Here is a 103735-nt window from a genome sequence, read left to right as displayed (position 1 = left end):
CTCAGAGGACTGGCTAGATGAATCAGAATCTGTTTTGATAAGATTTATCATTTGCTTCTTAAGGCGTTTTCCTATGTCTAAATCAGCAATGATTTCTTTAACTTTGCAATTGGGAGCTATATGCCCCTTCTTGCCACATTTGAAACATTTGATATCATCTTTATCCTTCTTTTTAGAGGGATTTTTTTTATATTTTTTATTTGAATGTTTCTTATGTTTTGATTTCTTATAATATGGTTCTTCTTTCTGCTTTGAATATTTCCTATTTGAATCTCTTCTTTTTGACTTATGAAAATTTTCATGTCTAGAAGGAGGGGTAAGAGTATCATGCCCATATTGGGCATAGAATGATCCTAACTCTTTTTTAGCAGATTTGAAGTCCTTTTTTATAGTAGCATTAACCTTGGCTAAAGAACAAAGGTTTAAGGCCTCTTGGCTGACAAAGTTTGCCAGTTGTCCATATGTCAAAGAATCATAAGGAATTATGTCATTGTACATTTCTTTGATTCATAACTAAACTCTTTGACTAAAAATGGTAACCCATTTAGAAAATGTTCTTTCCAATAGGGTTGGTTACAATTTGTTCTTAAGTGTACCTTGGCAAAGTATACTTCCTTATACCACCTGTAATCGCTCAATTTGTCACAATGTAAATTTTGAAGAATCTCAGAACTTCGAGATTGAAATGAAAGGGGACCCCTAGGAAGTGTTTGGTTATAGCATAGATTAAAGTATGAACTGCATTGGGATTTCCACTTTCATCTACACTTTTTTGGATGAATCTTCTTTCTTCTTCTATGAGAGTATTGTCCCACCATCCTTTGAGTTGTCCAGTAAATCCTGCTATCAAATGAAAGCAGATTGCTGGATCAAAATTTCCTCTTGATTTATAAGCCGTGGAGGCCATAATCATTTCTTGGATAATATGTAGGACCTGATGGTCACTAACACCATCTATGTTCCATTCATAGATGTTATTTCCATCATACTTTGATTGGACCATTTGACTTCTTTCTTCATATTGAAGATCAGGAGGAGTAGGCCTAGGATAGAAATTTCTGGTTCTACTTTGTTGTTTGAACTTATGAACAATCTTATTTATCTTGGGGATCTTTATCCTCAAACATGACTTGTATTTCATCAACATTTTTAGGAGTGATTTCTTCTATCACATTGATTGATTTTGTGTTTGAAGATAAGGCTTTGTTTGAAAAATAAATTATAGTTAAAAAATTATATTAAAATTATTGAAAAAAATCAAATTTTATCATTATGATATTAATCAAATATAAATAAATACAATTTGAAAACTAAAAAAAAAGAAAAGAAAAACTATAAAAAATAAAAGAGCATAGAAAATATTAATTTGTACTCTAAGAAAATTTTTGAAGTTATTTATGTATAATTAAAAAAAAATCTGAGCAGCCAAACGGATACAATTCAAGCTTGTGAGGAGGATTAGGGTGGGGTTTTAAATCACGAAGAAAGAAAAAGGAGCGTGGCGCGTGGAAAGTAGGCAGTTAAGGGGAGGGGAGTAAGCAACGGCATGCGCGTTTTTCGGAGGCACCGTGTTCTCTTTCCTCTTTATACATAAAAGAATGTAAAATTTTTAAAAATATTAGAGCATATTTGGTGATATTAAATCAGTTTTTTATTTTTTAAAATAATTTTGTTTTTAAAAAATTTGTAACAGTTTTTCTTTTTTGAAATGGAAAAAAATTTAAAGAACAAATAGATGTTGTTTTTATTAGTTTTTTTTAAAACAAAACGATAATTTTTAAAAAATAAATAGATGTTATTTTCATCTTCTTTTTTTTTTTTTGTCATATTTTTTAAACATATATGTTATTTTCATTTTTTTTTTTAAAAAAAACGAACCCTTTTATTTTAAACTTTTTTTTTTAGTGAAAAAACCTTTTAGTAAAATTAGTTAAATATGAGTAAAATTTTGTTTATGATTAAAAAGATTTTATCTTTAAAAAAAAAAATCTAATCTAAAAAGAAAAAAAAATGTAGAAAGCTCCATGCAATGATTCTAAAAACCAATAAAGAAAAGCCAAATCAATCATTAAATAAAAAAAGCTTTGTTCTTATTCTCAAAGAATACTAAATATTTTAAAGAAAATTGAAAAAATTTAGTCTTTCTAACCTTCCCTCTAATACTACATGGAAAAACCCGAAATTTATTTCCATCTCTTTCAAATCCAAATTAAATCGAATTAATTTATTACTTTTACTTACAAATATATATATAGCATTAAATAAAATCTAAACAAAATGTAATAAATGATTAAAAAAATATGATACCAAAGAAAAACCAAAAGCAATCAAGAGAAAAAATAAATACAAAGAAATATTTTATTAGAAAAAAATAAATATGTTAGTGGAAAATCTTTTGATCGTACAAACCGGTTGCTGAAAAGGAGAGCGGTGGGAACAATTAATATAATTTAATTTTAAAATTATATTAATTATTCCCATCGTTCTCTTCATCGATCACCGTCTTTATAATGAGTCACTCACTGATTCAAGGTCCATTCTTTTGTATATGGTTCGGTGAACAAAATTTTCTGGGAAGCCAAACGGACACAATTCAAGATTGTGAGGATCAGGGTGGGGTTTTAAACAAGGAAGAAAGAAAGAGTGGAGGCGTGGCGCACAGGGGTTGTTAAAGCCTTAAAAGGGAAGTAAGCAACGTGCTCCTAAAATATCCTCGTGTAACGTAAAAACCCATTGCCACATCCACCCCTGCCACCCCACCACAAAAAAAAAAAATAAAACAAAATTAATTAAAAATTGATGTATTTTAAAATTGTTCAATATTTATAAAGATAAATAAGTGACATGAGTTATATATATATATATATATATATATATATATATATATATATATATATATATATATAATTTATTAACATTTGGTAATATTTGTCTCATATTAACATTTATTTAATTTTTTTTTCAAAAGAAGATAATTTATTCTTTTAAAGAAATAATAGATATATTAATTAAGAGTTGATCTATCACAACTCACAAGCACAATAGAAAGAAAATTGCACAAATGAAAAGAATTATCTGAAAACAAGATTTGATTATTTGTTGACTATGAGAAGATTATTGAAAGAATGAAAGATAATTATAAAATCATCATATATTTTTTTTCACTAATATACTTTATAAATCACTTTCTTCAAAACAAATTCTCCTTCTTCTTTCAAAATTATTTATGCAAAAATGAATATAAATTTTTTGAATAAAATAAACTTCGATTTTGATTGATAAAAAAAAAAATTGAAATTGGAATTGTGAATTTAAAAGGATAATAATATTATTGTCAAGGAAGTTGAAAATCTTTTACTTTAATTTTTTTTAGTGAAAGAACCTTTTATTAAAATTGGTCAAATATGAATAAAATTCTTGTTAGGATTAAAAAAGACTTCACTCATGTTTGATAATTGTTTTTTAATATAGGTTTTTATTCTTCAGAACAAAAAAAAACGTTTGATAACAAAAAATTATTTTTTATATTTTTCTTTCAAATAGAAAACATGATATTTTAAAAAAAACATCTTTTAGTCTTTTCGGATTATTTTAAAAAATAATTATATAAATATATAGAATGATTAAAAATAAACTGTTAAACATAAAAAATATTTTTAAAATATATTTAAAAATATTAAAATTATTTGAGATTTCCAAACAAACTTTTATTATACAAAAAACCATAAAATAATTTTCAAAAACTATTTTTTGTTTTTGAAAACGAGGTGTTTCATCTTTAAAAAATATGTGGAAAGTTTTATGCATTGATTTTAAATTTGAGTCCAAATATTGGACCATCAATCAATAACAAAACACTAAAATAAATAAATAGCTTACTTCTTCTTCTTAAAGTAAGCTAAATATTTTCAAGAAAATTAAAAATTAAAAAATGTACATCTTTGTTTCACAGAAAAACCAAAATTTTTATTTTCTTCTCAATTTCATCTCATCTAAATATCAAATTAATTTATTGCTTTTACTTTTTAAAAAACAAACAATTTTTTATCTTCTTCTCATTTTTTTCGCATAGAAGTCTAATTCATATCAAATGAATTTATTGTTTTATTTTTTATGATTCTATACCTTCGATTCAAGAAAGTCAATTAAAAAAAATGGAATAAATGATTAAAGAAGATACGACCTTGTAAAAATTGTATTCAACAAATACAAAAAAATAAAAAATAAAATAACAGATGTAGAAAAAAAAATCTTCTTTCTCAATTTTGTCTAATACAAATCTAACTTAAATCAAATTAATTTTCTCAATTTTGTCTAATAGAAAGGTGATTTTAAATGGAATTTGGCTAAAAATTCAATAAGAAAATTTACTTTATTTTTTTTCCCTTATATTAAATTCTCGAAATCCAATAATAGCTACCATTATTACAATCCTTTATTTCCTTATCTCTTGGATATTAGATTCAATAAAAACTCTAATAACTACCATCACTATATAAATAAAAACACATATTAATAATAATAATAATAACAACAATATAAAAATAAATTAAAGCTAAAAAATTTAGATTAAAATATAGAAAATATCGTTTTTTATGAAAATAATCAAATGTAAAGATAAAATCAAAATTTTCAATCATGGTATTAATTCAATCTTTTTAAATAAAATATTACTTAAAACAATGATTATTTGATTTAAAGGTAAAAAAAATTAAATATGGAGTAATCGATTCCAATTTTCATAAATATGAAATATAACTTAAAAATATATATTTTAATAATTTAATAATTTTTATTTTATATTATGGAATCAATGCTTAGTTAATCTCGGTTTTGATGATAACAAAACAAGGTTTAAAACTAATGATTATTATATTTCAAGTGTGATTAGATAAGACGATTCCTAAAGTGGTAATCACAAAGACAAATCAAGCCAAAGAAAAATCATGAAGAAGAAGAAGATCTAAAAAAAAGTGTTTTTCAAGACCCAAGTTTTATAAGATCTTTTTATAAAGTTGTTGGTGTACTAGGATTTTCATGCATTATATTTTTTACTTATGCACTAAAATCATCTAAGAGTTATTTTGTTTTATTTTTTAAAAAATTGGATGATTTTATGTTTTCAACTAAAATCTTGTGTCAAATTTTTTTCAAACTTGTTTAAAAGGTTTTAAGTTGAAAAAATTGGTTGTTGAGGCAAAAACGGTTCAACCGATTGAACCGAATGAGGAATCAGTTGACTCCTATTTCAATCGGTCGAGGAGCACAAAAAAAATTTCTCTCTCTTCCAAAACAGTTGTTCAAACCTCACCTCAACCAGTTGAGATACCTCAACCAGTTGAGATCCAACGGTCACCTGTTAAGCATTAAATGTTAATAGCTAGTCAACCAGTCAAACCCCCAATGACTAGTTTAGCTTTTTTTCTACATAAAAAGGCTTCAATCTTCATTGTTTCAAAAACTTAACCTTCCTAAATCTTTCTTGAATATATTTTAGCTTTGGGAGAGTGTTTTTTAGTGCACCATTGTTCTAAAACTTGCATATCTTTAGTGCACCATTCAATCCTATTTTTTTTTTGTATCATTTGAGCCTAAAATTTTGTACTAAGATTTTATGAAATTATTTATATATCTTTGAGAGGAAGAATCTAAGTGTGAGGTATCACTGAGGGATTCTCAAGTGTGAGGTATCACTTAGGGATTCTCGAGTGTGGGGTATCACTTGAGAGGTTGTTCAAGAGTGGGGTATCTCTTGAGGATTGTAAAGGGTGCTTGGAGCCTAAAGTCCAAGAGGATGGATTAGAACAATAATCTAATCGTATTGCTTAAAGGTTTGGTTTGAAAGCTTTGAAATAGTGAAACCTCAAGTTTGGGATTGAAACTAAAGGAGAGTAGACATAGGTCGGGTTGCGTCGAACCTCCATAAAAATCTTATATTTACATTTTCTTTTCCCTATTCTCTTAATATATAATTATCTTTTGCATTCACATAATATAGGTATTATTTTCTCTTTTAATTAAATATTTTTGTCTAGTTTTATCACAATTATTTTTCATTTAAAAAAAATAGAGACAAGAATTAAAATATTCAATTTTGATCCCAAAATGCCTGAGAAGTCGTTTAAAGTTATTTTGGATCGAGGTAATGTTTCTCAACCAATTAGATCACACCATTTCAATATGAAAATTAAGTGAATGTTTGGTAAAACTTAATATTTATTATTTAATAAATTAAATTGACTTTAATTTAAATTATATTTAACTTATTAACTTAAAACTTAATACTTAATTTTTATTTTTAAGTATTAAGGTGGTTTGATAAAATTAACTTAACTCATTTTAAATCATCAAATTAATATATTTATCCTCATGAATTATAACTAGGATAAATGAGGCTAAGTAATAGTGGAGGCCGTAATATAGCAAAAGAAATTATGGAAGAAATAAGGATAAATGAATATAAAATAGTAAAATGAAGATGTGTACTTAAAACTAAGTTAATTATTTTTACCTATTACTTAAAGTTATTTTTTACTTTTAAGTTACACCATTAAGTATTTTACTAAATATATTTAATTTATTTAATGATTTAAATTAAGTTATTAAGTTGGTTTATTAAACACCCACTAAGATTAATACAATTAAATGAAATTAAAAACAAAAAAATAAAAAAAAGAAAAAGAAAAAGGAAAGATATAAGATAACCACAAAGTTACATTTAAAATTTAAATTTTTTTTTTTAAAAAATAACAAGATACACATAATAACCGATTAGTTGAATTCCAACCAATCACAAAAAATTTAAAAATAAAAATAAAAAAATAAAAAATAAAATGTCTATAAGTTACTAACTTACTAGCAATTCGTTCCAAATTATACTACTCCTTGACCTGAAGTCATATCTTTCCCAGAAGGAGACGACAGAGGAGAAAACTCGGGCTCAGTCTTAAGCAACAAGAACCCCGGCAAGAGACGTCAAAGAAGAGAAAACTCAAGCTCAAGAAAATGAATCTTTTAGAACTTGGTGAGGATGCAAGTCTACAAACAGCACCACAAGAAGTGCAGAATAATCATAGTGAATATGGAAAGCATTTTGATCTTAATTCTTTACCACCAGGGTATAGATTTAATCCCACCGATGCAGAGATAATAGTTTTCTACTTGAGAAAGAAGGTTGATCATCAACCATTGCCACCGAACAAGATCATAGAAGTCAATCTCTATGCTTATGATCCTGAGGAACTTGCAGGTTTCTTGTTTTTATATTAATCAAGTTCATCTGCTTCTTTACATATTCTTTACCCTTTCTCTTTCGATTACAATGATCTTGTGAATGAGCATTGAATGAGATGTAACATGGGCGGTCGTTTGTTTTTGGCTAAGTTTAAATGGCTTGCAAAGATGTTTTGAACAAGGGTTTTAGTAGGGTTTTACTTCTCTTTAGTATTGTGGGCTTATGTGAATTGATTTTTATTTTGATTGATTTTATTCAGCGAGATACAAGCCGTCTGGGAATGGTGAATGGTTCTATTTCACGCCAAGGGACAAGAAATATCGGAATGGGCAACGTCCCAATAGGTCAGTCGGAGGTGGATACTGGAAGGCCACCGGAGCTGATAAAGAGATCAAATTTGAGGATCGAACGGTGGGGTACCGGAAGGTTTTAGTCTTCTACCGAGGAAGTGCACCTAAAGGAGTCAAAACCAACTGGATCATGCATGAATTCAGAGTTGCTGAACCTCCTCCAGAGCCTCCAAGAAGAACTGGTGTCAATGATATGAGGGTACGTATATATTAAGTCCCTTTTTCATTTAGTCTATATTGTATCTTAAGATGTTTCTTGTTTGTTGCAGTTGGATGAATGTGTTCTATGCAAAGTCTATAAGAAAGACGAAAGGGTCAGCAAAAGATCACGGCATGAGTCTGGGGTTGATGAATCAGGCCCATCACGCTCTAAGATTCCAAGACTCGACCGCAACCCTAATCCTAATGAGGCCAATAATCAGCACACAGTTGGTGGTGGAATGGATTCCGGAGAAGATAGGAATAGTTACCAATATAATCAGAATATTAATAGTCATCAGGCTCTCCAAAATCAACAGCAACTGCAACAGCCTATTATTCAAATGCCCAGTGCAAATGCTGTGTTTTCCCAGGACAACCTTCAAGTTCTTCCTCCGGCTGGAACTGATGTTTCTTTCCATGGCCACAACAGCAACCTGATGCAATCCATGGAATACCCATTTCCCGATCATTCATGGGGCATGTACAGTGAGTTTGACAACACGGGCTTTGCTTCGACTATGAATTTGAACCCAGGCTATGTGACAGGAGTCAACATTGGTAATGCCAACTTAGATTCAACTACAGACTATAAAATGCCTAGCTTGAACCCAATCCGATCAGCAAATTTTTCTTCCCCCAGACTTTGGTGATGATGGCCATGACCAGTGACTTATATTTTATTTTTTTTGAATGTGTAGATTAATTTCCATTTCTATTGTATAGAATTTCTTCTTTCTTTCAAGCTATATGTAGTGTTTTTTTTGTCTTTTCTCTAACCTACAAGAGGTCCTTTGTATATAGCTTTCCAAATAAGGCTTTTCATTTTGTGGTTGTGCAAACAAGAATGGCCGGATTTTTGTGGGACATGCAAATCTAACTCACCACTTCTTTCTTCACATGCACAAGACGTACGAAAAGTTAAAAAAAGTCAAAAAGAATTAGTAGTGGGAATAGGAAAAGTATTTGCTATCTTTAAGAATTTAAGTATGGTAAGAAATTTATTTTTTCTCTTTTTTATGGCAAAATATAAATTTATAACTTCTTAAACATGACAAATTATTCAATTTTTTTATAAAATAAATAATTGAATATTTTTATATTAGGGTTGTATGATTTTTTATTGTTAATTTTTTAAAAATGAAAATACAAAAATTACTTTAAACATGTATTATTATTAATTTATTTATTTTTCATTTCTATTCCTATTAATATCAAATATTATAATAGAAATAAATAGTCATTCCAATCATAGATTTATATGTTTTTTAGAATAGTTTTTTATTTTACAACTAAAAATTGTTTTTTATTTTTTATTTTTAAAAACAAAAAATAAAATATTTTTAGAAAACATATTTTAATTATTTTTTATTATTTTTACTTTTTTTATGAAGATTATTTTAAAATGTAATTATGCAATTATATAAAATGATTAAAAATAAAACACTAAATATAATAATTATTTTTAAAAATATTTTAGATTCCAAATAAAATTTTGTTTTTTCTCAAAAATTATTTTTCATAACTGTTTTTAAAAAACTGACAAAACATATATTTTTATTCCCTATTCTCACGTACCACACTTCCTGCAGTAAGTTCCTTGCCCTTTTCTCTTTCCTTTTATTCCTTAATTTATTAATTTTATATGGGTGAGACCTATTCCTTAATAAGACAAAAATGAAAATTCAATTTATCTTATAAAAATTATTTATTTATGATATAATGAATATTTTTTAATTATTATTTATTTCAAAAGAACTAGGTTTTCTTTTTCTTTTCTTTTTTTTTCCCCCTAATTTTAGTTTATATAGTAAAAACTTTATTTTAAAATAAAGTTCAATTTTATTTTTTTCATCTTAATTAAATTAAATTTAATTGTACATAATAAATAAATTATATATAGATTTATAATTAAAGTGAATTTAATTTTATCTTTTATATATTTCATAAATAGGATCATTTTCCAAGTAACCCATTTTTTGTTTCTTTTAGAGAAACTTCCTAAAAAATTTACATCTTCAAAAACCCAAATTTTTTCATTCTCAATTTTATCTCACAAATCCAATTAAACTTTAGTTTTCATTATTGACATTAAAAATATCGAAAATATCGAAAATACCGAAAATAAAAAATTAAAGTAAATCAAAATAATATCTATCTCATTTTTATATTTATTTAATTTTGTTTTGAACGAGAAGATAATTTATTATTTTAAAGAAATAATAGATATATTTATTAAGAGTTCATCTATTGCACACACAATAAAAGAAATGTTCATAAATCAAAAAAAATTATTTGAAAACAATTGATTATGAGAAAAATATGGAAAAAGTGAATGATAATTATAAAATCATCATTTTTTTTTTTCACTAATATTCTTCATAAATCATTTTCTTCAAACCAAAATCTCCTTATCAATCAAGAGAAGGAAACAATTTTTTTTTATTAAAAATAAATAAATATATTAAAAATAAAAGAGGATAGAAAGTATTAATTTATTAAGGAATAAAAGAAAAAGAAAATACTAATATGTTAAATAAAAATCTGTTTGTAACATGAAATATGTGTTTTTAAAAATAATTTGTATGCACTACTTTAAACATGTTTTGTAGCCTAAAGTAATTCTCTATGCTTGGTTAGTGAGAAAATGTTAGAAAATTTCAATATTTAATTTGAGGCATATTTAGAATTATGGATTTACAACTAGATGTGTGTTTAATTGTTGAAATTTATTTATTAATCCCCAAATCCTCAATTTGGGGAAAGACAACCCTGATTTTATTATTTATTAAAGAAATATCATATTTAAATATGTTTTATATTAAGATCGGGGCATGATGAGAGAAGAAGAAAAATATCATGTTTAATTTTATCTGTCTTTATACTGTTTTTCTTTATATTTTCCTTTTTCTATTATCTATTTTATTTTATTTTTAAAAACGGGAAACACAGAATAATAACCTATTAGTGCTATGAGTTTTTATTTTTAAGCAAAAAATTCAAAAACAAATGTACAAGAAGAGAGGGAAAAAAAAAAGAAAAAAAGCTAAGAGAAATATTTTCTACCATTTTATTTTTATTTAGTTTTTTTTTTAGATTTCAAATTTAATTTATCTCTATATTTGATAAAAGGCATAATGATAAATTTTGGGAAAAGAGTGAATATTTTGATAATTTTAATATAGTTTTTCAAATTTTAATTGATTTTTTCCCTATTTTTATTTAATATAAAGGAAATAGATTAATATCTAAATAGATGAGGATGGAGATTATGGTGATTATGATATTTTTCTTCTTATGCATATCTCTTAATAAATATATTCATTCTGTCTTTAAACGAATAAATTATCCTTTTGTTCTAAAAATAAATAGATATAAATATGAGAGCAATATTAATTTTAATTTCTTTTGGTTTTCTATTTTTGGTATTTTTAAGAAAAATAATAAAATGTTAATCAGATAATTTGAAAAAAAAAAACGACGAGGTTGAATAAAAAGAAGTTTAAGAAAAATTCTCACTACTACCATAGTAGCAACATGGTATAAGAGTCGAAATAGGAGTAGGCCCCTCCATTGCATCGGGTAACCATCATGAAGGGGAAATTGAGCCGATTCAACAACCGCCGACAAATAAGAATAAAGCACACAAAGAAACAAATAAAAAATTTGTCCCATTATTATAATTATAAATCAAGTTATTATATATGATTCCAATATAATATGTAAGGTCTATGAATCATTTCATAAAAAGCAATATAATAAAGCATCAAACTAATTCCTCCCGAATTAAATGAATATTTCGAAGAAATCCCGAAATTCGAAACTACCTGTTATCCAATAAAGACCCAAAATTCCTATCTAATAATAAACCAAAATCCCCTACACAATTAGTTACAAACGCTTTTTGACAAGCATTTATCGCAATAGGCCATGTGAACCAAAAACCTATTAATAAATATGAACACATTCCAACTAATTCCCAAAAATTATAAATTTGTATAAAATTAGAACTAGTAACTAATTCCAACATGAAAACATTGAAAAACCTTATATAAGCAAAAAATCTCAAATATCCTTGATCATGAGACATATAATTGTCACTTTGGGATGAAAAGTCTCCTCCCAAATATTGATAATTTAATTTAATATTCAAATTGAAATTTAGAACAACTATAAGTATTATGGTTATATGAATGGGACAAATTTTTCATGGCCTTCATTTCATTCAAGAATAAAAAGAAATTATCACATTACAAAATGAATTAATATTTCACATGGTCACTTTCTTTATTAAATTTAAATATTAAATAAATTTTAAAATTTTTAATTACAAACTTTAATTTAATTATAATTATAAAAAAATTAAATAAATTTAAGTTATAATCACTATTACAATATATTTTAAAGTAGACTATTTTTTATCTTATTGTAAGGTATCTTATTTTTTCTTATTTTAATTCTTGGTTGGATTCTTTATTATTTCTTTCAATTTGTTCTAATTGTAATTTTAAATAGTAAAAAAATATGATTTTTGATCTTATCATACAATTAATATTCATATTTTCCCAAAAAAAAATTTCTTTAATTCATTAATAATTTATATATATATTATTTAATAAAACTTAAAGTGAATTTAATTTCACATCTATATAAATGAAATCTACAAAATTTATACAAAATAAAAATATTTTCTAGAAACAACCACAACTAATTTTAAAAACCTGTGAAACATGAAAAAAAAAAAAAAAAAACTATTTGCTTTTGGGTACCTTAAAATGGTTTTAAGGTTTTTTTATTTTTGAAAAATAATTTTTAAAAACAAGTTTGAGATAAGACCCCAACAGACCAATTCAATCATCACATGTCATTCACTACTGAAGAGGCTAAGAAAAGACTTTGGCACTTGAAAAAGGATAAGATGTTGGGTGACTAGGATTTCATGCACCTCCAAAAAACAGACAGCATATGTAAATGACCCACATTTTCAAGGGGCACCCAACTACCAATTGTTGTCAAAACCAAGGCTAGATCTCATGGGCTAAATCAACATTTTAAAACTTATGTTCTAAAAATACAACAGCTTAATGGTAAGGGTAAAACAAAATCTGTTCAGAAACTAATTATTTCAATCCCAGTTTCAGAAAACAAACCCAAGTATCAGAAGCATTTATATCCAGAAAATCCAGAAATGTCTTATAACACCATGTCAACATATCTTAATTATGTTTAAACCCAACCAAATCTTTTCCAAAAGCCATGATTATGGGGGTGGGGGTTCATATCCATAACTGTCAATAATGCAACTTACGGCACCAGAGATACTTGTTTGATGGAGAGCTCAGTCTATGGATGTTAAGGCCTTTCAATGAGTGAAACTCTTAAAACTTAGTTCTTGGGGCCAATGTCCTTGAGTGCACAGATCTGCTCTTCTCCCATGGCCGTCATGACCGTCACAACAAGGTCCTTTCCTTCAGCAAATCCATCCTTAATCTGAACCCAAAGCATACACAAAACCGATATAGAATTTATCATAATCTGGGCAGTCAGGCACATGTTCTTTGCAGTAATTTTCCGGCAGTATCATTCAAACCCAGATTTAAGATCCGTGCAATCCACCAGAGTAAATTTTGATTCATCAAAATTTGCACACATGGAGTACAAGCATTATAAAGTCATTAACCCTTTTTAATTCTTTTCAAATTCTTTATACTCCCAGTTCTATTATTAATGTTTCCCCTTGTGGACTAAGAGGGCAGTCCCGTGAGAAGGCATGGGTGATGTCTTCCAGTAGTGATCTCTTTGGTAATTTTGAAAATTTTGTGAGGGGGAGAAGTAAAGCTAAACAACTTTTAATGCAACCACAAATATCTGAGTTTACTTGTTGAAAGGATCATATTCCATACTTAATCTGGGTAAGCAGATTCTCATCAGTGGGAAGCCTCAAATCATCCTTCGTACCACCGCTATCAGTTAAAAGACTCACCTACAACAAAGTCAAATTCCAGTCGTTTTAATTGACATGACCAAATCAATATTTGTTCAGGCAAGGTGACAAATGAAAACAAATTGCACCTCAACCTCAGACCAAATGACAGGGAAGGTTATGCAAAAAGGGTGAGCAAACAGAATGAAAACAGTACATTGTCAACCATCACTAGCTGACATAGCCAATCTATATATTTTTTTGATAAGTAACATAGCCGATCTACATATTTTTTGGCATTTGATTTTTTTCACCAAAAAGAAGTAAAACCATTTCGGCATCTAAAATAACATAGTAAATTTAACTGCTAACAAGTGTAGTATCACACAAACATCCAAATTATGTCATGTACCAATCAAGTGGCATGGTTCACCAAATACATTAACACACTTAACCCTAAATAAACCCATGAATTGTAGGCTATATTCTACTTGAAATCATTCGTGCAAAGTATAAAGTACTAAGAATTTGTGTACTCAATACAAAGTTTCACACAGAAGATCACTCACAAATCCATCTTCAGAAATATCAATCAGCTGATAGTCAGTTCGGGTAACATGTGGAACCTGCACCAAGAGAGAACATAAAAAGTGAAGAGATTATATATGATAATTTTCTAACACGTCATTGGAAACCCAAGAATAGGATGCCAGCTGTATGTATATATGAAAGGACACTCACATCACAATTGTGGGATGATGGGACAATATCTTCGAGTTTTTTGCCATTGAATATATCTATCCCCACAAAGTGACACTTGGCATGTCCATGCTTCCCTGTTTTGGAGGTAGAAACTTCCACCACCTGTTCCAAAAATCAACCAACAGAGAGAATAAATGATAAATACTTGATCGTAGTAAAATTCCATCAAATGCAAGTAGAAATCAGAAAGGAAAATGGACTAGAACTCTCTCAATTGGGAGTTTTCTTAGTTACAAATATTAAATATAACATGACCTTTTCCACAAGTTTGTTATAGACAAAACATCAGTTCTGTTTTTAAATGAATGATCTAATTTAATTTTGATTTCCATCTATAGAATGTTTATTCCATTTGAACTTCAAAAATATATAGGTGAGTTATTTCAACACTTTTTCTCAATATGACATGCTTATGGTGCGTCATCCAACTCCCAATTACAAACATAATCACCAACAAGTGCATGGATGAACCAATAGAAGGAGAACAAATCATGTTCAAAATTAGAGCCGTGGCAACAATGTGATGAATCAATCAGACCAAAAATAGAACAGATGTGGAAAGCTCAATAGATTCAATCAGCAAGATCATCAAGGAAAAAGGAATACCAATAAACCAATTAAGAATCTTCATTAACTGAAAAGAGAAAACTAATTTAAAATTAGCAAAGTTCTAAAATTAATCTGTTCCTGGGAAAAAAAAAATTATATAACTAATTCCTTCTTAAGGCACTGGCTTTTGTTCATTTACCTCAAATATACATGAACAAAAAAATTTTCCATTCTTTAAAAGTTTATTTACCAAGAAATAAAATTTCAGTTTCAACATAAAAAATATATATATATAAATAAATAAATAAATAAATAATTCTTCATCATTAAGAAAGCATTATTGAAGGAAATTTCTAACAACTCTCTTCCCTTCATTTCCACTTTTCCTGTTATTTTTTATCCTCTACCATCTCTCTTCTCTGACAAAGGAATCAAAAAGTACTACCATTCTCGAGAGAACATAATCCTGGGAAAAATTTTCCTGGAAGAATTACAGTTCATCATATTCCCATTTGGTTGTGTGAGTGTGTGTATACATACATATATATATAACTCTCTGCATCTTTAACTTATACTTGCTCGGAAAAACTTCTCCACAAACCCCAAGAAAGAAAATCCAAATTTTGAGTTAAACATATAACCAGATAATCAGTCCAACTGTAGCACACCCACCTTAAAAAAATGCATCTGGCTCTGAATCCACCAACATATCCACAAACTTCCAAATCATACATAATAACAAATTATACCCAAACAAGGCCCAGTGATCGGTATGCAATTAATTATCCATTCTAAAGAAAGAAAAAAATAGAACCAGAATCAATTCATTTAAACCATATATCATGACCATCAAAATTTTCACACAAAAATTAAAATTTTCCATAAAATAAATCAACAAGAAAGGAAAAAAAATGCAAATCAACAGAGGAAAAAGTGTGAATCTCCAAAAATAAAAGTAAAATATAATCTTGTATACAGTCCATATACCTTCCTAATCATAAATAATTAGGCAATATCCACCTAAAACGTTGTAAACAGTCAAGTATTCAGCAAAATTAAACAGGTATAAACCAAGTAAACCCCAAATCAGCACCACTGAGGCGAACCCAACATCACAATCATTAAAAAAAAAAAACAAAGGAACAACGTAAAACATATACAGGTGGATTTTATGGAGCTGGAGAAATGGAGAGAAAAAGAGACCTTGCAGGGACGAGCCTTTATGACGATGTAGCCGTTCTTGCGGATGGCGCCAGCTTGTTGAGGGTAGGTTTTGGAGGCACCGGCGTCAGCCTTGGACTCGAAGTGGTGCTCTTCATCCGACATGCTTTCTCTTTCTTTCTCTTTATCTCTCAATTCAAACCCTAAGCTCGAGGATAAAGATGAAGACTATAGACGTGGAAGACAACACCCTTTTATAGTAGGGTTTCAAATACCTGCCCCTTTCGGTGATCTCATCGTGTCCGTTGGTGCACGCCTGTTCCGTTTTGTTTCTGATTTTAACGGCTCAGATCTCCATTAAAATATTGCCATTATTATTTTCAAATTTTAAAATATCATATCCTGCGATTCATGATTTTTCTTTTTTCTTTTTTTTCCCCCAAAAAATAAAACATTTAAAATTGTATATTTATTTATCCACCCACATAAAAATAACAAATGAAATTCCTGTCCAGTTTCTACTTTTTTTAATTATAAAATAGTTTTTAAAATATAAATAATAAATATGATAGCAAATATGATAAATATTAATATAATAAATACATTTAAATTTGTAATATAAAAATAATGAATAAAAATAGGAAATTAATATCATGTTAATGGACAATAAAATTGTTGTCTTTTATGATTCATTGAATATTAAAAATATAATTTCATTCAAAACTTCTAAATATTTCTACATAAAATAGTACTTTTTCGACATTATAAATAATTTTTCAAAATTTTAAAAATATTTCTTAAATTTTGTGGAACCCTATTATTTAAAAAAAAAAAAAACATGTTTTAGATTAAAAACACATCTTAAAATGACAATAAAAACATACTCTAAAAAAACAAAAATATAAGTATTTTTTAAAAATTTTAAAAATATTTCCTAAATTTATCAAAAGTTTAAATTTTTTTGAAAAACATGTTTTAAATTAAAAATATTTCTTAAAATTATTATGAAATATAGGTATTTTTTAAAATTTTATTAAATACTCAATATTAAAAAAAAAAAAAAAAAAAAAAACATGTTTTATACAAGAAGGGCTGTTTAGAATTATTGTAAAAGAGACTCTAAATGAGAACAAAAATGTAGTTACTTTTTAGTTTTTATTGACATTATTATTTTGATTTGTAGTGGAAGTTAGAATCGAATATTTATTATGGATGGAGAATATGCCTCTCTGGCCTCTGGCTGAGGATACAAGTGGGAGATTGGAAAATCCTTTTGTTCCGTTGACTTGTCATTTTCAAGGTACCATTATTGACCTGATGGGCGGCTGGGCCAACCCAAGGGCGGACCCACTGATGAGGATAACTCAAAATCGACCCACTGTGGCAAACTCTGGTAAAATTCATCCACAACATTCAAATTCAACACGTTTTTTAAGTTTAAATGGGGCATAATCGTATTCAATAAACAAGTTGTTTTTGCATCGATTTACATAACATGATTTAAATGAACTTATTTTATAATCCCCATAATTAACCTTATTTAAAATTTTGATTTTGAATAAATAGGGCAATTAATCAATATGATTATTATATAAAACATAATTATTAAATGAATTACATGACATATGACATATGACATATTTAATAATTAGGTTGTATTTTAGGTGATAGTTTTACCCGATCATTGTTTGATAAGAACAAACACGATCTGCCAACACGAATTGTCACCCGTTAATAGACTAAGGTTAAAGAATGTCGTAATAAAGATGAGGATTGGGAGAGTGAATAAAAGAAACCATGTAACCTATACGGTCTAGGCTACATAATGTTGATTGCACATCCCTTCACCCGAATGTTTTCAGATATATGCGCATCATACTCTACTTAACAAACGGCACATACAAGGGAACAATTCCCAGTTCAAAATTTCAAATCCCAATCTCTTTTCTTTTACGCTTCAGTCTCTGTTTCAATTTGTGGATACATAACATCACTCTACAAGCAGAAATAAGAAAGGGCAGATGATGTATAATCAAGATCAAATGTAGTTCTGCATCCATGGGCATTCAATATCTTATTTTCAAGAGCTTTTGTACATTTCAATAAGTATGTGTCACCTTGACAGCTGAGAAGTGTCCTTCTCATGTTCCGAAGAGAGCCGTGAAGTTTCTGGATATTGAAGAGAAAAAAGCCTTGCAGAATCTTTCCACCAAGTGGCCTCTATTTCTTTCTCATGAAGCTTGTGCTTGGTGTATTCTAATGCAGCTTCTAGTTCATTTATCCGTTCCTTCTGTCTTGTCTCCAGGAGTTCATACAACCTTCTCTCTAGTTCATTGGGTCTAACACCAAGATGGTCTCCATCAGCTGCCTCTTGAGAATCAGCTTCTTCTCCAAGTACAACGCTGAAACTTCCTTCAGAAGAAGTGTCCTTAACAGCGATCTGCCATTTAGAATACCATAAATGATATAAACTGATAACTCTGGTAGGAACTGGTATAGAAATCATTCATAAGATTTAAAGTTTCTGTAAATATCTGTCTAACCAAAAAGTAGATACAAGAATGGCAAACAGGATCTCCAACAACAGAGGGGCAAGAATATTCAAGATCATCTAGAAGGGCAGACATCAAAAAGAGAATCCTGTTAAAATTGTAAGAAAGGGTTAACCTACAAAAATGGAGGTAAAGTTTCTAGATGTTTAGGCTTTCTATTAAAAACCTAACTTTTTGGCAATGTCAGGAATTTTTGTTTCAGCATAGGACAAGAGCTTCATTGAGGTGTGAATGCAAGCCCCATCAACAATAATTCCTGCACCCATGCTAACCGGATTCCTTCTTGTGGAGCCCTACCAATGTGATAAGACTCCAAATTCTGAAGTATCCTGCTGCAAGGTACGACACATACAGTTTCCACGTCACAAAGCACATCTTGTGGTTCCAAGAAGTGCATAATTTGAAGGGTCATGAAAGGACCTAGGATAGTGGTTAAGAAGAACAAAGGACTGATCTCAAAGGATGCATCATTGTGCTTTAATCACCATTCAATATCTTGAATTGAATAGCGCACAGAAAGCCAATTGTAATTGGAAGTGCTTGACTCATGTTGCCATAACCATTGCAATAATAACACAATTGGTTTCTTCCTTGGCCAGATTCAACTGGTAATAGCACTCACCGGTTCTTCCTTGGCCTAATTTGACTGGATCCAGAAGAACCCACTCAAAATTCTTGGAGATTAGGCCAATCTCATGCAACAGAGAAGAATCTATCGTGTGTACAAATTCTTAAAGACCATTTGATACAAGGCCCTGGCCTACAAGTGGAAGTCATTGAATATAGGTTTAATTTTTGAAATCTAAGTGCTGTAATTTTCTATTGTTAGAAGTTCTTTGGGTCAGAATATTTGAGTCCTAATATATTACTATGTTGGGAAGGTTTAGATTTAGAAGGTTTCTATTTATTGTTTGGGTCTTGCAAAGCCTACAAATAGGTCCCTTCTTGCCCATGTACACAAAAATCTGAAGAGTTGGAGTGGATGACTCAGATCTGCCCCATAGAGCTCAAATTTAGCAAATGAATATGGTATATTTTGCTTGAAAGCTCTCTACAGTAATCCTAGTCTTCTTTGGTTGGTGACAAGGACTTCCTAGTTTAATACAGAAGTAGTTCAAAAAAGTTGAATGTCTGCAGAGCCACTATTTTCTCATTGTCACAGGGTTATTATGTCATTGTGGTCTTTATTGTTTCTATTATAGCCTCCTGTGTATAGCAAATAGCAAAAGAAAATAAACCACAAAAAAGGATCCATAGTGATGATGCCATATACCTCTGCCCTCTGCTGCTTTGAATGCTTCTGAAAATGTTCTTGGTCCAAACGGAGCTGCAAAAGTTCCAATTCAGTTTCAAGTTCTGTTGCAAGCTGATCCATTTCTCCTGCAAATTCTTCTTGTCTCGGTTCATGACATGTTGATGACTTATTACTCATCATTGTGATCTCTGAATCTGGAAGAGTGTATGACCGTCTATGGTTTTGAAATGAATGATGAATGTCAAAATTTGGAGCTTCTTGTGCACGGGTGGTTGAATAAGCAGGTGTTTTGTTTGAGTCAGAAGACCCAGAAATTGTATGTTTCCTCTGCAATTCCTCTTTTACATCTTGAAGGATCACTTCCATTTGTGTCCGCAACTCCTTCATCTTATCAAATTCATGTTTACTTGCAGCAGCGAGGAAAAACAAACCAAACCCCGCTCCCAAGTTGAAAGACATCTCCTTTATATGCTGTTCTGAATAAACAAACTGATAGTTTCACAGAACTGCTTATTGAAACTGAGAGAGCATATTGAATTAAAACTGAGGGTGCTTGCCTTTTTAGTTTTTTGTTGAAATCAATTGTTTTCAGACTTAAGGTTATCTGTTTTTCTACTTTTTCATGACTTATTATAAGTTTTTTACTGAATAGAAAAAACCAACATAGTTGACTTTTTCTAAATGGAAAAAGCAACATGTTGATTTTTCTTTACTTTTTAATGCTTAATAGAAACAAAATGTCACAAAAACAAACAACCTAATACTTAATACCATTAAACATTAAAGTTCTATTTAGAATTAAGTTAAAAAACAAACACCGCCTTACATTTGATCAATATGAAAATACCTGCGAACCAATGATAAAGGACTCATCTAAGACAGCTGCATATGGTACCATGACATGGAATTGGAATTCAAAGTTCCAATACCAATTGTACTGCTTTATTAATGTATACCAATAAAGTGGGAGTTGAATTTAAATTAGAACCCATACACCCAAAATTCAACAAAATAAATGACATCAAAAAAGAAAGACATTTGAAATCTATAGAATGAGAATCCCAATCATATTCAATTCCGTTCAACCAAACAAATATTAAGCAACAACTAGAAACTGACAAAATGACAAGAAATATGACACAAATTATCGCTTTAGAAGCAAATTTCTCCAATCTCCTCCTTTAAATTTTGACATATGCATGGAAATGTTTCTAAATCAATGTGAACAGTTTCCAAAATGTTCAGATTATTAAGGATAAGGATAAGGACTCCTGTGCCACTCACATCCTCTTCCTCTGCTGTCTGTACCTCTTGAGCCAGGTCTGTTGACAAAGCTCTCAAAATTTCTTAGTGAAAACAAGCAATAGTCGATGAAAACCCTGCTCTCCTTCAGAACCTCACATGGTAGCTTGTTCCTTCTCCCTCGAATGTTAATATTGTCTGTTGTGTAAGTGGGTTATTCGACTTAAGCAAAGACCTAATGGGAAAGTTGATCACTTCAAAGCTCGTCTTGTTGCCAAAGGATTTCATCAGTCTCCAGGTACTGATTATACTGAGACATTCAGTCCTATTGTAAAACCCACAATCATCCACAATGTTTTGTCAATTCCTATATCCAACCATTAGCTCATTCAAAAGCAGGAAGTCAACAATGCTTTTCTCAATGGCGCAGTGATGGAAGATGTATTTATGTCCCAACCACCTGGATTTGTGAATTCTCAACACCCTCACTATGTCCTGTAAATCACAGAAAGCACTCTATGGCTTCAAACAAGCCCCTAGAGCATGGTTTCAGCAATTGAAGCACACTTTACTTAAATGGAGATTTCTGCATCTCATTTTGATTCTCTTTTTGATTCTCTCATGTTTGTGTGTAGTAAATTTCATTGTGTTATTATTTTGTTGTTTCAGCAATTGAAGCACACTTTACTTAAATGGAGATTTCTGCATCTCATTTTGATTCTCTCATGTTTGTGTGTAGTAAATTTCATTATGTTATTATTTTGTTGTTTTATGTGGATGACCTCTTACTTACAGGAAGAATAACAAATTTTTGGCATCCCCAATCTGCTATCTTAATCTTTGCTTTAAAAGATCTCGACAATCTTGGTTGTTTTCTGGGTATTGAGGCAATTTGTCAAGATGACTTGTTGAGTCTCTCATACTCTAGGTATAATCATGATTTGTTAACTCACACACACATGATTGGTGCCAAGCCTATTTCTTCCCCTGTTATCTTTGGCAAACAAGTCTTTTTATATGACGGTGATCCTCCGTTTGACCCTTCTTTATATCGGAGTATTGTGGGTGTCTTACAATACTTAACTTTGACCCTACTAGAGATCACATTTGCCATTAATCAAGCATGCCAGTTCATGCACAATCCTACAACTGTGTACCAGCAGAGGGTGAAATGTATTCTGAAGGTATTTAAAAGGTACAATTCAACAGGGCATTACTTTAGGACGTGCTTTTATTTAACTACTTGTTAGTTGTTGCTTACACAAATGCAGAATGGGTGAGCAATCTAGATGGTAGAAAGTCTAGTAGTGGTCACTGTGTATTTGTTGGCCCAAATCTCATTTCATGGAGTGCAGCCAAACAAGACCATGGTCAGATCAAGCACAGAATTAGAGTATCAAGCCATTGCCTTAGCTTTAACTGAACTTATGTGGTTACAGAGTTTGTTGAAAGTGTTGGGATATTAAGATTAAGCTCACTGGTTATATCGTGTGGCAACTTTGGTGAAACATTCTTGCCTACTAATCCAATTATGCATTCTCAAACAAAGCATATGGAAATAGATTTTCATTTTATACAAAAAAAAAAAAAAAAAAAAAGTCCTATGAGGAGACCTAACTGTCAAAAACACACTAGATTTTGTGCTTATTTATCAAAAAAAAAAACATTTCAACAGTTAATTAGATTGCAGATATTTTCACTTAAGTACTAGAAAGATTTTCATTTTATACAGGAAAAAGTTCTATAAGGAGACCTACCTGTCAAACACACTAGATTTTGAATTTTTGAAGAACAAGCTCACAGTCAAAACTGATTCTGTTCACTTGAGGGGGTGTATTCAGAATAAGGATAAAAACTCAAAGGATTCAAAACCAATTGTAACACAAAACAACAATTAGATAAATATGCATGTCAAATATTCTTCTTATCCCAAGTGATCTATTCTAACTGTAAATTTTGATCTATAATATATATATATATATATATATATATATATATAAGAAATTTCTCTCCCCATTCTTGTTTCTGGTTTTACACATATTTTCCCATTCTGATCTATGTATACGAATAATATATAGATCAGATATTCTACTTATCCCAATTAGCTAAATTCTGATCTATTGTAACTGCAGTAGAGAGATTCACAAAGTTATTTCTCTCCCCATTCTTGTTTCTTGTTTTACACATATTTCGCCCAAATTTTCAGATATTTCATAAAAATATCAATCTACTCCAAAATTTTGCCTGGAAGTTTGATTTTTAGCTCAAAGCATATTACTTGATAATGAAAATACATACACATGATATCTCATTGAGAATAAGCTCAATTAGCTTCCACAACTACCTATTGTGCTTAAGGCAATTCAAACTCATAGCCGATAAGCAATTGAAAATAAATAAATCTAAACCCAAGCAAATCTGGATTTCTTAGGTATGGTTTGATTAAGATGTTTAAAAGTAGTTTTAGTGCTTTTGAGAGCGAAGAAAAAAAAAACAAAAACAAAATTTTCGCCGCAGATTAAACAAACACTTCCAAAATGCTAACCAAAACATCATTTTCCCGAGAAAATAAAAAGCAGTTCAAAGTTTCGAATAAAAGCACAAAAAACATAGTCCAACTATTACCTGAGACACCAGACAAAGGAACCGAAGACGCAGGCGACGATGCACCGGCGTCCAATCCACTCGCCGAAATCTTCACCGCCGCCGTCCTATCATGCTCTTTCTCTTTCCCACTCTTCTTCGAAAGGTTCAAGAGCGGGAGACGGCAAGAGTGGATCAGGCGCCGGAAGGCACAGTGGACCTTTCTGCCACGGCCTTCGACTCTGGGAGTGCTGATCATGGAGAAGTGATCGTCGCCGTCGGATTCGTCGACAGTGGAGGTCAAGATGTCGGCGATCCTCATCAGGTGATTTAGAAAGACGAGGACGAAGCATACCAAAGTACAAATATTAGCGAAGGCCGCGTCTCTTGCCTAAGAAACGCATCGTTTTGAATGGAAAGATAAGGCGGGAAACTTTACCTTTTGTCGGCTGTGTCGTTCTTTGAAAGGAAAATTCGACAAATAAAATAGACGACCAAAAAATAGAAAGAAAATGAAATATAAATAAAAAGTTAATAAATTATTTCTTGTCACAAATAAAATGGAGGCATGGCTAGAATTTTTCTTATTTTTCATACATTACCTTAAAAACATTGTACTTATTTTCAAATTTTTTACATAAAAATTAAGAGTCTATTTGACTAAGTTTTTAAAAACTCGTAACACTATTTGATTATTATTCTATATTTTCATATTTAAAAAGCAAAATGAAATAGATAACAAGTAAAAGTTATCTTCACTTATTTTTAAAAACAATGGAACACATACATATACTCTATTATTTCTCTTTTACATATAATTATTATTATTTTTTGTAAATTAACTTCAAATTAAATAATACTTAATGCGTTGGATTTATTAACAAGTCTATTAATTTTAAAAAATAATTTAAAACATAAATAATAAACTCATTAATATGAAAAAATTATGAACAAAAATGTGGTTTAAAACAACTCTATTCTATATAAAATTATTATTTGTTTATTTTTATTTTACTAGACAAATGAACTCTAGATTAAATAAGAGTTATTGTGTTGAATTAATTGACAAGTCTAGTAATTTTTAAAAATAATTTAAAGCTCAAATAATAAACTTATTAATACCATAAATTTATGGATAAAAATTGGTTTATCATGACCCTATTATTATTATTATTATTCATATAATTAAACTTTTATAAATTTTTCTACTTGAAAAATGAATTTCAAATCAAGTGAGACTTTTTATTAAATTTATTAATGAGTTTAATAATTTTTTTAAATAATTTGGAATTCAAAAATAAATCTAATCATTGGAAAAAAAAATAAGAGAGGAAAATTGATATAGCATGAGTCATTTACTATTTATTCTATGCACAAAACTATTTTGTTTAAAAAAACACTAATTAAATATATTATAAATTAAGTAAAAATAATTAATATTTTAATTTTTTTAATAAATCCTTTATTTTTTTATGAATAATTTGCAATAAAAATTCCAATCCAATTCAATCCAATTAATTATAGATTAAATCAAAACATTCTAAAATATTATGTTTAAAATTGAGTATTAAATGTGTGCATATGTGATAAAAAAACTTGACTCATTTATATATTAGAAAAATAAAACTTTATCCATTATTTATTTTAATAAAATATTATAGACAATTAGTATTATTCATTTTTAACCAAAAAAAAAAAGTGAAGATGTTAATATCCTTATGTTTCTAATATATAATAAAATAATATATTTTCTACTAAAAATGATTTTATTATAATATTACTATTTATGTTTTACTTAAAACTATTTATTTTTTAATTTATTTGTAATTAAAATTGTTTTTATTTTCAATAAGACTTCAATTTTTAAAAATAAGCATATAAAATCATGGTCAAACAATAAATTTTAAAAAAAAATTAAAATACTTATTTGACTTATATTAAAAATGAATATTAAAATTATTTTTATCTTATAATAATTTTTGTTTCACTATAATTAAAAAAAATTGTTTTATAATTAAAAAAATATTTATCTTTAAATCATACATAATATTATATTTTAATTTTTATTGTTTAATAAGACTTAGCTTGAATTTGATTTCATATTATTATAAATTAAGTTTATAATTTTTTTTTTTATAAAATAAAAGTAAGATATTGTTTTTAAAAACAATACAATTTTTTTTCATCCAAACAAGTTTTTTATTTTTTGTTTAAAAAAAAAATTAAAACATCTTGCCAAACACCTTTATTTAAAAAAAAAAAAAAGAATTAAAAACTGTTTTTTGTTCTTTATTTTGAAAATAATTTTTAAAAAACAAAATTTTAAAAATACCACCAAACGGGCCTAAATAATTAAAAAATATATAAATTTCTAATTAACTTAAATTATATTTTATTTTGCTTCATTTGCTTTATTTCTTTGCAATAAACCAAATATGAATGAATCATTCTTCTTAATATTTTTTTCTTTCTTTTTTATTTTCCTTTAATCAAACAATATAAATTTTTAAATTCAAAGGTGGATTATAAATCTGTGGACCCCGTATTTCGGCTCAATGCATTTCCCACTCGATAGCGAGTTCGATTTTTATTTTGGAAAATTGATTTTATTTGATTAAAAAAACTGACTTGGAGTCGCCACTTATTTTTGTTTTATTTTTAAAGGGTAAATAAAATAAGAAAGAAAAACCCTAAGTGTGACTCCTTATTTTGGAAAAGGCGATCTGCGAAAAACCGGATCGAGTTCGGGGGTCAGGTTACTTATCGAGAAGGTACGGTACAGACCGTAGCACCCCTTTAAGTCCCTAAAAACGGGTCTCTACTAATAAAGTGAAGCAATCATGGCAATTGATGAATAAATCGATGAATACCCAAAGTGATCATGCACATATGAGAGTTCGAATATGCATAGACAATGATCAGATGGAAAGCGGGTACGTACCTTGGCAATGAGCCACCATGCACTATCAAGAGAGAGGGTTAGTGCACAATTAAGGAATAATAGCATGCATGTCAGAGAGCAGGATAAATAAATCATGTATGATAACCAAGTCAATCAATCGGATCAATCAATTGATCATAAGATCATGTATGTGGGGCCCCCACCAAAGGCCGATTATTTTTGCATGGACCAAATCCGTAAATTCTATTATTCAGAATTACAAAATTTGATTCTTTGCTTATTTCAAAACATTTTAAAACAGAGGATGTAAACCCTCAATTTTGTCCCTTTAACACATGTCTTTAAGTTCGTTTTCAGTGTTCCACAGTAGTTCCTTGGTGGCCCAGTACTACTCACCACTTACCTTTTTTTGAGTCACCTCGGAGATTTTGGTTGAGGGATTATTTGATCCCTTATTATTGACCTTGGCAGCCCTAATTTAGACTTAGGCTCTTCTTGTTTCTTTTTTAGGATAGCTTTTAGATACACTTGGCCCATTAGGCACCACCCTAGGCCCGCTTAATCTCATCATAGGCCCATTTAGACACACTTGGCCCAGTAGGCACTTTTAGACTCACTTTTTGTATGACTTGCATGACCCACATAGGATTGACTATTTTATTCAATTATTTTGTTTTACTTTATTTATTTTTATTTTATTTTAATCTTTGATAGGTAAGATTGCTAACTCTTTTTGTTTTTATTCTCTCTATTTTCATTTTTTTTTTATTGTTTGATAAGAGAATAGGGGCTGCTATTCAACTCTCACTAAGGTATGTGCACTCAAAAAGGTATGAGAAATATTTTGTGAGGAAAAAGGAATTAATGTGGCTGCATACATATGGAAAGAGAAGACCCTGCATGAGGGGAGATGAGCATTCTGATTTTTTAGAAAAAGAAAGGGAAAAGAAGAGGAGAAGGGGAGGATCGTCTGAGAGGAGGCATTGGAGAAAGGAGGATTCTTTTGGGAGATTCCGGGATTGTCTTGAGGAGGAGCACAGAGAGAGGGACTGGCAGCACGCATCGGAGGATTGGGAGAAGTTCTGAGGATTTTTTAGGAGAAAGCACAGAGGAGTTGGAAAGGTACAGAGGGAGGAAAAAAAAGGAGATTGCAGCCAAGCCTCTACCAGGTACGCTTCTTGTTCTTTTGATCTTTTTATTTTTTATTTTGGTATTCCCGTTTACATTCCACTCTAGATTCTCTGGCTGTTTTCGAGAAGTTATTCTTGCTAATTGGAGTGGACATTGAGGGCCACTTTATTTGCGTTGTTGAATCGAAATTTTCCTTCAAGCTTGCTCTGTTATGATTGTGCTATTGATTTCTCTGATTTTTTCTTATATAAATAGCTGAAACAGAGACTTGGCTTATCTGCTTACCCACCTTTATCTCCATTGTTTTGTTTTTCTTGGATTATTTTTTTTCTCTTCTTTGCTTTTGCATCCATATTTCTTCCCTTTCCCCTTTGGTGTTTTGGGCTATGGAGGCCATGATGGCATGAGAATTTCATGAAAGGTAGAAACTTCATAAAGGTCGTCTAGAATGTGGGCTGTTTGTGGGGTTGGCACATGATAACAGATTGTTGAGTCAGATTGGGTATTTCCTCTTCAAGGCAAGAAAGTCGTTAAACCGGGTTCTGGATGTGATTTAGTTGGATGCAGAAGTTGCTTCAATTTTTGGGGCTCTCTGTTCGTGGTATTCTGGGCTGGAATCCTAACGGGATCAATACAACACCTCTTCTCACTGCTACTGTCGCTTGTGTTCCAACAGAAGTGCACGCTGAAGATATTGATGACGTTGAGTTTAAAATATCTCCAGGATCACTCTTTTTGTTGCTGCTATTAGATCCTATTATAGTGAACCTCACTTGCTTCATGGTGTGGGATAGATGCTGTCTAAGGGGGCGGTATAACTGAAGAGTAAATGCTAAAGTGCGCAAGAGTAGTATAACAGGGGCAGTTGCAACTCTGAAACAGAGAATGCTATTTGTCATGAAGCTGAAGTCTTTTCTTATGGAGACCCTTTCTCTGAGGGTGGTCGGTCTGTAAGATTTACAGATGGATGTGTTCAAGCCCCTGTTTCAATCAATCCAACTTCCAATTACTGCAATATGCTAATTCAAGCTGCTTCAGAAGTATTGGGATTTCTAAAAGACTGTGCCTTTTCTCTAGAATGGCACACCTCAGTTTACGAGGATGGTTGTAAAAAGCTTAGTTGGAAGCACATGGACATTCTGCTTTCCATACTCAATTGTCAGGGTTGCTATTCTGAAGACAGGATTTCTGGCAGCATTACAAGTTTACATGAGCAGAGGAAGAATGGATTTTTGAGGAATACGGTTTGGCTTAAGTTGGTCAATATTTAAGTTATTGAAACTTGACAGCATCATGCTGTGCACTTCCACTGCTTAGGACTTTTTTTTTACCCAACTCAAACGGTTGCAGACTTGCTGGCCTTATGGTTCTGAAGATGAGTGCCTGGGAAAGCCTTTTGATATTGATGGTTTGAACTATGACTGTTCAGTGAGTAGAAAATTTTAAAAGAGCAGTACTGTAAGGCCGACGATCATTATATTCTATTTTGGGGAACTTGTAACTCATTATGGGCAGTCATTGAATACCCCCTTTAGGGATACGTTCATTCAAAGTGAACATGGACCAGAAAAACTTCAAAGTGAGTGTAATGACAAGTATTGTGAGGCACCTCCATGATCAGCAAAAGCTTCTCTTTTGGGAATTATAAGAATTCATTCGATTGTTATAAAAAAAAATTCTCATGGGAAGACTGAAATTGAGAAACAAGAACATGAATCTGACCTTGAGATTAACAGTTACGAAGCTGTTAGTTTGACCGAAACGGAAATCAAGTGCCTAAATTATGATTGTCTCTTTCAGTGATTTATCACTACAGATGCAAACAATTCAAAGTAACTAAGTTCTGTAGTTTCAATTTCAAGAAGCTCAACAGTTGGGGTTGGAATACACAAAAAAAAGTGATGCAACAAGAAACTTCTCATAGAATCATTCTTGTGACACTACCGATGAGGAGCTCATATCAGTTTTATATCAGAAAAGCAATTTCCCCAACTTCTCAGGAAAGGCTACGTCGGACTTGTGTGTTCAGATGGAATTATACAAATGCAAAATTAGCTTATGCTTTGCAAAACGGACTGGGGGGCAGAACTTTAATAGTAGAACCAGAATTTGTGAGAGATGAAGGTAGACATTGGTCCAGGAAGGTCTAAGCAAGGCAGTAGAAATGAAGTCATTGTTATTTCTAAGCATTTATATTGAGAGTCAATATGCAGAGACTGGCTGAATTGAGTCCAGCAAGCATCTAATGCTACTGGAGGTGAGAGTGATGAATGCAGGGTTCCCCCTCAAATGGGTCCTACCATGTACTGCATTGCTGGAATACTCCACCTTATTCTTCACAAGTTTTCTTTTTTTTTTATATTCCAAGAGTCTCAAAAGGGAGAAGAAAGTTCGATGCTGATTTGATGCAGCTTCATTTTTTTATGAGCTCCGATTTTAGAAACCTGGTTGTGGATGTCAATCTGATTTATTCATGGTGTTCATCCCGAAAGTGGCTTGGGGAATTTATTCATGGCATAAGAAATGCTATATGAACACATCAGTGTGAAGGTTCTGAAACTATTGGCAGTCAAAGGGGTAGTAGAATTAGGTCCTTGGGGATTTTCCTGACAAGCATGGAGAGGAGTTGAATGCAGCTACTGATCTGATAGAGTTCAGTGATAAAAACAGATCTGTATGGTATCCAGATTGGAGAAAGAAAGTAGTTTTTGCCTTGCAAACATTGCAATTGGGAAAGACACCTGAATTTAACATCCCATTTTTGTGTTTTGAGGATGCTCAAGATGTTGAGAATACCACCCAACAGGACTTAGCTTCACCACAATCATGTCTTGTGTACCTGGAACACTGGAGAGAAGTATGGTCTACACTTGAACATGCATGTAAAACTGTGACAGAGTGTGCTGATCTCTGGAAGGATGTAAGCAAGCAGCTGAAAGATGAGGATTGGACATGGAATAACTTAAATACATTATGCTGAGCAATAGGATCCATATCCAATTCCATGATGGAAGAACAGGAAAACAGATTTCTGGTGATGATCATCCATGATTTACTGAATTTATGAGAAATCACAAAAGGAAAAAAATAATAAGGACGTCATTGCAACGCTAGAAGTCTTGTAACAACAGCTAAATTCCATTTAATTCACTATAATCTGTTGGCATATAGGATCTCAAGAGGTTTTATTTAGTTAGTTGACTTGAGGCAATCAGCAGTATATGATCACAAAGCAGAGGTATTACCACATGATGAGTCCAGTGGGCTTAAATCTTTTTTACAGAAATTCTCATCTTTCTTGGACTTCAAACTAGCGTCTGATGAAAAGCATAAGAATTTTCACCCTATTCTACGACGGATGCATGCGCGGCAGTATGCTTGAGATCATTGTGGGTCTTTATCTGAAAAGGTGCTGATGGGGCCAACAGCTCTGAAGGGAGGGGCAGAGGTGTCTAGTATGGGATCATCATTTAAGGAGAAATTCGACCCTCAAAAATCTATGGCTCTCGGATTGAAAACTGGCCCAAAATACCGTGAATTACAGTTTATGAAATCACTGTTCGGTTGATCAATTACACAAAGAGAGGAAAGAAATTATGGAACTTATTCCACTTGCAGCCCATGCGTGACCAAAAGGGTTAATTTCAAATACTTCATTGGTGTCCAATTAGATGGAAATGACCGTGAGGAACCCCTCCGAAACTGCCTATCAGAGCAAACCGAGCAATAAAGTACTAAGATGGTCAAAGCTACTGCAGAAAATGTCGATGAAGCTGTTCGGGAACATCTTGATGCTAACTCGGTAAGAGACCAGAAGATTTGTGGACAATCCACTCTCAACCCCCTTGCCAAAGTCTCACAAAGAAGGTAATTCTTGTTGGATAACAATACAAAAGATTCCTGCCAGTGACTCTAATGTTGATTCAGAATGGGGGTCTTTTAGTAGTATCATAATGTATATGTGCAAAAGTCAGGATTAATTCCTCCAAAGCTCATGGATACAGTGCCACACACATCCTGGGAGTTTCTTATTAACAGCGACTTACACAAGAACTACTTTGAACTTAATTTGATCACTGGGATCTCTTCCAAAACGTCACTTGAGTTGCAGGAATCAGATTCTTCTAAATCATATTCGGATGGTGGATGAGGCCCAGAAAAATTATCCTATTCCAAGCCTTTGAAGGAAACTTTGGATTCCCTCTATGCGGCACATGAAAGTTTGAAATTAGATTATCTTCGCAAAAAGGACTTGGGACTTCTGGTGGTTCTATTATGTAATGTTGCTAATTTTCTAGGAGAGGGAAGTTATTTGGACCATTATGTTCATGATTTTCCTGGTATTTCTAAGAAACTTGGGATGTGTAAAGACTGTCTTTCCCAGACAACTCCTCCTCGTCTATTCAGATGGCTTGAACACTGCTTGCAGTGAGGATGTAATTCTGCTAATATAAATGACCTTTCACCTCTGATTCGTAAAGATGGTCATTTAGTTATTTGGGCCCGAGAGATAGTTTCCTTCCAAAGTCTATTATCTGGTGCGAAACCAGTGGGGAGAAAACCTTCATCTGGTGTTTATGGTAACCTTGCTACACGAGCATCTTCGAGTTCTGAGGAGTTGACAGCCTTGGCAATGGTTGGGGAAGAATTTGGACTTCGACAGTTGGATTTACTGCCTGCTGATGTATCCCTTCCTCTCCGGCATGCATTGGATAAGTGTCGGGAATCTCCTCCCACTGATTTACCAGCAGCCGCATATGTTCTTGGTCAGAGGATTTGGCTTTGTCATGTTTGGCTCATTCACATAAACACAAGGAACCCGAGATCCGAACCAACGCGAATTTAATTTCTATGTCCACTCTTTATAAGCTACATTTGCATCCAGTTATCATTCCTTCTACATCTTCTGATACAATTAGATTAGACAATACCAAGTTTAAGGATACAGATTCTGTTGATGGATCCATGGCACATGACATGGAAGCAGGGATCTTCACCAAGGTTCACGCTGAGAGAATAATTTCATCACTAAGACTCAGAATCCCATCAAGACCTCTCGTCAAAAGTTCTCATCCTGTTCGATTTCGCTTACCATTATAGTCATCTGCAGTGTCGGATTTCATTCGAATTCTCCAAGCAAATCTCTGCATTCAGCCCATGGAGAGGACAACCAGAATTTCAAGGCAGCAGCAATTAGACCAGTACCCAGGTTCAATTGTCAAATTATTTTTGAAGGACATCTCACAAAAGCTTCAACTGACTAAGGATTTCAATGGAGTAGGGAGGATACTTTAGTCACATCGTCTGCATAATTAAAGAAAGGTCCAATCCAGTTTTCATACAATTCAGAGTCTGATGCTCACAGGAATACGTTCTCTTCATCTTCTACAAATTCTGGACTCAGCAGCTTTGATGAAGCCACACTTTCTATTGATGATTCTGTAGACCAGATTGTTGAGGTCCTTAATTCTCTTAGGACTTGGTGCAGTGATATACATGGGAGTATTGGAGACGGTAAATTTTGGAGCCGAAATCTTCGAAGCCAAAGCCACTATGTTGGACGATGCTTATCCAACCGCTCTAAAGATTTGAAAGCCCATTGAAGGAGTTGCTTGATCAGAAAAGTATTATGAAGCAAGCATTATATTTCAGAACTGGAGGTTATGAGTGATGCTGTTCGAGATTTACAATCGGAAAGGGTTCCTATATGGCCAGAATACAGAGGATGATTGGTTTGGGACTGAAAAGAAGACTTATTTTTGTGGGGGCTGCCACCATTGATTTGTATGCTAAATGCAGGGATAATGATCAAGCTGTGAAGGAATTTTTGTGAATGCCAATCTGCAATGTAGTTTCCTGGACTACCATCGTTTCTAGTTTTGTTCAGAAAGATGACGACACCAATTATTAAATGAGATATGCAGTGAAAGAGGTAACAATGGGGATGGTGATCTTTGTCAAGAAAAGGGTTACTGATGCTCTGGGCGAAGCTGCGACTAGAGAACAATTAAGCCTTACAAGAGAAAGACTTCCCACGATGAGCCTTACTTCCTGAACACTGTCATCGATAATTTTGGTGCATAAACTACTCATGAAAATGAAAGGTATCTGAGGATAACTTCTAATCGAAAAAGGGAACGATCAACTTGTAGTAGAGTTTGAATTGTCTGGAAATGGTTGGGTTTAAGGATTGATCATCAGCTTGTTCTTGATAAATGAATAGAATCACATACAAATTCTTTTCTTTCCTTCAGATGAGAATCAAATGCATCACACCATCATACAGTTGAAATTTTGAGCCAGAACAGAAAAGGAGACAGAACAGAGAAAGCAAGGTTCTGAAGGGAATCATTCGAAATGGACCAGTTGACAAAGTCTAAAGTCCCATTCTAGATTTTCTTCTGAAACTATGAAAGGAAATGCAGTAGGATTTGTACCTGACTCAACCTGAGAGCATGCTTCTTTGTTCATCCCACCAGTTGCAGAAAACAAGTTGGCTTCTGATGCCCATGAGAAGGAACCTGATTCCACCATTGATAAAATATTAAGCAAATCTACTGGTTATTCGACAATTGAAGAGTCGTAGCGTATTGTTATTTGCTTGTGAATTGTTGAAACAACAGTACCATGACTGGAAGATCGAATATCTGGTACCGGAAATGAAGTTGAGATCAGAGAATCTACTCTTTCTGCTCACGCCTGTTTTCTCATAAAGAATATGTCTCAAAAGGAGGAACACATTCGAGATATCCCTGTCAACTTGTTGGGTCAACCTAGAGAAAGGTTTCTTCAGGTTCTATGGAATTCCTCCTGTCTGCATTCCCTACTATTTTCAGTTGATGATGAGTCGCCTTCTGCTCTTTCCAATGATGCTACTAATTCTGAACTCAGGTTAAAAGATCTAAATTTGAGAGTAAATATAGTGTCGTCCGGTTCAATAGAACACACCAACAAGCTCGCTTAGTTTGAAAGAATACACCAGCAAGTTAGCATCTGACTAACGTGAATACGAATCAGTTGGCTCACTTTACCTTGATTGTCCTTTTGTTGATGATCTCCAAGCAAATAAGAGGTGGCAGGTCCAGGTATCAGAGAATGGGGTAACTCAGCGAAGAGAGCGAGTGAAGAACCTACAGATTGCCCAATTGTTTCCAAGATTACTCACAGATATGTTCCAGATTCTCAAGAATTCCTTTAACACTGTCGAGCTTGTCAGAAAGTGGGAAGGATTGCAACAACTTCAGACCCTTGCACATAATGGACACCTGCAATTCTTTCGAACTGAGATGACTCCCCAGAAGTTGCATAATTCGTAGTCTCAATTGCAGCAGGAACAGAAAGTTCTACCTTCAGATATGGAATTGGACCTCAAAGATTGAAATAAGTGGTGGTGTCCAAGTTTGACTTAGAAAATGAAGCGAAGGAGTTAGAGATTTATAAAATAAAACTGCAGTTGGGAAAATCCTGAATTGGCAGAGAGGTTAGAATCCACTCAACCCTTGCAAGATCTGTTCTGGGATATACAGAAATAGAAGAAATAAAGAAACTGAACCACAACCTCAGACACAAAAAAGGAAGACCTGTTAAAGAAAATTGAGGTGTTACAAGTAGATCAGTGCACTGACATAGAAGAGCTACTTTTACCTGTGATGACTCAATGCTCGCTAATGACATAAATTGAGGAATTAACAGCCCGGTGTTGTTTCATCTGTTGCAAAGGACCCGAGCGAATTCGCTTGAGTTCCAAGTTTGAGGAGGAAGTAAAGCTGTTAACTTTTGAATATGGGCATGCAGAAAGACTTGAGAAGAAGGAAATTGACTTTATGGATTTCGATTGTGACCTAGGGTTATCTTCAGAAGCTGACTCCAGTTTCAGGGATTTATGCAAGAAGGTTTCAAGAAATAAGGAAGAGCTCAAGAACATAGTGATGCAAAACACTTAAATGCATGCGAGAGAGTAGAAGGGAAAAATTCAAAGGGAACAACAGCAGCATCTACGACCACCAGCAATGCAAATCATAATCACATCCCTAGACTGCCTTCCGAAAATGGCCATCCTGGTGTACACTCTCCTCTTCCTCCTCCACCCCTCACCTTCATCATGCTTCTACATGTTTTAAATTGTGTTTTCAAAATCGTTTTCATCCAAATAACCCTAACTTTAGAGAATTATCCCCAAACTCTCTTTAGGCATAATATCCAATTTTAACATGCTATTTGCTGCCATTTTCCTTCGGGCATGCACTTTCACTGTTTTAACTATTTTCATGATTTTCTTGATTTTCAACAAGCATGAATAAACTTCATAATTCCAAATCATGGAATTTATGAAATCAACTCATGCGAAATTAATTAGGGCTTTGGTGGGGGCCCAACATTCATGATATCCTCTTCCATATTGTTTGCTTGATATCTGATTGATTTTTGACTTCCCTTGATGGCATACATGAATTTGTTTTATATTTAATATTGAGATATCCTTGCTTCCCATAAAGATGTGGATGCTTGCAAATCAGGTACGCCCTTTCTACCCCACAACCCTAAAATTCTATGAATGCGTATGTTTTCATGAGACATGACCATGTTTGATGCCATAATTGATTGCCTTGATGCTTGTTTGATCGTCCTTGATGAAAATACATACTATGTGTCATATTTCCAAACTAATAGTTTATGACTTTGATGTCTTGTGTTAGCGCTCGAGAAGTGATCCGGGTACGCATCCTAACCCTCCTTTATTATGATTAAATCTTGTTTGGCATGCTATATATTTGAAATCGCCTAGCCTACTTAGGTATCCATAATTAACCGATTAATTGTCACGTTTCCCTCAACTTAGTCAGTAGAGACCTTTTTAGGGCTTAGAGGGGTGCTACCTCTTAGAGGTACCTTCCCAATAAGTAACCTGATCCCCGGACCAAGACTCGAGTTTTTTAAAGACATGCCTTTTTTCCAAAAATTATGGAGTCACATTTTAGGGTTTTTCTTTCTTGTTTTATTTTCCCTTTAAAATAAAAAATAAAATAAGTGGCGACTCCAATTTTTCTAAAAATTAATTTTTCACAAATAAAAAGCGAGTCTCGCCGATCGAGTGGGGACGCACGTGAAAAATGCGAGTCCACAGAGGAGGTGTGGAAATGGCTTGCCAGAAAGAAAGTGGCAACCAATTTTTATTAAAAATGTGATTTTTAAGACCTAAGACCCTAAGGATGAGAATTTAAAAAAACTAAAATTATTGAAAGGGTTTAGAGATTGGAAGACCATTTAATAGCTTGAATTTGAAAAAGATGTAAGAAATAGGAGTATGGAATCTGAATTGTCGATTGCGGATGTTCTCCGGGTAAGCGCTATCAGGGTATTTGGACATGGCTATCCGGGGAAGTTGAATCGTCCTCCTCTCCCATCCAGCGTCAGGCGCCAGATATGAAATATGCGGAGAAGGTGGAATGTCGGCGGACAAATTTCCGGATGTGAAACATCCGGAGAAGATGGAATGGCGGCGGATAGAGTTCCGGATGTGAGACATCCAGAGAAGATGGAATGGCGACGGATAGAATTCCGGATGTGAGACATCCGGAGAAGGTGGGATGGCGGCGGATAGAATTCTAGATGTGAGACATCCGGAGAAGGTGGAATGGCGGCGGATAGAATTCCGGATGTGAGACACCCGGAGAAGGGGGGACGTAGGCGGACAAAATTCCAGATGTGAGACATCCGGAAAAGGGTGGAATGGCGGCGGACAAAATTCCGGATGTGAGACATCCGGAGAAGGGGGAACGTAGGCGGACAAAATTTTGGATGTGAGACATTCGGAAAAGGCGGGGGACGTAGGCGGACAAAATTCCGGATGTGAGACATCCGGAAAAGGCGGGACGTCGGAGGACAGAATTCCTCCCCGGGTGGAATGTTAATGGGTATGTGAAGGAGTGAAGGATAGCATGCACCCGCGAGACTTCATGTAAGTGAGGGAGTGGGGTGGAGAATGAATGAGAGGAAAATGGGTGTGGTGGAGGATGCTTGATTCTTGCAAGCTTGAGTGAGGAAATGGGTATGACGACCTAGAGAGAGTGATGGATAGATGAACGATGGGTATGGTGGATAAGGAAAAAAACATGGGGATGAGATGACGACTCGCTTGCATGAGAATAGAGATAGGGGTCATGCAGAGTGAAGACGCGTGCATGGACATAAACACAATGGGCAGGCCACCAGCAGACGCGCCTCCACGTCTAGCCGACGACTATGTCTGGTAGTATGCAACCTTGGGTATTTGCTGACTGTGAAAGTTTGGAGAAAATTGAAAAGGCCTACTCTCATCATCATTGAGAACCCAGATTCTAACCACAAGGAGGCCATGGCTTGAAGCTTCACGAAAAGCAGCTGAAACTTTGGAGCCTTGAGTATGCACTCAGGGAGGAAAAGAAAACAAGGAGATAACAGGATGGCAACAAGAAGAAGAACATGAAGACTTTAACTAGCATATCGGACTCATTTCATCTTTTCATCCATGGGTCCAACATCCAGTGAGTTAAGATGGAAAATACTCGTCAGGATAGGGCATAAAACACAACAAACTCTTCCAATATTTAATCAATAATCACCAAAATAGAGCAACCCAACAAACAGAAATGAAAAATCACTGAGAATCAGACCTGGTCAGTCTGATAAAAATGGAAAATATACAAAAACAAATGGTCATACCTGGAAATCTCCCTTCTCAGCTCTGTGTCCTGGACTCTTCCCAGCAACTCTACGCTCCTCTGTTCTTAGCTTCCTCCCCAAGTTCAGCCAATACGCTTTTCTCAAAACTCTCAAAAAAAAAAACCCCCTTCCGAAAAACTCCCCCGTCCCTCTACAAGCCTCCCTCACCTCTCTCCTTCTTCGGATCTCTGCCGCAACCACCTTTTCTGCCCCCCTACCATGCTGTCACCTCCAACGATCTCCCCAAAGCAAAACCCTCTGCTCCTCTACAATGCTGTCACCTCCAATGATCTCTGCAGCAACCACCTTTCCTGCACCACACCTTCTGCCGCCACCTTTTCCTGCACCACCCCTTCTGCAGCCACCTTTCCTTCTCTCTCATCCACGCCCCCTAACGGCCTGCGGGACCCCCTTTCAGAAAGTTCCTCCACGTGTCAAAGTCCTATTGCAGCTTCAAAAAACGAGGTTGATTCCTTATGACCACTAAGGATGTGACACGTGGCCCGCTGGGGGTAGTAACACCTGGCTAAAAATGTTATCTGCAAAAACAAATAGGGAAAAAGTGACCCATGCCTAAATGGGGGTCTACAAAATCATATTAAAGTATTTGTCCTATCTTGTTGTGAAATAAGAAATTTCCTCAACTCATTGTCTTTAACACTTCAAATCATATTTGATTACAAACGCTTTTCATAAAATATTGACTTTGGATTGTTCTTGAACAATTTTCAATATTTTAAAATTTTGAAGAAGTGAAAGTCGGTCACTTCATCTAAGTTTAAAAATTTTAAATAGGAATTTCTATTTTTAAAAATAAAAATAAAGTGTATTTAAATGTAATCTTAGTAAATAATTATTATTTTAACCAAAGGTATGAATTTAATCTCCCTTGACATGACTAAACAATTTACTCTTAATGAGCCAAGACCATCCCTTGTATTGCACCAATACTCTCACGCTTATCTTCTAATTATGCTCTAAAAGTTTGCATATATACAAAGATAACTCTTATGGAGACCACTCGAACCCATAAATAATTAGCTTTTAGAGAATGATAAAAAATTCTATAATTAATTTTCATTATACTAAAAAAGATTAATCACACTATACTATTTTATGATAACCATAGGAATCGTAAGTGATAGTTTATGACCTATTAAACCATTGTATGTTACTTCCTTGAAGAAATATCCATAATTTAATATGGCAAGTGTTATCGGCCAATTAGAAATTAGAATATATCTTAATCCTCGAGTTGCAAATCTACCTTTTCTATGATCACTTGATGTTTTTATATTCATAATGATAAATATCAAATTTGAATTTAATGGAATTGCCATGACCATGAACTAATTATGATGGTCTATTTTTGGATTAACAAAGAGGATATTGTTAGTATATTTTATTTAGTCGGTAATTTTGTTTATTTTTTATTAATTAGATGCAATCAGTAATGAAAATATCGATTCTAATGAATATATCAGTAACCGAATTCTACGAATATATCATAAAATATCAATAAATATTTTGATACAAAATATTTTTATTTTAAAATATTGATAATTTTTTTTTTTTGTGATTTTATATTAGTGTTGCATTTAATTAATATACAAAATAGGTAATAAGGTAATTAAAATTAATTAATTAATAATAAATTTTAATTAATTTATGAAATATATTATAATATATAAAAATATATATGTAGCATAATAATAATAATTTTATGTTTATATAGCTCAATGGTGTAAGCCATCTATGATAAGTTCAAAGGACATGAGTTCAGTTCCATGTATGAATTTTTTAACCATGGTCACAATCAATTGAAGTTTCCATGCCAAATATCAATGAAATATCTCTGATATTTCCCAACATTTCAATCATTAGATATAACTTACTTTTTTGGGTTTTATCCGTCTTAATACAACTTTCAAATTTCGTCAAATTTAAATGCAAGTTATTTCGAGTTGTAAAAGTTTAAGCATGTACTAATGGTTAGTAAAACTTTTAAAATGACAAATACTATAAATAAACGTTTCCATTGGGTTCACTATCATCATAAACAATCGGCAAAATTTAGCTGAAATATCAACAATTTTTTTAAATTAAATTTAAATATTATATTAATTTTATATAAAAACAAAATATTAAATAAATATTTTATTAATTAATTAATTTTAATTTTTTATTTTTAAATTACATTTAATTGATTACAAAAAATATAAAAACTTTCATGATAATTTTCTTGACTATTTTTTTTATTTCATTTATATATTAATTAAATATTAAAAAATATTATACATACATCATCTTATTTTATATCAATGAATACATTTGAATTAAATGGATCATAATTTTCATACTAAATATATTTTAAAATTAAGCATATTATAATTAAATGTCATAATATTATTGTTGAATAATATTTAATGTAACTTAATAATGAATTTATACTTATAAAATTCATATTTTTAATCGACATACATGGTATTATCATTGAATATGACATACTATATCATACAAATATTAATTTATTCAAAATGTCTATCGTTGTTCCTTATACCATTTTTAGAGTTTTTTTTTTAAATATTTTTATGAGTTTTTATCAATTTTTGCTTTATCGATATTTTGTATCAAAATATTCACCAATATTTCCCGATATATCTGTAAAATTAATTTACTGATATATCTGTTAAAACCGATATTTTCATCATTGATCACTATCATAGACACATTGTTGAAATTAGTCTTGCCTTATTGTATTGAGCCTCTCTTCCCTTATATTACTGGTCCTTTGCTTTCAATTCACAAGTTCCTCATTTATTACCTACGTGCCACTTTTGTATGAAGCTCAAAAAAACACTCTCCAAATCACATGAAATTTTGTGTATTTAGCTACTTATGCCATCCATGGCTCTTGCCTTACACAACATAAGCTCTAGCCTAAATCCAAGAATTACGTCTTCTTAGGTTATTGATTTGCCTAAAGTACTTACAGATATCTTGATCCTACTCCAAGCAACAATTATGTTCGATATGTTAAGTTCATTGAAGTTACTTTTCTACCTCTTTCTATAACCATAACTAAGTCAAGGTGGCAAAAGAAATAGTATGGGAATATTACTAGGGTTGCAATAGACTACTACTACAAAGGTGGCAAAACTTTTGGCATGCATGAAAAGTTATAGAAATGTTACTGATTTTTTATTTTATTTTATTATTTATATTTTTTTTGCAGTTTTTATCCTTACTTCTTTGGCAATTGAAGATTAAATCTATAGAAAGTATTCAATTATGTTAAGGTTTATTTATTTATTTATTTTTATACTTAAGTGGTAAAGCCATTTACTTTAAGACCTAAGATATTTTTACGGCTATTTTATTTTTTAACTTATTCATTTTTTTAAAGAAATTAATCTAAAATAAATCCATGAAGTTCTAAAATTTAAATTGAGATTCAACCACAAGTGACCACTATTTTTGCCTCATAATTATTTTAGTTTAAAAAAAACAAAATTCATAAATTTCTATACATTTGACCTTTAAAAATGAAATCAATCATCATAAATTCCAATTAAATTTTTTAGATTCGTACTCCAAAACATGATCTATGATCATATAAATATCCACTAAAATTAATAATTGAAATTCATTTTGAAAAATAAAAAAATATGATTTGATATTCTTTTCTAAATTAAAAATATAAAAATTAATGAATCAATCTCGACAACAAAACACCCATTTCAATCACAAGTTCATAAATCCGAAAATGCACCATGAAAAACTAGCGAGTAATCAATAAAATTTAACTTAATTTTTAAACATTTGCTTATTAATTGAACATAATTAAGTAGCTTAATTATTATTGAGTTACTAATTCTCTAATTAATCACATAATCAATTATCGAAATTTTTTTATTATCGTAATAAATTTGGGTAATTTAGGAATTTTCTTTTCAAATTAGCAGTTTCAATATTTTTATTTAATTAATTATATAAAGTCATAAGAACCACATCAATTAATTTTACTAATATTTTTAAATATTTATAAATTAATTTTGTATCCTCACAATATTATTTACTAATTTAAAACCAAATTTAAAAAAAAGATCCCAACCCAATCCACTAAAAAATAAATTATCTTGCCTTTTTGATCTAAATATTTGTAAGATTACTTTTTGAGGAGGTGACTTGACTTCCAAAGTTTGAACAATCATTTCTCCTATTAAAGCAAAGTGAAAAGTAAAATTGGCTTTTTCTGCCCTATCCAAGCTTTGAAGCCAAAAAACCAAAAAGGAAAAGTGACGAAGCCTTAATTCAAGCTTTGATTCCCTGCTTTTTAACAATAATTTCAAACACAGAATGAGAACATGAATAGAAAAAAATAAAAAAAAAATTTAAAAATAAAAAATAAAATAAAGAAAGAGAAACAAAAGCTTGGTTTTGTACTTGCCTGCCATTGCCCCATGTGATGTGTTCATATATTGAGTAATGTGAAAGGTCTATGTGCGCTTGGTCCAATGGGGTCCATCTCACAAGTCACACAATTGCCCAAAAAGAATCCACTTTTGATTTTTTTTCAATAATTATTTTATTTTATTTTATTTATTGAGAAATTAGTTTTGTAATCAATTCAATTTATAAATCTGTCACATTTTGCAGCTGCATACAAAAATCAAGACCAATTCTAAAATTAAAAATCAAAACTAATAACTATTGTATTTTGAATGTATCTAATAAATTTTATTTTAAGGTTGTTTATTTAAAGTCGATTAAATCTAAATTCAAACTGATATTCTAAATATAGTATAAATAGAATAGTTACTTTTATACTTTTATAAAAAAATTGTATTTAAAAGTAAAATACTAATTTTTAATAAGTTTTGTAAGGTAAGCGTTGGATTTTCAACCCGCAGGTAAAGTATAAAACTCATTAAAGGTCGAGATCGGTTTATAAGGTAAGTGTAGGATTTTGAACATGAAGGTAAGGTATAAAACAAGGGTAAGTGTAGGATTTTGAATATAAAGGTAAAGTATAAAACAGATCGAGATAGAGATCAAAATCGAGATTAAGAAATAAAGTGTATTTTTAAAAAATTAAAATTCTTATTCAATATTAATATGAATTAATTATAAAAAGAAAATACTGTCATAATTCTTCTTACAACTAATCATTGAGCTATTGGTAGGAAATTATGATAATGGATAGAGAGCCATTGATATGCATTTAAATATTTGGTAATAAGAAATGAGTCTTATAATATTTTTTAGAAGCTTGTAAAGACAAAAAAAGCATAATCTTATTTTTGGTGTCTTTATCTCAAAATTTCAATTATGTGACAAAAGGAATTTCAAAGGGTAATAATCCTCTACTACTCATATGAAGAGGGGCTCCACAACATTAAATTTCACTTTTGTTTACGTGGCAAGAGCCCATTGGTTTAACTCTATTCCTCAATTTATTTGGACCAAAATACCCTCGTTTATTATGTTTAATGCCCAGTTTATACACTCATGGGGGACACGTGTGAGTGACGGCCTGGGAGAAGATATGAGCTATGTGTAGAGAGAGAAAGAGTGTTGTAGAGAGAAAGAGAAAGAGAAAGAGAGAGAGAATGGTGAATGAAGAATGAAGAATGAATCATCATTATTATCATGAGCATCCGTTTATCACCAAATCACACAGATACAGACAGAAAACAACACCTAGGAAAGAGACAGACAAAAAACCCAGATCCTTGGATCCCCATTTCAACAACCTCTATATCTGACTCTTTCTCTTTCTAAAAACCAACAAAACAATCACTTTCTCTCTTTATAAACTCACATTCCTTCAGCCCCTCTTTCTCTGCATAGTGTGAAGGACAAGACACGTTCACAAAAGGGTTTCCTTTGATTCACAGCAAAATCCATGCCCTCTGGTTCCTGAATCCGCACTCTCTGCAATGCCGTCATCATGGTTGTTTAGTCTTTTTGGGTATTGGGTTTTTCTGGGGATCTATGTATTTTAACTGAAAAGGGTGTGGTGTTGGTTGCAATGTGGGTTGAATTGGAACGTTTATAGGGTTTCCAGTGGGTGATATTGTTGGATCTTGACGGTAGATGGCGCTGTTTCGGAAGTTCTTCTATCGGAAGCCGCCAGACGGGCTCTTGGAGATCTCTGAGAGGGTTTATGGTATGATATGATTGCGGCAATGTTGATGACATTTGGCTGTTTTGAGGGTCGGGGATTAATGGGGTTTGGTTGTACTTGAATGGGGTGCTTTTAATTTTTTGATTGTCTTGCCTTATTTGTTCATTGGTTGATAGTGTATGAATTTAAATGGGCATTCTCGTAGCTCATGTTCTTGTAGTAAGCTGTTTTGATAATTCATTTTTAATGCCTAAGAACTTTATGGACTGCTCGTGTGTGATCTTAATGGGGTTTGGTTTTACTTTAATGGGTTGTTTTTAGTTTTTTGATTGTCTTGCCTTATTTGTTCATTGGTTGATAGTGTACGAATTTAAGTGGGCATTCTCCTAGCTCATGTACTTGTAGTAAGCTGCCTTTTTGCTAATCTTAATGGGGTTTGGTTGTACTTTAATGGGTTGTTTTTAGTTTTTTGATTGTCTTGCTTTATTTGTTCATTGGTTAATAGTGTACGAATTTAAGTGGGCATTCTCCTAGCTCATGTTCTTGTAGTAAGCTGCCTTTTTACTTATCAAAAAATGTTTTTGTAGTAAGCTGTTTTTATAATTCATTTTTAATGTCTAAGAACTTTATGGACTGTTTGTGGGGAATCGTCACAATTAGTTCTATGTTGTAGGACGCGTACATTATTTCCAATGGCACGATGAAAGGAAATGAACAAAAATGATCTCACCACTATTGCCGTAGATAGGCTTAGTGGAGAGTGTCATTATTTTGTTAATGTTAGTTTGCTTGTTGAGAAAAGTCAGGAAAAGGAACAAAAATAAAAGGGGAAATTTCAACTTTGCATTGTAGATTTTAGATAGCAATTTGTTTCCCAGTGGAGGTGAATGTTTCAAATTTTGGCATAAAACTCTCTCTCCAGTTTATGACTCTTTGTGTGCATGTTATCATTGATTTGTGTTTAAGCATTTATAATTTTTAGTACATTCATTTACTTGTGATGAAATGCAAAGTGAATGGCACTTATGCATTAAATTGTGATTAATTCATCCTTAGTGTAAAATTTTCTAGATTAATATTCCTCATATGGTTGTGATTACACACTTGTGTATATGTTCAGTGTTTGATTGCTGCTTTACCACGGATGTTCTGGAAGATGAGGAATATAAAGTTTACATGGGAAGCATAGTGGGTCAACTTCGTGAGCACTTCCCTGATGCTTCATTCATGGTGTTCAACTTCCGAGAGGGAGACAGCCAAAGCCAGATTTCTAGTATTTTGTCTGAGTATGATATGACTGTGATGGATTATCCTCGACATTATGAGGGTTGCCCATTACTCACAATGGAGATGATCCATCACTTTTTAAGATCAAGCGAAAGCTGGCTCTCACTTGGGCAGCAGAATGTACTCTTGATGCATTGTGAGCGAAGTGGGTGGCCAATTTTGGCTTTCATGTTAGCTGCCCTCTTGATTTATAGGAAGCAGTACACCGGGGAACAGAAAACTTTGGACATGATTTACAAGCAAGCACCTCGTGAGCTCTTGCAGCTGATGTCTCCACTAAATCCATTGCCTTCCCAACTGAGGTACCTGCAGTATGTATCAAGAAGGAATGTAGGCTCAGAGTGGCCTCCACTGGATAGGGCACTTACGTTGGACTGTGTCATTCTCAGAATCATTCCTAATTTGGATGGAGAGGGGGGTTGTCGTCCAATATTTAGGATATATGGTCAGGATCCTTTTATGGTTGCTGATCGGACTCCCAAAGTCCTGTTCTCGACCCCAAAGAGGAGCAAAACCGTTCGGCATTACAAGCAGGTGGGCATAGGTCTCTTATTTATATTTGTATATTCTTCAGCCTTTAATTTTAAATGTGTTTTTTGATGGAGTAGAAAGGATATCTTCTTATGTTCTTTTCATCAATTTTGTTGTTATTTGTCTGTCAAATTATTATTATTTGCTTCATCGAAAGCTCTTACTTTGTGCTGTCCCTGATGATGTTGCAGCATTCTTGCTGAAAGTTGTTCATGCAGATTGGCTGGTTTATATGAATTTTCTTAGTTACTCTCATATTGTTCCTTCAGTAAATACTGCATCTAGAAAGAAATATTTTAATTTTGGATTGTTGTGTAACTTCTGATGATGCCTATATAATTTAATCATAAAAATCTATTAGCACATGATAGTCCACTCCTCTCTGAAAAGTGAATCTATTGTATTTCTTAATATTGCCCTTTAACACTAAACACTTCTTGGCGCTTATCTGAAACAATAATTTGCCTCGTATTTCCAGCTGCATTGTGATCCTAGATAACATCATTCTATTTAACAATGAGATTCTTATTTATTCATTACCATCTTGGGACCAAATTGTACTCCCTCTGAACAGAACAGATGCAATGGCACCAAGACTTTATAAGATGCTGCACTTAAATCTTCTTAGTAAAACTTCATCGATCAGATGAATCTACCACTTCTAATATGGGTTTTTTTGCAACTAAGCTTGTCTAATTTGTTAGTTCATTGCTGATTTTATTTTATTTTTGATTGGAAACGACACAAAGATTTATTGATAGATAAAAATAAGTACAAAAGAAGGATGAGGAATCCTCCCGCCAAAGAAAGCTAAACTATAGAAAAATACACTGAAAAACAAGCGAACACTCTAAAAAGACCACTCCTTATGGAGTACACACTGCTATCCAATCAAGTTGTATCACATTAAGGGGAGTCCCCTTAAAAACCTTGGAACAATAAGCCCAAAGAGAAGCAAGGAAAACAATAGAGTCCCAAAGATACTTTGAATTCCTTGCTTTTTCCTAAAAAATCCTCTCATTTCTTTCCCACCACACAATCCGAATAGGAGCGATGCTTGCAGCTTGCCACAAGGCTATCCCCCTCTTAGAAGAACCAAATCCATTAAATTTGATGGACATCATGTCAAGGATGCTCATCGGGGGGACCCAATCCATCTTAACTAATTGAAATAACCTGTGCCACAACCCAATCGTCAAGGAGCAATGAAGAAAAATATGATCAGCTGATTCCCTATGCTTCATGCACTGAATACAAATATCAGGACTAAGGGCTTTGTAGGGTCTTCTCACTTGTAGCATGTCATTAGTATTCACCTTCTTGTGTGCCACTAACCAGACGAAGGACTTCACTTTGAAAGGAACTTGAGAATTCCAAACGAACTTAGAAGGAAAAACTTGAGGAGATCCAGAAAATTGGGATAAAGCTAGAAAGAAGGATTTAACTGAAAAAAGCCCTGAAGAAGATAAGGGCCAAAATCTGGCATCTGGAGCCGAAGGAGATAAATGCAATCCATCGAGAGATCGCATGAGGCCTTTTAAGTCCTCTATCTCAGAATCTGACAGGTTACGACGGAAATTTAAATTCCAAGAGAAAGAATGAGTAGGACCGAGAACTGAAGAAATAGGTATGTTTTTATCTAAGACTACTCTAAATAGTCTTGGATATTGGGTTCCCAAAGGTTGGTCCCCCCACCACAAATCTTCCCAGAACCGAATTCTTTCCCCATTTCCTACCACAAACCGAGTAAACGAGGAAAACTCCTGAAAGACTTGAGTAATAGCCTTCCAAGGACAATTATGTGACCATCTGACTAATGTGTTAGCATCCCAACCATTGGAGTGTGAACCATAAATGCTTAGTATGACCTGATGTCATAGAGTTGAACCCTCTCTAGGGTACCTCCACAGTCATTTCCCTAAAAGAGCGAGATTCCTCAGAGAAATATTCCCAAAACCCAAACCCCCTATTTCCTTCGGTTTACACACGACATCCCACCTGACTAAATGATCTCTTTTGCCTTCCCCAATCCCTGACCATAAAAAATCCTTTTGCAACCTCTCGATTTTTGCAGCGACTGAAGCGGGTAACTTAAATAAGGAAAGAAAATAACAGGGCATATGGGTAAGGCAAGATTGGATGAGAGTTATCCTCCCTCCGAAGGATAGGTATGCCTTTTGCCATCCATCTAATCTTCTTGAAATTCTCTCAATCACTGGATCCCAAAATCCTCCTGCCCTGGGGTTCCCACCCAAAGGAAGACCCAGATAGAGTATAGGCCAGCTAGAAGCCTTGCATTCAAGCGTCTCAGCCAATCTTGAAATATGAGCTTGATCCAAATTGATACCGTAAATATTACTCTTGTCAAGATTGACCTTAAGCCCAGAAATATGCCCAAATGCTAACAAAAGACTCTTGAGAGTCTGCAAGTCTTCCTCCCTAGTGTTAGAAAAGAAGATGGTGTCATCGGCAAATTGCAAATGAGATACCCTAGTTCTGTTTCTACCCACCCTGAAACCCTCCAACATATTTCTCTCCTCTGCTCTCAAAAGCATCCTACTCAATACATCTGCTACTAAAGTAAACAAAAAGGGGGATAAAGGGTCACCTTGTCTTAATCCTCTCGATGCCTTAACCCAACCTTTAGCGCTACCATTCACTAATACTGCATAAGATACCGAGGACAAACATCCACTCATCCATTTCCTTTATTTAGGACTGAACCCCTTCTTCTCCAACACTTGATCTAAAAAATCCCACCTTACATGACCGTAAGCCTTTTCTAAGTCAATTTTGAAGACGACACCTTCCTCCTCTGATCGTCTTCTCTCATCCACTATCTCATTTGCTATGAGAACCGCACCATTATTTGTCTCCCTTGAACAAAAGCGCCTTGAGTAGAGTGGATGGTTTCATGTAGAACCCCTCTTAGACGCCCTGAGAGCATTTTGACTATTATCTTATAGAGACTAGTGATCAAACTAATGGGTCTAAAATTTGAGATTTTCTTTGTCGTACTCTTTTTGGGCAGAAGAACAATGAAAGAGGCATTAATGCTTTGATTGATAACTCCGCTCCTATGAAATTCTGCGAACACTCTCACTAGATCCTCCTTAATCACATCCCAACAGTCTTGGAATACTGCAATAGTAAAGCCATCAGGCCCCGGAGCCTTGTCCCTATCCATATGAAAAATGGCCTTAGAAATCTCTTCTTCAGTGAAAGGGGCATCCAAACTTATCGCACTCTCTTCCGAAATAGGGGACCAATCTAATCCTTCAATACTCCAAGACTCTCCTATAGGACTCGCGTAGAGTTTTTCAAAATAAAGTAAGATCTCCTCTGTGATTCTCTCGGCATTATTCAACACTAAGCCCCTTTCATTTTCCAACGCCTTGATATATTTCCTATTTCGCCTGCCATTAGCCACTTTATGAAAAAACTTAGAGTTGCAATCCCCTTCCTTAACCCATTTCACCCTAGCTTTTTGTCTCCAATGGATTTTCTCCCTCAAAATTAATTCCTCTAGCTCCCCTTTTCTTAAGGCTCTTTGATCTAACAATTCAGAGGTGAGACCCCCATCCTGCTCAATGGTGTCAAAGTTAGCTAAATCATTGAGGATACTTTTTTTCGTTTCATTAAGCTCTCCAAAAGAAAGCTTATTCCATTCCTTCAATTTTGCTTTAACAAATTGTAATCTCCTCATGAACTTGTGGCCTTCCCATCCGTTTCCTTGAAAACCCCTCCACCAATTTCTAAAGTTCTCCTTGATTGCTGATTTTATGGATAATGTGTGATTGGTCCAAACTGATTTTAGGGACAATGTTAGCTCATGGTCAAGGGATGCATGGTTGAAGGGTCATAAGTTCATGTAGAAGTTACAACTCATTAGTGAACTGAAAATTTGAGACAAGGAGAATTTTGAGGATATTAAAGTGATGAAAGTTGCTCTCTTTATAGACATCGGCCCAAAAGATTCTTGTGAGGGGGAGGGTGTTTTCACAACCGAATTAGCAATGTTGAGGGATGTGAAAAAGAAAGGACAAAAGAAACCTCAATTGGAGGAACTTTTATTTAGGGAAGAGATACCCGGAGAGAGAGAGCTAGGCTAAAATGTGCTAAAAAAAGGGGATTACAATTCTAATATTTTCTTAGGATGGCAAATGGAAGAAGAAAGTCTGTAGTGTCTGAAGAAAGGGTGTTGCTGGATGACTAGCAAAGTATATTTGAGGAGATTTTGAACTTTTTTTAGAGACTTTACAACAAATCAAATGTGAATCCTTGGAGGATAGAAGGTTTGGATTGGTCCTCAATATTTGAGGAGTGTGTTAAGTAGTTGGAGCCTCCCTTTCCAAAGAAGGAAATTCAAGGTGCAATGTTCATAGATATAGAAAAGGCTTCAAGCCCATATGGGTCTACCCTAGCATTTTATCAAAAATGTTGGAACACAATCAAAGAGGATTTGTTGAAGCTTTTTTCATAATTCTTTTCTTTTTGTTTTTTGATAGACAAAAGTTTGCATAATTCTATAGTACTATAGTCATAAATAAGAGCACCAATGCCATTTTCATTGTACTTGCATCTAGAGAATTTAGTCTGCCAAAGCCTCTGGCTTTAGACCTATAAGTTTGGTTACTAGTCTTTATGAGGAAATAGCCAAAATGTTATCCCATTGCATTCAAGGATTTCTATACAAAAGCATTGATTTGTTTGAAGATGCTTATGTTGAGGGAAGACATATCCTTGAGTTAGTCTTTGTGGCTAATGAAGTGGTGGATGAAAGAAGACGTTCAAGTGGATCAGAATTTTTTGCAAGATAGATTTTGAAAATGCATATGATTATGTGGATTGACATTTCTTAAATCATGCTTTAGAGAGGAAAGGTCTTAGTCAAAAGTGGAGCTTATGGATTTGAGGTTGTTTATCACTTGTTAATTTTGTTGTATTAGTTAATAGGAGTGCCAAAGGTTGAGTTACAGTATCTAAAGGTTTACTAGAGAGCTTTTCACCAATTCTTGTTCATGTGTTGAGTTAGTTGGTTTTGAAAGTTGAGGATCTTGGGTTGCTAGAGAGCTTTTTGGTGGGTAGAGATATGACTAGGGTGACTTATTTACAATTTGCTGATGATTTTATATTTTTCTTTAGAACTACCTAGAGGAATTGCAAAGTCTTACAATCATTCTAATGGTTTTTGGATGCATATTTGGCCTCAAGTTTAATTAATAAAAAAAGTGCATTGGTGGGGATTAGTGCTAAATATGAACTTATTTTTTGTTTTGCTACCCTCCTAGAATGTAGGATGTTCTTGGGCCCTAGCTTATTTGGGTCTCCCTTTGAGTAGGAATCCTAGAGTTGTTTCGTATTGAGACCTAAGAAGAAAGGTTTTTTTTTTTTTTTTTTCTTTTTCCCTTGGAGGTAGAATAATCCTTGTACAATCATATTGATCTTTTATCTCCATTTGTTTCTTTCTTGCTTTCGAAATCCTAGTAAAAGTGACCACTAGGATTGAGGGATTATAGTGAGATACTAAGTAGTTAGGGTTTAGGGAAAAGAAGAAGATGGACCACCTCATTGGATTAGAGCATGTGTGTAAACTAAAAAGAGATAGAGGTTTGAGGTTAGATAGGAGCTTCTTGAGGAAGAGAGCCCTTCTTGGAAGTGGTTGTGGAGGTTTTTCTTAGGGGGAACAACACTTTATGGCATAGGATCATCTTAAGCATTTATGTTTTGGATGCAGTGTAGTCAGTGGTTGCAACATTGTCCTTGGAATTCTAATGGTCCAGTTTTCACCAATTTCTCTAATTTTACTTGTTTCTATGTGGGAAAGGGTATAAAAATTTGGTTTTGGAAGGATATTTGGTTGGGAAATTGAAGGGAAATTAACCTCTTAAACTTCAATTTCCTAATCTTTTCAGGTTTGCAAGGAGTAATGACTATCCTACTTCTTCTGTCATAGTTCCTTCCTCTAACTCTCCATTTTAGAATTTCAATTTCCATTGGGAACTTTCTGATCTAGAAATTGAGGACCTAACAATACTCCTTTCCTCCTTATTTCATGTTTACCTTTCACTTACCTTCCTAGATGTGAAAGTTTGGTCACTGACACTTTCAGGACTTCTTAGTGAGTTTCCTTTTTAGTGTTCTTACAATTTCTCCTATCTTTACTCCTTTCTTCCTGCTAAAGTCAATGAAAAGCTCCATCTAAGGTTAAGGCTTTTGCAAAGTTTGCAACTAATAAGAAGGTTAATACTAACGATATGCTACATGTAAGAAGCCTTATAAAACTCTTAGCGTGGACTGATGTGTTATGTGCTTGGAGAGTAGTGAACCAATTGATCATGTCTCTCTTTGTTGCTCCATAACACTAGGACTTTAGCATAGATTGTTTGGTCTTGATATGGATTTTATTGTGGGAGATAAATGCTAGGATCTTTGAAGATAAGAAATTCATGAAGCTATTTAAGATTTGGTTCACTTCCTCTCATCCCTTTTGACATCTATCACTTATCTTTTTTCTGGTACTCCTTTGAACCTTCTATTATTGGATTAGGAAAATGTTTGCTACTCTAAAAGATCTTTTGAGAAGACAATGCTTGACTGGTTACACCCTTCAATTGTTTCAGTAAAGTTAACTTTTTGATGGGTGTTCTTTGGGTAATCCTTGCCAACTAGGTGTAGAAGGCGTGACCAGAGGTTATTCAGGTACAGATTGATGACTTACTTTAAACTTTTTGGAGTGGATTCAACCGTTGAGGAGAAGATATTAGCATTACACAAAGGCTTTCTGCAACCCAAAAATTTATGTCCATTCAACCTAAATGTAGAGGGAGATTCTACTCTTGTTATTTCTTGGGTGTCTTATAGGGAGAGAGGTTCATGGAAGTTAGATAGTCGGCTTCTGTAAGATTTTAGATATTGCTAGTGAGGTGGGATGCTCCTTCTCTTGGGTTTCTTGTATAATTAATCACACTGTAAACCATTTAGCGAATCAAGGAGCATTTTGTAGTATATGTGCATTGTTTTTTTCCTATGATCATATCTGCAGTTTGTTTTTGTTTATTTTTTTGGAGCAATATGCCTTCTACTTTCTGATCAGTAATTATGCATCTTGGAAGAATTTCTCATCCTTTTTTGTATTTATCATTCAATGCAATACATCTGTTTCTGATTAAAAAAAATGTCAGTTCACTGCCTCTCTAAAGAATATTATGTTAGAATATGTCCACACCTTCATAAGATTGGTCTTCTTTTACTTTTAGAAGATCAAGGGCTGGGGTTTTGATGTTGCTTTGTCGTGGGTCTAATTTAAATGGCAGTAGCAGTCCTGAAAATGGGGCAAGTTAAAGCCTAAATCTTATCACAATTAAGAACCTGGATTATGAAGCTTGGTGTGACATTGGATTCGTCACTTTTTGTTAGGCACTGTTCTCTAATATATTTTCTATTGCCTATCCAAAAAAAGAGCTTGGTATGGCTAAATTGTTCGTAGGCTCGATTGAGTTAGTTAGGGTTAAGTGGCACCTGTAATTTCAATCATGAACAGGAAATTGAATTTCATATATATATATATATATATATATTTAACTTTTCTGTATGCCAGTGCTTCCACTATGGTACAACAATTACTAATGGGGGCTTCAATGGAGTTAGAAATATCTTTGGGATAGGCATTTCTTTGGCTTTGATGTAATTCAAATGTGCATTTATGTTTTTCCCTATCTCAGTTATATGATATTTTTTTCCCTTTTCTGGGAAAATCCTTTATATTCTGATCCAGGAAGATTGCGAGCTAGTTAAAATTGACATCCATTGCCATATTCAAGGGGATGTTGTGCTTGAGTGTATTAGCTTGGAAGAAGATATGGAACGTGAAGAAATGATGTTTAGGGTCATGTTTAACACAGCTTTCATACGATCAAATATTCTGATGCTTAACCGTGATGAAATCGATATCTTATGGAATTCTAAGGATCAATTCCCTAAAGACTTCAGAGCAGAGGTATCTCTCTCTCTCTCTCTCTCTCCTTGAATATATATGTCTAGTGCTTCGGCAATTTAATTTTGCTCCTGTTTTTATTTTGGTGAAGGTTCTATTTTCGGAGATGGATTCGGGTAATTCCCTTATTACAATTGATTTGGAAGGTGTTGAGGAGAAAGACGGTCTTCCTATGGAAGCATTTGCAAAAGTTCAAGAGATCTTCAGCAATGTTGATTGGCTAGATCCAAAGACAGATGTGGCATTCAATGTGCTCCAGCAAATCACTGCATCAAATGTTCTCCAGGAATTGGAGACTGATTCTGCTCAGAGTGGAGAAACTGTTGGTTTGTTGCAGGAATTAAGTCCTGAAAAGGTTGAAGATAAACCAAAACCTAAGGCAGCAGAAAACAATATCAGCAGTACCACATCCATGGCTTTGGGGAAACAACATATGACATCAGCTAAACCATCTGTAGATGCAAATTTGATTAGAAGGAAGATTGATCCCCAAGAACTGCAGGTTGCACTTCAACGGCCTGCTCAATCTAAGATCATATCCCAGCGGATACCTCAGACTCCTATATCTAATCCAGTTTCAAACAGTAACTCCTTGCAAGGATCACCTATGCCTATCTCAAGATATCATAGTGCACCGTCAGCCCTTGGCATTACAGCTCTGTTGCATGATCATGCTGCACCTATAGGTCAAGAAGTCACTCAATCAGTCACAATATCTCCACTTTCTCCTGCTATTTCAGTTCCTGTTTCACGTGTGACAAAACCTATGCAGCCCTGTATTGTTTCAATTCCCCCAGCCCCACCTCCACCGCCCTCATTGCAACCTTCTCTGGAGCCTCCTACAAGTATGACTAAAATTTCTGCTGCCCCTCCTCCTCCTCCTCCCCCTCCTCCTTGTGCTCCTCAACGATCCCCTCTTACTTCATCAGCTTCCGAACCAACTCGTTTTTTACTTACTAAACAGCCTGGAGCCTCCTTACAGGGAAGACATCAGTCATCACTGATGCCTCCTCGACCACCACCACTACCACATTCCTTTTCAGGGAAATGTCAATCTTCCACCGTCAAGAACTCCCCCTCCCCTCCCCCTCCTCCTCCCCCTCCTCAACGCTCTTGTTTTTCAGGGACTTCTACATCTGCCACTGTCAATAACTCATTTTCAACTCCAGCTCCCCCTCCCCCTCCTCCTCCCCCTCCTCAACGCTCTTGTTTTTCAGGGACTTCTACATCTACCACTGTCAATAACTCATTTTCAACTCCAGCTCCCCCTCCCCCTCCCCCTCCCCCTCCTCCACCCTGTGGGGTCACTCCATCAGTTAGCTGCTTGCTTTCCTCATCATTGCATAAGATGAACTCGGTGGTTCCTGTTGGTCCTCCTCCACCTCCTCCACCTCCTTCATGTTCTGGGTCTGCCTCAAGTCCCAACATTACATCTACAGCCCCACCATCTCCTCCTCCCCCTGGTTTTATGCCAAAGGATTCTAGGTCCAATAATTTTCCACATGCTCCACCACCTCCACCTGCTCCTTTTGGCAAAGGGTTATCAAAAGCTTCTGGTGCCCAAGCTGCTGGCAGCAATGGAAATATACCTCCATTTCCTGGTCCACCTTCTGCTCAGTTTGGTGGAAAGGGTCGAGGCCTATCACGAGCTGGTCCAAAAATTCAGGCTCAACCCAAAAAGGCTTCTTTGAAGCCATATCATTGGTTAAAGTTAACAAGGGCCATGCAAGGGAGCTTATGGGCAGAGACGCAACGACCTGAGGAAGCTTCCAAGTATATTTTGTATCCAAGGCCATTCTTTTCTTCATTTGGTAAATAGTTGTTTCTGTTAATATGATATAAGCATTTTAATGATATGCGTCTGTTTCATCCTTGCTAGGGCTCCTGAGTTTGACATGTCAGAACTAGAAAGTCTTTTCTCAACAGCTGTTCCAAATTCGGAAAATGGGGGCGTGGGTGGAAAATCAAATCGTCGTGCCTCAGGACCTAAATCTGAGAAAGTCCAGCTGGTAATTTAGTTTTTTAATTTTTAAGAATGTAGTATGTAGTTACTTCTGTGCATTTTGTTAACTCATGGTGTAGCTGGCAAGATTTTTTTTTTTTTTTTGACCTATAAACCCACCTGGCCTTTATCAGGTTGGGCTACTGTGGGTTGTGGTTGGATCTGCACTGCTTGATTATGATCACGTTAGGTTTGGGTTGTCTTCTTGACCTTGGTGAGTTATTACTGTCAGTTAACTCTTTTGTTGCCATGCTGAGAGAAATTATATCAGGCATGTGCATTACAAAATGTTTTAAGTACCCTTGTCGAAAATGCCTATCAAAAGAAAAGAAAAAGTACTCTGGTCAACAAGTGGGAGACCTCTTCTAAACAGTCTCTTCAGCTCTAAACAAAATGTATATTTGTCCTAGAAAATAAGTATTTTTGTTAAAACCTATAAAATTGTACCTTACTGTTTAGGTGAGTGGATTTAATGCTTGGTTATTAATTTTATTCACAATTTTGAGGCATGCTGTTTTGAGTTGCTTTTCAAATTCCCATCCTGGTCATAAATGTGCCGATTCAAGTTTAGCTTTGCCCTTTGATTGTTCAAAGCCAAAACAATATGAAAGGACCTGAAACCACCAATTGCCAGATGTACCCTTCACCATTTATTTTGTCCTTTTTTTTTTAATATATTTTTTGAGTGTGCATGGGGGATATTTTTGTTCTTTGTCTTAGACTATTTGCAATACGCTCCTCAGCAGCTAAGAAGGTTTTTCTTTTTGAGCATGGAGTTGGGTAACAATATGATTCAAATTATGAAATGTAAGATCTGGTGAAAATCATTGGATTTTTCTGGAAAGGAGACTCAGAACTGAATTCTGATTATTTAATGTAAGGCTTGTAAATTTTACTTTAATGATCACATATGAATAAAAAATTTACCAATTCAGTTAGATTTTCATTTTGGTTACTGCTGTGAAGTGTTGTAGGGCAGCATTGTTCATGTTCTTTTAACTATAGGGCAGCATTGTTCATATTCTTACATGCAGTTAATAAGGGTTTTCTTATGCCTCTAAATTGTAGATATCTTTCTTTCTTTTTTTGTCTCTCTCTCTTTCTTTCTTTTTTTGCTCTAAATTGTAGTGATCTTTCTTTTTTATTTTAAGTAGAAACCTAACATATCTGTGAAAAAGCAGAAGAAAACAATACAATAAAGGGGGCTATTTAGGGAGTTTTATGACCAAGGGAAGTTTGAATGCTTTGTTTTCGTGTTAATTCCAAAGAACAGGGGTGCTGAAGATCTGAAAGATTTAGGCCTATTAGCTTGGTGAGGGGTTTGTACAAGCTTCTTGCTAAAGTCTTGGCTAATAGGTTGAAGAGGGTGATGGGTAGAGTGGCCTTTGAGTTACAAACTGTGTTTGTGAAGAGTGGAGAGATCCTTGATGTATCACTTACAGCTATGGAGGCTATTGATTCTTTGTTGAAGAGTGGATCTAGTGGCATAATTTGTAAGCTTGACATTGAGAAAGCGTACAATCATGTTAACTAGGACTTCTTGATAGCTATTCTTAGAAAGATGGGGTTTGGTTAGAAATGGTTTGAGTGGATTAAATGGTGCATATTTGATAATAAAGTTTTTCGTTCTTGTTAATGGAATCTCTTCTGGGTTTTTTCAAAGCTCAAAAGGATTAAGGCAAGGAAATCCTCTCTCTCCTTATCTATTTGTTTTGGCGATGGAGGCGTTCGGTTGTTTGTTGGAGAAGGCTAGAGAAGGTTTTTTTTTTTTTTTCCTGTTTTAGGGGAAAGAGAAGTGGAAGGGGAAGTGAGAGGGTGGAGGTCTCCCGTTTGTTGTTTGTTGATGACACATTAATTTTTTGCAAGGCTTCTCAAAGACAAGTGGCTCATTTAAACTGGTTGCTTATGTAGTTTGAAGCTATTTCAAGTTTGAAAATCAACCTGAAGAAAAGTGAATTGATCCAAACTGGAAGGGTAGCTAATGTTTTAGCTCTTAAGTTGGGATGTAAAGTGGGAAGATCCCAACTATTTATTTGGGATTGGTATGCGTAGGTATGACAACGAGGTGGGTTTAGGGTGGGTTGTCCCCATCCCATCCCACCCCAATTATGTAAATAAATTCGCATCCTTGTCCCCAAAAAAGTTTAAATGGGAGAGGGGACAAGGCAAAACCCGAACTCACCCCAAATGCGACCCAGGTTTCAAAAAATCTCCCTAAACCTGCCTTTAATCCAGTTATGCTTCTATCAAACCCACCCTATTAGAAGTGGGGCAGCATGAGGTGAGTGCCTAAAAATGTCCCTCCTTATTGGCATCCCTAACCATTAGGGACTCCGTTTAGAGCAAAGTCTGCTTGGGATATTGTGGAAGAGAAATTTGACAAAAGACTTGCATTGTGAAAGGCGATATATCTCGAAAGGAGGGAGATTGGCCTTTATTTAAAGCACTTTGTCCAATCTGTCTGTACACTTCATGTCCTAGTTTAGCATGTCTAGAAAGTTCAGATTAAGGATTGAGAAAGTTCAAAGAGACTTCCTTTGTGAAGGAGGGGCTTTAGAAAAAAAGATTTATCTGGTAATATGGCTGATTGTTTGCATAGGGAAAAATAAGGGGGTGTAGGAATAGGAAATCTTTCTTCTCCTTAATAAGACTCTTCTGGGAAGATGGAGTTAGTGATATGTGTCATAGGAAGAGGCTTTTTGGAAAAAGGCCATTCAAGGAAAGTATGGGGAGGAGGAGGGGGGTTGGTGTTGTTATAAAGTAAGGGGGGGAGGGTATGGGGTTGGCGTTTGGAAAACCATTAGGAAGGGTTGGGATGTGGTTGGCAGTAAAATATCCTTTGAAGTGGAGGATGAGAATAATTGAAGTTTTGAAAGGATAAGTGATGTGAGGATAAACTCTTAGCTAGTACTTTCCCTTCCTTGGAGGCCTTAGCTACGTCAAAGGAGGCTTGATGTCAAATGTTTGGGATGATATGGTTGAGGGGGGACATTAGAATCCTCGTATCATTAGACATTTGAAATCAATGCATCTACAAAGGATGTTGAAGCTTTGCTTGAAGATTTGTTGTTTTAAACCTTTATTTACATACCAAGTCCTAGTTGAGCTGAATAACACTAATAGGAGTGCCCTTAATATCTAAAGTTGTTAAGGCCTAAAAACAGGAATAGAAGTAAATTAAGTCTTATATCAACTCTATGCTTTTCCACCTATCCTAAAAAATCTTTGCATTTTTCTCCCACCATATCCAAATCAAAGTGAGGCAAACAATTTTCCAAATAGTTTTGTCTCTTCCTATACTCTCCAAGCCTTTAAAGAAATGGTCATTATGTCACTTATGCCCCCAGGAGGAACACAATCTAACTTGACCAAGCTAAATAATTTATACCAAATTGCCATAGTCATCAGATGATGTAAAATGAGATTAAAACAATCATCTTACCACTCATCATACACATAGTGCAACAGTTAGGACTAAGCGCTTTGTGAGGTCTTTCACTTATAGCAAGTTGTTAGTGTTGACCTTCTTGTTGGTCACTAGCCAGACAAAGGCCTTAACCTTAGATGAGGCTTTAGATTGCCATATGAATTTTATTGGACACAAATGAACATGATCCGGTAGATTGGATAGTGAAAAAAGGAAGGATTTGTCGAAACTTCATTGATCTAGAATTGAAGAGCTTGAACTTTTTATGCCATCTTTTACCTTTGTGTATTTGTCACCTTCTTAGATGAGAGAGTTTGATCATTGAATTCTGTAAGCTTGCTTTTTGTAGTCTTTCTTTTCATCTCTTTCATTTAGAACTCTTAAATCCTCATTGAAGGTTAGGACCTTTAAATGACTGTAATGGGCTATTTAGCTTACTTGGATAGATTGGGATTCCCCCAATCGTGTGGTATATATTTTTATCTCTTTTAGAGGATTTAGGGATAATCCTAGAAGAATGCTACTTTGGCTTGTGGCTTGCCTTGTGTTTTTATGGATAGTTTGGAGAAAGGGGAATGTGAGAATTTTTTAGGATAAATTGAGGACCTTAGAATCTATTTTGGATTTGATACATTTCTATTCCTCTTTCTAAGCCTCTATAGCTTTTGAGGGTACTCCATTGAACAATCTACACTAGATTGGAACATGATAAGAGGGTAGGTTGGAAGATGCTCTCAATATGGGCTCCACTTCCATTGAGTTTGATTAAGTTGAACTTTGATGGGTATGGTCTAGATAACCTAGGCCAACTAGGAATCAAAGGTGTGATGAGTGATCACCATGGTACAGTTGTGAGCCATCTCTAAATTGAAAGGAAAGGGTTTGGTTATTAGGTTGGAGATCTTAGTTCTTTTGGAGGGCTTATTATAGGTTAAGGTTTTGGGTTTTTCTTATTTTTTGGTGGAAGGAGATTCTACTATAGTGATCTCATGGGTATCTAAGTTGGAAAGAGATTCTTAGAAGTACAACATGTGGTTCCTTGAATCCTAGATCTAGCTAGTAGTTGAGGTTGTTCCTTGTCTTGATCGCCTCATTCAACTAATGCGTTTGCTCATGAGTTATCTAAACATGGTGCAAAGCAAATGGTTTCTTTTGTAAAGGATTTTATATTTTTTTGTTATCCTTTGCATTTTGGAAGTATTATTATTATTATTATTATTTTGGAAATTATTATTATTATTTTTTTGTTCTTATTTGTATTTTGGAAGTATTTATCATCCTTTGCTTGTACTTAGAAGTCATATCAATAAATAGCATATTTTTCCAAAAACAAAACAAATGGCATAGTTTTTAATTTTTTATTAGAAACAAAAGATGTATTAATTAATATGAAGAAAACATGAGAAGGATAAGAAATCCTTTCAAAACTTGGAAATTGCTTAAGGTTCTGAGCGATGGAGAAAGGGGATCGTTGCATCTAAGCAATGAAGGAAAATGTTGGTTTGGTTACTCTTGGAGGTAAATGTTGGTTTGGAGTGGAGTCGAAAACCTTTGAAATCTCGTTGGAGCTTGGAAAAGGTAAGATGGTAGGGAAGATTGTGGAGAAGGGTAGAGGGTTTTCCGCTTGGATCAGGTTTGGGGAGAGGGCTCTTGCTAGCTTCTAGAAGGGGTGGAAGATTGCCTGAAAAGGAAGTTTAGTCGTAGTTGTGTTGCAACAAAGTTGGAAGATTTCGGCTTTGCTTAACTTTGAGCATAAAGGAGAAAAGGTTCTCCTTAGTTTTTCCAAAGGGAAAAAATTTCCTAAGGGGTTGGAAGATCCTTGCCATCAAACTAAGGAGCATTGGAGTTGTTCTTGAGCCTAGGCCTTTGGAGGCTTCAAAGGAGTTTGTTAGGTGTCGGGAGGAAAAGGAAAAAAAGGGAGGTGTTGTTATTTTAAACCATGTTTTTTTTGCGGAGGTATTGAATAGAGGCAAGAGGGAGATGGGTGAGGTTGTGTGGATTGAGAGTGAGACAAAGGAGGTGTTCAACAACTTAGTGTCTCTCAAGAAGTGTTTGGTAGGGAGATGGGAGGCTCCTTCTAACCATTTGTTGATTTTAGACTTTCTGAAATCTTGGGCTCAATATTCTTGGGGTTTGAAAGGCGAGTTACATCTGTGTTTGTTGGGAGGCACTCTCATTTAATTTGAGTTTGAAGATGTTTTTAAAGTCGAAAGGGTTTTGCTTTTAGGGCCTATTTTGGTCAAGGGAAGAAAACTCTAGTTGGAGTGGTGGAGGCCAGGTGTTGGTTGTTTTAGAGAAGGTGCCTGTGTTGGTGAAGTGTGGGTGAGGGTGTTGGGTTTACCAATGCATTTGTGGGGAAAAGAATTCTTTAAGAGATTGGGTGATGCTTGTGAAGGGTTCGTTTCAATGGACGAGGAGGTAGAGGAGAGGTGTCACTTGAAATGGACTAGATTACTTGTTAAATTTAGTGGGAGGAGGTGCTAAGCTAGTTGCTTATGGTGGATAGAGAAAACATTTTTGCCATCCAATTATGGTGGGAAGTTTTGCCATGACTATCAAGGGTGGCCTCTAAGGTGAGTTGTAGACTTCCAAAAAGTCAGGGATGAAAGGGAGGGAAGTGCACGCACGGTTGGGAGGGTGGAGCGGGACGAAGGGAAACGTGTTGGAGAGGTTTTGTAGGTGTTAGGTGCAATGCTAAGTCTCTCTGTGTGAGCAACGAGAGATAACTTTTTTAAACAAAGTCAATAGCTCTATTTGTGAGCTTCTTGGCCCCTCTTGTGGGTTGGTGGGTCCTTGGCCTTCAGAATGCAAAGTGGGTGAAGGGATCCCTTTCATCTCCTTGAGCTAGCCAATTGTCGTTGGCTCTGTCCCATCTAGAGAAAGCCTTGGTAGGCTAGCCAAGTCTGGGTTGTGCCTTTTAAGTTCTCTAGATGGTTGACCCAAAGGTTTGTTCTCCAACCCTTTATTTCGAGAGCTTAGGTGAGAAGACCTAAGTGGGTCTCTTGAGACCTCCCATCAATGGAGGTCCTGTTGGTTCCTTGGAGCACTTCAATGATCCCTTCTAAGGGTGGTGCCTCTAGGATTGTTGCTGTGGGTTTTAGGGGTCGATGAAGCCCTCTTGGCAAATGAGACTGGATTCAAAGGTAGGGCTTCCTCCCTTCCCCCTCGTCCCCCTTCCCCCCCCCAAATTTCTTCTCCTCACTCTCCAATTGGATTGCTTGTTCGCGACAATGGGCCTGCTTACTTGTTAAGGGCGGACCCTTCCTTGGGTTCGGGTGTTCAACCACTAAAGATGCTGCTCTGAGATGGAAGGATGTCGAATCTCATGGGAATTGCAGCAAAGGGCCTTATGGGTAGGGAGTTGGTGGTTAGGACTGAAGAGGTGGAGGATTTCAGGGCCATGGAGGCTAGTAGCAACTCAGTGGGGGAGGTGGTTTTTTCCGAAAGCCTTCCTTATAAGTTTTCCAAGTTCAGTAACCTTTTGGGGATGCTAGTGAAGGGTTTTGAAAATGAAACTAGCTCCCTCATGAGGAAAATGGAGGCAAGAAAAGGGCGTGGGGTTAAGATCTCAGGGGAAAAGAGGAAAACGTGTTAGTCTTCTTGGGTTGAGATGGAAATTCGAAAACTTGAATGTTCGGTTAATTACAATAGCTCTTCTCTCTCAATCGGGGAAGAGGGAGGAACAGTGGGGTTTAATCTCTCTTACTGTGAGGACACTTCTTCTTCCACAGCTTGGTTGTGGGTTATTGGCTACAAAAATACTCATAGGTGTTTTCTATTTTGTCCTCGTCATTAGTGTGTAGGAGTTTGTTTGTCAATGCATGGATCGGATGCCTGGAAACTTCTGTGTTTGTCAATGCATTAACGAATAAGGCATATTGGCCACTGGTTATTGCTTCAAGATTGTCAGGAATTGGCTTTGATAGAAAATCTGCATACAATAAACTATATGTTATTTTTGGAGTCATAGGTAGTTTTCTGGCTTGCAAGAGGCAACAGTTTTTTTTTCATTTCTTTTACGAAATGGAAAATTCATTCATTCATGTGTTTGCTGCCGGGAAGTGAGGCTCTTTATATTCCCCCAACCTTACTCTTGCCTTTAACCATGTCTCTCCAATAAAATGATTAATGTAAGAAGAATATCTAAATCTCTGTTTTTTATCCCTGGTTCTTGCAGATTGACCTTAGGCGAGCATATAACTGTGAAATCATGCTTACAAAAGTTAAGATGCCATTGCCTGATTTGATGGTGAGTCAAACCCTACTGCTTTTTTACATGAGTAAATCCTCGTTTATAATCAGAGCTGGAATTGTGTTCTGTAAGTTCAAGTTTTAAGAGGTTGTGACTATAAATGCCAACTGGTAAATTTTATGATTATTTGTTTTGAACAAATGAAATGACATGTTTTCCTTGTCTTATTATTTATGAGTTCACCCACTATTCCCTTACGTCCATGTCATCTTGATGCCCCAGAAATGATACATAGGGATTATGTCTGGCATAATTTTTATAATACTGTATATTAAATTGAATCTTCACCTAAAAATTTGAATTCTTATTTTGGATTCCTTTTTTGAATATTCATATATTTGGATTTATGATGGGATTCTTAAATACTATCGGGCTTTATAATTTTTGGATGAAGTGTGTGATTGTCTTGGCTGAAATTATTTGTAATAAAAATGTTACCTAACTAGAATGAAGTGTGTAACCATCTTAGGTGAAAGTACTTGGAATAAAAGAGTTAATACCTAACATAAAGGTTTCCTATCATAAATGCTGAACAGTGTTTTCAATGTAGGAAAAAGACTCATTTGATAATTTATAAATACAAATAGGCACAATGAGCTTGAGAACCTCTAGAAGCTTATGAAGAATTGTTATGCAACAAATATAATGATTCAAATTTATCAAAAAAAAAAAAAAAAGATTCAGAAATATCATCATAAAATGGGGTGAATTTTGTAAACATTGTTTTTGTGTCAAAGAAGTTATTTTTTAAACCATATGCTTTACATAAAATAAAAATGGATTTGTAAAAAATTTATGATCTTGAAATTGAAAAAACTATAGTTGTGTGATTACACATAATCGACTTGGTTTCTTTCCCTGCTGTTAGATACTGCATTCACCCTTTTAATAATGTTCTCATAAATTGCAATAGATTCTAAGATTTCTTTTATTGGAGATGAATATACTTTCAGAGAATAAAAGGATTACAGCCAATGATGAGGGATCCAAGGGGTCCTTCTTATTTGGCAGAGCCAAAGAAAACAGAGGGGAAGATCTAAAGGCCCTAACAACTCTTACACAAACTCGTAGAGATAGAGAGAGGGAACATCTAAATGTCCTAAACACATCTATACAATCTCATTCTACTTAGGACGGACTAAGGACCGTATTCCCTAGAAAAGGAGGAGAGATTGGAATTAGATAGGAATAAAATCTCCTTTGAATACTATTAAAGAAATCAATAAAATCTCCTCTAGAAGTTTTTGGAATGGTACCTTTGGGGTCTCTTCCCAAAGCTTTGGATGAAGCTAAGATAAGTCTACCTCTTGAAACAAACTATTCATAAAGGTTGTCCATCAGTTCACATTGTCTAAGCTGAGAATGCATTGCCCAGGGTTAAGAGCTTTGAATGGTTTCCTAATTTGTATGAGATCATTTATTGTAAGAGGTCATTGATATTAATCCTTTCATTAGTCACTAATCATATGAAGGTTCTGAATTTATGAGGAACTTTTGATGTAGGGCAACCCTAGAATGGTTGTCTACAATTAAATAGACAAACTAAGGCTTCAATCTTTATATATATATATATGTATAGGGAAAAAAAGATAAAGAAGAAGAGATAGAAACCTTAGAGTCTTACTAAAGCATTCTAGGAGTCTCACCTAGAAGAAAATTAATAGAATCTCATCATTTAAAATTGCAACATATGCAAAAAAAAGAAAAATGAAAAATTGTTTTTGATTATCAACCATTAATCCTGTCTTATATCAATTAGCCTTATTTATAGACTTTAGACAATTCTAGAATTTGAATAAAACTATGAAAAAGCAAACCTAACCCATGTAGTGCCTAATTGTTACTTCTTTTTATAAAACTATTGAATCTTCTAAAAAAAAATCAAAAGAAATCATAAACTTTTTTTGTGGAATTAGAAACTTACTTTGTAATCAAGTTTCTAATAAATAAGACTTTTAAATTCTACAGACTTAAAATGCATACTTTAGAATAAAAAGATTATTTTAGAAAATAGAAAGTCTATAACTTCTTTTAAGTAGAATTCTAAAACTTCCCATATTCTAAAAAATTCTAAAACTTTGTTTTTTCCTTTTCTTTTCTTGAATACTCCTTGAGGGAACCATCCCATCAAACTTCCCAAGGAAATGGGCTTTTTGAAAGTCTAATGGAGATTGTTTTAGAAAGAACATAAAAGAAAGACTGAGCTGAAAATGGTCCTAAGAGAATACAATTCTATGTTCTCTCATCAGGAAACAATAGAGAAAAACTAAACAGGCTGCAAATTGATAATAGTGAGGATAAACCTTCAGTTTCCTGATATGAGGAAGTATGTCAAAATCAAGATTCCTGGAAGGGGAAGGCTGGGATGGATCTAAAATGTGAGATACAGCAAGATCCCTAACCCTCAAAATGCAGTAAAGACTAGGTAGAGAATACAGAAAAGCTGATCTCCTCGCCTGTGGTCCTCCAATTTTTATCCACCTTCGCACTGAGAAATGAGCAAAATGAAAACTCCATTATGATTCACAATTTGATTGGAGCTTATAATTGTGAGTATTGGATCTTTTTTGGAGTTTATATTTTGTCTCTTACCTTTGGATCTCATTACAACATAGTTTTTGATATGGTTTTTATTTTGTTTTCTACTCTGTGACTACAAGGCAATCATAACATGTTCCTTTTTTTACAAGTATTAGGATATATATAGCAAGGTCCTAAAGGGGGTACAGCTTGAGTACATAGGAAGTTACAAGATTCACCCAAAGGAAAAAATGAAGTATAATAAAAAGAAAGAACATTGCAAAACAAAACTTACACCTCAACTCCCACCATGGCATCAATAAACTCCAAGAGGGATTTCCTTGAATTTGTGTTAAAAGCCAGCATTTGTGCATATAAAGGATTTGACCACAATTTCCTTGGAGTTTCCATCCTGTATATTCTTGCCCTCACCCTCAGTGATCTTATAATATGAACTCGGGTTCTTTAACTTCATCCAACAAAGCCTGACAAGGGCATGGGTGCGTTTTGGAGGTTACTGCATACCTTTTGTTTAGTTTAGCGGTTTTTTTTTTGGAGGATTTCTCATCCTTCTTTTGTACCTTTTCATTCGTAAAATAATTTATAACAGTGTTGTTTCTCCTTGAAAAAAAAGGGGCATGGGTGTGTAGTTTTTATTTGATATGCCTATTTTGTTCCAGATGCAATTATTTTGATTTTTAATTTTTTTTTCAATTATCCTTAGTAAATAGTGCCACATTGAAATATATAAATTTGTTTGATTTTTATGAAGATATTTGAGGAAAATTTGGTAATGTGAAGGATTAGGCGCTTACATCCATACCCACAGTTGACACCCATACCTCAACCCAAATAACATATTATTATGCTCTGTCTACAATTGCCAAGCAAGTCACTGGGAAGCCTCCACACTCTCCTCTCCCTCCACATTCATAAACAAGTTCACCCATGTAAAGATGTTATTTAATAGTGCACACGTGCACACGCTTGCACACACACACATAGAGCTTTATTCCTCATTATAGAGTCAAGATTCTAGAGACTTTTCATGTTTGATTCCTTGATCCGTGTTAAAGTGCATGCTTGTGTCTGTTCAGCAATTCTAGTCCCAGACACATGGTAAGTAAACAGAGTCTGATTAGTTTTTTCTTTCATTCTGTCTTGCCTTCAAATGTTTTACAGAGCTCAGTCCTTGCCTTGGATGATTCAGCATTAGATGTTGATCAAGTTGATAACCTCATAAAGTTCTGTCCAACAAAAGAAGAGATGGAACTACTCAAGGTATGCTCACTATGTTTTGAAACTTTGTCATCAGTAAACTTCGAGTCTTCCCTGCGATGGTGGGCAATTAAGGGTCTGTTTGGTATTATTTAGGGAAAATTTTCTGTTCTTGAGGAGCAGAAAAAAAAAACTTTCAAAAAATTGTTTTTTCGGAGAACAGAAAGAGAGAACAGTTAAAAAAAAATTTCGTTTAAGCATTTTCACAAAACTGTTCTTTGAAAACACAGTTTAAAAAATGGCTGTACTTGGAACTGTTTTCAGAGATGAGAACCAAACATGCTCTTGAAACATTATTTTATATTTTCTTTTTCCATTTCTGAAGTAAAAATCATGCTTTTGTGTTAGAAAGGAATAGCATTGCTCTCCTGTTTCATTGAGTTATAATCATACTTTAATATTCAGGGTTACAATGGTGCCAAGGGAAACTTGGGAAAATGTGAACAGGTTAGTTGATTTTTGCTACTACTCCTCCACCTCCTCTCTTCTTCTCCTTATTGTCTTGTTCTTCTTATTATGATATTGTAGTGAAAAATAATTTATTGGTAACTAAAAGTGAGATGAATAGGATGACTTATAAAACAAAAACCCTCTAAAAATATGACTTGAAAGTAGTAAGATTGATTTTGTTCCCATGGCTTGCCTTGCCCAGTAAGCTTCTGGCAATTAGTTGAAAATTGGAAAGAAGATATACTGCTTAACATTTGTAAGGTGCTAGTTAAGTAAATCTGGCCCATCTGTGAATTGGAGCTTCAATTCTTTTTCAGTAGTTTAAGTATCATATTTGGCTTTGATGATTATCTTCACTGTTATCTCAGGTAATCTTTTCTTTGTCAGTATGTTCTGATTGACTTATTGTCTGAATTGCTATGACAGTTTTTCTTAGAATTAATGAAAGTGCCACGGGTGGAGTCCAAGCTAAGAGTTTTCTCATTTAAGATACAATTTCGTATCCAGGTCAGAGGACAATGTATTTGGCTACCCTTCTGTAGATTTTATTTTTTATTTTTTTGGGTTACTGATTTGGCCTTGGTCTTGCACTTTGTAGGTTTCTGACCTCAAAAATAATTTGAATGTCGTAAATTCAGCATCTGAAGAGGCAAGCAAAATTTTACATTGACTTCTAGATATTCTGTTTATTTCTTTTTTTTTTTTTTGGGTGGGGTGGGGGGGATGTCATCTCTTAAACCATTTTGACATTTGTGCTTATCAGATCAGGAATTCGGTCAAATTGAAAAGAATCATGCAAACTATCCTTTCACTGGGAAATGCTTTAAACCATGGAACAGCAAGAGGTGAGTTGAATTGTTGGATTAATGTCCTATTTATGTTAACATCATAAATTATATGAAGACAAACATATAAAGTGTTACTGTATAAAATAATTGATCCATCAAAGCACTCATATGGTACAATGTATAATAGCTATTTCTTACAAGTCTAAAATGGCAATAAAGGTGCTTTTAATTTTCAGTGGGTTAGGCAGAACCTATGGATGAGCATATATAATGGCAAATGAAATGTAGGACTACGACGAAAGAAAGGAAAAAGTTATAATTGGGGGAAAGAAGTTAAAGATCCAGATTGTATTGGCTCCTCTTTCAATGATGGATCTGCACTACAACTGATGATTTGGGCCAAGACACTATATGCTTAAAATTTTTTTTAGCACCTGAACAAGGCTTTATTCATGCTGCATGCTTTTATACTGGATTTGCTTTTGCGGGCATCCCTACCTAACTGTGGTGAAAGAGTCTTGTTGTGGTTAATTTTACTTCCCAAGGGCACAACCTGGATACAGAGAAAGCACATGCTTAGTGTCGTTTTGATGGCATTTTAAAATTTTCATGCACTTTTACATGATATAACTATAGTATGATAGTGGATTAGTTGACATCTAATGACAATGCAATGTTCTTTACATTCATCTTATGGGTCTTAGGCTAACTCTAGGATTTGGATAGTTTATTAACAGATTGAATTTTGTGGTACTATGTCTTGTTAGAGTGCATGATGTGCATTGTGGGCCTAAATCCTACAAGCTTAAGCTTTTAGGAAAATTAGTTGTTCAACATGGTATTAGAGTCTTGTTTGGGGGAGGTGATATGTTCGAAGCTCATCATTGCATGTTTATTTACCTAATTTATTAAACCCACATGTAAACCCAAAAATGGAGGCTACATGTGAGGGAGGGTGTTAGAGTGCATGATATACAATGCAGGTCCAAATACTACAAGATTAAGCTTTTAAAAAAATCGATTGTTCAAGATATCTAATCCATTTGGTACTTTATTTTTGTATAGGTTTAGTACTTTGAAGGCTTCAACATACTTTTTTTTTTATAGGTAAAAACAGAAGAAAATATATGAATTAGAAAAAGGAAGCCCGGAGGACAACCCAAGGCATATAGGAAGTATATAGTAGGCACCATAAGGCAAAGGCGAACAAAAAAGAGGGGATGTAAAAAACCTCACCCACCCTCACCTAGAACCCAACCAATCAAAAAAGTTGATTAAAGGTATAGGTCCAACATCTATATACAACTTTGTCCAAGACCAAAAACTACACACAAAAGAATTCTTCAACCTATGAACTGAAAACTCTTCATCGTTGAATGCTATCCTATTTCTTTCCTTCCACACCGCCCATAAAGGAGCCAGCTTCCAAGCTTTTTTGCGTTTCTTGCCAACAAATGACCCATACCGACCAAGGAGAGTCTCCCTTACCGAGCAAGGGAGAACCCAAGTCACCCCAAAGAGAGCAAATTATAACTCCCACAACACCCTAGTCTTCGTGCAATGGATTAAGATGTGATTAGTAGACTCCTCTTCAGCTAGACAAAAGAAACATCTGTTAGCTAGGGTCCAACATCTTTCTCATCTATTAGAAGGCTTCAACGTACTTTCTTATTAGATCGTTATTTTTGGGAGGATTCCTCACATTTTTTTATTTATTTATTAATATCTTTACTTAATTTAATACATTTGTTGTTTACGATAAAAAAAATACATATCTGATCCAAATCCTCTTTCATTACCACTTTGGCATAACCGCATAGATTTGCGCTTTTTAGCTTGTAGTATGTCTTGGATTTATATTTTTTCAATCATGAACTATTAAAACAATTGAGTTTTATGGTAAAGACCTTGCTAATTGCTCTAGTTTTGTGTCATTTACTTCCCTTGAGGCTGAAAGTAGAATTTATTGAATTAGGATTGCCCAGTGGAAAATTAAAGAAATTTGTTTAGAACAATTTATTATTTCCAGTTTCTCTTTAAACTTCAAATATGCAAAGTTTGATTTCAGAGGAGAACAAAATTCCATTAGTTAAGATCCAAATGGAGCCTATGTAATTAACAAAAAAATCAGTTAGAACCTGAAAAACAATTATAGAGGGTTAGTGTCTGATATAGCATACAAATCAAGATGATCAGATACTTAAAGAATGGATTAAAAATTAACTGATAAAGAGGTTTGGTAACATTGACAGAAAAGAAGTTTCATTATACTTAAGAATGATGCATAGAACTGAGATAAGAGTGATGGATTGAACACAATAAAAGCTCTTTTAATGATTGCCACCGGTTGGCCAAGTTATAAAAAGCAGGTTGGTGAACTAAGTATAATCAAATTCAGATATTAACAGCTGTATAGATAAATGGGAAAATGCAGAGTACTGAAGATGGAAAATTAATGCTGACCAATAACTGTCTACTAATCCATTTCATTTTTTTCCCCAATTATTATGTTTTTGGTTGTAATTGTGTTTCCATTCAACCACATGTGAATTGTTGAATAACATAAAGATGCTTGTTGTAATATTGTCCCAGTTCTTCTTATCAATGACTGGTGTCTCCAAAACTTCTTGACATGATACCAATCTCTGTTGATTATTTGCATACTTACAGGAGAGTCTATATTTATTTACATAAAAATGTATATTAAAAAGTGAATTTATGCCTTTAATAAATAAAAATATTTATATTTTTGGTATATGAGTTTGCTGCCAAGAAAATTGGGGACTTGGCTATTAGAAACTATTCTAGTGTGTGCTTACCATGTACGATTAGATTACATTGGAAAGTAACAAGCTTTAGTAAGCCATGGGTAGAATAGTAGAGAATAAATATTTGATAAGAGATAGCATTTTGTTGTTTTCAAGTCTGCAATCTCTCATGATCTGTTGACTTTGTGAAATATTCTTAAAAACAATGGGCATAGTTTATCGGGGAATTAGAAGTTCATAAACTACAATAACAGCTTTCACAAAAGGCAAAATTATGGATATATTTCTCATTGAGTGAAAAAAAAAAAGAAGTTAGTTGGAATTTGAAAGTTGGTGATTGAATTAACTAGAACACGGTGGCAGCTCAATTGGTTGGTGCAACCTCTAAAGAACGGGAGGCCCCACTTCGAGTCTCAGACTGGTCTAATACACTTTATTGGTGGAGGGATTGTATACCTGCAGTTTTCCCTGGGTCCTATAAAGTGGGGTTAGTAGGTTTCCACACTATCCAAATAAATGAACAAATAAATAAAATAAAAATACAAATTTGAAGAAACTGAACAAACAGTGGGATTGCATTATGAGGATGATAATTGGTTTGCTTGGGAAATTAGGAGGGAGAAATCCTTTTATACCAAGGACGCCACCCCTGCAGGAGTGATGTAAGTCAACTTTGGTCATTCTCTTGGCTATTCAGGTCAGACGGGCATCAGTGGTTGTTTTGAAGGTCACAGAGAGGAGGGTCTGCTGGCTTTTCTGGGCTATCTGGTGTTGGTTTTGATATTGAGGCTGAATCTAGTCTTGTTGAAAGAGTTGATGCTCTTGCTACATTATATATATATATATACATAATTGTCGAATTTTTCTTGGGTTTAGTAGTCATGTTTCCATTAACTATCCGTATATTCTCATGTGTTAACATCACATTATGCATATTAATATCGACTGGCCAGCCAATATGATTATCTGAGTGGATTATTTAGAATGTTTCAGAATGCAGTCATTTCTTTCTTTCCCTTTCTTTTTTTCTTTTCTTTTTAAGTAATATGTTCCATCACTGTCTCATAATGATTAAGGATTTTCTTACTTTTATACCTGGTGCTTGCCTAATACAACCTTCTTTTTCTAAGTTTGATGCTAAGCGCTACCTAAATATCGCAGAATGTGATGTACTTCATCCATTCCACCATAAATAGTTCCTCTGGATCCAATCTGTCTTGAACTTGATCCACTTCTACCAGTGATCTTGTTATATAACAATTTTTTCTTGTGCCATTGGATCACAGATATTGTCATCAAGATATTTGGTCAATAGGTGAAACATCTTTTCTTATATTCCTTGTTTTATCTGTCTTTCATGGTACTGTTTGATTGCCTGCTAAAACTTGAATGAGGGCTTATATCACCTTTTGTGGTTGGTAATTTGGTCGAGTCAACTTGAGCCTGCCGCCTCTGTTGGCAGTGTGTAAAGAAATACTACTCTATTCTTGATCCTCAACCCAGCAAGGCACTTAAATCTAGAAAATATTGTCCTATAGAAAAATACTTTTCTGGTTATTTTTATTTAATGTTTATGTGTTGGCACCTCTCTAACAATTGCCTTTACCTATGCCATATGACTATTGAGAAAGACCAATAATTTGTACTGAAAAATGGTCATACCTGTTCCTTTAGGTTCTGCTATTGGATTTCGATTGGATAGTCTCCTTAAACTCACTGATACACGAGCCCGGAACAACAAGATGACTCTCATGAATTATCTTTGTAAGGTACATTATTTTTCACTTGGGTTGATGCTTTATATTTCCTGTCAATTTTGTCAATCAAACCAACCTAAGTTGGTTCTAAAACAAATCCCTAGAATTTGCTCCTAGCTTACAGCAATGATAATAATCACATCCCTGAAATAAAGGAGCTAATATGACAACCACAAATCTTCCCTCCAATGTGTTTTAAAGGAGAATTGAGTCCAGATGAAAAATCTATTCATTGTTTCTGCATTTTTACCACTCTTAGAAGAGTGACATTTTAGTGAATTGCATAGCCAATTCTTTATGAATTCTGTTGGGAGATAAACTACCATACCAAAGCCCCAAGATGTCACTGCAAATGGCTGCTTATAGTCTGTAAAAATGCCCTGTTGAACATATATTAGTCAGTTGATTTATGGCTTAGAGCACTTTTGAAGTCCACAAAGAAGGAATCAGGCATAGGCACAAAAACTGTATTAAATAAAAAGTAAAGAACAAAACAGATGGATTGAATATTAAAACTCACAAATAAATATGTGGATGTGTTCGAAATGGGGAACTAATGAAAAAACCCTGGGTGTCTACTTCTTAAGCAGATTATGGATAGAGAACAAGCTGTCACCAAGAAGAAAAAGACAGAGAGGTATATGGAAGTAAAAAGAATTAAGTAGCAAACAGCACAGCTACAAAGGAAAGGGACTAATTTGGTAGGGAACTGGTAATAAAGCAAGAAAGAGCTTCAAAAATCCTAATACTACACACTACCATCACTCTGAGGGTAGGAAGGTCAAACTGAAAAACTTTAACCGAGAGCTCCTTGCTTAGCTAATATATCTGCTATCTGGTTGGTAAAGAGGCATTTAGTAGAATGAGTAGCCCATCCCTCTTGTGAGACCCATGATCTTGTTACCCCATGCTTCCCTCTTATTCTGAGAAACCCAAGCAAGAACAATAACTGAATCCTATACCAATCAAAAAGTTCAAGAATGCGCTTAAAGGTTGTGAATGCATTTGTCTTTGGCTGGGGAAAACAAAATAGTGCATCAACAAACTATACATGAGAAACTCTAGCCCTATATCTCAAAATCTGGCACCCTTCAACTAGGCCACATTCCACAGGCCTAGTAATCATCCTCCTAAGCATATCTACCATCTCTTCATAAATTAATTTGGTGAGTATTATATTAGGCTCTTGCCAACTGTGGATATGTTTTCCATTGACTCCATTATTGTTGAGAGATGTAGTGTGCACTTGCAGAAATCCATTTGCCTTTATTGTTTGATTCTTGAGCTCTCAAGAGATGATTCAAAGGAAAAAAAATTGTGGAATAAAAAATATTTATCTTATATTTAGTCTCAAAACATTCTCATTATAGTATTTTACAATGTAGAGGTTGAAACTTCCCTAATAGTTTGTGATAAAGAAAAAGAGAAGCTTCCTTGATATCTCTGTTTAAGAAAATATTGCAACTACTTCTTGGTCATGATTTTTCTGCTCGATATGCTGTAGGTGCTTGCTGAAAAGCTACCAGAACTTCTAGATTTTCCGAAAGACCTTTTGCATTTGGAGGCCTCAACAAAGGTATTCTTCTTCTTCCTTATTTTATTTATTTATTGGTTTGTGGAAACAGTTAATTTGATTTATAGAAAATGCAATTGACATGTCTCTAGATGTTTTATTAATGTGCAGATACAATTGAAATATCTGGCAGAGGAAATGCAAGCTATTAGTAAAGGGCTTGAGAAAGTTGTCCAGGAACTGACTGCATCAGAAAATGATGGTCCTGTGTCTGAAAACTTTTGCAAGGTACTTTATATAAATGAACTTCTTAAGCATTCATCTATGTGGATGAAGTTTATGCATTTTCATGCTGCTTGGATTGCTGCAGCTGATAGATATTATTGTTTTAGGGCTTTCAGTAAGCTTTGAGTTTATAAATGAATTGCATTTGAACAAACTTAGTGAACCTATTGAAGCTGGTATTTTTAAGGAACAGTTCTTCTCTGTTGACAATGAAGCATGCAAAATAAAGACCACTTTGTGTAACTTTCATGGTGGCTTTTTTCCTTGGGGTTGTGGGTTTTTTTGGCTGTGCAGGGGTGTGCTGCTGCTGCTGGGGAGGTATGGGAGGGCTGGGAAATGACTTAAGCATTTTTGCATGCAGTTGTTGCACAGAGACATGAGCATGTCTTTTCATGCTTCATTCTCGACATGAAGTGAGCATAGTACCAGCAACATGCCAATCAAGAATTAAGAAGTTGGACAACATTTATGAGAGGGGAAGTCAATGGCGCTTTTAAATGGTGCAGCCATCCAATGTTTCCCTTAAAATGCTTCTGTAGGATTAATGCGGCATTGGCACAAGGTTATAATTGGGCTGGTGAAAATAATTTCTAATACATACCATTCCTCATCCTAATGGAAACTGGTTTTCAGGATCAGTAGATTTAATGGCTGTAATGAAAATTAGAAAATATCTCATTTCTACTAGTTGGATGTCTACACTTGGAATTAGAATTGGACTTCTTTATTCCAACTGGTGGGTGGTATTTACCACCTCTAGCAGGTGTTGACAACAACAGATTACTTATGGGACAAATATGTCTAGAAATAAAAACTCAAGTCATTGAAATTAAACCTTGCTATTATCAAAAATATTTTCACTTATAATTTTAAAGAGAAATTAGAAGTTCAAGTTTTACAGTGTTCGTAAAGTGCTCTTTAACCATTTGCAACAACCTTTAGCCATGAGTTTGAAGGGTACTGACTTGAAGACTCCACTAGTAGAATTGACATAATTCCATAGTTCAACTGTATCTTTTGACAGCCCAGTGCTCCTTATAGGGCTCAGTAGTCCTCTTAATTCAACACTATATGAGAATGATTATGGCTGGTGGATATAGACAATGCATTCACCAATTGTTGACATCTAATATATGCCTTAGAATCTGTTTTTGTATTTGGATCATTAGTTGCTTTGCTGTCTACCTGTCCATGTTTTTCCCCTTCCAATGTTATCTTTTTCTTTTTTGAAAATTTTCAGACTTTAAAGGAGTTTCTTGTTTTTGCTGAGGCTGAAGTGAGGTCTTTAGCTTCACTTTATTCTGGGGTGGTAAGTACTTTGTTTTATTGAGTTACTTTCAGACATCTGTCATCTGCGACATGGTTTCATGATGAGGATGCTTATTGCCTTAAATATTTCTGAATTTGGATTTGTTCAGGGTAGAAATGCAGATGCATTGGCTCTTTATTTTGGAGAAGATCCAGCTCGTTGCCCATTTGAGCAAGGTATTTTGGGTCAGTTGGTTTTTATTTTGAAATACCCTTGTCATAACTATGCAGAAAAAAAATAAAAAATAACTATAACAATAAAGAAGGACAGGAGAAAAGAAAAGAATTGAAAGAACTAATTATGTTTTTCTTCTCCTTAATTGTTTTATTACTTATTAATTCTCAAATTTCCTAGAAATTTTTATGATTTTTATTTCATTGAAGACCATGGGCATTTCCCCGCTTTCTATGATTTATCCATGGAGTGGCATGCTGCAATTATATGTTGCCAAGTTCCCATGCTCTTCTAGATTGGTTTGACAGCTTGTGTTGCTAGATACCTTTTTTTATTTACAAGAGGGTGGTCATAGATCAGGCTGATTGAAGATCAAAAGTGGTTGTAGATCAAGAGAAGCCAATACATAGGGCCATTGAAGAAGAGAGCTAACCTATATTGTAACTTATTAGGACTCTTATTTCTTTCCTAAAACTTCCAAATAATGAAATTAGAAAGAAAATAGATACTTTCTTTTTAGAATTAGAAACTTAAAACTTTATATTAACTTCTTTTTTTTTTTGGTCATCAAAACTTCTAATAAAGAAATTTTATTTTCTTTCTAAATTATAAAAAATAAAAAAATAAATAAAAAAAGACTCAAATAGAAATTTTAGAAAATGGTTTTTTTGGTGAATAGAAAGTTAGAAATATGGGAAATTCTTTTTAAGGAGAAGTTTCCAATGAAAAAAAAAAAAAAAAAAAACTTCCCAAGCTCTAAATGGGACTGAAATACCAATTTTTTTTATTAATTATAAGTCTAAAGCAACTAAAATTCTCGATTTTTTTGTCTTTTGTTCCTTTTCTTCTTTTTCTTGAATAGACCATGGAGATTCATTCCCATAAATTTGTTTAAGGTTTAGTTCTAATGAAAACTGAAAAACTAATATAGTTACTATCCAAGTAGACCACAACCAAATTACTCCAAATATTGTCAGAGCAAAGATTTCTTAAAGGAGAAATCTAGACCCTTTGCATGAACTGAAACAAAAAAATTTTGGACAATCATTTAGTACATTTCTTTTCGAAAAAATAATAAAAATTCTTATAAGAAGTAGGTTCCTCCCTTTTATAATGCTAGTCCTCAATTACCTTTCTGTGGTTTCCAAGATACAATTAGTAGCATTTGTATGTTCATTTACTATAGTTCTAGCAAAATAAAAATAAAAAAGGACGAACCTTTTGACTTCTAATTCAATAACAAACTTTTTCCATGCAAACCTTTGACAAACTTGCTATCAATTCTCTATAAATGATTGCATCATTCTCTCCTCCTTAGAAGAAACTCATCCTTGAGTTTGGTGCTGCTAGAGACCTCTTTTACTTTCTTACTAGTGTACGAATATAAATCTGAAATATTGAATGTTGAATCTATTCCCATATGTTTTAGCAAATCAACCACAAAAGCATTCTCCCCAATCTGCTTGATGATTCTATAGAGTTCTATCTTTCTTTTTCTTAGCTTAGAATAAGAGCCAATTGGAAATCTTTCCTTACGTAGGTACACCATCACCATGTTGCCTTCTTGGAAGCTTTGGTTGCACCTCTTCTAATTTGCATATTTCTTATTCTTTGCATTCAACTCTTTAATCTTCAATCTGATTTCTTCATGTAGTTTTTTCATTGAGTCAGCTATGTTTTCACCCTTTAAACTAGTTCTTCCCATTTCTGCTAAAGGAGCTAAATCGTAGAGATGCATTGAATGCCTCCCATAAATGACTTCCAAATGACTTTTGCCTGCAATTCGATTCCTAGAATAGTAATAGGCAAATTCTGCTTGTGCAACCACAACTTCCCATTGCTTAGGAATTTCTCCAACCAATCACCTCAATAAATCTCTCAAACTTCTATTGATAATCTTTGTTTGCCCATCCGTTTGAGAATGAGAGGAAGTATTGTATTACAGCCTAATTCCAAGCTTCTTCCATAAAGTTCTCTAAAAATGAAAGAAACTTGGAGTCTCTATCTAATATGATTGATTTTGGAACTCCATGCAATCACACAATCTCTCGAAAGTAGAGATTTGCCATATTTGATGCATCCATAGTCTTGCAATAAATGTATTGAGCTATTTTTGAAAATCTATCTACCACCATAGATGGAATCCATTCCCCCTTGACTTCTTGGTAGCCCCACCACAAAGTCCATGCTTAAATCTTCCCAAGGAGCTAGAGAAATTGGCACTGGAGTATACAAACCTACATTCTAAACTTTTTTTTATTCTTGGCATGTTTGAAACCTTTTAACAAATTTGTACACATCTCTCCTCATTTTTGGCCTAAAGAAATTCTATTCAATCATGGCATATGTCTTACCTTGCCTTGGCCCAAATGTCCACCTAAGCCTCCACCATGCACGTCTTGGATGATCTTTTCCTTCAAAGAGCAATCTAGAACACAAAGTTAATTTCCTTTGAATAGGAAGCCATCATGCAACAAATACTTTCCTAGCTGCCCATTAGTATAAGCATTCCAAATCGAACCAAAGAAGGGGTCATCAGGATAAAGATCTTTGAAGGAATTGAAGCCTTTAACAGTAACAGTCATACTAGTCAACAACAAACTTCTTCGACTAAGTGCATCTACCACTAATTTTTACTTGACATCTCCTTGCTATACACGTTTAATTGTGTGGTTGTTGGACCATCTTTGTTAACTTTCAACATTCATTGCCAACTAAATGACCCTGGCTAGTGTCCAACAAGGCTGTAGCTCCACCAAATTTCTAATGTTTGGCCTCAATCCCATCAAATAAGGATGAATGACCTGCACTTCCATTTCAGTTAGTTGTACTCTAATCTGCATTTTGTAAAACTCCTTAGTGTATTCTCACATAGAACGTTGGCCTTGCTGAAGTGCTTGGTATTGCTGAAACAAAATTCCTTTATAGTTCAATGAAAGGAATTAACTTTGGATTTGCTGCTGCATTTTAGTCCAACTCTGGATTTTCTCCTTTCCATATTAGACTCTTGTTGTCTACACTTGCTGCTACCAAGAGGAAGCATACCCCTTCAATTGTATTGCCACTAGCTTCACCCGTTTGTTTTATGGAAGATTTAGAAACTCAAAAACTCTTTCAACTTCACTCAGCCAATCTAAGACCTCTACTTGCCCCTCTCCAATAAAGGGTGAAATGGCCTACCTTAATATTTTAGATTTTGATCAGTCTGTAGTACGATGAAATGTTGGTTGCCTCTCTCCATAGGTAAAACTTCATCCAAAAAGTCCCCTACAATTTGCTAGAATTCCTCAATAGCAGGCTGATTTCTCAAATTCCTCCATAGGTAAGTTCAAATATTCTTCCTTGTTTGGCCTCCAATAGTGGAAATTGAAGCACCAAAAATACCAGCTTGCTCTAACCTGGCACATAGTTGATCAAGCTGCTGCAAGTTTGCAAACTCTTCTCTAGTTGGACTGTTTCCTGCTGGTTGTGAAGATGCCGTATTAAAATGATCTCCCAGACCCAACCATTGATTCAAAATAACCACAAATCTAAAATAGAGGCTGTGATGCCAATTGATGAAAACTTAAAAACTAATATTGCTACTATCCAAGTAGACTAGAACCAAGTTACTCCAATCACACTTGGAGCCAAGATTTCTTAAAGGAGAAATCTAGGAAAAAGCCTTTCCATAAATTGAAACCAGAGATTTATCCTTTCCTTTTAAATAGTAGAAGTCCTTACGATAAGTAGTCCTTTCCTTTTAAAATGCTGGCCGTCAACCACTTTCAGATGGTTTCCAAGGTATAATGAGTAGTGTTTATATATTCATTTACCATAGTCCTAACAAAAAAGGAAAAAAGAAAAAAAGATTGACCTTTTGACTTCTAATTTAATAACAAACTTTTCCCATGCAAAACTTTTACTATTTAAACTTGCTATCAATTCTCTATTAATGTCTGCATTGAGTTCCTTTTGGGTAAATAGGCACTTACAGCTCTTATGGCCAATAAATACCTCACATGGCCCTCAGTAAAGGTAAATACCTGGAAGCTCTGTATCTTCAGTGTGGAGATGATAATGACAAGTTCTAGATTATGCGTGAGATATGTCCTTCATATGGCTTCAACCAAATGATGCATAAGCCATTACCTTGTCATGCTGCATAAGAACAAAGCCCATCCTCTCAGTGATGCATATTAGTTTTCAAATATTTCCTTTATTGTATTTCATTTCCTTCATATTTACCATTGCAACCAAGACTAGAAATTCATATTTTATCTCATATTTATCTTTTCCATTACAAATTTTGACGTCCAAACAGAGCTTCAGATGATGCTGTTTACCATTGGGACTGCTTGATTATACGCAGTTTTGTTTAAAGTGCTTCATTTTCTCTCCACTTGATTTTTGCAGTTGTTTCTACTCTTCTCAACTTTGTGAGAATGTTTACACGGGCACATGAGGAGAACTGCAAGCAGCTTGAATTTGAGAGGAAGAAAGCACAGAAAGAAGCAGAAAGCGAGAAGATTAAGATTAATCACAAACAGGAGTCTGAGCACTTGGTACGGACTTCCATCAAGAGTGGAAACATCAAATAATTCAATGTTTTAGAAAACATGTTTCATCAATCAAGACAAGCTGCTCTCCAATAGATAATATTTTACACATCATGGGCAAAACACTCCTTCAGAAGTGAGAACATAATAAACAGAAAATGGCATTACCAAGGAATTGTCAATTAGAAGGAGAAAAATGACTCTTGTGATGGCAAAAATAAGTCACAACATTAAGGAAATCCAGAAGGTGGACTGAGCAACCAAACATTACAGGACAGATAATTACACAGTTTTAAGGGGTGAGCGTTCTTTGCATCCTTATCACTCTTTGGACTATTATGCTACCAGACTTGTGAATTCTGAGATTTCTGTCCTATCTTTAAATAATCTTTTATTATTTCTGAAGCAGAGATGGCGGAGCTGGAAGTCAAGTCATGTTCCAAGATCCACTTTGTAAGATATGTAGGAAGATTTTGTTGTAAAAATATCACTAATAGCTTTGTTTTCCTTTTTTATATTTTAGTTTGTCTTGTTTCTTTGTTATATCATTCCTTTGTGTACATTTTTTTAAAGTTAAATAGGGATGTAAATGTTGATAAATGATTTCTAATTGAGAGATTAGCAGGAGCTGTCGTTCCTCGTTTTTTCATCAGAAGAGATTGATGGTATTACACCTTGTTCATGATGTTTGCTTCCCCATAGTGTTTGGAGTCCTAGAAAAGTTGTGTATGGTCTTGAAGGATGCTTTGTGAAGAATTTAAGAGGGAACACTGTCCAATATTAAAAAACCCATATCTGCATTTTAGCCTTGGAGATAGAAATGGAGAAAGGGAACCATAAAAAGACACTAGTATATTTTGAGCCTTGAGACCAAGAAAGGGGAGGACCCATTTATCATGTAAGCCTGCATTATAGGTGAAGAAAACTGAAAAAGGCCAATACAGCTGTTTTGATGTGAGGGGACTGAAAAAAAACACCATCGAAAGTGTCTTGAATCTTTGATTGCATGTGGAAACTGGAAAATCAGAGTTCACTAAACAGAAATGGAGATATTCCTAATTCCAATGCTCCCCATGCATTATAATAAAAAGGAAACAGAGAGGAACTCTCTCTGTTTTAAAGACCAAGAAACAGAGAAAATGGAAGAACAGAACACAGTCAACTACAGTTAGAGAACAGAGAATTCTAACGCCCGGGGAAAGAAAATTGAAAAAACCCAACTCTATAATACAGAGAACAGCCAATACTATCCCGAAGCTGCATTTTGATGGGGGACACAGAAAAACCCAAGAGCTGAATCCCACACAATCTCTCCATCTCCAGGATAAGAAGAGGCCCTACTCCGTTTAGGTTCGAAAACATGTGGCTTAAGGTTGAGGGATTCAAAGACCTTATTCGAAGATGGTGGCAGGGATCGAAGTTAGGGGTAGTGCTAGCTTTAGATTGGCTGCTAAGATGAAGGAAATCAAATAGAAGTTGAAAGTATGGAATAGAGAGGTGTTTGGGAGGCTGGACTGCAACAAATCTTCAGCCCTGCAACAAGTGGATTTCTGGGATCAGGTGGAAAGCGAGAGGAGCCTAATTGTGGAGGAAACAAAGTTAAAAAAAAAAAAAAAACAAAATAAAATGATAAAAAGTGGGTGCTTCTGGAGGAAACTCATTGGAGAAGTTGTCAAGGGAGATCTGGCTAAGGAAGGAGGGCAAAAACACGGGTTTTTTTCCATCGTATGGCAAGTGCTCATCGTAGAAACAATTCATTGGACATAGTTAAAATTAATGGGGAGTGGCTTTTAGAGGAGCAGGAGGTGAGGGAAGGAATTGCTAACGCTTTCCAACAACTGCTTTCAGAAGATACGGGGTGGAAGGCGGATATTGGGAGGCTTCAGCTTGATCAAATCAGTCAGCAAGAAGCAGAGAATCTAGAGAGTCCTTTCACTGAGACTGAGGTACATACGACTTTGATGGAGATAAATGGGGACAAAGCCCTTGATCCGGATGGCTTTATTGTGGCCTTTTGGCAAAGCTATTGGGACTTTGCTAAAGAGGCGATCTTGGAAATGTTTAAGGAGTTCCATGAGCATAGCTATTTTCTTAAGAGCCTCAATAATACATTTCTGGTCTTGATTCCTAAGAAAAGTGGGGCTGAGGATCTTGGAGATTTTAGACCTATCAGCCTTTTGGGGGGGCTTTATAAGTTGTTGGCTAAAGTGCTAGCTAACAAAATTAAGAAAGTGGTTGGAAAGGTGGTCTCCACTGCCCAGAATGCCTTTGTGATGGGAAGACAAATTCTTGATGCATCCTTAATTGCAAATGAGGTGATAGACTCGTGGCAGAAAAGAAAAGAGAAGGGTCTTAACTGCAAATTGGACATAGAAAAAGCTTATGATAGCTTCAATTGGAAGTTTTTGTTGAAGGTCTTGCAAAAAATGGGCTTTGGGTCTAAGTGGTTGGGGTGGATGTGGAGTTACTTGTCTTCAGCCAAATTCTCAGTTCTGGTTGATGGGGTGCCAGCTGGCTTTTTCTCTAGCACTAAGGGGCTTAGACAAGGAGATCCCCTATCTCCCTACCTCTTAGTTATGGGAATGGAAGTGCTGAATGTTCTCATTAGGAGAGCTGTGGAGGGGGGATTCTTATCAGGGTGTAGCATTCGGGGTGGTAGTAGATCCTCTTTGAACATCTCCCATTCATTTTTTGCTGATGACACGATTGTGTTATGTGAGCCAAGCAACGATCACCTAACCCACTTAAGTTGGATTCTCCTCTGGTTTGAAGCTGCTTCAGGTCTAAGGATTAACTTAACCAAAAGTGAAATTATCCCAATTGGAAAGGTGGAGGAGATTGAAGATTTGGCAGTTGAGTTAGGCTGCAGGGTGGGATCCTTGCCCTCTTAGTATTTGGGTCTTCCACTAGGGGCTCCTAATAGGGCTCCTTCTATGTGGGATGGCGTGGAAGAGAGAGTAAGGAGGAGACTTGCGCTTTGGAAACGGCAGTATATTTCCAAATGGGGGAGAATCACTCATAAAAAGCACTTTGGCTAGCATGTCAATCTATCAAATGTCTCAGAATGCTCAAGATTGTTGCTAGAAGGCTAGAGAAAGTGCAAAGGGACTTCCTGTTGGGGGGGAGAACTTGGAGGGGAAAATTCATCTAGTTAAATGGGAGGTGGTTTGTACAGACAAGAACAAGGGTGGGCTAGGCCTAAGGAAGCTAGCCATGTTGAACAAAACCTTGCTTGGTAAGTGGATATGGAGGTATGCTTGCAATAAAGATAACCTTTGGAAACAAGTGATCACGACGAAGTATGGGCAAGAGGGTCTTGGATGGAGGTCAAAGAAGGCAAATGGGGCGGTTGGAGTAGGGATTTGGAAGGAGATCTTGAAAGAATCAGATTGGTGCTGGGATAACATGGTGTTTCTAGCTGGGAAGGGCACCAAAATCAGATTTTGGACAGATATTTGGTGTACTGATACAACGCAGTCCCATTGCTTCCATCACCTCTTTGTCATGGCTCTTCATAAGAATGCAACGGTTGAGAAAATGTGGGACCAAAGTTCTAGTCAAGGAGGTTAGAACCTAAATTTTTTGAGGGACTTTAATGATTGGGAGTTGGATATGGTTGGGGATTTGCTCCATGTTTTGAGGGGTCATAGGCCTTGGAGGCGAGGAAGAAATGGTCAGTTCAGGGTCAAGGAAGCTTATAGTTTGCTGGCCAATCCTAATGACACCGTTTTTCCTTCAAGGAGTATTTGGGTGGATAGGGTGCCAACTAAAGTCGCTTTCTTCGCTTAGGAGGTGACGTGGGAGAAGGTGCTTACTCTGGATAGGCTCTAAATAAGAGGGTTGCAACTTCCTAATTGCTGTTTTTTTTTTTGTGGTTGTAAAGAAGAAAATGTAAATCATATTCTTATACACTGTATAGTAGTTAGAGCTTTGTGGGATATTGTTCTTGGGTTAGTAGAAGTTAAATAGATCTTTCCGAAACTGTAAAGGAGGTCTTAACTAGCTGGAGGGGCCCCTTTGTGGGGAAGAAAATGAAGAAGGTTTGGAAATCCATCCCGTTGTGTATTTTTTGAATGGTTTGGAAGGAGATGAATAGATTAACCTTTAGGGGGTGTGTGTTGAATATCCAAAAACTAAAGAATTTTTTTGTTTGTAATTTATAGAGCTGGACCAAATTGTATTTAGGTGAGGAGTCTCTCTCCCTTATAGGCTTTTTGGAGTGGGTAGCATCCACTTAAGGCCTTTTTGGTTTTGTTGTTTTTTTTAGGCCTTAGTTGCCTTGTATACCCCCTGTATGCTTTGTGGCTTTTTGACTCTTTCTTAATGCATTTCTTATTTACTTATAAATAATAAAAAAAATTACTCCATGTATCCTTGTTTCCCCTCCATGATTAAAACTCTGAAGGAATATCCCCTAATGAAATACACCACTTCTGCATATCTCATCCCAAAACAACGTACAGGATCATCGTTTCAGGGTAACCTGAAAATATTTGGGATTTCTTTGTAGGATTTGAGATATTTGGAATTTATTCAAAAAAAATAACGCTAGATAAAATCATATTTATAGATAAAGCTCTTGATAGTACATTTGGAATGTGCACTCATACACATTATGACATGCTTTGTAAAACAAGATGAAATTATTTGATTTCGATCTGAACATCATGCTTTCTCTCCAACTGAACAATAAAAAATGATAACATTGCAGACATCTCTGCAAAGGGAGGAGGAAATATCAGGAAAAGAGGTGCAGCATGCACTAAGACTTTACCATATAATTGGACCAGTGCAAAGAAACATAACTATGCAAATCTCTTCTTTAGCAATTGATTTCTCCTTCAGTGATAACACACTAAGCCTCATAATAACTGTCTTCAAACTCCTATCAGAAGGTGGCAGTGCCCTTTTCAATAGTCCTGATATGGTTCCTCTTCAGCCTCCTCCTCTGTAGATTCCTTGCCCTGGATGAATCATTCAACAAAATGTTTCATAACCACAAAAACCAGCAACTATCATTTGCACTAATTGAATGCTCGTAAATGTATATAATGCTATGTTCATAGTTTTCCCTAGTTGCACTATTGTTTGTTCTTGAATATATAAAATGTTTGGAGTCAGTGATTTAATGTCATCTTCAAGTTCTCTATTTTCAGACAAAGTTAAAGCCGAACTGAACACCATGAACTTACTACATCCATCATCATTAATACATCTTTAAACCATAAATCACATTCATATACAAGTAGAACAGATGAAAAGCAATTTTCCTATCTAGACAAGGGTTTTAGGTTCCCGGTTGTTATTAAGTCAACACAACACATGAGAGCTCCCAATTGGGATCTATAGGATTGTTAAGTACATATTTCAACAGGTTTAAGTTTTTAATGTTGACCTTTGCTTGTTCACAAACTAGTCTTTATCCATAAGTGAGGAGGCAAAAGAAAAGGCTTGATAAGTGTGCAAAAGGTAGAGATTCATTTTTTTTGTTTCAACTTGAGTGACTTGTCGACCACAACTTAAAATGTGGTCTCCAGAAGCACAACATAGATAAATCCTCCAATACCTAACTGAAAAGTGAAATGTGAACAAGATACCATTATTGCAATAAATTAAGCCTTCATATACTGATGCGTCCTTGTGCTCTTGAATTGTGTATTATCATTAAAAAAAAAAAAAAACAATGACTTTGAAATGTTCTGGATCACCAAATCTAACAACACATGATGGGTGTGAGACAGATATAAGCTAAATGTTGCCATGATGCTACTTGGCAGAAAGAAAAGGAGAAAATAACCATACTTACCAGTACTGATTGTAGAATACGACAGAATCAGTTGGTACTTTTTTCCCATCATCATTTCGATTCCAGTGGTAGAATGCATGGGTTCTATTCTTGATCTCCAATGTAGAATGACCATAACTGGCTTCACGGAATGAAGAGTACTCTGGTTGTGGGTCCACAAACCTACAATGAATTGCCAAAATCAGTAATGTAAGGAGTGCTTCAGGAGGGAACCATAAATTTTCTGGAAAATAAAGTGGACTAAATGAGTACAAAGAGCTTTCCCCAACTCATTAGAAAATAACAAGTAACCAGTGAGATTTCAAATTGTAAAATTTTTCATACCTTCCAGCAAGACCTTCCTGATTCCCTCCATCTCCAACAGTTATGTACACTGGAGCTGATTTGTCAGGTATAGGATACCGATCGCCATTTGTTATATTATAGTGTATATTTGAGATGCGATACTGCATATCAACAACACAAACTTTTTCTTCAAAATCTATTTTATGCAGTGTCTGAGGAATAGAAATACACTATTGGAAACCCAGTAAAATTCAAAGTGACAACCAAACAATTTCAATACTAGAGATAAAAGGGACTTGTGTTGCCTTGAACTGTAATATCTCTTTCATTTACAGTATTCCAGATGAACCTTGGCTTCTGAAGGACCAAAATTCTTCCCAACCAAATGAATTGTTAAAGACAAGGACAGATGTATCATAGAAGAACAAGTTCATGGCAAAGTTTCAATTTTGCACTGATACTACTGAAAACAAATACCTGAGGTCCCGAACAAATCCGATAGAACACTTGAGATAGTTGAATTTTGGTACAAAAAAGGATCTGAACTTTACATTCATAGGAGTAAAGTTCCATTGAATGAAAGTACATATGTTTGTCTGGCCAGCAGGGAAGGTTGTCCATCAGCTATACAGAATCCCTTGGGGTAAACAAGGTCATTAATGTCTAAAGCCCATCTAATAGAGAGTCTACAGAAATCACTTTCCATAGGCATTCCTTGTTAGCGAGAATCATTCATTTATGCTCCCCTTTTCTTTTCTTTTTTTCCATTTTTTCATTTCTTTTTTAATTGTGATTTTATCCTTCAATGTACAATGAGGATTGTATCCACACAATTCTATACTTCTAGAATAAATAATTTATTTCATTATTCTAAGTGGTTATTGTATTCCAGGTAACGAAACACTTACTCCCTTATTCTTGACCCTTGGGTTCAGGAATTCCACTAAAACTTAAGCGATATGATAAAAGCTTTTTCTGTTCTTTCATTATTAACTGATTTATATATCAGGTTCCACTCAGCCCATGGATAGGAATGAATAATCAAATCTATCTACAAATATTTTGAATTGAAAATGTAAAAACAAATGAATGAATAGCCATACCGATCTTTCATAGGCGTGAACATGGCCTGCAAAGATAAGATCAACCTTTGCATGGACGAACCAACTTTCAAAAACAGTTCGCATACTCTCACCTTCCATATAGTGGGCTACATTGCTACTATACATGGGGGCATGCATGAGAACAATTAGCCAAGGTGTCTTCTCTCTGTCCACTCTCTTTAGCTCTTCACGTAGCCACTTCCATTGAGGTGTATATTTCACTGGTTAAAAAATTTTCACAGATCTGAAGTTAAAATGCAGATAAACTATAATAAAAGGCAATTGCAGATGTTCTACTAAAAGGATATTTAGGAACTAGATATTTAAAATGTACACCCTCACACATATTTGTAAAGAAATTGCATCTTTTGGTAGATTAATAGGCCAAAGTTCAGGGCACATATGTGTGCAAAAAAATATCAAATTTTCTTTTAGAGGAGTTCCTCTAAGTGTTTTACAACTCAACTGGATTGTGGTTTGCACCTCAAAAGTTTGAAGTTTGTTGGGGTTTCTCTTTGTTTTTAGAGTTCTATTGTTGGGAGTTTTCTCCTTCATTCAGTTTGTGTAGGAAGGACCTCTCATCCTTCCCTTGCTTTCTTCTCTTTCTTTTGTTACTTTTCTTTCTCCTATATCTTTTCTTCTATTAATATATTCTTCTTCGTTTCTGATAAAAAAAAAATATCAAATTTTGGATGGATTGGAATATAAGAGACAGGTATCAGGTATATTTCTACACTTGACCATTCACATATAGTTATCACATGCTTTCACCACACTGGCATAAATACATTGTTTTAACATTATTACGACTTTAGCCCAAATAGGATTCACATGCATTGTGGGCTCACCATTATCTAACAGATTAAGCTTTTTGGTCAAATTGGTAGCTATAGGAATTACTAAATTTCATGCCCTAATAAGAAAAGCTACTAAAGCTTTAACAGACGTCTTAATAGATCACATGATCTCCACTGCAAAGTTTTCCTTACGTAGGAGCTACTAAATTTCCATACCCTAACAACAACAACAACAACAACAACAACAAGAAAAAAAATGGATTTTGACATAGAAATTAACATTTCTAATCTTCACATATAAGCACCTGCGAGAATGCAACAACAGAGAAGGGAATGATGAATTACCAAATGGAGAATAACTTGATAGCACAATTATATGAGCAGATGCACGTCTGACAGCATACCAAAGAGGATTGCTGCTTTGGGAGGCCATATAAGGTGTAGCATATCTATGCAGATATGACTTAAAAGGAAGAACTTCACCCTGAAAAATAGTAGACCGGTTATAGGAATCATAGCCATATTAATTGGATACATTGGTACCTTTAAGACATCTCTTAATTTATATTGGATATTCATCAAAGGCCAAAAAGATAAGGTATATCATAATTATGCAACAGGAATAAAGAAAGAAAGCAGCTAAAACATCTATTGACCAGGACTGATAGTAGAGGAGAATATAATGGGCCAGATTGATTTGAAGCAAAAACACACCAACTTTCATACAAGACATAGTCCAATGTTCTATATACTAGTAAGTTGTAATATCAAGGATGACCCATTGTTTATCTCGTCTGGGGACATGTCCTAGCATGACCAAAGTGCTGATACACACACACAGAGGCATGTAACATTAATTTCTGATCCCTAGTCAAGTCAATCTTCCAACCCTGATGAGTGAACACAAAACAAGAAGCAGAAGAATAACAGCGCTTCCACCCAAAAAATCAAAGCAAGACCTTCCCAACCCCCAAAAAAGATAATCAAACTGCTGAGCTTCTGGATCTAGTAATTCTGCAAAATTTTGCTATTAATCAATGTACTCAGGTGTCTGTCCAACAAAATGAACTGAAACAATGTGGTCAATTTTTGGTGAGGTAAAATTCATAAGGTGGGACTAATCAGATGCAGGGGGAAAACCCTACAGCATGTTCATCTTTCAATCAGTTTTTGAGCCTGTTTGGGAGTGTTTCGGGGAGGGGTATAAGAGCTTCCTAATACTTGGAAGCGCTTTCCCTTCAAAAATTAGACTTTTGGCAAAATTTTAAACATCTAGATAATCGCTTGAAGTGATTCTTGTACTAACACTTAACAGGCGTTTCTTTCAAAAATCACATTTTTGTTATATAAGAAACTATCAAAAACACTATGGAAAACACTTTTATATCCAAATACTAACTTATTCTTCATCAAAGTGTATCAGATAAAAGCACTACTGATTAAAAGCACCACACTGAAAGTGCTTTTACCAGAATCACTCCTAAATGGACCCTTTCTCCAGTTATAGGAAAGCAAGGCAAAAAAGTGTCATACACATGGGAAGGGCTGTCTTGGCTATAGAGACATTTGAACATTATATGGTAGCAAAACTAGCATCCTCCTGATAAAAAAACAATGAAACAAGGCAAAATCCATGGGCCAATCCATATATCCCAACACAAAGATAAATAAACAAACAAAAGGAAAACCTTAAGGTGTGTGTACACAAACTTCTACTTCTAGAGGTGGAACCCATAAAGAAATGTTAGAATGCGACAGTTATTACCAACCCTGTAAAACTTTCAACAACCTCAGTCACAAAAAGGAGGGCCTGCATTTCATAATGCTTCATGACCTAGACTCCTGGCAATATAACTGATAATATCTGGAAAACTAAGGTGAAATTACTGATTAGAATAGTTGGCTGTATCAACCTGAACACAATATGCACCATGATAGTTTCTCCACATCAATATGGCCAATATATTAGCTCGTTCTCGATCCCGATGCATAAAAATATGTATATAAGAAAATTTCACTTCACCATTTGAAAAAGTTCAAGCTCATATATACACATGGAATGAGGAAACTATATATGCAAAGGGATAAAATATAAGAGAACAAAAAAATGCAGAAAAAAGATATCAAGATTTAAACTTTGAAAATTACCATGTTTGGCATGTACTCTACTTCATGATTTCCAGCAGTCCAAATCCATGGCTGATATGCAGCACTTCGCTCAACAAACCGGCCCCATGAATCCCATCTAACACCAACATCATTGAATTCATATCTATCAGCATAAGAGAGATCACCGACAAATAAGACAGTCTGTGCTCCACTCTGCATGTAATGCTCGAGTGTAGAAAGAGAATTATATGTTTGACCCAAATCACCTAAAATGTAAACCAATTAAGAAATGAGAATTTAAATCTAGAGAATATGTAATCAACTTATAAAAATTCAATTGCACATGAAGAAAGAAACCTGGTATCGTATTACCATTTCTGCATATTAGCAAGATAAAAGACATGAAAATGCTTAATAATTGGTATTGTAGTGAAACATATGTGACCATTTTAGGCATATCACCACATGTTTCATTTTAAAATTGCCCATTCAATAATGGGCTCCATTTTGCATGCAGTTAGTAATATCACCAGCCTATACTCAGAAGCTAAATCATCTGATGTTATGAAAACTTCAAGTCATTTATTGTAACCTTCTCTTCACACTTCGATGTCAAAGCAAACTTCATACCCAGACACTTTCACTCTCTCACTGCAAATGTACTCCCTACTACCAACTAACCTGAAATTTTGTGATCCTCATCCTATTATTTTACCATACCCCATGAAGACAGTGCTATAACCACATTTTTTCTTGTGAAAGTGACTAAACAATATAGAATAGTGTGTTTCCTGTTAGCCTAAGTGACATTCTTCAAACTTGCAGGAATAAATCCCAAGTATTTTGCAAGGAGTAAGAGCAACTAACAAAGAGTTGGCTTCTAGGGTTTTCACATCCAAAGGTAATAAGAGATCCTACATTTCATTTATTGCTTTCCTGAGCTAGAAATATATATATATATATATATATATATTCATATCCTTCAAGAAGATATAATTACTTTGAGGGACAAATTTCAGCACCGAAATATAGAATATGCAAGAAACATGCTCCTGGTAGATTTATATGAAAAGCTATCAGGATGATAGCATAGCTCTTAATTGATAAGAGAAGAAATACAATGTTTGCAATTCCAATGCTAGGAAACATAGCCCAAGAAACAATCAAGAGGCCTTTCTTTCTATAAGGAAATGTCCAAAGTAGTTCTTTAGGTCCTTAGATGTGTTACTTTGAACCCTTTATTTATTAGGATTTTTTTTTTTTTTTTCGTTTGATAGGTAAAAGGATATTGTTTTCAGTTCACTGTTAGGTTATGGTTTTTGTTATTAGGATTTAATTATCAGTTCACTGTTAGGATTTTAGTATTAGTTTTTATTAGTAAAGTTTTGAAGTCAAAGAGAATTCAAATTTTTGCAGAAGGTCCTCTTCATGCTATTGAAGCAATGACTATGTAAGAAACTTTTTGGTCTTTTCCCAGGTTTTTTTTGTTGGTTAGGATTACTTTTGAGTTGATGGCTACATCAAGCTTCCCTATGGTTTATGTCTATAGAAAAGGTTGCAATAATCTGTTTTGAGAGTGAATATTGAATTGAATTGAGAATTTAAAAGTTCAAGCAATTTCTTGAGTGTGAGATTATTCTACTTATAGTACTTGTTTAACAACTAAATTCTTCATCTTCTTCCTCTTTTATTTAAAATTCCTGTCAACAGAATCTGATTAGTTTTCTGGAATGAAATCCTATCTTCAAACCATTAGAATATGCCACCATAAACACTAATCTATTCCCACAATCTGCTTTTATGATTGGGTGAACTCCTGCGAGCCCCCAATCTATTCCATATCAAAGCCCTAACCCTAATCCCCCAGTATGGCACTGGATTTAAAACCTCTGGTTATAACTTATAAACCTGAAAGGATTCCTAATCATTAAAGTTTAGTTTCTTACTAGTATTTAGCAACTAGAAAAATGATGCTAAAAAAGAGTTCCCTGGCTCAACAGCTATGAAGAAACAAGATCTAAAGAGAATTTCAGCTCTCCTTCTCTGATGAACCAAGACCGAAAAATAACTTAGAATGAGCTTCAGGCGGTATATGGATCCAGGGAAAGTGAGCCAACTTTATGAAAATTATAGGGACTGGTGAGGAAATGGAGAGATTTTCTAAAGTAAAATACAACTGAAGTAGCAATTAGAAAGGTAGTTCCTTATTAAGAGAAGTGTCGATTGCCTCTTACTAGCGTCTCCTTTCATCTCATATAAGTTGCAGGTGCCTTCTTTTAAAAAACAAACTGACCTTATATGTCAGCAAAAGGTGGTTGGAATTATCTCTGTAAGTTGATATAACTATTCATGCTCTTCTGGTACCATTAACTTTTAAATGACCAAGGGAAAGCGAGTGGACATCATCGTTTCCTACAAGCCCCAGTCTTCTTTTCTACTTCTTCCTCTTCTTCATCCAATTGGTCCTTAATTATTTATGCAATGCTAACCTTTGCAGTAATTTCTCCTTTCAACCACTACATATTTTAATCTGCATTTTCTCAATCTCCAATGTGAAAAAACATATTAAGTTGAAAATCATTTTCCCTTAAAAGGAAGCACAGTTCCATATTTAGTGTAGCTCAATATCACAATTTATTTGCCATGAGATTAATATGATACTGTTCTTTAGAGTTTAAAGAGATGGTAAGAAAGGAATATCATACCAATAATTCCAAAAGTGTAGGAAGTGTCTGGATCAATCTTTGGAGGTGTTTGAAACCAAAATTCGCGAGAAGAACCTCCATCTCCAATCTTGTAATAATACTTGGTGTCATGCTAAGAAAAGAAATATGTTATGAGACAGTAATTGACAAATAGAAGGTTGCTCAAAATTTAAAACAGAAAGAGCTAAATATACTACTAAATCTTTAATTTAAAATTATCGTATGATCAAACAAATTTGGAAACTTATATCACAGGTCATTACAAACAATGTTGCCAAAACGACCCTCAAGGACATCAATCTCTGTCCATAATTGTCTGAGAACAATAATAACTCAACACCCTTCTCTTACTTATCACCAAATTTGCAGCAGGAAATTATCATGGCAGTAGAGTGAAGATGCACAAAATTGCACATTCTTTTCTTCAATTTTTTTTTTTTTTTTTTTTATCAGCAACAAACATTCTATTATCATGAAAAAAAAAAGCCACACTTATGACACAAGTAATTTCATAATTTAATAAATGTTTACCTCAAGGCCATGAACAAGACAATGATGGATATAGCCAGATGAATAATTGGAAAATGTGTAGTTTGTCACATTGCCCTCGGCACTAAAATCATATTTCTTCTCCAATGTGCCGTATAGCACTTTACTCGACCCTGGTTCATCAGTTGTAACCCACGTAATTATGACAGCCTTTCCGTCATAGTCACCTTGGGTGATATGCACCTACACGAGAAATATAATAACATCAAAATTAAACTGAAAAGGTTGTTTCACTGATACTATGAATACTTATCAAAAAAAAATATTCCAAAAAAAACATACTACGAGTCCTATATAGATTAAAATTACAACCTAATTCAAATATAACAAATTATGTGTTTCAGAGCTCCAAGATGACATGTACCATTAATTTGGATCATTTGGATAAATCCTTGAAATTGGGTGTTTACATTGTGTTCTATACATTGTTTTCGATACCTGTTGAAATATCGAGATCTATAGCAATGTAAATATCTTGAAGTATCAGAAGATATTTCAGTATTTATATTAAAATGTCAGTATATATCAATCAATTACAATTTATCAATTTCTATCACAACATAGGCACCCACAATATATCTTTCTCTATAAGAGATACTCCCAATATCAATATTTTGATTATTTTAGCAGTACTTTTATCAACATATAGGGATATTTTTTTGCATCTGATTGACATCAAGACTAAAAACATTCAGACCTCTATAGAAGGCAACTTGACAGCGTATAAGGCTTCTATAGTAACCAAGAAACTTTTTTCCCACTTGCCACTGCATAATCAACTAGAAAACATCATACTTATTATTTCTACACCCAGATGAATAATCAAGAACTCCTGCTGATACTAAAATAAATATATCTTCTACTACCAGGGTTCTCAAAGCCATTGACATATTAAAAGATATTTAATACTATGTAAAAGGAGAGGGAGGATGCCCAACAATCTTCTATGCTCAATATTGAAGAATATTAATCCATCTCAAAAGTTGATCTTGTTTCTCCAAAACAGGGGTCCATAGAAGGCTAAATAAAACCGTAAAAACAAGTGCAACATTCAAACCACCCATTGAAGTTACATACTAGGAATCTTCCTATTCCTGAAACCCTAAAAACTTCCAAAAATAAGAGTAGAAAACCCCTACATGGTTCAAATACTAAAAGATAATCAACTAATTAGTCATCCTCCCAAGGGTAATGCCTAAATTGGCCATATCATCAAATGGTCCGACTACTAGACTGAAGCTTTTTTCTTTCATAAAATTTCTCATTAATTCTCCAGGTGTTTTCCAAACATCTACAAATTTCTTCCAATATCATTATGAATTCAGACATAAGCCTTCATAATTCCAAAATAAATCAAGTCAATTGAAAAAAACTGATTAAAAGGTCATTTATCAATAGCAATATTTATCTTTGACCTTTTCCAAGTTCATATGAGTCTTCCTGCCCTTCCAAAATGGTTTACAGTATAAGCCACCAGTTAAAAGGAAGCTAGAATTTAACTACGAGTACGAACACCAAGTGACAAAGAAACAACAGTACTATAAAAGGGAAAATAAGGTGGACAAAAAACTTTTTGAAATTTTATAGTCTAAAACCTTATATTACACTATGGTAGAAACTAATTGGTATTATTTATCACTCTTCCTGTGGAGTAGGGGTAATATAGAAGTAGAATCATTGGTAAATATATTTGCAGTTTTCTGCCCTTTTTTTTGTTGGTTGGGGTATTTTGTAGTCTAGTTTATGCCTGTGCGCATGTGTATTTTGGCTTGGAACAAAACAATTACAAAAAATAGAACTTACTTGCTGTGGAGCATTATGACCCTTTGGAATTGCAAAAGCTTCATTATCCAGAGGGATATCAGTGGATGGCCATTCAGAACGAGTAAAAGTACTGGTAATCCTCGCAGACCCACTTCGGACAGTTGTTACAATAATAAACAATATAATTAGGAAATGGAATGATGGCAACTGTCCTCCAGAAGTCACTAGCATTTTTGTTTCTATAATTCAGCCTGAAAATAACAAAATCTTATTATGATAGGCAAACAAATTAATGGATTAAGTAATTATAAAATTAGCAGTGTAACAAACAATGTGTAATAAGACTCTAAAACCCATCATAAAAAGTAATGATAATTAATAAGAATATAGATTACAAATAATACTAACTTGGGTATCATTTTGGCATTTACTTGCATATCCTTGGGGAATTCTCATAAAGTGATTATTGTCATCTGATTGATTTCAAAACCGCCATTGTCCATATTCCATGATACACACACACAAAAGAACAAAAAAAGAAAAAGAAAAAGAAAAATGCTACCTTTATGAGAAATTGCATTTTCATTCTAATTCAATTTTCTATGAATTCCTATTACCAAAGATTCTACAGTTGGTATTTACACATCAAACCATAAGCCCTAAATTCATTCTGCCCTGATCACCATTTCCAATTGACAAAATGAGTCCTCGTTTTAGCCAGCACTGGAAATTAAATCCATTGCCCATTTTAGCAACAGCTTTCCTTCTCTTCTCTTTGCAGACACTAATCACATCTTCTTCTGAAATACTGTTATTTCAGAAAGATCCTTGAAAGAACTGTATCCAAAGACTCCCTCAGATTCCAAAGACAAAAACAAAAATACAATATCAAGTCAAAATCAACACAATAAGGTCATAAAACAAAAATTGCTCCTGACAATTTGTGAACAACATTAACTCTACAAATCCTTAATCCTCCATTTGGTTACCAAGAAAATCCAGGAAAATAGATTAAATCAAGACTTTCCATCCTAACTTTTCACCACATGACACCCAAAAAAGTACCTGGACCAGTTGCCTTCAGTTCTCCCTTTTTCACATCCACCAACCCCCGTAAAACACAAAACCCATAATTTTCCTCTCGTTTTCTGTTCCTTTTCCCAATTTTCTCGACCACTGAAGCCAAACCCAGAACTCAAAACAGACGAAAATGAAACTACAAGCAAGATAGGAAGTATAGAGATGTGTAAAGAGAGAAACAGTACCTGAATTAATGTGGGCCAAAGAGAGAGAAGAGTTGAAGATGGATGCTGGAAAAAGGGAAGTGCATGGAGAGAAAGATAAACCCTTAAGCTACTGTAGCAGATGGGTGGCTTCTCTTAGCAGAAAGGGGTTGTTTGTTGTGATGTTAATGTCAGAAAATGGGTGTTCGATGCCCAACAAACCCCTATACTTAGATCCGAACATCTACCCTCCTCTCCCCTTTAGATCTTAAAATTTATCACTCTTGACTTTGTTTTTCCAAATTCCAACTTCTTTTAGCAGAAAATACAGTCGCGTACTGAAAAATCTTTCATGAGAATGGGACGTGTTGGAATCCAATCATTCCTAGCCTCCGTTCAGACCATCAAAGGCTGATGGAAAAGACGAGAGAAAAATCAAAAAATGATTAATATGATCCAATATTAAAATGATAAATAAATAAATAAAAATTTATCAGTATCATGGAAATCCTTCAATTTTTAAATAATTTCAAGTGTATTTATTTTTAAGCCACCGATAAAAAATGAAAATGTGATGAAAAAAAAATCATTTTATTTGTTTGTTAAGATTAATAAAATCAATTATTATTTTAAGAAAATAGCTAGTTTATATTTTTTTTAAATAATTATTTTGTGCCAAGACCCCAAAAGCCTCTAAAAGTGGGGCATCAAAAAGAAAGTTCCCTTGAGCATATTAAGAAAGTTGAATACATTCATCTCATGAATTACAAATTCTAACAAAAATCAAAAATAAAATTTGAGGTAAAGAAAGTGGAAGGAATAAAATTTTCTCATACACTCTCTCGATTGTTTATCCTTTTCATCATTCTTATAAATATAAAGAATTTAAAATATAAAAAAATTTGAATAATTTATATTATTAGCCTAAGGGTTCTCTTAATCTCAGTTTTGATAGTCTAAGAACAGTTCAAATCAAGTTAATCATTTCAGGTTTATGTTTGAAGATTTAAAAAATATTCAAACAATTATGAAAAAAAATATCAATATCTTAAATATTTGAATAGCATTTAAAAGACTTAAAGCAAATTAGGACTTGTTGTAAAGTTGTTACTAGTTAGAGTTTAAATTTTTTTCATACACTTGAAGTTTTAAAATCATCCGGGATCAAATTTCATTTAAAATTTGATAATTTCATGTTTTAAATGAAAATTTGAGTTTAATTCTTTTTAAACTTATTTTAAAGGGTTTTATATGGTTAATTGGGAGTTTGAATCACAACAATCACCTATAAAAAAAACATTAATGTAGGGACCCATCCCTAATGACACGTGGCACACATCCCCTGATGACACGTGACACACGATCCTATCCGGAGTATCCCCATCCGGATTTCCCCAAGAGTACACGTGGCGCGCTTCTCATATCCGGACTCCCTGAAATAGAAGCACACGGGACTCGCAAAGCATCACATCCGGACCGCCGCCATTTCTCATCCGGCGACCTTTCATATTCTATCCGGATATGTTTGTCCGGATCATCGACCAAACTAAAGCATGCCTTACTATGTCATTCTGACATCCTGTCACAATTTACATTTCGACACCTGCAAAGTGAAAAGACAGAAGTGACGACAAGTCACTTCCCACGATCTCTGACAGTCACGGCGCCTCCCACGATCTCTGATAGCCGCTCGTAGGGTGAGGATGTCCCTGCCACCACCTAGTGGCATCATGGTAAACCAAAAAGCCTCCATCATATATGGATGAGAGAGAACTTTTGATGTTATATATATGAACCTTCGCACAAAGAGAGAGGTAAGCTTGATATACCTAGAAAAAGGTCAACTGTGCCAATTGATTATTCTCTCTAATCGTGGCTGACAAAACCATCGGAGGGTGTGTCCGGACACCCTGTCCGGACGCCTTTTGCAGGAACAGCTGAACCATGAATCTATATTGGTTGAGATCGTGCATCTGTCCATTTGGCAACTACGTGGATCATCAGGAACACGAGGCCTCAACAATTAACACAATTGATTGAGCCCTTTTTTGAGGATTTTGAGATTCTTGATTTAGAAAACTATAAATTGAAGTATTTAAAAACATTTATTGTTATAAAACATTCTATTTAATTGAACAACCATTTTTTTTTATTCAAAGTTTTTCCAAGTGCATTCAATTCTAAACTTACTAATTTCCCCATGTACCTTCAAATTCCCCCTAGTTTTTTTCATATCAAGAGCATTACTAAGATTGAAGTTCATAGATCCATCTATTGGGAAGCATCTAAAATTTCTAATTAGTAAATATTTTTTTATATATAGAATATTGTATAAATATTTCTTTAGTTGATATATATTAGATTTCCATATAAAATAAAGAAAGTTATTAGAAATATCTCTATAAATATTCTTGAACGGAAAAAGTCATGGAAATTAATTTGTAGAAACTATATAAAGTAGATAGAGATGTGAGGAATAATGGATACCCGATATAGCGAAAGGGCTCATAGTTCACGGTATGGATACAAAGAGTGGGAAAATATGAAATATTTTGAAAACCCTATCTTGTCTTCTCTGTAATTTTCTCATTTTCTTATGAATGGAGATATGATTGATCAAACCACGTTAAAATCCTATATTATGAGAATTGTTTATCAAGTGAGGTAAATCACTTTAAGTATTTGTATATGCCTATTAGAACCTTAATCTCTAAATTCACACATTAGAGACTGTGGTTCAAGTTTTGAAATTAATAGAAGTTTAATTAAAACCTTGAAGAGAGTTGACATACACCGATTTGTTAAACCACTATAAAAGAGTTTACATCTTATTTCGTTAATATTTCATTATTATTCTTTAATTATTTGTTGTCTTCATATCTTGTTTTTACATGTATTATATGTAATTTTATTTCATAATAAATCAAACAAAAAAACTTTAAATTTCTTCTAGAAAATAAAATTCGAGGTAAAGAAAACAAAAGCAATAAATTCATTATTATTCTTTAATTATTCTTTGTCTTCATATCTTGTTTTTACATGTATTATATGTAATTTTATTTCATTTTTTTCATAATAAATCAAACAAAAAAACTTTAAATTTCTTCTAGAAAATAAAATTCGAGGTAAAGAAAACAAAAGCAATAAAATTTTAAAGAAAATAAAATTTAAAGGAAAATAAATAAAAATTATATTTAAATTTAATAAAATTTTCCCATACACTCCTTCAATTCTTTAGCTTTTTCATCATTTTCATAATTATACAAAATTTAAAAATATATAAAATTTTGAATCAATTGTATCATATTTGATTTTATTTCATTCTTTTCCTAATACATCAAATTCATTTTTTTTTTATCGGCTTTTTTCCCCAAATTTGAGACTGAAGAAATTAGTATAAAAATGAAAATTAATCATAATATCTAGAATCAAAATCTATGAAAATGAGATGTGACTTCCATAAAAAAATGTTTTTTATTTATTTATATTCTTATTCTTTAAGTCATCCAAACACAATAATAATAAATAAGAAATTAAATAAATCTTTTATTTTTTATTTCACCATTGGAGACATATCATGTAAATCAATCATAACTTAAGACTTGCAAATATCACAATAAAATAAAATATGATAAAAATATCAACTTCACGATGTTAAATTATTAATTAAATAAGAAAAATGCTATACTCATTAGTGATTACACTTCAAGAAGTCTCTGTCATATTTTAAATTTTCTCTTTTTTTTTTTTTTTGGCTGAATTCTTACTCATTAAGAAAAGACACGTCAGCATTAGTTATCTTCAAAGTCAATTTTTACCCTTTTTTATAATTAAATTAAAAGAAAATATATCTTAAAAGTTTGTTGAATAACTATTTTTCATAACAATTCTCTATTTTTTAAAGCAAAAAATTCAAAAATATATTAGAGTTAAAAATTTATTTTTTATTTTTAATAACAGAAAATAGAGTATTTTATAAAATATTTTTAATTGTTTCATGTTATTTTTTTAATATTATTTTGAAAAATCATTATATAAATACATAAAATGATTAAAAATAAACATTAAATATAAAAATATATTTAAAAATATTGAAAACAAATTAAAAATATTTTAGATTTCCAAACGCTTTTTGTTTTACAAAATATTATAAAAAAAGTTTTTAAAAACTTTTTTTAAAAACTATTTTTAAGAATTGTTTTAAAAAACAGTTACCAAACAGATTCTTATTACCTTAATAAATGGATGATTATTGGCTAGACAAAAAATAATAATATTGAGATTTCTTTTTTTATAGATATAAATGTATCCTTTATTTTCATTTCTATAAATAAGAATACAAATTTAAAAATTTATTTTCATTTTCAATATAAAAAGTATCATATTTTTAATTTCTAATATTCCTACTTGTAATTTCCATATAATTTAAAAGTAATATATTAAATATATGAATAATTAGATAATAAATTTTCAATGTATATCAATAAATTAAAACCCAAATATAGGCAGTTTGATATAGGAAGAGGTTTCATTTTTTAAAAATTACACGATTTTGTAATTTTAGCGTAAGTAATAATAATAATAATAATAATAATAATAATAATAATAATAATAATAATAATAATAATAATAATAATAAATTTATTTTTCTTTACCCTATATTTGGTTATTGGTGAATTTGATTCACTTTTTGAGAAAAAAAATAAAAATAAAAATAAAATTGAAGGATAAATTATGTTATTTTTAATTCTAAAAAATTTAGAGGAAAAATGTGAAGGAAATAAAAAGCGAAGAAAATTGATTTTTTTTTAATGTTAAAAATGAGAGAAAATGCGAGGAAAAATAAATAATAGCATAAAAGTAAAGAAAGAATAAATAATGGAAAATAAAAAAATAAATTTAAAATTAATAAATTGGTTTTATAGATGTTCTCAAACTTATTTCATTTACTTGTTTATTTAAAAATGAAATAATTTGAAATATAAAGAATTTCTCTTTAGAAGAAAGAAATGTACAGAAAGTGTTAGGTTTTGCATGGCAAGCTCTGAACAGCTGGTGAAGACTGGTAGTTGAGCTTCCCCTTTCCCTTTCACAACCACACCTCTAATCTCTCCCTCACCTTCAAATCTCAGCAGCCATGGGAGAAGCTTCAAACAAACATAATCAACATGTGTTCACAGTCTTGGAAGCCATAAAAAAAGCTTCCAAAGATCTTCAAACCAACCCCATTTCCTTCACAAACACTTACCAATCCACCATTAAGTCCCTCCTAGAACTCAAAAATGAAGAAAACTCCATTCTCTCCACCGACCCTTCTCTCCTCAAGCTCTCCCAACTTCTCAACAGTCTCAAAGCCTTGCTCGATAAGCTCGAGAACTCCCAAGGCTATGGCTTTCGATCCTTTGTTCGCCGCCAACTCACCTACTATGAAGCATCCCGAGTTGCCAGCTCAATCAGGGATGAAATCAAGGCATGGGTCGATCATGAAAGCCTGAAAAAACTGGTGAGGACGATCGAAGAATCGGGGGATGAAGAAGAGAAAATTGAGGTTTTGAAGGAGTTTGAGAGCCGGGTATCACAAGGATTTGACAGAGATCTACAAGATTTGATACTCAGGACAAAGATATTCACCATTGTTGAATCAATTCTTTGTGATTCTCAGTGTTCAGTCAGCATCCGAGAAGAATCAGCTGTTGTTATTGTTTCTTTGGTTAGATTCAATAAGGATGTGTTTGTTGGATTAGTGTTGATGGGGCCGACGATTCGAGTCTTGATATCGATATCTTCATGTCGATCAATTCAGGTTCTCACATCACTGATCAAGTTGATCAAAAGTCCTTTGATCG

General features: G+C 34.0%; 5 protein-coding genes across 13 annotated transcripts; 2 read left to right on the top strand and 3 right to left on the bottom strand.

The window, feature by feature from the left end:
- Positions 1-6913: 6913 nt before the first annotated feature.
- Positions 6914-8523, top strand: LOC117913643 (NAC domain-containing protein 2-like). The gene is made up of 3 exons (XM_034828675.1): positions 6914-7249; positions 7494-7783; positions 7854-8523. Exons 1-3 carry the CDS (start codon positions 7006-7008, stop codon positions 8433-8435), a joined length of 1116 nt encoding a protein of 371 aa, XP_034684566.1. The 5' UTR covers positions 6914-7005; the 3' UTR covers positions 8436-8523.
- Positions 8524-12870: 4347 nt separating this feature from the next.
- LOC117913545 (eukaryotic translation initiation factor 5A-like) lies at positions 12871-16401 on the bottom strand. The gene is made up of 5 exons (XM_034828543.1): positions 16220-16401; positions 14447-14569; positions 14275-14331; positions 13691-13765; positions 12871-13272 (listed from the first exon to the last, which is right to left on the bottom strand). Exons 1-5 carry the CDS (start codon positions 16340-16342, stop codon positions 13168-13170), a joined length of 483 nt encoding a protein of 160 aa, XP_034684434.1. The 5' UTR covers positions 16343-16401; the 3' UTR covers positions 12871-13167.
- A 1696-nt stretch (positions 16402-18097) lies between these two features.
- LOC117912377 (protein POLAR-like 1) lies at positions 18098-24151 on the bottom strand. The gene is made up of 3 exons (XM_034826941.1): positions 23852-24151; positions 20003-20460; positions 18098-18617 (listed from the first exon to the last, which is right to left on the bottom strand). Exons 1-3 carry the CDS (start codon positions 24129-24131, stop codon positions 18291-18293), a joined length of 1065 nt encoding a protein of 354 aa, XP_034682832.1. The 5' UTR covers positions 24132-24151; the 3' UTR covers positions 18098-18290.
- Positions 24152-44147: 19996 nt separating this feature from the next.
- LOC117912922 (formin-like protein 18) lies at positions 44148-82230 on the top strand. 8 transcript variants are annotated; one of them, XM_034827719.1, is made up of 18 exons: positions 44148-44715; positions 45794-46494; positions 54269-54490; positions 54579-56260; positions 56367-56496; positions 64094-64165; positions 67871-67969; positions 68372-68413; positions 68843-68923; positions 69015-69065; positions 69180-69261; positions 73647-73741; positions 75234-75305; positions 75414-75530; positions 76768-76836; positions 76946-77012; positions 81406-81847; positions 81958-82230. In XM_034827719.1, the coding sequence occupies exons 1-17, from the start codon at positions 44643-44645 to the stop codon at positions 81588-81590; spliced, it is 3840 nt and encodes a 1279-aa protein (XP_034683610.1). In that variant the 5' UTR covers positions 44148-44642; the 3' UTR covers positions 81591-81847; positions 81958-82230. The 8 variants fall into 8 exon arrangements, with proteins under 8 accessions (XP_034683610.1, XP_034683611.1, XP_034683613.1 ...); XM_034827720.1 differs by lacking the exons at positions 76946-77012; positions 81406-81847; positions 81958-82230 and adding an exon at positions 75822-76089; XM_034827722.1 differs by lacking the exons at positions 76768-76836; positions 76946-77012; positions 81406-81847; positions 81958-82230 and having other exon boundaries at positions 75395-75486.
- Positions 82231-86091: 3861 nt separating this feature from the next.
- Positions 86092-98316, bottom strand: LOC117913041 (bifunctional purple acid phosphatase 26-like). 2 transcript variants are annotated; one of them, XM_034827911.1, is made up of 11 exons: positions 97932-98316; positions 97732-97842; positions 96706-96917; positions 94885-95085; positions 94354-94465; positions 91688-91914; positions 89885-90023; positions 88743-88963; positions 87679-87800; positions 87355-87516; positions 86092-86512 (listed from the first exon to the last, which is right to left on the bottom strand). In XM_034827911.1, the coding sequence occupies exons 3-11, from the start codon at positions 96895-96897 to the stop codon at positions 86437-86439; spliced, it is 1452 nt and encodes a 483-aa protein (XP_034683802.1). In that variant the 5' UTR covers positions 96898-96917; positions 97732-97842; positions 97932-98316; the 3' UTR covers positions 86092-86436. The 2 variants fall into 2 exon arrangements, with proteins under 2 accessions (XP_034683802.1, XP_034683801.1); XM_034827910.1 differs by lacking the exon at positions 97732-97842 and having other exon boundaries at positions 97932-98315.
- Positions 98317-103735: the final 5419 nt, after the last annotated feature.

This window comes from Vitis riparia, chromosome 4 (assembly GCF_004353265.1).
Source record: "Vitis riparia cultivar Riparia Gloire de Montpellier isolate 1030 chromosome 4, EGFV_Vit.rip_1.0, whole genome shotgun sequence".
NCBI classification, from domain to species: domain Eukaryota; kingdom Viridiplantae; phylum Streptophyta; class Magnoliopsida; order Vitales; family Vitaceae; genus Vitis; species Vitis riparia.
Note: the sequence above shows the minus strand (reverse complement) of the source record. Positions and strands in the feature narration are given on the sequence as shown.

What these genes read in the sequence shown, in the direction of transcription:
- LOC117912922 (XM_034827719.1), top strand. Translation starts at nt 44,643, where the DNA reads ATGGCGCTGTTTCGGAAGTTCTTCTATCGGAAGCCGCCAGACGGGCTC. An exon ending in GATCTCTGAGAGGGTTTATG is followed by an intron (nt 44,716 to 45,793) that starts GTATGATATGAT and finishes GTATATGTTCAG; the next exon opens with TGTTTGATTGCTGCTTTACC. An exon ending in CTTCACTTTATTCTGGGGTG is followed by an intron (nt 76,837 to 76,945) that starts GTAAGTACTTTG and finishes GGATTTGTTCAG; the next exon opens with GGTAGAAATGCAGATGCATT.
- LOC117912377 (XM_034826941.1), bottom strand. Translation starts at nt 24,131, where the DNA reads ATGAGGATCGCCGACATCTTGACCTCCACTGTCGACGAATCCGACGGC. An exon ending in TCCTTTGTCTGGTGTCTCAG is followed by an intron (nt 20,461 to 23,851) that starts GTAATAGTTGGA and finishes TTGTTTATTCAG; the next exon opens with AACAGCATATAAAGGAGATG. An exon ending in CAAAGCAGCAGAGGGCAGAG is followed by an intron (nt 18,618 to 20,002) that starts GTATATGGCATC and finishes TCTAAATGGCAG; the next exon opens with ATCGCTGTTAAGGACACTTC.
- LOC117913041 (XM_034827911.1), bottom strand. Translation starts at nt 96,897, where the DNA reads ATGCTAGTGACTTCTGGAGGACAGTTGCCATCATTCCATTTCCTAATT. An exon ending in GTCATAATGCTCCACAGCAA is followed by an intron (nt 95,086 to 96,705) that starts GTAAGTTCTATT and finishes TTTCTCGTGTAG; the next exon opens with GTGCATATCACCCAAGGTGA. An exon ending in ATCAAGTTATTCTCCATTTG is followed by an intron (nt 88,964 to 89,884) that starts GTAATTCATCAT and finishes TTTTTTAACCAG; the next exon opens with TGAAATATACACCTCAATGG.
- LOC117913545 (XM_034828543.1), bottom strand. Translation starts at nt 16,342, where the DNA reads ATGTCGGATGAAGAGCACCACTTCGAGTCCAAGGCTGACGCCGGTGCC. An exon ending in TAAAGGCTCGTCCCTGCAAG is followed by an intron (nt 14,570 to 16,219) that starts GTCTCTTTTTCT and finishes TTTTTGGAACAG; the next exon opens with GTGGTGGAAGTTTCTACCTC. An exon ending in CATCATCCCACAATTGTGAT is followed by an intron (nt 14,332 to 14,446) that starts GTGAGTGTCCTT and finishes CTCTTGGTGCAG; the next exon opens with GTTCCACATGTTACCCGAAC.
- LOC117913643 (XM_034828675.1), top strand. Translation starts at nt 7,006, where the DNA reads ATGAATCTTTTAGAACTTGGTGAGGATGCAAGTCTACAAACAGCACCA. An exon ending in TGATCCTGAGGAACTTGCAG is followed by an intron (nt 7,250 to 7,493) that starts GTTTCTTGTTTT and finishes GATTTTATTCAG; the next exon opens with CGAGATACAAGCCGTCTGGG. An exon ending in CTGGTGTCAATGATATGAGG is followed by an intron (nt 7,784 to 7,853) that starts GTACGTATATAT and finishes TGTTTGTTGCAG; the next exon opens with TTGGATGAATGTGTTCTATG.